This window comes from Lissotriton vulgaris, unplaced genomic scaffold (genome assembly GCF_964263255.1).
Source record: "Lissotriton vulgaris unplaced genomic scaffold, aLisVul1.2 SCAFFOLD_649, whole genome shotgun sequence".
Lineage (NCBI taxonomy): Eukaryota > Metazoa > Chordata > Amphibia > Caudata > Salamandridae > Lissotriton > Lissotriton vulgaris.
The window spans coordinates 382,214-526,392 of NW_028245020.1; positions in this window are offsets into that span (position 1 = coordinate 382,214).

The window sequence follows — 144,179 nt, forward strand, 5'->3', positions numbered from 1 at the left end:
TTAGCTACACATTCCAGAACGCAGCTTCAATAATCTTCACTTACTAGAAATAGAATGGGTTCGAATCACAATCCACAGTTGGATTTAAATGTTTGTTTATGGCTAAACTGGCATCATTTATGCCTGTCAGGACTTCACAGCAAGGTTCCTGACAGGTGCAAATGGTTTTACTAATGTGGACATTTTCAGCAGTAAATCTAATGCCAATTGTGCATGCTGTGCAAGGTGAGTGTTGGATGAAGAAGCGGTGCAGGCCATTTGTCCACCCAGTAGGACACAGTGGCAGTCTGGCACCAACCCTGACCTGCAGCCAGCCTTTATATTCATCCCTCCTGTGAACAGCGAAACGCAGAGTGCACAGATCACTGGGTATAGGAGAAATTGGGTACAGCGAATAGCTTCAGGACAGGCACTGTGCTGTGTCGTACTGATAAAAAGCATAAGCAGTTATATTAATATGACCCTAGGCACGGCATTCAGTCTCTACGTCACAGGGTCAACGGCAGTGCATAGTGAAGGTATGAGGCAGGTGTGATTCCAAACAGTCATAGAATGTGGGTGCAATTGAAAAAAAGGCCCAGACAAAAGCAAGGCTCTGTGTTCAATAAGTAGAACCTATAGAAGGTTGGATGTTGGGCCTTGAGCTTAGCAGGAGCTGGGTGCATTGTCCTCAAGGAACACCTCATCACAAAAGAATCACCTTAACTAATTTATCAGTAGATTAATCTGTCTCTTTAGTTCTGTGTCTATCCATCCATCCATCCATTCATCAATCTATCAGATTATCCATCTATCCATTTATCCATCTATCCATCCATCCATCTATCCATCTATCCATCTATCCGTCTATCTGTCTGTCTGACTGTCTGTCTGTCTGTCTGTCTGTCTGTCTGTCTGTCTTTCCGCCTGCCTGCTGCCTGCCTGTCTGTCTGACTATCTATCTATCTATAAGTATATTATAGAGTTGTTGTAGTCACTCTATGGTTAAGTTTAGGGTTACCAGAGACTGGAATTTCTCAGATGTTTCACAATTAATAACTTTGCGCACATTTGACAAATCTCCTCGAAGCTAGTAGTGATATCTGTTGTTGAGGAACATTTGTGGTATTAAACATTTTTTGCAGTATTTCCCGACAGTACAACAGTACATAGCAATGTCAAGGCATTATTTGATTGGCAAATGATTGACTTTACAAATCTTGTTTTTAGGTACATTTTGACTGTGTTCTGCTTTTTGTCTTTAGGTATAGGTAAGTATTAGGTTTGATATTTTACCCTACCTACTACTTTATTAAAGTTCTAATTGACAATGAAAAATCTTTAGAAGTTTACAGATATTTTGTAAAGAAATTACTGAGTACTGTGGTACTGCTTCGGGAGTATTTTGATACTTAAAAATAAACAAAAGTTAAAAAAGGCTATAGTGTACAATAGTGTATTTTCAACTGTTTACATCTTTGAATCTTCAGAAAAAAGTCTAAGGTTTTCCTCAGTAATACCTACAAATTACTGCACTACCTAATGTTTTTTTTTAAGAGAAGTTCTCTATAACCAGCTGGAAAAATATATAGAGACCAAGTATAAAACCTAATATTTGCCTATATATATAGGGCCCTAACACAGAACATGCTGAAAACTACATGGCCTCCTTTTCCGTTTGGTAAATACAGGCATTACCCCATCTGGTACTGCCTTCTTATCAGCTTGTACCATGGTATATCCCAAAGTTACCATGGTACACCGTTGGACAATATATTACAACATATTTCCACACTTATAACTTTAACACTACTTACACTATTTACACCTTCTACCAAAAAGTTGCATTTACACATAATCTATATTCCTTGAACATTTCATGTATATCTGTTCACCCATTTTCACACAACATCTGTTTCAAGTACCACACACCAAATGCAACTGTATCTCACTCCACTGTATGTTATTACACTCTATGCCACTCCACTCTACTTCACTAGACTATATACCACTCCACTCTATGCTAATCAACCGTATGCCACTACACTCTACCACACAACACTCTACACACCACTACACTCTAGTACACTTCACTGTATGCTAACACTCTCTATGCCACTCAATTCTATGACAATGCAGTGTATGCCACAACATAGGGCACCCCTCTACTATACACTACTCCACTCTACTCTATAACACTTGCCACAACTCCACTCTCTGACACTACACTCTACGCTATTTCACTCTAGACCACTCAACAATGCACCACTCCAGAGTGCAACATTGCACTGTACACTATTCTACTGTAAGCCACTCCACTTTACTCCACACTATGCCACTCCACTCTATGACACACCACTGTATGGTATTACAGTCTATGCCACTCACCTCTACACCACACTAATATACGCCACTCCACTATATGCTACGGAATTCGATGCTATTCCACTGTCTACACTCCACTCTAAGTCCCTCCATTCAACACTTTTCCACTATATGGTACTTGACTCTACATCTCTTCAATGTACGCAACTAAACTCAATGGTATTCTACTCTAAACCACTCCACTGTACGCTACTCTACTGTATGTATCTCCACTTTACGGCACTCCACTCTATGCAACCACAGTCTTTACTTCTTCTGCTGTACGTCACTCCTTTCTGTGTCACTCACTCTAAAACTATCCACTCTATGCAACTCCACTCTACACCACTCCACTGTATGCTATTCCACTCTATGGTACTCCACTCTACATTACTAAACTCTACTCTATTTCAATCTAAATCACTCCATTTGATGCCACTCCACTTTACAGTATTTGACTGTACACAACCACACTCTACCCCAAAGCACTGTAACCCACTCCACTCTGCAACACATCATTTTACTCTATTTCACTGTCCGTCAATGCACTCTACGCTACTCCACTCTTGCCACTCCAATCTACACCAGTGGTTCCCAAACTTTTGACTTCGTAGGACCCCCATTGACTCACCACTGGAAACCGGGGACCCCCCAGCAATTTGAACGATTTAAATTTCAAACATTAAAAGATACAACAATCTTTGTTGGGGTTCTACAATGATTCCCTTATTATCACCCTTCTCCAGTGCCTCTCATTTCTCCATAGCACATCCGTCACATGTATTTCATTTGTTTTATAGCATCTCTCATTACCATTGGAGGATGTCAGAGCACTTTACATCACACACATTTAGAGACAATGAATCATACTTGTAAATCAATTTAGAGAAAATATTACATAAGGCAAAGGGGACTACAAGGTGTAGGATTCACATGTCATTCACACTGGTGGGGATTTTTAAAGAGTACTTGGTCTGGTAAAGCACAAACTCAGGATTCAGAACCTAACACAGTGGTTGTCATTAACTTTAACGATAAAAATGTATTTCCACCCAAATAAACCCCTTTAGCAGCATCAGGATAATGAAAGACTGGGAAAAACATAAGCTACTAATTTGTACCATGCAGTGTGTACGCAGCTCTTTGATGACAGTTTACAGGTCACTGTGCTAGATTATGATTGTCTCTTATGAGCTGAGAGTAACAAAAGAATCTCTTTAACAAAAGAAGTAATGCACTGACCTATCCACATAAAATTCTGTTTTTTAAAATGCATGGCACATGTTCTTAGCAGCAGGCTTATTAATCCTCTGTGCTATATTTGATAAGTCAAACCTGCCACTGGACAAAACTCTTATCTCTCTCCAGCAGGTACACTAATCACTGGTGTTATCTTGTCACTTTTATGGTTGCTCAAACTTCTAATTCTACAAAGAATTTCGGAGTGCTTTTAAAACTACTGCCTGAGGACCCCCTGGGAATGTGTCAGGCACCCTGGGGATCCACGGACCCCAGTTTGGGAAACACTGATCTACACCATTCCACTGTATGCAACTATACTGTACGTCACTCCACTCTATGCTATTGCACTTTATGTAATTCCACCGCCCGTCACTCCATTAGACACCACTCTTCTATATCCCATTCCACTGTATGCCACTCCGCTATATGTCACTTCACGCGATGCAACACCCCTACACTCTACACCATTAGACGTTATGCTCTTCCGCTCTACGCCACTTCATTTTATGCTACTCCAGTCTACACTACTCCACTATACACCACTAAAAGCTACACTACTGCAATGTACAGTATTCCAGTATAAGGCGCTTTACTATTACATTGTGCGCCACTCCAGTTTATGCCACTCAATTGTAGACCATGCACTTTATCTCACTCCGTCCTATGCCACTCCATTCTACACCGATACAGTCTATGCCACTCTATTCTATTTCATTATACAACTTTCCTCTGCCCCACTCCACTTTATGCTGCTCCATGCTACGCCACTCCACTCTCCAGTATGCCGCTGTACCATACTGCGATATAGCATACTCTACTCTATGCTACTGCACTCTACTCCACTACACTCTATTCCACTGTACAACACTAGGCTCTACGACACTAAATTCTCTGACATTATCGTCCACTATACTCTACCACACTCCACTTAACCACACTCATTGAATGACACTTGACACTATGACTTGAAGCACATTTTTATTAAAAATAGACCAATTAAATAATTTGAAAAATGTTGAAGCTAATTTATAGTTATGAACAGTTCATTTATTCTTTCTATACATACCCAACTTAAATTATGCAAACTGTAGAAAATCAATAGTCATAGTTATAACGTAAATTTCTAATTTATACAACACTAGTTACAACTTGCATTTATAATTTATGGACCACCTTTACTTTCATGCATTTCGCACACCGCTGCATCACACACCACACACAATTAACCATAATTTGCTCTGTCTCGATGTACTGATTTTACCCATTTTTTTCATATAATGTATAGTATGTGAATTCATAGCTGCCATAATAACAGGTATTTCTTCTCAAATGGCATAATTTCTGAGGACACAGTCCATGGTAAAGTGTCGAGCCTTAGTTAATTTAGTTTGTAATGCAATAAGACTTTTTACGGAGCAGTGCAACGTATGGCAAATTAAAGATGATGCATACATTTTAAATGAATGGTATAACTGGTGATGAGCAAAATAGAAATGTAAGTTATACCTATAACTTTAGAATTTCTTGTCGGCATGGGCAGTGGCAGACCAAGATAGCCACAGTTGCCTGAGAGGACAACTCCTGCACCCAATCAATCCTGTGCTTCATGTGCCTCGGCTGCATCAGAGACAACAGGAGGGTAATCCCAGGCAGGTGGGGGGATCTAGAATGGGTCAAGAGCATGGCACCAGGGACAAAAGGTGTTCCTGAAGCCACAAGGCCTAATATGAGGCAGCTATTACTGAAGTGGCAGCCATGCTCAGTGGCTTTTGAGAACGGTGCACTTGTAAGGCGCTTCACTGGTCCTGGAGGAAAGAGGCTGGCTGCAGGGGGAAGTGTGTTGACAGCAATCATGGGGGCTATAGAAGCAGGTTGCCCTAGTGATTAAAGCCAAGTCATTATCCTCTAAGGGAGACACAACATGCCTATGGGTGGCAGAGGAAGGGCCTCCTGTGAGCACAGCAGTAATATACAGCAGATGACAGGGGCCCAACTGTTACTACTCAGCTGAGGAACTGCAATCTCAGAGACAACAGGATCAGTGACACACAGAGATTAGTGATCCCTCCTCACCCGAGCAGCCTCTTTGGGGGCCCCAGAGCGGTGCACCACAGAAATGGGGAATGACCAGAAAGAGCTGTTGAAAAAAGCTTGCCAGACACCAGGACAGTGGAGGCACCATCTGCTGGCAATGAGACTACAGGTGAGCATTCTGGAGTGGATCTGAGACCCCTTTGGGTACGAGTCCTGTGCAGGTGTCCAAAAGGCCAGTATGAGTGCTTGAAGGAATACTGCCCCAACCGCTTAGCTCTGCCAACAGTCCTGAGGGCCAATATGGGTTGCACAAGGAGGTGAAAGATGCCCCTGGGGGGGATGCCTGGGAAAAGGTTAATCGCCGTCGCATGGGGAAATCACAGCATCAGGGACAAGAGCCTAAGCTCAGTGTCAGTCAGTCAGTCAAAATTATGTTTATTTAGATCATAGTCTTTAAACAATGCAAAGAAATAATTAAAGGTTAAGACATTCTACAACAATGCAAAGAAATAATTACAGGTTAAAATATTCCACAACACTATTTATTCACCATTCACAGAATAAATACGTAGATTAAAAGGAAGTACCAATAAGAACATCACTTCTTTGTGCAACCCTACCATTTAAGAGTTACAAACACTTAGGATCAACCGTTTCTGTAAAAGCAGCTATATAATTCATTTATTTGCAAAATTTCTAAACATTGTTACTCATATATCTTTAAGAATCTTTGTACTACCTTTATATAATTCCCTAGTGCGATTGCAATTTCAATAGTAGGCATTTCTGTAAGAAAATTGACCGCCTGGGCCCGTGTTCTTATATCATATTTTAAAAATATTTTACGAAGACATAGTTTGCGCTGTTCTAGAATAGTTATATAGTCTAAGAGGATGTGCACTAAGTCACCTTTTGTAACCAGCCTACACTTGCAACACCCTTTGTGGTCCAACATGTTTGATTTTAATTCTTCGTTTACCAACTACGGGTTAATACCAATTTGCATTCTTAATTTCTCCTGCGTATACCAATGGTTCGGTAAGATATCCAGGTATGGGAAACAGTTTTCATTAGACCAAGAGTTCATCAAATAGTGTACGGATTTTTTCTTAGCCAGATATTCCATGTCAGTTCTTCTAGACACTTCTTGCCCATGAAACTTCAAATCACTTTTAGTGCATTCTACGCATAGGGATTCTTGGCAGATAGCCACCTTTATACACTCAAAGGCCTGCACTATTTTCTTCCCACTTTCTCATTTTCCAGAATCTAATCACTGCTATCTGGGATTGGACCTCTCTGGAAGTTATCTCTAATTCAGTTCTTATTGCTTGAACCATTGAGGAACATGGCAGGGACAACAGAGTTTTCAGGCATTTCCCTTCCTCCAAGTCCCAGACACCCTTACCGCTCAAATAAAGGACTTCTGCACCATAGAGTACTTGTGGTGGTATCATTGCACTAAATGCCTTTAGCAACGGTCGGTGAGACATATCCCCATAGTCATGGTTAAAGATTTTCAGTCCAGAAATCGATATAAGGGCTTTCGCTTTCTGAGCTTCAAGATGCATATGCCACTTTAGGGACTTATCAAACCACATCACTAGGTAGCGATATTCATTAACAGATTCCAATTTAAGATCACCTAAAAACGAATTAAACGTAATTACTTTTTTTCCGAAACATAAGATTTTCATCTTGTCCAAGTTTACTGTTAAAAATGTCCTTGCACAATATTGATTAAAAGATTTAAACTTTCGTTGGAGGCCCAATTCAGTCTGATCTAATATTACCAGGTCGTCCGCGTATAGTAGACAGGGCACCTTTTTACCATCCATTCTTCAACTTCTAGGCAGGCAGGTAAATCAGATCGAAATATAGAGAATAGCTGGGGGGCCAAGAAGCAGCCCTGTCTAAGGCCATTTTCGATGGGTATTTTTGGTGTCAACGACCCCTCCATATTCTTAATTACTTGCGCCCAATTACCTCAGTGTAGTTCTTTTATTATTGCCAGCAGGTCTTTTGGTATGTTTTTATTTATTAGGGTTTCCCAGAAACAGTTCCAATCTACTGAATCAAATGCTGCCCGAAAGTCAACTTAACAACAACAAATGTTACCATTTTGTTCCGTCGCAATGATCTATCGTGGAGTGCCCTTCTCTGAAGACCCCCTGTTCAGAAGGTACAATTGAGAACTCCTCGACCCAATCATTTAGCCTATTCAGCACTATTTTTGAGAATACCTTTTCTCCTATATCTAGAAGATTGATCATCCTATAGTTTTGTGGCGCGTCCATGCTACCCTTTTTATGGATTGGCCTGATCACAGCACCCTTCCAATTCTTTGGCATTCTACCTTCTTCTAATATTATTTGGAATAGTTGGGAAAGGGATCTTGCCCACAACTTTATCTGTGACTTATATGTGTGGACTACAGGTGAGAGTTCTGGAGCGGGTCTGAGACCCCTTTGGGACCAGTCCTGTGCAGTTGTCCAAAAGGCCAGTGTGAGTGCTTGAAGGAATACTGCCCAAACCGCTTAGCTCTGCCAACAGTCCTGAGGGCCAATATTGGTTGCACGAGGAGGTGAAAGATGCCCTTGGGGGATATGCTTGGGAAAAGGCTAATTGCTGTTGCATGGGGAAATCACAGCATCAGGGACAAGAGCCTATCCTCAGTGGTAGGCATCCCCAGGCAAGTTGGACCTCATACTGGCAGCAGTCAATATGATCAGAGAGGCATTGAAGAGCAACATTGACATGTTGGCTAGTGATCTGGGCATTCTCAGGGATAACCATCGGAAACTGGAAGATAAAGTCAAGGGCAACTCTGAGGCCTTGAGGAAGTCTGACTGCTGGATACTGTATGTGCAGAAGTTGAGCAGAACCTTGTGTGCTCTGGACAGGGGGTGGAGGATGCAGAGGGCACCTCAGAAACATACAAGTGGTGAAGTTTCCAGAGACGATTGGAGGAAAAGACATAGGGCCATATTTATAAAGGTTTTGTGTCGCCTGTGCATGGGAGCATGGGTGCAAATCGCTGCAGTGCACTACTCTGCCCCAGGGAGCCAAATCCATTGGTGAATGAATGGGTGAATTAGTAATCTGTGTGAATGTCTGTATCAGTCTGTTATTTGGTGTGTAAGTGACTGAATGGATTGGTGAGTAGCTACATGAGTGTCTATATGGGTTAATGATTGGTTGTCTGAGTATCTGTATCAGTGCATGGGTGTCTATGTGTGTGAGTGGGGGGTATAACTCCCTGCATGGATGTGTGAGTGGATGATTTAGTGGGTGTATGGGTTTATGAGTTCATATGCAAGGGTCTGAATGGGTGAGTGTTTGTTGGCTGTGTCGGTGAGTGAATGGCTATCTGAGTGGTATATGTAGGAGAAACTACAAATGTGAAAGGCAGTATATGTGAGTATTGGAGTATATAACTAACTATATGTGAGAGTGAGTGATTGTATACATGAGCGTGTGTTTGTATCAGTGATTGTAGAAGAGAGTAACTATGTGTTAGCATCTGTATGAATAAGTGAGTTTGATGCGTGTATAACTGTGTAGATGAGTAAACAGCAGTGTTATTGATTCTTTGAGTGACTGACTAGGTGTGTGAGTAACTCTGTGGGTGAATGACAGTATGTGATTGTCTATATGGGTGTATGAGTGCACATGTCAGATGCTGTATTGATGAGTGTCTACGTGTATGAGTGACTGTATCGGTGAGTGAGTGGATGTGTGTAGACCTATGAATCAGTGAGTGGGTATGTACTAACTGGTATCGGTGTGTCTATGGTTTCGAGAATGGTATTCAGAATTTTATAGTGGGTGTATGAAAGGTTATATTAGGGCGTGAGGAGATGCATCAGATATTACCTGAATGATATCATCAGTGATGTCACTTGCGATATCATCAGTGATGTCATCAGTGATATCACTGACCATGTCATGAGTGATGTTTTATTTATTTATTTTATTTATTTATTTATTTATTTTAGAGGTTTTCTATAGTGCTGGCCACACCCAGGGTAGCGGAGCGCTTTACAACAGGATGTAGAGAAGACAAATACAGGATAGTGGCAAGGAAGACAAAGTGCTCAAAAGTTACAGTTCTGGTGAATGTCTGAGGTGCGTCGTTGAGGTAGAGAGGTCCAGGGAGCCGAGGTGTGTCATTGAGGTAGAGGAGTCAAGAGGTAATCTCAATGCCTAGGGAGAGCAAATCTTATGCTGGAATATTCTCTTCGCGGTGCCAAACCAAGGACTGAGTGTTCGGGGAGAGGGCATGAGGTAGGTATTGGATGCGCGTTGTCGGATAGCTGCCTGGTGAGAGCGCGATGTCAGGATCCTGCCTGGTGGAGGCGTGAGAGTCTTGTAATTGAGTTCGGTAAGGCGCCATTGAGGAAAAGGGCTTTCAGGAGGCTTTTGAATTTTAGAAAGGAGGGGGTAGTTCGGATGTCGACTGAGATGCAGTTCCAGATTTTCATAGCGTTGCCTGCAAAAGAGCGAGCTGCAGTTTTTGTTTTTACACGTTTTCAGGGGGATGAGTAGGAGGGAGTTGGAACTCCTGAGGCTTCTTGACTGACCGGCTTTCTTGAGTGTGGAGGCTAGGTATTCTGGTTTGCCTGTATGCAGAGCTTTGTGTGTGAGGAAGGCAGTTCTGAAGCTGGCCCGCATTTCTACTGGGAGCCATTTTAGATCTCTAAGTGCGGGAGATATATGTTTACATTTTTTGATTCCGGTGACCATTCTGGCTGCTGCGTTGAGGGTGGTTTTGAGTGGGGCTAGGTGGGAGAGAGCTGTACTGGAGAGGACTGCGTTCCCTTAATCCAGTCTGGACAGCAGCAGAGATTGGGTGGCTTGTTTGAGGTCAATAGGAGGGATGTGGGGTTCGATTTTGTTGAGGAGCTTTATATTGAGGCAGGCGCTTTTGGCGAAGTTCTTGATGTGATTGGTCATGGATAGTTTGTGGTCAAGGGTGATTCCCAGTGATTTGACCGAGTTTGACAGGGTGAGGTTTCCATTGAGGGCATCAATTGCTTTCAACCATTCAATGATTTGCAGGTTTTCTTCCTTGTTGGAGATGAGGAGGGAGGAGGATCTCGGTTTTTCCCTGACTTAGTTTAAGGTGGTTCGTTGAAAGCCATTCTTGGGCTTCTCTGAGAGTGTTGTTAAGTCTTAGAATGTCATTAAAGGAGGATGTTTCCAAGTAGATCTGTGTGCCATCTGCATATAAATGGAAAGGGATGTTAGCTTTTTTTCAGAATAAAGGTGAGGGGTTCCATATATATGTTGAAAAGTTGAGGGGAGAGAGCGGATCCTTGGGGGACACCTCTGTTCACGGGGAGGAGGTCAGAAGCAAAGGATTTGATTTTTACTCTTTGGGAGCGGTTTTGAAAGAAGGAGGAGAACCATTAAAGGACTACTTTGTCTGCACCTTACTGCTATTTGAGAGCTTTGATGAGAAGACTGTGGTCTACAGTTTCAAAGGCTGCTGATAAGTCTAGGAGGATGAGTAGACAGTAGTGGTCTGAGTCGAGGGAGTTGAGGATGTCGTCCATGATGTTGAGGATTGCAGTTTTGGTGCTGCAGCCTTTTCTAAAGCCTGATTGGTGATGGTGTAGCAAATTAATGTTGTCAATATGTTTGTTCAGTTGACGGAGACCGCATTTTTCAATGATTTTGGCTAGGAAGGAGAGATTGCAGACAGGTCTGAAATTATTCAGGACGGTAGAGTCTAAACCTAGTTTCTTCAGAAGAGGAGTGACTTTCCCTACTGGGAGGCAATCTGGTATGATGCCAGCTTTTAGGGAGCTGTTTATGATTTCGCACCAAAATGGTGCCAGGGTGAGTTTCAGTTCTTTGGCCATTTGAGAGGGTATGGGGTCAAGGTTGTGTGACAAGGGCTTAGAGGAGGAGATTAAATTCAGGATCTCCGATTCTGGGATGGGGTCGAAGGAAGACCAGGTAATTTCCGGTTGCCCTCTTGAGGTAGTTTTGATTGTTGGGGAGCAGTTTTTGCCAGATGCATGGATGTTGATGTCCAGTGAAAGTTCGATCTTGGTGATTTTTTCATTAAAGAAGTTGGCGAAGTTGTCACATAAGGCTTTAGAGGACTGGACAGGGGAAGTAGCTGGCTTGAATGTTTGTTTTTTGATGATTCAAAGAGTTCTTTTGGTCTGCTTTTGGCCCGCATTTCTACTGCATAGCGCTGTATTAACAAAGTTGGATTTTTCATTATTGATGTGTTGTTTGTACTTTCTTCTTGCTGCTCCGAGTTCTTCCTAATGGCTGGCAGAGGGATTCTTTATCCAGAGATGTTCTGTGGCTCTGAGTTGCCTTCTTTCCTCATTAATGTCCTTGTTGAACCTGGATCTGGAGGGGATGTTCCTGGGATTTTTCAGTTTCAAGGGGGCTAGTTCATCTAGGATGGAGGACATGGTAACATTGTAGTGGGATGTGAGTTCTTCACATGAGAGGACTTCCGGGGAGATGGGCAGTAGGGAGGATATTTTCTCTTCTAAATCCGCTGTGCTGATCAAAGATATGTGTCACGACTATGTGGTGGGCTCTGAGATGGAGGGATGAGACATGATCTGTTGAGAGAGGTGGAATAGAATAAGATGATGATGTGACCAGTCGACCGGAAGGATGTGATCTATAGTGGTTGTGCAGTGTTGGGCGATGATGGCATCCAGGATTGCTCCTTTGTTGTGGGTTTCTTGTGAGCAGTGCTGGGTGAGGTTGTTGGTATGGAGTAGTTCATTTAGGTTTTGTACTAGAACACTGTTCTTGTCATTCTAGTGGAGGTTGAGGTTGCCTTGAATGAGGTTGTTGGTATCTCTGAGAGAACAGTGAGCAATTAGGTCTGACAGTTGTTCTGAGAACGTGACGGTGTTGCCTGGAAGATGGTACAGGAGGTGGCAGTGCACTAGATTATTGTTGGTGGTTTTGATGTTGGCAGTTAGGCATTCGAAGGAGTTGTAATTGATGGTCTCGATTTCGGACACTGCTAGGTTATTGTTGTGGATAATGGCTACGCCTCTGCCTTTTTGGTCTTTTCTATCTTTGTTGATGATAGAGAAGCCTGGGGGTACGAGCATATCCAGGATCGGAGGAGAGGAGTCATTGAGCCAAGTCTCGGTAATGAAGGCTATGTCAATGTCATGGTTGAGAATGGATTCTGCCTGCTCTGTAGCATGTTTTGTGGCGGAACTGCAGTTTATGAGCAGGCAATTAGTGTGGGGAGTCTCTCTGTTTGGTTCCGTAGGGATGGTGACGATAGAGCCTGGGAGTCTGAGGGGTTTCGGGATAGAGTGTTCACTTCTGATCCCAGTGATTACCTGAATTGCAGATTGCAGGCCGTGGGTTGGAGGGGTTATGTAGGAGGAGGCCAGCTCGAGCGCTTCCACCGGGGACATGGTTTCCATAGCCCCATTCGGTCTCGGGGCCTGGGATGAGGAAGGGTAAGCTGACTGGTTGGGGGCCAGGGGGTTGGGAGGCCTAAGGTGGGTGTGTAGGGAGGAGATGGGGTTGGAGTTGGTGTTGGGGGGGGTTGGAGTGGTGAGAGGTTGGTTATGATAAGATTCAGGCCCTATATTAAGATGGTGAGTTGGCTCTCAAAGCGGGTGAGACGGCAATCCGTCTCTTCTTGAAGGGGGTGAGTTGCATCTGGGTGTGATCTCTTTGGCGGGGGGAGCGCTGGCAGAGTTGTGCTGACTTTTGTTATTAGTGGATGTGGCAGTTTGGGTTATGGGATGGGATGTAGGATGTGAGGGGTCGGGATGAGGTAGTCAATTTTTTGTGCTAGGGGGTAGATGTCGGGGGAAGGGAGACTTGGGGTGTGGATTGTGGTCGCCCGGAACTGAATGGGGGGGTCCGCGCAGGGGGTTGCTCTGTGGGATGTAGTAGAGCAGGGGGAGGGGCCGTGTCATTGGAGGTGGAGGGATTGGAGAGGGTTAGAGGAAGCACGTCGGTGGTTGTAGAGAGGGGAAGAGGAGATCAAAAGCCTCTAGGTTGGCATTGTTGGCTTGGATCAGGACAGTGCCGTTAGAGTAGATGGTCACCGAGGTGAGCCCACAGTGCGGCAGGTGGAAGGGGGTGTTGAATGGAAGTTTGCAGCTATGGGTCGTCTTGGTGGTTTTGGTGATTTGGCATTTTTCACTCAGGGAGGATATCCACTGGGCGGCCCAAATTGTGTGAAATATGAGGTCTATTTTTATTTGGCCTATAGCGGAACAATGGTATAAGTCAGCAAAGAGGGATTCAGGGAATTGCCTGATCAGTTTATGTTTGAGGGTTATTTTTATTTTGGTGAGAGGTTGGGGGGAGGGTGATCAAGAAGGAGTTATGGCTGTGCCGTTTTATGTAGGGCGAGGAGAGTGGGTTGGGGTAGGGTGTTGAGGTGGAAAATGTAAATGTACATCTATTTATATAGCGCAAATCACCAACCCGGTATCTAAGCGCTTGCTTAGGGAACCCGTCCTGGTATTCCCCTGTGAGATAACCCCGGCAGGGTATCCACAAGGTGAAAGCCAGGCATCCCACCGCGAGGGGCCGTTGTGGAGATTAAGCAAGCTATTGCCCAGAGTCGCAGAGTGTGAACCCATGAATCGAGTAGGCACCGGAGCGAGAATTGTCGAGTCCATGGACATTTTAGGATTCAAGACTCAAGACCCCGCCGAGCCGGGATTTGAACCCTGGTCCCGGGCTGACCTCTGCTTCCAGGTCTGCCTCCTCTATCCAGTGAGCCACACTTCTCCACTGGAAGGCATTTTAACTGGGATGACAGTGTGGTTAGTGTGGATATTGTCTTTTGTGGTGGGTTATACTGTAGCTTGGGGACGGGGCAGCTAGATGCTGCGGACGGGGCTGTTAGTGGTGGCCAGGGACAGGGCTGTAGGTGGTGGTCACTCAGTCTATGTGATGGAGTGGAGGGTATTGAGGAGCGGTCTGGTGGGTCAAGGGGAGATAGGGGATAGGGTAGGTTTAGTCGGTTTAGTTTCTGGGGAGAGATGGGAGGTGGACACCTAGGGGGGGCGGGCATGGTGCAGGAGACAGTGATCAGGGCTTGTGATACAGCGCAGCTCACCTGCGCCGACTTCAGGCTGCTCCTTAAGTGGTTGCTGCCAGGAGTACCAAGAAGTGAAGATCTGGATGGGCCGCCAATTTAAGAACAGGCACGAAGAGGCGATAAAATAGGGACTCCGGTTCAGGAGCAGACAGCTGGGAGAGAGGGCAAGGGCAGGAGGCAGTCTCTAGGGCTTGTTGCATGGTGCAGCTCACCTGCGCCTCCTTCAGGACACCATCAAATACGTCGATGTCAGGAGTTTCTAAGTGGGCAGTCCTGGTTGGGCCGCCATTTTGAGGACAGGCAGAATGTAGAGGTGAAATAAGAGGTCCGGAATAGGAAGTGAGTACCTAGGGGGATGGCAGGGGCAAGGAGGCAGTCTCTAGGGCTGGTGGTCCGGCGCTTTTCACCCTCGCTTGCTTCAAGATGCCCCTGGAGAGGTTGTAATTAAGAATTGCTGTGTGAGCCGTCCTTGCTGGGCCGCCATTTTTAAGTCAGGCCCAGTGGAGGGTTCAGTTAATGGCTCGGGTTCGGCGCTAGAGCTGCTGGGTGAGTGGTCGGTGGCAGGAGGCAGTCTCCCGGGCTTGTGGAAGGGGCGACTCACCTGCGCCTTGGTCCGGGAGCCCCCAGAGAGATTGCAGCCGGTAGCTTTGGGACGAGTTGTCCTGGGAGGGCTGCAATTTTAAAATCGGGCGAGGCTCTGAATTGGAAAGTGAATAGCTCAGGGAGAGTACAGTGGCAGGAGGCAGTCTCCAGGGCTCGATGTCAGGCGCAGCTCGCCTTCGCTTGGTTCACAATGCCCCCGGAGAGGTTGCAGACCGGATTAACTATGAGGGCCGTCCTTGCTCGGCCACCATTTTTAGGACAGGCAAGGAGAAGAGGTAGAGTTGTTGTGTCCATTCAACGGGGCAGCAGCTAGGTGAGCGATTAGCGGCAAGAGACAAGTCTCCAGGGCTTGTGGCTGGGGCGATACACCTGCGCCTGGGTTAAGGAGCCCCCGAGTGATTGTGGTTGGGTGCTTCAGGCCAAATTGTCCTGGAAGGGCTGCCATTTTTAAAACAGGCAGGCCGAGGTGGAGAGATGAATCCGATTACGCTCCAAGTTGAAGCGTGCTCTTTGGGACAGCCGACTTCTTCAGATGGCCAAGTGTGAAGGGGGTCCCGTGTCTGCTGATGTCGGTGATACTGACAGTGCTCCTGCGGTTCCGGGAGGAGGTGTCCTGTGGTCGAGAGAGGACAGGGAGGTGCCGTTCACCTTTGAGGCACATGGAGTGTGATGCGGCGGTGCTCCTCTTCCGACTCGAATCAGGTTTGACTGGCTCGGAAATCTGTTGAGTGCACGATCTAAGTTCCAGGGGCTGGTTGGGAGGCAGCTAGGATTGTTTTTTTCATGGTTGTTGTCCGTCCGTAGCTGGAGCTCGATTTTGGTGCTCCCACCCTGCGGCCATCTTGCGGTGATGTAACATGTGACGTCAGCAGTGCATTGTGGCGACGTGAGATAAAGTTAGCTCAACTAACTATAACGGCTGAATTTCTCTGGTTTTGTACGAGTCAAATGTCCAACCAACTATAAAGTCCATGAAACCTATGTTTTTTTCTAAGCTTTTTTAAATGCTAATTAATCACTATAAAGTCCCTCAAACCTCTGGTGTTTTCAGTGAATTTCTAAGGTTTTTGAAATGCGAATTTATAACTATAAAGTAGTAATTGCATTTGCAGAGTGGTGCAGAAAGGTGGCTGGGCCTCCGATCAGCGCTCAGGAATTCCACTGTGCAAAAGTTACAGGAGGTACCAGTAGGGCGTCTTGGCCCCAAAAGTACCTCAGGAGTAAAGTGGACTTCTTCCCAAATCCCGTAGAGTGCCAAGAGTCATGTTTGCAGAGTGGTGGAGAAAGTGGAGATTGGTCTCTGAAGACCTCTTAGCAATACCACTGTGTGGGACATACTGGAGGTAACAGGAGGGGTAGCTGGACCCCAAGGATGTCCTTGGCGGCTAACTACCAATCCCATTACCTCCAGTAAGTCCCACATAGCAGCATTGGTAAGTTGCCAAAGCAGGCCACACACCCTTTGCCCACCAGTCTGCAAACCTGCTCCCCCGTGCACTCTTGAATCGGGATTAAAGTCCCCTTGGATGCTGGGGGTCCTTGGAGGCCAATTAGCCTACCTGATACCTCCAGTAGCCCTGGGTAATGGGATTGCTGAGACATGAAACCAGGCCATGCCCCCTTTCTCCACTACTCGGCAAATGCACCTCCTGGCACGCTCTTGGTTGGGGTATGAAGTCTCCTTGACTCCTGAGGGTCCCTGGGGGCCAACTAGACTCCTAAGGGTCCATTGGGGCCAACTAGCCCTCCTGTTATCAATAGTAATCCCCACAATGCTGGATTGCTGAGAGTGGTCCGAGGCCATGCCACCTTTTTACACCACTCTGCAAACACGCACTGCTGCTCGGAGGATGAAGTCCACTTTAGTCTTAAAAGTTCTCAGGACACATGTGGACCTTATTGCCTCACCAGCAGTGTGTCCGACAGGCACAATTAAAAAAGTGAGGCGGACCCGTAAGAAATTGAGGAAACAACTTACCAAGATGCCGGAAAACGAAGATATCAGGATACAACTCAGAAATACGAATAGTAATTTGAGGAAATTAAGATGGTCTGAAAAAAATAAAACCCAACAAGAGCTATGGACAAAAATCTTCCACGCTAGTAACCAACCAAATTCCAGAGAATTTTGGAAAATTATTAACGAAATAAACAGACCTAACAAGCATGTAATAGCCTCGCCTATAACAGAAGAGGACTGGGTAAGGTTTCTTAAAAAAACCCTATTCATCGAAATAGAATTGAGTACCAACCGTGAGGGCCACAAAGAGCCCACTGAAATACCAACTGAAACGGATCAGGTGATAAATTTCACAATCAGTGAGGTAGCAAACTTAATAAAGAGACAAAGGGATGGAGCTCCGGGTCCCAATGGTATCCCTTTTGCCCTCTTCAAAGAGGACCCCCTATTATGGGCCACCTATCTGACAAAGGTTTTCAATGAAATTATCCATACCGGGCAAATACCACAATCCTGGGGAGGATCTCTTATAACGCCCGTGTTTAAAAAAGGTAATTGGCAACTACCGGAGAATTATCGTCTGATCACCCTGCAAGATACGGATGCCAAGTTATTCGCAGGTCTCTTACTATCAATTTTGACTGATTGGGTCAAGGAAAAATCAATACTACCCCCAAACCAAACCGGCTTCATTAAGGGCTTAGGCACCACAACCAATTTGTTAATTTTATCAGTTTTAATGGATAAGTCACTTTGTTCTAAACAGTCACTTTACTTTTGTTTTGTCGATTTCAGATCGGCCTTTGATTTAGTAAATAGATCCCTCCTATGAAAAAAACTTGAGAGCTATGGAATCCCAGGCTCACTACTGACTCTTATTAAGCTATTATATTCTGATAACTGGGTCAAGGTGAGGATAGGTGATGGCCGAGCTTTGTCCAAAAAAATACTGGTGACTCGTGGCCTTAAGCAGGGATGCGTGCTTGCGCCTTTACTTTTTAACTTATTTGTGGCCGATCTTACCATCTCATTAAACGAGGCAAACTCACATCCACCTAGGTTAGCCGGAGAACAAATGTCTAACTTGCTATATGCAGACGACGTGGTATTGCTGAGCCACACAAAAGTGGGCCTGCAAAGACTGATCGATCGTACACTTAAATATGCAAAAAACAACCAAATGACAATAAATGAGACAAAAACAAAAATAATGGTTGTGACAGGAAGAAAAAGACAAAAGATGAAATGGTTGTTGGGCCAAACACAACTAGAGCAAGTGGAGAGTTATCAATATCTCGGTGTCCTCTTCAATGAGACCGGAAGTTTTGTACCACAAAGGGAAGATATAGTAAGGAAGGCGAATAGCTTGATTGAGGCATTTAGAACCCTACAAAAGAATCTATCTGCACTGTCATATGAACCGCTGTTAAAAATCATAGCTGCCAAATTATTACCATCCTTAACATATGGCGCTGAAGTGCTAAATGGGAAGGATGCTGTGCTTATCAACAATGCTGTGGCAAAAACGTATAAAATATTATTCTCCCTACCATGTAATGCCTCACAAGCGCAAATAAGGATGGAATTCGGTACGAACAATCAGCTATATGTCCGGCAAGGCCAAACTTTAAAAGTTTGGAATAGAGTAAAAAATGATCAGGACAATCAATTGTCTATAGCTTTGTGGAGAGAGGTTAAAGATAACCAGAAACTGCAAGCGTGGAAATACCTAAACAAAGCAAAAGAAGAATTTGGAATATCAGCAATCTGGGAAAACACAATAACGCAGGAAAGCTTTAAAAAAACAATCAACAAGCTGGTTACTCACCTATCGCTGCTAAAAGACAAAGCTCTATTAGTAAAACGAAAGCACTCATGGCCAATCATAAACGGCTACAAAAAAAACCAAAGCCAAACTTACCTTCATACTGCATGGTCAGTCCAAAATAAGAGAACATTTATAGGAGCACGCTTTGGTCTATGGCCAGGTTTGTGCCATCTTCCACCCTGGAAGTCAAACGAGGGCCATACATTATGTAGACTTTGCAAGGGGGGCAAAGAAGACATTGTGCAATAGGTATGTCTGTGCCCTACCATAGACTCAGAAAGGAGACTAATCCTCAGGAGGTTGTTTAATGCACGAGATATAAGAACCTGTAGACAAGCAATAATGGCGTGCTTAAGCCCGAATGACCTACCAATGAATGTTGCTTTTGTACAAATTTTAAATGTGATTGCCAAATGTCTTAAGGAAAATTTTATCTAGTCATATTTATTTTTTTACTATTTTCTTTTTAATGACATTTACTATTTGCACGATGTTTTAAATGTGTATTGATGCTGATATTTTCTTTAAGGTCACGTTTTTGTAAGATTTTAATTAATCAAACAAATAAACTTAAACTTGAAACTTGACAGGCACTTTTGCAGAGTGGTGTAAAAATGGGTATGGCCTCTGTACACCTCTCAGCAATCCCTCTGTGTGGGGGGCTTACTAGAGGTACCTGGTGGGCTAGTTGGCCCCTAAAGACCCTTAAGATTTTAGGCGACTTAATCCCCCAACTAAGAACGCGCCAGGAGGTGTGTTTGCAGAGTAGTGCAGGGAGGGGCAGGGCTTTTTTTTTTGGAAGAGGGGCTGTGTAGCACCCCTTCCTTTAATGATTTTTGGGCCATGGGGAGCCCATCCTCCAGGGTCTGACACATAATATTGTTAAAACATTTTTTTTAAACTGGAAGGGAGCCGCAAAGCAGAAGTTTGCAATGACAGGGTGGGAGCAGTGCTCCTGCCCTGCGATTGAAAACTGCAATGTCCCTGGGGGCACCCCAGGATATTGCTGGAGGCGGCCCTGGGAGGTGGTGGTCTCCAGGGCCATTGAGGAATCCACGACGGGGGCTGTGCAGCCCCCCTCCAACAGACTTAAAGCCCTGTGATGGTCCCCGGGGCAGTGTGGGGAGGCAGAAGTCCCCCCAAACTTTTATTTATATTGATGCCCTGGGGAGGTGGCAATCCCGAGGGCTTTGGGCGGCCCGCAGAGCCCTCCACACATAATGCCACTAATGCCCTGGGGAGGTGGTGGCCCCTGGGGCAGAGTGGGGGCCACTTGCCCACGCATAATATTAATCATGCTCTGGGGAGGTGGTGGTCCCCAGGGCTGTGAAGGCCCCCATGGGCCCCCACAGGCCCCCACATATATTTTACTTATTGGCCCCAGGACCTGGCCCACCTGGGGGCTGGTTAAAACAAAGCACAGGATATCACACTTCGTTTTTTTTATTTTCTCCGTGGGATTTGCACACCCAGTGCGAATCCTGCCGTTTTTTAAACAAACAATGATTTTGAAGCCCTGGGGGTCCCTGTGGGGCCCCCTGACGAGGCCTAGGGTGTCAGGGTGTTTCTACCCTACCTCCTTCTTTTTTTCATAATTTAATTTCTTTTTTTCTTGTGACTCGGTTTTACAGAGTCACAAGATGGCTGCCAACACTTCTTGGTTTGGGGTGTTGACAGCCAAACAAAATGAAGCTCGTGATGGGGAGGGTTTGCGTATCCACTGCAGTCACCAGATATCGCAATTTTTTTCTTTTTTCATTTCTCAGGAACTACTGAACAGATTTACACCATAGAGAGAGAGAGAGAGAGAGAAAATGTGGCGCCATTTGATGAAAATGCACATAACTTGCAAAAAATGACACCCACTCTGATCTCTTTATGACAAGTTTCGTGCAGATCAGTCAGCCAGGGTCCAAGAATTCTCTTAGGATTTTTGCTCCTTGATACAGGAAAAAAACTTGTAAATGGAATTTGACCATGTTTGGCACAAAGGTTTAACTTTACTCAAGGACTGTTCTTTTGTCAGTTTGCTGTAAATTCATGAGCTGGTTTTTAAGAAACCTTTTGTAAAAGTGCTAAGGTTGGGTATGAATAGAGTAGTCTTTAGAGATAGCTGGACAGTACATTAGCCATGATGGGAAGGATTCATTTATCATTAAAAAAAAGATATTGCCCACCATTGGATGAGGGTGAGTACGACTTGACTGCTAGGCTCATGTGGGGCGGGGGGGGACACATGAAAGGAACCCCATCATTAAAATACAAAGATAAATATTTTTATGATGGGATTTGCAAATTGGACTGTGAATTCAGATTAATCCACGGGTCCTACTGACGGTTTGGGGACTCAAGGTTCACAAGTCTACAGCAGAATCAATGAATTCTGCAACAAAAAATTAAGGGGCTTATTTATGAGCCCCAGCTTCACTTTTGTGCCACCGTTATGTCACAGCGTGTGACGCACCAGCGGTGTAAAATATGCCCCATGTTTCGCCCTATTTACTAAGTTACACTTCTATGCAGATGTGTCACTTTGTAAAGCCCTGTGCCACATTATACTTGCGTCAGGAATAATGTATAAGGGTGGGCTTTTTCCTGCAAAATGCCTTGTAGAAGTGGTACATTGAAATCTATGAGGTTTCATTGCACCACTTAAAGGATCCCATTGCGTCAATATCTTATGCCTGCCTCACAGCAGGTGTAAGACTGACACAGTGCTATATTCACAGCTTTCCCCTCTGCATTGCTTGAGTTGCGTCAGGTTTTCAATACAACTCCAGCAATGTGTCAGTTTTGCGCTGACTGATACATCAATAATACTATTGTATCTGTCATTCCTTGTAACATGATGCGTCATACAGTAAATATGATGCATTCATCATGTCGCAAGGAGGGTGCACTTAGAAGTGACGCATCACTGTTTTTATGCAGCGATGCATCACTTCTAATTAATAAGGCCATAAATACCTATGGAGAGATGGGTGCAGGGCATAGTCAGAGGCCAGGCTATGCAGCCAGTCCCCACCACAGGCAGTTGAATGCTGTACATGGCAGTGGTTTGCTGCTTGTGGATTCTTGGGCAGAGGACCTGGCTGCACCCCACTGCACATTTACACATTTCTGAAGGTCAGGCTCAGTGGCCAACCTTGCTGCACATATGCAGTGAAGCTGGATGCCCAATGAATGTTAGGTGCGTGGACTGGGCAGTGGATATGACCTTTAGCCAACCTTCTATGTATGTGGCCAAAAACAGCTGCTGACCACCCACACAGAGTTGGGACAGGGTGACACTAAAGGCCCATTCTGCACCCACCCCCCACACATGACCAAAGGCAGTCTACAGTGGAAGGGGACTGTCAGCAGAGAGTTTGGTGCAGGTTCTGGCTAGATGACAGGCACTGTATCCAGTCCTGCTGCACACAGCCAAGGACATGGTCAGCAGTGGTTGACTGCCTGTGGGGGTTGGTGTGCAAGGCCTGTAAAAGGCATTGCACCAAGTCTAGTTGCACATGGCCATCAGCCATGTGTAGGGTGGGTTGTCCACCCATTGAGTTCTAGGCTTGGGTAGTCAGTAATGCCCCTGCTCCCTTGAAGTTATGTCCTTGACCAGCCTCTTTGTGCATTAGGCTCAATGTTTCTTTCATAGAACTAGAACCTTTCGGGAATTTCGTGTAATAGTGTAACGTGAAATTCACGAAATTACATCTGCATAATTTAAATTCCGCCAACGCCCACTACAGACCAAACTGTGTCTAAAAGATAAAACGTTTGACCTTATGCAAGAAGAATTGCGTTTTCTTTCACTGATCTTTTAGTCTCTGCAGCCACAGCAGAGAAATGCAAATGTTATTAATCTGCAAGTAGTATATTGTGGAAAGTAGTATATTTAGTCATTTACAATAATCTGAGTGTTGAAACAGCGCCATTAGTAAGCATTGGTTAAAGAAGACTTTCGTAGGTAAGCCATTTTAAGTAAAACTGATGCGCAAATAAGAGCTGTCCATTAGGAAATATTTTTGAAGTTTTAAATAAATCAAATTAAAATGCATGCTACTTTCTGCACATGGCGACTGAAAGAACACTCTCCTTTTTAAATACATTAACAAGCAGGCCATTTATCATGCTTACCAAAGCAAAACATAATCATTTTATTATATTATTTGTCTATTAGCCTGAGCAATCACCACCGACAAATGCGTGGGTTAATTCTGCACAGTCATTATTTTGTTCTGGAATTCTTGAAATGCTAAATAAATGCATTAGGGCACTTATGTGAAAGTACTCCGTGTTGCCCTTTAAGCAATTTTAGAAAGAGGAGGGGAACACATCTGTCTGTTCACTTCAGTGTTGTTGAATAATTATCAGAACAGTAATGATCATTTTAAATATATTGGTTTAGTTTGTCAGTTCGATAGCTTTGAGTCCTTCGAGTGGATCTATTGTCGATAAGATACTTTGAAGATTGTTTCTGTGAAAACAACTCTTGTAGCCTGCCTATGTTTGTTTTAACAACAAAACCATTTCCGTCTCAAAGATCCGGAAGAGGGGGAATAACCCTCTCTCCTCCAGCATAGTTATTCTGTTCAGTTAAATTAAGTAATATTATTATTCTCTAATGTGAATGGATCCGTTATCTGGGCCAAACAATTCTAAGTCTAAGTAGAAACACGTATTTCCTTGCGATCCAAATAATTTAAACAAATCGTACTTTATTTGTACTTTGTATTCCTATACTTATCTTCTGCTAGAGATTCATTTAGTCATTATTTATTCCACGTTAGGGAGGAGGCTTCGTCTATTCCATCGAACATTTTCATGTTTTGAATTAGTATTTGCTTTTGAGATTTGTTTTTACTTCAAAGCTTTACACAATTTTGAGAAATTTAAAATATTCAGCTGCCCTGGACAAAAGTAAACAATGGGATTTTCGGAAATGAGGCGGCAAGTGACTGCACAGAGGTGCAATATGTTGGTGAGAGCAGTGAGTTCATTCGACCTTCATCTGTTGATACAGGTTGAAGGGTTAATACATGTATTAGCAGTTGGAAATGCTCAAAATCGTGCCTTTATGACTGACCTTTCCAAGTCAGAAATTGAATCTCACAAGAGTGTAGAGGTTCAAAAGGTGGTCCCATTAATCTGGTGAGGACCACATTCAGGTTCCAGACTGGTGACGGTGGATGTCTGGTAGGGGCTCTTAAAGGGCAATTTCAAACGTTGGGAAGTAATGACTACTAAGGATGGAGGGAAGTTACTTTGGCAAGAAGTGGACCCGGACAATCTACTAATCTCATAAATAGGTCCAGCCATACTTCCATACAGAGATGTTTGAAACAGGATTTGATTGATAAGAAAATGTAGTTGGAATTTTAGTAGTTGAACGACGGAATTAATAGGCCACTTAAAACTAAGGGGCAAGCCATCTCCTATATAAATCTGGGTTCCTGGTTTGATGCAAATGACAGGAAGAGATCATGGAATTATGGCACTAAAACCTGAGGTCAGAGCAGGTAAATATGTTAGTAAAGGAAGTGGTAAATTCAGATTTTAGAAGATACTTATTGGACCAGAGTGCCTAAATACGTTGGTCAAGGGATTGTAGTCATATTTGTAGCGCTCTAGTGCTCCGAGGGTTTCCCTAGAGCCCCAGAAGCACTACCACACAATGTATCACCTTCTGGCCAGGCGTGGCCAGAAGGCTATAAATAAAAGGGCAGAAGTCGCACAGGACTTCCTGTCCATACCAGCAAGCCTACGCCTCAGTGCCCATTATTGTATGTATTTGTTGTAGGCCTACACGCCGATGAGTGGCGCTAACCGGTTGTTGTCTCAGGGCCCCCACAATATTGAAGATCGCAGAAGTCAGATGCAGAAGAATACTATATGGAGGTTGCTTTACCTAAATACAAATGATATACACACAGCAGAAATTGCATGGTGGCACGGTGCAGGGCAGTTTGTGTAATCTGGACTTCCCAGAGGGTAAGTAGACAGCCCAAATGCACCTATATTCATTTTCAACTGTTTTTAATGAAAGTTCAACGGAAAAATAACTGATAACATGGGTATGAAACTCCACTCTGCCTGCGGAGTTCAGAGTTTTGCCACTCCACGCCACACTTGGAATGAAGAGTTTGGCAAAACCTCTGCCAACCTCTGTATGGTGGAGTTTACTACCCACCCATCGCCATCCTTCCCATATCAACCATGCATGGAAAGCCACACTCCATTACATTTCATTGCACAGAGAAGATGCATGAAGTTAAAAATGAGGCGACTTGACTGTTACACCACATACCCAAATACCCAAACAAACGATAATATCTACGAGATGTGCCTTTCCCTAGCAAGGGATTTAATCCCACCAAACCCCTTCCTCCAGGTGCCACAGCAGCACTTTTTGTCGTTGCGCGCCTCATAAAGAAGAAACACACATCGACCTTTGTTCAGCACCTTGCTCAAGTGTGTGGCCCAGTGGATCGGGGTCCAGCTGTAGAAGGAGTCCTCTGCAGAATGGTCAGCGATGCCGTTGGGGCGAGCAGCAGCTGCATTAGGGATCACAACTCATGCACATCCCTGCCCCTGCAGCTGTGTTGCAGCAGGAAGCGACTGCTCACTTGGCACCAGCTCCTCAAGGGAAAAGCCGGCATTGAAACAGAGCAGGCCAGACATAGTGAGCAGCCCGTAGGTGAGTTTGGTAGCAGGTGGTCACTGGTTAGGGCTGCTGTGCAGTGTTATTTTCCTGTGTCAGACGTCTAGACCCCAAAAGATTGAGTTGACATCACCCACAACATGATTGCCAGTCACACCTCCCACTTCTCATTAGCTGCTTAGATAAAAGGTACCAGACTTTGACGGAGTGGTGATGTGGAAATTCTGATGTTGGTATGTCTGCAGGTGTATATTAATTATGGAGGCTGCAGCTGGGGGTGCATGGAAAGGGGCTACATGTGTGGCCGTGCCTTTAATTCTGATGGCAGGGTCCAATGTACTGTACACTGTGCATGGGGGGGCAGGGAATCTGCAGCTGCTGATGACTGTCCTGTGATTATTATGAGCATCTTCCTAGCATACACAGTGATGACTGGGAAAAAGATGACAGAGTGTCTGAAAAAGAAATGCATTGCACGTATGTACTGCAATTGGACGCAACAAACCTACATTCCACCACTCTCTGAACTCCACTGAATCTCGAGGAGTTTTTAGGTAACTCCAAGGAATTCTGCTGAGTAACACTCCACAAGTTCCGTCCACCCTTAATTGTAAGCGGCATCAATACGTTTTCTGAAAATTACAAGAGAAACAAATCCCTCTTTATAATGTCAGAATAGAGCAAAAGTCAGCCCGATTGCACATATTTTGGTGAGGTACAGACCCCTGTATACATTTGTGTTTGAAATGAAATATTTTTATGTAATATTCCTCTAATCTTTGGAGATAGCTGCTATTTAGAAATATATTCGGCCCTATTCACGTCATGTTTATGTGTAATATATTGTATGAGATTGAGATGAGCAAAATACATGTTATAATTTAAAATATGATGTAAAATAAGACGTCAGCAGTATGTTTCAAATGACATAAGTTTTAGATATATTACAAGTAGTTTTGTAAATTGCAGCTTCTCATAGACAGTTGTTTTTGTATAGGAGTGCCTATTTTAGGCTTGTCCCAATTTTCTGACCCTTCGTGAGTTAAATTACAGCATGTCAAACCTGCTAAAATGGAACATGGAAAAAATAACCAGGAAATACCAAGGCACGCAGATTTTGGTTTGTTAATCACCAACATCTGCATATTTTAAAACGTATTGCAGGGAGGAACAGTGAATTAATAAGTGATAATTGTTGTATCTTTTAAATTTTGATCTCGGAGTTATGGATTTAAAATATGTGTGATAATTGTTGCATAGCCAACCAGGTTATTTGAAAATAAGACCATGTACGATTTCATCTGGTGTATCATAGCATAGTCAATAGAATGAGTTTATATATATATAGCACTATGCTGTAGGCTCTCAGCGTCTTGCAGTGTTATGCACAACATGGAAGTAGTCCACCTAAAATGTGCCAATCAACATTTGATGAATAGCCTTCATCTGAAGATATATGTCCGTTTGCGGGAGCTTCTGTCCACAATCAAGGAGATCACAATGGTCTTATTCCATGTTGCAGATCAATATTTAGTTACTGAGAATGTTTGGGTACACTGTAATCTGATAAGATCTATATGGTAGAAGGGAGGTTCAAGTAATTCAAGACTCCATGGATGCTAAAACACATGCACAAGTGCAATCTGGCTTCCAGTCCTGTAGTGTAGTTCCAATATTCCCAAAAGGCTCTGCGCATCAGAATAATATACTCTATTGATTTGACATAGGACTGAGGTCAGTATGTCTCTATCAAGTATATTAAACTTAATTGTGTGGTTGTCAGCTAACTCAGAGGTCACTAGAAACTTTCAATAAACAAGAAGGGATTAGTCTCTGAAAACTGCATAAACATGACAACTTTGTTTCCCCTAAAACCAAAACAATATCTTCAGAGTCGTGGAAACAATTGATAACTAGTTCACTCAGTCAATCGTGCATGCTTCGTTTCTACAGAGTTGCATTGTTGTATATGAATTTAGGACCCTAGTGTAATTTTCTTGATTCATTGCCAAATATAGGTATAAATCACCCTATCCTTATATAGGCATAGAAATCATAACCATATTTTGACTTAGCCTATGCAGTCCAAATATGGCATGGCTACTTCCACTAGTTCCGAGAATCCACAACGATTTCTTGGAAAAACCTGCCTTCAGCAGTCAGGGACTTCCCCTTGCTTGAATATTGATTTATCCAAGAACTCATGGAGTTTTCAAAGAACTGAATCTTTGATGACGTTTTATGTCCAACCTTACGTCAAACTCGGCACCTTCAAGGTATAAATATGCCCACATTTGCCCAGACAAACACACAGTGGTTTGGAGCAGTTCGACCATCTACCTGCCTGACACGCCCTGCAGCAGCAAGTGCCGAAGGAAGCCGACCCTCCATCTGACGCACTGAGAGAGACGCTGTCTTTTCTCCTGCCGAAAAATCCAGCTCCAGTGTTTCCAGGCTACCCTTGCGGGTTGCTGGGAAATCGAGTCCTGAGAGAGAGATAATAGACCTCCTTCATTCCAAACCAAGGTACGGAGCTGATTAGACCACTAGAGAATTCTTGGAATAGATTCTTGGCAAAAGAATACTAAACTTAAGCTACACCTCACTTACTTCTTCCCTCGTACTAGACCTAGGTTAGGTACACCGGGGTAGGCGTATTTTAGAAGCACCAGTTGAGTACTTTTAGTCATTATTTAATAATGTATGTATTATATATTACTTTATATGGCTTAAAAACCATACTATGCTTTTACAGTATAGTTTCATAATTCTCTTCGTACTATATGGACTGTACTTTATAACCAGTCTTACTATTGTAGCAGTACATTTCTTATGCTTGAGAAAGAAGACTGTTCAATAAATACTTTTTTTGAAAACGCCTGTCTCTCTATTTCTCTGAACCTCTGGTGAAACGAAGCATGCACGATTGACTGAGTGAAATAGCCATCTATTGTTTCAGCGAATCTAGAGATTGATTTCTTATTCTTGGGAAACAAAGTTTTCATGTTTATGCGATTATCAGAAACGAATCCCTTCTTGTGTAATTGAGAACTTTTCTAGTGATCTCTGAGCTAGCTGGCACTCACAATTAAGTCTAATATGTTCGATAGAGACCCAGTCGACCTAAGTCCTACGTCAAATCGAAAGTACATGTTATTCCAATGTGCAGAGCTTATTGGAAATATAGGAACTACACTACATGGCGCCCAACGTTTGGTAAAGCGATAATTTAACGCTAGATACTAGAGTAACTCAGTCGTGCTTTTCACACAGAACCCTTTTTTCCCGTTATACGGACACAGCGTCACTTCTGTCGTCTCCCTCAAGGATTCAAGAATACTCCTCGGTTATTTTCAGCGAGGGTAACAGAGATACTACAGACTTATGATGATGGAGCATTGTCATATGTGGATGACATCTATTTGACAGATGATGACTTGGATAGGCACTTGAATAGGGTGAATACCTTTATACTTGGATTCGCCTCTGAGGGTATTATTTCAATTTCAAAAAATCTAGAATTGCCCATTTAAATGTCCTATTTTTAGGATTGAACTTTCAAGTGAAGGCAAAAGCGTAGCAGCCAACTTTCTAGAAAAGTGTGCGCTGCTCCAACCTCCAAAAACGTTGAAAAACCTGCAGTCGATTCTAGGATTCTTAAATTTCAGAAGAACTTACATTCTAAACTACGCAGAAACGGTTAAACCTCTCTATGAATCAATTAAACCTGATTTTAAAACAGTAAATTGTACACAAAAACACACAGAAATTTTTCGTTCTCTATAAAAAGACATGCTAGCAACTACACATTTGCAAACACACGTAAACGTACGCAACTTAGTGATCCAAATAATTCCGGGTCAATGCAGATTCACCTACTTAACTTTTAACAAAGGTGAAAAAGTTCCAATAGCTTACAAATCACATTTGTATACAAAAGCAGAAATACATTTCACTTCTACAGAAAAAATGTTGACAGCTGTTCAAACCACTGTAGCAAAAGAAAGAGTCCTTGCACAGGGGAAATCCATTATGGTTGTGACTCCTTTACCTGCCTTAGAGGCAGTGACAAAAGCAAGCATTCCTAATGCTAAAGCTTTACATCCATGATGGATACAATGGGTTAATTCTCTTACTGCAACAGATGTTGAATACGTTTTGATCCTTATTTGAAAACATAAGCATTTCTACAATACGAACAACAATGTCCTATGCCTACTGAAATTCTGCCTCTTGACCAGTATGAATGTATAATTTATACAAACGGATCAACTCAACCCGCTACGTAGGGTAAACAAGCCTATAATGCGGCGTGCACGATCGTTAAAGGTCGTTGGCGCAATGGCAAATTTAGACCAATGGTCACAAAATCTCAATCCTCAGGAGATTGTACAGCTCAGTGAGCTGAACTACAAGCATTCAAGATGGCACTTGAAAACACGGATCGCAAATTCCACACACTCATAGTATGCAATTCATTTTATTGTGTTCAATCTTACAATGAATACTTGCAAAATTGACTTCAAAACGGTTTCAAAGATGCAAAAGCTAGCACAATTAAGCATAAAATGCATTGGGAACAAGCAGTTCAATTACGAGAAGGACTACAGAACACTCACATTCGCTGAGTCATCAACGTGATGATGTTCACGTTGAAGGGAATGCATTGGCTGATGAAGCCGCGAAGGCAGCTGTGCAAACGGCTTCCGTAGCTGCAATACCTCGTTCAAAAACAAAAAATTACAGTGAAATAATGCTAGCTGTCAATGCTTCAAGCAAAGACAGTGGTAAAACATTACCAAAAGGGTTTCACTCAAATTCTCATATATAACTGATGCAAACAATGTTCCCTTTGCTCAAATCCCTGGAGTTGGGGATAGGGTAATTCAAAATAAGGAACATAGATTAGGACTAATCCTAGCAGCACATGAAGGGCTCGCCTCTGCTCATGCAGGTGTTTCCGCCACAGTATCAGTGTTAAAACAGATATATTGGTGGTCGCGCATGAGGGAACAAACCAGAAACTATGTTTTGAATTGTGAAATATGCCAAAAGATGAAAGTCCCTACTTTGAAATGTCCTGCACAGAGGGAAGGTAACTATAAATATATCATGGTCACAGTGGATTTGTGTACAAGGTTCATTTGGATGTGGCCTCAGCGCTCGGCTGATGCTCAAACTGTTATAAAAGATTTGCGAGTCTTTATCGGCACATACGCAATCGGCACACTACATTCTGACCACGTTTAGCTCTCGTGCTTACAAAGAGTCCATTGCCAGTTTGGGCATTGCATTGCGGTATTCTAGTCCATTCCATCATGAGGGAAATTCGATTGTGGAGAGTAAAAACGGGACATAAAGCAATCTATAACAGCTAGGGTATTATGTTCGGGTAACTGGTGGGTCAAACATCTAATAAGTGTCCAACGTAGTCTTAATAACTTGCCAAGAAGTTCTTTAGAGGGTATCACTCCATATGAGGTCCTTTTTGGGACAAGAATGTTGGTCGCGGACCTTGATTGTCAGACATCAGTGGTGGACCAAAAAGATTTTGATATCAAGGATTGTTTGGCTGTTTTACAGGACTTAAATGAACTAAGAACAAAACAAAGCAACGTAATCCTGAAGCCAACCTCCACTGAAGAAAAAACAACTGTCCCAGCAAGCCCTGTCTGGATGCCAAAGCTTGGTGATCTAGTTAGAGAAAAGATCACGGACATGAAGGAATTTGGGCATTCTTGCAGACTACCAGCACCTGTCCTAGCAATCCACGGATCAAGAACAGTATTACTGCTGCCCCTTGCTGGTAAAAAGGAGACCAGGTTTGTGTCCATCGACCTGATCAAACCACAATATGTGGCTGATACTAAGCAGTAGGCTAAGTGGACTCCCACCAAGTAGCAGACACACTAATCTGGCTATTTTCAAAGAGGTTCAAACTGAGAGACTAATCACCTTTGAGAAATCTACAGTGCAAAAAGAAGGACTATGCAACTAAGCCATGGAACTTGAACCACTTGAAAAGTAAATAACAGTTTGTCAAGAAACACCTGTCTACAATGAAGTAACAAGTGATCAAGTGGTTCCAGCGATTTCAACAAATCCTGATGCAATCCCAACAATTGACAGAACTGCCTCTGGCTACTTCATTAACTTTGATACGTTTTCTGAGGATCCCAGCGAACCTGAAACAATGCCAGCAAAAAGAACTTTCAAAGAACAAGCAAATTAATTTTTTCATCACCTGGAAAAGACTTATCTGGTTTCACCATGGATTGAAGTTTAGATTGTGTTGGGTGTACTTTTTCTTCTACTTTGGTTAGCTCGGGTAATATCTCTGGGTATACTGATAAATGGAAGATATGTCAAAATGGACACAGCAAGTAAGAACATCAACTTACTCCTCAAGCCACACGAATCATCCTATCGTGAAAAAGGGACTTGTTATCAGTGAACATCACAGCCGTTCCTGTATCTGATGGTATAGCTTAAGACAGATCAGAATATGACATTTTTGGCCCGTCGGAGCTGTTAAAGATTCCACACCAATTTGAGACGTCATTAAGTGACTTTGTTTCATCTAGTACCTTTTCTGATGATTGGGACTTCGAGACTGTTAATGATATGATGTCGGACCTAGAAATGTCTGCAGTATTCACAAATCATGAATATTTAGAAGGTTCATCAGACTATGAACAAATGCATTGATACAATCACTATGGTCATAATTTCTTGCAGAAATCTATAAATCCTAGTATTGAGGTATTATCAATGGGAACATTGTCCTACGCCACTAAAGGGTAGCTCAAAAACTTTTGCCAATACGTTTCCATACTTTTCAGGGCTCAATGTATCAAATACTGAATCATTTTACTTTAAAAATGTAAACAAAACAGGACTGAAAAGTATGTTGACCAATACATAACAGATTTATTCTGCAGCCTTCTATGCCCAACTGTCTAAACTAGGTTTCGACTTTTGGAAAGACAACATTGAGACAAAACCTGTCTGGGGTATGAAAGATTGGCAGGTTCAGGGGGTATAAGCTTTATTTAGAGCCTGCATCATCCCTGAGCAAATTATGTTTTTGAATGACACTGTCCAACAGACGTCTTGCCTTGGGTTAGCCAAGATCAAAGACATGAACAATCAGTTCATACCTTCATCTGATAGTAATAACACTTCAGAGGGGGAGCTCGATTTACATACTATTATTTTGCATCACAACAGAACATATCCAGATTGGAAAAAATGGTTGATCTGGCCCACAGACACACATAACTGTCAAGATAGACTCCTGAACAAACCACAGGGATTCACATTCACTAGGCCAGAACCAAAATATGTTCAAAGACAGCATCCTGGAATAGCAACAACATACAGTGTAGGGAAGCTCTGCCTTGATTGGCTACACAGATCTACACTTAAGGATGTAAAGCAACACTTATCTTTACTTAAAGATGGCACTGATCTTAGGGAATTCTTGCTCGGACCAAGAAAACCGCACCATAAACGTTTTATATATGCCGGTATCTATGCTGCTTATAATGAAGCATGGAAGATTACACAAGCAGAGACTGCAGAACGAATACGAGAAATTGATCGTATTAATTTAGAGAAAAATCTCTCTGTAGTTGACAATGGGTTAACGACTCTGTCGTCCAGGATATATTCATTGGACAGCATAGTGTCTTCTGCCATAGACATCATAGAACAGGACTTGGTCATGTTCCAACATGGTCAGTCGCAATTATATTCTATCATTCTATTAGGCTAGACGTTGCAAAACCTTTGTTCAGGCTAGGTGCCTTGGCATTTAATCAATACCACGTCACTGTTTTCAGAATTCAATCTCACTGATAAACAGATCAAACTGGCACAGAGGGGAGCAGACTATACGGTGCTGAGCATTGAAAAACTGGAAAGATTGCCATTTACAGTAGCAGAAAAAACAGCTACTCAATGGATAATACATGGAACAATCATTCTGCCTGTTACAATTTTCCATTTTCAGTATTACCTAAAACACATACCAGCAGGTACATATGAAAGGTTGGGAAAATAATAAACGGGTGTTGATACTTTGCTGGACCCGGTAATGGCCAGTGCGCAGTGTTGTCCCCAGAGGCTACCAATTCTGATTACAAATGCAAAAACAACAGTTGATGGATAGAATGCAGAACAATGTCATACATTCACCCCAGTACAGAGATCTGGGCCTAAATCCATGTTCTCCACGCCACTGGAGTCAAGCTATCCTGGCTGATGACGGCTGATAGCCAGGAACCGGTCCTAGGATGCTTGATTCCGGTCCAGGGAAGACATAGCCTGTCAGTTCAGGAAGGACTGTTCCCATGAGGCACAGAGTCAAGGCCGATTTGCATATGGCCATGTCTTAACTGGGATGGTGTGGTGATCAAAAAAACGATGGATTTAGGCCCAGATCTCTGTACTGGGGTGAATGTATGACATTGTTCTACATTCTGTCCATCAACTGTTGTTTTTGCATTTGTCACCCTGAGTTGGACGGGTATGCTCAGACTTGAGTCCCATGCTCTCCACGACACTGGAGTCAAGCTATCCTGGTTGATGATGGCTGATAGCCAGAAACCGGTCCTAGGATTCTTAATTCCGGTCCAGGGAAGACATGGCTTGGCAGTTCGGGCTGGACTGTTCCCATGAGGCACAGGGTCAAGGCTGATTTGCGTATGGCCATGTCTGAACTGGGGTGGTGTGGTGAGCAAAAAAACTATGGATTTAGGCCCAGATCTCTGTACTGGGGTGAATGTATGACATTGCTCTACATTCTGTTCATCAAGTGTTGTTTTTGCATTTGTCACCCCGAGTGGGACAGGTATGCTCAGAGGTGAGTCCTGTGCTCTCCACGCCACTGGTGTCAAGCTACCCTGGCTGATGATGGCTGATAGCCAGAAACTGGTCCTAGGATGCTTGATTCCGGTCCAGGGAAAACATGGCTTGGCAGTTCGGGCTGGACTGTTCCCATGAGTCACAGGGTCAAAGCTGATTTGCATATGGCCATGTCTGAACTGGGGTGGTGTGGTGAGCAAAAAAACGATGGATTTAGGCCCAGATCTCTGTACTGGGGTAAATGTATGACATTGTTCAGCATTCTGTCCATCAACTGTTGTTTTTGCATTTGTCACCCAGAGTGGGACGGGTATGCTCAGACATGAGTCCCGTGCTCTCCACGCCACTGGAGGAAACTACAGTCACACAGGTAACATCCGATTTGAACATTGCTGATGCAACCAATGCTGAAGGCGATGCTTCACATCTATGTGCGGTTAATCTTCTAAACGAGGTAATCCAACTATCACCTACAATGATAGACGATTTGTTTTACAGACATAAAAGATTTCATGTTTTCTCCAAGCGCTAACACTGACTTTTGAATTTGGTACACAGTGTTCTGAGAGACTTTGAATTTGACAAACAGTTTTATGTAATCTGACATGAAATGGTTTCAGCTTTTTTTTTTCTTCTGTATTTACGAGCCATTTTCATAAATGTATTTTTTATGATTCATTCATTTAGCATTCAAATGTAAACATATGCTTAGAATGAAACATTGCTTTAATGCGTACAGCACCAATGCATCTTTTATATGTACTACCATTTCTAATGCATTTTCTATGTATTTTGGAGGGGTTTTCACTGGTGTGTAGATGTTTTAGATATGTTTAAACATGTTTAGAATTTAGTAATGTCGTACATAAGAAAGTAGAATGGGTGTTGTATGTAAATTTAGATTACAAATGAATTTCCTGATTCATGCCCTTATACAGGTTCAATTCACATTGCCCATATATAGGCATAGAAAACCAGTCCCTGTTTAGGCATAGCCCATGCTATCCAAATACAGGCATGGCTACTTCCATCCGTTCATCTACGTCACAACTATTTCTTGGAAAAGCAGACTCTTAAGCAGAAAGAACTTCCAAAAGCTGTCATCCTCCTGCAGAGAATCCTGTTTCTGACTCCGGGGTGTTGGGAAATCGAGTCCAGTGAAAGAGATACCAACCTCGCTCATTCTAAGGTATGGAGCTGATTAGAACCTAGAGAAACCTTTGGCAATTCTTGGCAAAACTAAACCTATGCTAAAAGACAAACACCTACTTCTTCCCTGGTACTAGACCTAGGTTAGGTAGATTGGGGTAGGCGTATTTTAGAAGCACCAGTTGAGTATTTTAGCCTGTGCTATTTATGTATGTATTTTTACATGTCATAGCAACAGGCAATGCTACTAAAGTAATATTTTATATTAATGTTCTCGCTGTACGCATTATACTTTGCATTCTGTCTAACGATTGTAGCAGTTCATATCTCTTGCACGAAAAATAAGACTGTTCAATAAACCCCTTTTATTGAAACGCCTGTCTCTCTATTTCTATGCTGTAGTTTAGTTCCTATATTCCCAATAGGCTCTGCGCATTTGAATAACATATACTATAGATTTGACGTAGGACTTAGTTCGACTAGGTCTCTGTCGAATATATTAGACTTAATTGTGAGTTCCAGCTAGCTCAGAGATCACTAGAAACTTTCTTGAATACACAAGAAGGGATTTGTTTCTGATAACCGCATAAACATGACAACTTTGTTTCCCAAGAATAAGAAATCAATCTATAGAGTCGCGGAAACAATAGATGGCTATTTCACTCAGTCAATCATGCATGCTTCGTTTCACCAGAGGTGCAGAGAAATAGAGAGACAGGCGCTTTCAATAAAAATATTTATTGAACAGTCTTCTTTCTCAAGCATAAGAAATGTACTGCTACAATAGTAAGACTGGTTATAAAGTACAGTCCATATAGTACGAAGAGTTTTTTGAAATAATACTGTAAAAGCATGGTATGGTTTTTAAGCTATATAAAATAATATATAATACATACATTAATAATTAATGACTAAAAGTACTCAACTGGTGCTTCTAAAATACGCCTACCCCGGTGTACCTAACCTAGGTCTAGTATGAGGGAAGAAGTAAGTGAGGTATAGCTTAAGTTTAGTATTCTTTTGCCAAGAATCTATTCCAAGAATTCTCTAAGGTCTAACAGCTCCGTACCTTGGTTTAGAATGAAGGAGGTCTTGTATCTCTCTCTCAGGACTCGATTTCCCAGCAGCCCGCAAGGGTAGCCTGGAAACACTGGATCTGGATTTCTCGGCAGGAGAAAAGACAGTGTCTCTCTCAGTGCGTAAGATGGAAGGTCGGCTTCCTTCGGCACTTGCTGCTGCAGGGCGCGTTGGGCAAGTAGATAGTCGAACTGTTTCAAACCACCGTGTGTTTGTCTGGGCAAATGTGGGCATACTTATACCTTGAAGGTGCCGATTTTGACGTAAGGTTGGACATAATAACGTCATCGAAGATCAGTTCTTTGAAAACTCCATGTGTTCTTGGATAAATCAATATTCAAGCAAGGGGAAGTCCCTGACTGCTAAAGGCGGGTTTTTCAAAGAAATCCTTGTGGATTCTCGGAACTAGTGGAAGCAACCATGCCGTATTTGGACTGCATAGGCTAAGTCTAAATATGGTTATGATTTCTATGCCTATATAAGGATAGGTTGGTTTATACCTATATATGGGCATGAATCGAGAAAATTACACTAGGGTCCTAAATTCATATATAACACAAGAGTGTTGATGGGTCTATAATACATTAGAATAGTCTACCAAAGTATGTCTCCTGACTGTCCTGGGGAAACTTCGCAATGAAGGAGAAAGAAGTGAAAAACATAGAAACATAGAAAAGTGAAGAATACCCTCATCTTATTGTGATTTAGAAAGGATACCCATCAGTCTCCAAACGGAACCGCCCTTCATCATTTGGATTCCTTGAAAGACCCAACCTCTTGGAGAACTACCGGTGACCGGGGAAGCCTAGATCAAATCACTTCCAAACACCAGGTAGTTAACAGAATGGTCTAAGTATGGATGATACAAGGTATAAGGTAGATATGGGAACGATTATCAGTGCATGTGACAAAATGTGTGGATAGTGGTGAAAATAAAATTGGGTGAGGGAGCAGAATGAAATGTTATTCTGGTTTAGCTCACTCCTCCAACATTTAAAAAGCAGCAAAAGCAGTCTTAACAAATAACTGCCTGGGTGAAAAGAATGGTCCACATGTTTCAGCAAATATGTTGGACACCTGTGTCCATGGCCTTCATCAGGACCTCGAAGTAACTAATGCTACTGCAGGGTGAAAGTGAAAAAGAATTAAATAATCAAAATAAAGTGACTGCCTATATAAATCATACTATGACATGGAAAAAGATCACCTGAGATCCTAGGTATCTTCTGTGCCTATTACAGTTGAGGCTGCATGTCACTAAAACAGACAAAGACAGGTACATATTGAGGATACATACAGGTAACATAGGCAGACTTTATAAAAATATGTAATTTCTAAGAATGTCTGACTAATTATCGATAGACAGAATATCGATATGCAAAAATATCGCAACACAAATATCGAGGGACAAAATATCGGGATGCTATCTTTAAAAAGGTAAGTACCAAAATATCGGAAAAAATATATCGAATGTAAAAAATATAGTTTTTTGGTAAATATTGTTATATTTTAATTAAATAAAAATATTATATTAACAAAATAATAATTATGAATGTAATAAACATGTTTACAAATATAATATATTATAAAATATTAACAATTAATGTAAAAAAGAATTATTAATAAATGTATAAAACATAGTATATTTTTCATTAATAATAACTCTAAATTAATTATTTTAATAACTTATAAATATATAAAAATATAATAATATAAATATAAATTTATATACATACAATAGTAATATAAATTACAATTAATAACAACATAAAAGTACTAAAAAAATACATACATTAAATATATATAAATAATTTTAGAAACATAATTTAATTTTATAAATAACAATTAATAACAACATAAAATTAATAATAATAAAATTAATAACATAGATAGCGTATGAGTACAAATTACTATTCCAACTCCAGAGAGTGCAACAGTAGGGAAAGTGTTGGATAGCGTTAGGGGTAAAAATTACTATTCCCACTCCAGAGAGTGCAACAGTAGGGAAAGTGTTGGATAGCGTAGGGGTTAAAAATACTATTCCCACTCCAGAGAGTGCAACAGTAGAGAAAGTGTTGTATAGCGTAGGGGTAAAAATTACTATTCCCACTCCAGAGAGTGCAACAGTAGGGAAAGTGGTGGATAGCGTAGGGGTAAAAATTACTATTCCCACTCCAGAGAGTGCAACAGTAGGGAAAGTGTTGGATAGCGTAGGGTTAAAAATTACTATTCCCACTCCAGAGAGTGCAACAGTAGGGAAAGTGGTGGATAGCGTAGGGGTAAAAATTACTATTCCCACTCCAGAGAGTGCAACAGTAGGGAAAGTGGTGGATAGCGTAGGGGTAAAAATTACTATTTCCACTCCAGAGAGTGCAACAGTAGGGAAAGTGTTGGATAAATAGGGGTAAAAATTACTATTCCCACTCCAGAGAGTGCAATAGTAGGGAAAGTGTTGGATAGCGTAGGGGTCAAAATTACTATTTCCACTCCAGAGAGTGCAATAGTAGGGAAAGTGGTGGATAGCGTAGGGGTAAAAATTACTATTCCCACTCCAGAGAGTGCAATAGTAGGGAAAGTGTTGGATAGCGTAGGGGTCAAAATTACTATTCCCACTCCAGAGAGTGCAATAGTAGGGAAAGTGGTGGATAGCGTAGGGGTAAAAATTACTATTCCCACTCCAGAGAGTGCAACAGTAGGGAAAGTGTTGGATAGCGTAGGGGTAAAAATTACTATTCCCACTCCAGAGAGTGCAACAGTTGGGAAAGTGTTGGATAGCGTAGGAGTAAAATAACATACTTATAAATAAAAAATAACATTTATTAATCAAAAATTAAACTATTACATAAATAATTACCAATTAATTAAAAATAATTACCAATTAATAAAACTTATTTAATATTTCCTACAGATTAATACTTAATTTACCATAATTAAATTACTTCCCACCCTATTCCCCTATAAACCCACAACCCGCTACATAACATATTTATCAATTAATCTATTAATTAAAAATGATTACCAATTAATTAAAATTAATTACCAATTAATTCAATTTAATTATTAATTTCTACTAATTACTACTTATTTTAACATTATTAAATTACTTCCCACCCTATTCCCCTATAAACCCACAAACCGCTACATAACATATTTATCAATTAATCTATTAATTAAAAATTATTACCAATTAATTAAAATGTATTACCAATTAATTAAATTTAATTATTAATTCCTACTAATTACTACTTATTTTAACATAATTAAATTACTTCCCACCCTATTCCCCTATAAACCCACAACCTGCTACTGAACTAAAATGCTAAATTTAATTAAATTACATAAATAAATAGTTAAAAACATATTATATACATTATAATATACAAAAAAATATTAGAAAATCGATATTAGTAACATCGAAATTATTTACATCGATATTACTACACATCAATATATTTAACTTCGATATTACTGATATCTATATTAAATAGTGTCGATGTTACTTACCGTCGATATTGTGTTACATCGATATTTAAACTTCGATATAATTGTATATCGATATTTAAATTTCGATATTATGTCTGTGTACCAATTTCTAACCAGACTTTTCCACAAAAAAGGGTATATCATAGGAAACATTTGCTGTCATTTTCAGTCACGAGAGTGTTCAATTTTCATTCCTACATGAACAACAAACTCCATCTTACCCCAGTCATAGGAGTTGAGGATCTCACCCAGCCTGGCAGCGGCTCAGGCAATGAGGGAAGCAGCGCTCCAGTTAAAAAGGGAACAAAAGACATATGTAATTGCTGCCTAATGAATGAGTAGTATACAGGTGAATCAATACATCCATGATAGTTGGTAGGTCAATATTATAACTGAGTGGGAAACAGCCCTGGTATGCGCCTGGAAGGGCATGATGAACTGCCTGCGCCTATTCGTGCTGGTTCCGTAATATACAGCTAGCCGATAGTGCTTCAGAGGAGTGACCGCATTCAGAAAAAGGGACCGTAACGCATATGTTGGTCGGTCATAGGATTGACAATACTTCTATAGCGTGTCATATAGTCTAAGTAATAATAGTGCTCAGGGAAAGCGCAACGAACCAATGGTGAGAGGGACATCAGGTATAGCCTGCGTGTGAGCGTATATAAAGCACGGGTGGCTATAGTAAAGAAGTGCCGCTTCCTGGCCTTAGTCAAAAGCACAAAAGTCAAATTAGTAAGAGTACCGGGTTTACCTCTCCATCGGTACTTCTCTGCCGGCTTCCGAGCTGACTGGGGAGGTGCCGGGAAGGAGAAGGAGCCTCGTTTTGAAGTGGTACCGTAATAGGTTCTGGTAGTCACGTGATGACGGCAGAGGACCGCCTCATTGTTTATCTTTTTCTCGAAAGCGGAGCCTCATTCTGATATGGTGTTGTAATAGGTTCATTGGAGTCACATTCTCATTTGTAGTTTCATGGTCTCTATCTCGAGTGTGATATGCGTCTAAAAAGAGACAGAGCTGTGATATAACGCTATTGTCAATTTTTTTTCTCTTTGAACACAGTAAAATAGTTGCAGACCCAAAAGTCTGTTGTGTAGATTACTGGCGATAACAGACACAGTATGAGAAATTTTTTTGAAATAAAAAAAAAAGTGTATGAATATATTAGTTCCATCTCAACTATAAAGCTATGGGACAGTATATGTAATAGAAATTGGAACTGGTGTCTATAAATCATTCAGAAAGTCCGATGGTAGGACATTTCTGAAGTAACCACATACTAGTGGATTGATATATATTAAGGGGCTCTTGGCTAACTCTAATCAGTCAACCGAGGCAGGGTATTCATATGGCCAGGATAGGTCTAGAGTATCCACAGTTTGGAGAGAAAAGGAAATGGCGCTGGGCTATGATGTAGAGAGCATATAATTAGCTCTAGGCAGTCAAAAGATACAGGATATTAGTCTTGTAAATTCATGGTACTTCAGACTAAGAGTGATGACATGGCTGGACCATATAGAGTCCATCACAGGATGGACCAAGGAATGTCATTGTTAAGTCCTCCTTTATTTGTCCCCAGTTTAAAGACCCATTTTTGTTCCCTACAAAGGCGAAATTTTGTGAGGTCTGTAACATGAGGTGGAATATAGGGCTGTTCCAGTACAGTCCAGACATATGCAGTGGGGGCATGTTGTTTTTCCAGAAAGTGGTTGGTAAGTTTAGTTGCCTGTCTTTTACATCTGATGGTGCTTTTATGTTCAGAGATTCTGATTTTGATTTTTCGAGTGGTCAGCCCTACATACTTAAGTCCACATGGACAAGTAATGAGATAGATAATTTTTTCGCTGTTACAGTTAGTAATTCATATACAACACCCACTCCATTTTAATATGTTCAAAATTACTAATCTATAAGATCTAAACATATCTAAAGCATGTGTTTACAATCCCAACCAAAATACTTGAAATGCATTTGAAATGGCAGTACACGAAAAATTAGTATGTCAATAGTGCACATTAAAAGGAATTGATGTCATTCTTAAGCATAAAGCATGATATTGGTAATGTAAAACTGAATAAATCATGAAATTACATTTATGAAAATGGCTCTTGAGTACAGAAGAAAAGGTTGAGACCATTCCATAGCAGAATATAAAACAGTTTTGGTGTTGAGGACAAAGCCAAATATTGTCTTAGGAACTGTTTCAAAAAGAATTTCTTATTCTCTAAGAATAGTTCTACTTTAAGCAGAATACTCTGTGCCATAAAACCGTCCTATTTTTGGAAAAAGGTTCAAATTTTAATCGTAGAAAAATAGAGTTCTCAAGTTAGAATGATTGTTTTGGAAAAGTGAAGGCCGAATTCAGTGCTCACGGAACGCTGTGTGCAGATTTCAAAAGGTATTCTCGGTGTCAGGAGAAAACATCAAATCGTCTAGGCTGCAAAGAATTCATCTACCACAGTAGGTGAAAGTGGAACTACTTCATCAAATGTAAATATGTAAATTGATACTTATATAGCGCACTACTCACCCGCAAGGGTCTCAAGGCGCTTGTACGAACACCGCTGTGGAACCCATCCTGGCTTTCCCTGTGAGTCGTCCACTCCTGGGCACCCCCAAGGTGGAGGCCAGGCATCCTTAGCGTTGTGGGGGCCATTGTGGAGATTAAGCAAGCTATTGCTCAGAGTTGCAGAGTGGGACTCCATGATTGGAATAGGCACCGAGGCTAGAATTATCAGGTCCATGGAATTTTGAGCTCAAGACCCGCCGAGGCGGGGAATTGAACCCTGGTCCCAGGCTAGACTTCTGCATCAGGGTCTGCCGCTCTAACCATTGAGCCACACTTCTCAAGTAGATCAAAGGTGCACAAATGAGGATCATCGCAGTCAGCGGTTGTCGCATTAGCAATGTTCGCAGTAGCTGGTACCTGTGTGCCTGTAGTTACATTTATCTTACCCTTAGTTAGACTCGTCGGTAAGACTTCAATGAACGCGGTCATCAGGATTGGTAGCGGTTGGCGGCAACACGATGCATGAGTCATTACCGGACCTAGCAAGGTGTCAACATCCGATGGCAGGACTGATGGAAGTGTAAGAAAGATGTCCAACACGCATTCTTCTCCGCAAAGCAGGCATCGTAGAACAGGTAAGATGTAATCTTGCCAGATTGGTCTGAATGAAAGGAACCAAGTGGTATTCAGATCTCTTAAACGAGCCAAGCCAAGAATCTGTGTAATTCTCTCATGATACCGCATGGCTAGGACGGCTTTTTCCATGGTAGTCTGGGTATCGTCGGTGACTGGACTTGCCATATCAGGGCAGAAGGAATAAAAACAGAATTCCTGCTACGAGTCCCAAAATGAGAGGCAGGCCGCAGAACACAGAGTGCACAAAATTTGGAAAAATGCAGAGCACTGCTTCAAATGGTGTTAACAGTCCAGAAAAAACCTTCTTAAATACATGTGCGATGCCGCTGTTATCAGGCATGTTTAAGATTTGACCTAACATTTCTGCGAAATGTACTGGGCAGTTTCTTGATAATAACGCATGTATCTCTGCAGAAGTCTTTGCAACTTGCAGATCATACATTTCTCTAGACGAGGTCAGTGGCACAGTTTTTCTCCAAAGAATGGCTTTCATTCTGCTTAAAGTATCAATCCGTATAGAAGAGATATTCAGTGAAGGCCATAACGCCGTCTCCCTTGCTTTTTGGATACAATACTTGAATACAACAAGTGACCCTGGCCGACACACTAACTAGATACGCTTTTCCTGGCAACATGCCACAACAGCTGTGATCATTGTGTATAACGTAGCTGCCATTGGAAAGCTGCCTAAAAACTGGTTCTATTAAGGCTGCTGGTGATCCGTGCAGGTGGCAAGAAAGGTTATTTGAAGAACCTTTGCAGGCTCCGTGTAAATTAATACCTTGTCACTCAAAGAAACCTTAAATTGGTGTGGAATCTTCAACAGTTCCACTGGGTCCTAAATGTCATATTCAGTTGTATCCCATGCTATACCACCAGGTATAGGAATAGCTGTGATGTTCACTGATGACAGGTCTCTTCACTCACGATGAGAAGATTTGTGTGGTTTGAGGAGCAAGTTGATGTTCTTACTTGCTGTGTCCATTGTACTGTATTTTCCATCTATCATCTTTCCCAAACTTAAAACAAGAATGAGCCAGAGCAGGAGAAAAAGTACACCTAACACAATTCAAAATTCAACCCATGGTGAAACCAGATATGTATTTTCAAGTTGATGAAAGAGTTCTGTTATTTTTTCTTTGAAAGTTTTATTTGCTGGCGTAGTTTTAGGTTCACTGGGATCCTCAGAATATGCATCAAAGTTGATGAAATAGCCAGAGGCAGTTCTTTCAATTGTTGGGATTGCATCCGGATTGTTTGGAATCGTTGGAGCTGCCTCTTCCTTTGTCATATTTATATAGTCAGAGGCTACATCATTGTAGACAGGAGTTTCTTGATGAAATGTTATTTGGGTCTCAAGAGGCACAAGTTCCATAGATTTGTTCTATAGTCCTTCTTTTCTTACTGCAGGTTTATCAAAGGTGATAAGTCTTTCAGTTTGAACCTCTTGGATTGCAGCAAAATTAGGTTGTCTGCTACATCTTGGGAGTCCACTGGGCCTACTACTTATTATTGGCCACATGATGTGGTTTGACCAGGTCTATGGATACAACTCTGTTATCCCTTTTACCAGCAAGGAGCGGTAGTAACACTGATCTTGTTCCGTGGATTGCTAAGACAGGGACTGCTTTTCTGTAAGAAGGCCCAAATTCCTTCTTCATTGCAATCTTTTCCCTGACTAGATCCCCAATCTTTGGAATCCAAACAGGTCTTGCTGGGACAGGTGGTTTCTCTTCAGTGGTTGTTGGCTTCTGTATCGTGTTACTCAGACTTCTTCTTGTTTCATTTAGGTCCTGTAAAACAGCCAAATGATCTTTGACATCAAAGGGTTTTTGTTCCACCATTGAAGTTTGACAATCGAGGTCTTCGATTATTATTCTAGTACCAAACAGTAATTCATATGGAGTGATTCCACCCAGAGAATTTCTTGGCAGATTGTTAAGACTGCGTTGGACACTGATTAGATGTTTGACTCACCCGTCACCCGAACCTAATACCCTAGCTGTTATAGATTGCTTTAAGTCATGGTTTTTTCTTCCCACTACCGCAATACCCCCAGGATGGAAAGGGACTAGAATACCGCAATGCAACGCCCAAGCTAGCCATGGCCTCCTTGTAAGCTGGAGAGATAATAGCAGGACCCTTGTCAGAATGTAGGGTGCCGATTGCGTATGTGCCGATAAAGACTCGCAAATCTTTTTTAACAGTTCGAGCGTCAGCTGAGCGCTGGGGCAACATCCAAATGAATCTTGTGCATGAATTCACTGCAACCATGATATATTTAAAGTTGCCATCCCTTTGTAAGGGACCATAGTCGTCCAGGTAAACACACGCTAGTGGTTTATCCTAAATTAGAAGGGGCGTCTGTGCAGGTCATTTCACTGTTGAAACCTTCATTTTCTGGCAGATTTCCCATTCTAAAACATAGTTTCTATTTTGTTTCCTCATCCGCGGCCACCAGTATCTTTGTTATAATAATGATACTGTGGCGGAAACCCCCGATTTGTGCAGATGGGAGCCCTTTGTGTGCTGCTAAGATAAATCCTAACCTATGTTCCATGTTTGGAATTGCCCTATCCCCCACTCCAGGGATTCAAACAAAAGGAACATTATTTGCATCAGTTATATATGAGTACTTTACTGGAAATCCTTTCGGGAGTGTTTTACCACTGTCTTTTACTGAAGCGGTGACAGCCTGCATTATTTCACTGTCTATTTTCGTTTTTGAACGAGTGATTGCAGCTACAGAAACCGTTTGCACAGCTGCCTTTGTGGCATCATCAGCCAATATATTCCCTGCAACGTGAACGCCATCACGTTAATGACTCAGTGTATGAATCACGTGAGTCTTTTGTAGTTCTTTCTGTAATAGAACTGCTTGTTCCCAAAGCATTTTATGCTTGATTGTGCCACCTTTTGCATCTTTGAAACCATTTTCAACCCAGTTCTGAAAATATTCATTGTAAGATTGAACGCAGTAATACGAATCACACACTATGAGTGTGGAGAATTCGCGATCAGTATTTTCAAGCGCCATCTTGAAAGCCTGTAGTTCAGCTCGCTGAGCTATAGAATCTCCGAGTGATTGAGTTTTAGTGAACATTGGTCTGAATTTGCCTTCGCGCCAGCGACCTTTAACAATCGCGCACGCAGCACTATAGGCTTGTTTACCCCCAATTGCGGGCTGTGCTGATCCGTCTGTATAAATTATACATCTGTAATGTTCTAGAGGCAGAATCTCGGTCGGCAGAGGACATTCGTGTTTGTATTGTAGAAATTCTTGTGTTTTCATGTATGGGTCAAAAACGTATTCAACGTCTGTTGCAGCAAGATAATTAGCCCATTGTATCCATCTTGGATGTAAAGCCTTAGCAATTGGAATGCTTGCTTTTGTAACTGCCTCTAAGGCAGGTACAGGTATAACGATCATTATGCGTTTCCCCTGTGCCAGGGCTCTCTCTTTTGCTTCTGCAGTTTGTACCGCTGTCAGAATTTTTTCTGTAGAAGTGAATTTCATTTCAGCTTGTGTGTACAAGTGTGATTTGTAAGCTATTGGTACCTTTTCACCTTCATTAAAGGTCAGGTATTTAAATCAGCATCTTCCTGGTATGATTCGGAGCACAAGGTTGCCCACAGTGGAGCGTGTCTGTAATTGTGTTTTTGCTAACATATCAGTTTGCACTGAACGCAAAATTTCTGTGTGATTTTGAGTCCAATTGGTTTGTTTAAAATCAGGTTTGATTAGTTCGTAGAGAGGTTTAACCCTTTCTGTGTAGTTCAGAACATAAGTTCTTCCAAAGTTCAGGAAATCTAGAATTGACAGTAAGTTTTCAGCGTCTTTGGAGGTTGGAGCAGCGCGCATTTCTCTAGAGAGTTGGCTGCCAGGCTTTTGCCTTCCCTTGATCACTCGTATCCTAGGAATAGGACGTTGAGGTGGGCAATTCACGACTTCTTAAAATTGAATTTGTACCCTTCAGAAGCGAACCCAAGTATTATGGTGTTCACTCTTTTCAAGTGCACTTCCAAATCATCGTCTGTAAGATAGATGTCATCGACATAAGATACTGCCTCATCATCATACGTTTGTAGTAACTCTGTTACTCTGGCTGAAAATAACCCTGGACTGATCTTGAATCCCTGGGGGAGACCGCAAAATTGTCTCTGTGTCCCCATAATTGAGAAAGCGGTCAAGTACCTGCTTTCTGGTGCAATGTTTTGACAGAAAAACCCATTTGAAATATCTAATGTGGTTTTATACTTTTTGCACACAATGTTATTCATCAGTGCTGCACTGTGTGCATTTTGTAATGCAAAGGTCTTGCAACAAGAATTTAGATGTCTGTAGTCCAAAACTAGACTATATGTATTGTCTGGTTTGGAGACAGGAAACAAAGGATTGTTCATAGACGAGGTGAATGTTTCAATCACCCCTTGGTATTCAAGTTGATCTAAGATCTCCATGAGCTGTGTTTTAGCTTCTTGCTTACCTGGATACTGCCTTTGTGCAGTAGCTGATTTTTTAACTGGATTTTATGGTGAGGAGAGTCCTCATCCCATCCTACATGATTTTTATATAATGCTGGTGCCTGGGCTACATCCCATTTTCTCGCATAGGTGTATTTTTTGTGAATCGGAATGTGATTTGAGAAGGCTGGCATAATTATCTCTTCGCCATGTGGGCACTCCCTGACAAATTCAGATTGCCAGTCTTGTTCAGCTAGAAGAATGTCATAACCCTTAGATAGCTTCTCCCAAAAGAGTGCCTTTATTTTTCTAGTTATGTCCCCCTTTATCCGGAGTGTTACTTCATATAACTTATGGGGTACACTAACCCTGGTGTCAGCAGTCTCAACTTGGATGCATTCATTCAAGTCCACTGCCTCCAGATGATCCTTCAAGATCTTGGGAGCTATTTTGACTTCTGCTGCGCTGTCTAGCAATATCTGGGCCCACTCTCCGTTCCTGAGTTTTGTCCTCAAGATCCTCGGCATGTCTGACCTTTACGCTTGCTACCTTCTTCTTTGCAAATTGAGTTTTCTTATTTTTTGGAACGTGCTGTTCCTCTTTGGACGTTACGCGTTCTTCCTTCTGTTCTGATCGTCCTCTTCTTTCGAATTTCTGCGAGGAAGTCTGAAAGGTAGGAGAGGAACGAGTATCAGTATCTTGATATCTATCAGGTTTTCTCAAATTATCCCTATTTCTAAGGTAATACCTTTTTTCAGAGGGCTCCCGGTGGGGAGACCTACCTCCCCCTGGGGAGATCTTCCTCTGGACTGAGAACGCTTCTCTTAGGAAGTGTCTGTTTACTGTTTTCCCACTTCTTTTTAGGAGGAGTGAGATTATTTTTAATGAAAACTTTTTCAGGATTTTCTGTTATTTGGGGTTTTAATGGTTTCCCACCCAAACTATCTCTACCTAATTTTTCATATGATTTTTCAATAATTCTGGAAAGTTTGTATGGTTGCTCTGTTATATCTGTTCCTTTTAGTTTTTAGCGGATTGCCACGGATGCTGATTCACCTTTAATGTTAGCTAATAGTATAGCCGAGACCTGTTTGAAATCTTTTAGTAATTTCATACCAAGATTTAAAGCAGGTTCTGGTCCGTATTAATTTTGAATTTGTCTTAGGACATCTGGCACTACCGCCATAGATGGAACACCATGTGTTTTTGTGTAGATTGAGGCAAAAACTGTACCCCAAGTGTCACAATCCTCCACGTGTGGTGCAATCCCCATTGGTAAACAGATTATCAGAATTCTGTGTTTCTCATGAGGTGTACTATCAGGAAATACTGCCTCTATGTGGGTAATTTTTTTGGCTAACCAAAACGGAATTTGTTCCCTTTTTGCGGGCAATTTACCATTGACTGATTGTATAGTCTGTGGTGTTATTTTGTTTGTGTTCCCCTGGTGCGGGGTGTGCTGTGGAATCCTTACAGCAGGTTGGACTGTTAAAGTCCGCATGACATATTGAACCAATTGTCTATGTATTTTAATTAACTGTTTTATCTGGGCTAACAGTTCTGGACCTGTCATGTTTTCCATGTCAGGATATGGTGTTTAGCTGGCTAGTACCGGCCATGTTGCTCCTGGCCTACCTAGTGGACCGAGCCTGGTAATGTGATTTTGATGTTGTAGGGCGCCTGTAAACCATAGCTGATGCTCTTGGTATGTTAATGGAATTTCAACGTCCTCGTACGGAACATATTCCGCTGGAAGTTCCTCTACTTTGTAGTAGTGGAACTCCTGTGTTACTGCATTTGCTGCAGGAAAATGAATCCATGAATAGAATACCTCTGTATGCCGATATTCATGTGCCTCTATGACGAATATAACTTTACCACCTCTTGATGATACTCCATTATTTAGGAGTTTGTAAGTTATTGTTTTTCTTACATTTGCCGGGATGATTATAGCATCATCGTCATTTTGTTGGAGATTTGTGTCTTCTAAAACTGCTCGAGCAGCTCTAGCTAATTCTTCTTCACTATTCATTATTTTGTTGACTGAAAGTTTGCAGAGCAAGTTTCAAGGAAATAAAGATTAGATGAACAATATTTTGGAACACTGTATCCTTCAACGTTGAATAAATCAAAAACTGGTACATAGTTTTTTTTCGTTCTACTCAGTTTTGGCGGATATTTTACCCTTTAACCCACTCCAGACGTCTATTGGAGTTTTTGACGGGAAAAAATACCTGCTTTCAGGCTCAATATTTTGACAAAAGAACTTTTAGAAATATCTAATGCGGTTTTATATTTTTTGCGCAGTTATTCATTAATGCTGTACTATGTGCATTTTGCACTGCAAATGTTTTGCAACAAATGTTTAAATGTCTGTAATCCAATACTAGACGATATGAATTGTCTAGTTTGAATACAGGAAACAAAGGATTGTTCATTGACGAGGTGCATGTTTCAATCACCCCTTGGTATTCAAGTTGATCTAATATCTCCCTGACCTGTGTTTTAGCTTCTTGCTTAACTGTGCACTGCCTTTGTGCAGTTGGTTGACTTTTCAACTGGATTTTTTGGTGAGGAGAGTCCTCATCCCATCGTACATGCCTTTCATATTATGCAGGAGCTTGGGCAACTGCCCATTTCCTGGCATAGTATACTTTAAATGAATTGGAATATGGTTAGAGAAGGCTGGCATAATGATGTCTTTGCCATGTGGGCACTCCCTGACAAATGTAGGTGGCCAGTGTTTTTCAGCTAGAAGAATGTCTTAGCCCTTAGAAAGCCTCTCCCAAAAGAGTGCTTTCACTTTTCTTGATATGTCTCCCTCCATCCGGTGTGTTATTTCATATAACCTATGTGGAGAGCTAACCCTGGTATCTGTAGTTTCAACTTCAATATCTTCATTCAAATCCACTGTCTTCCGAAGACCCTTCAGGTTCTGGCGAGCTATTGTGACTTCTGCTACTCTGACCTACATTGTCTGAGCCCATTCGCCATTCTTTAGTTGTGTCCTCAAGATCCTCGGCATGTCTGATTTTTAGACATTCTACTTTCTTTTTGGTGAATTGAGGTTTCTTGTTTTTCTGAACGTGTTGATCGTCTTTGGACCGTATTCTTCTTTCGGATTTCTGTAACGAAGTCTGAAAGGTACGAGAGGAACTTGTATCAGCATCTGGATATCTATCAGGTTTTCTCAAATTATCCCTATTCCTGAGGTTATACCTCCTTTCAGAGGGCTCTTTTTGAGGAGACCTACCTCTGGATTGAGAACGCTTCTCTTTAGAAGTTTGCTTGCTATTTTCCCACTTCTTTTTAGAAGAGTTTGGAGTATTTTTAATAAATACCTGTTCAGGACTTTCAGACAGTTGTAGTTTCTAACTGTATAATTCTACTAATCGTTATATATATCTAAATAATTCATCATCTGACATTGCTTCAATGTCAGGGTCAGGTGTGTAGCCGGTTAAGGCCGACCATGTTGCTCCTGGTCTACCTAGTGGACCGAGCCTGGTAATGTGATTTAACTGTTTTAGGGCACCTTTAAACCAGAGCTCATGCTCCTGGAATGTGAGTGGAATTTCAATATCCTTGAAAGGAATATACTCATCTGGTGGTTCATCTTCTTTGTAGAAGTGAAACATATGTGTTACTGGATTTGCTTCAGGGAAGACTATCCAGGAGTAGAAAACCTCTGTCTGGTGATATTCATGTGCCTGTATCACAAAAACTGCCCTACCACATCTTGATGTTAGACCTTGTTTTATAAGTTGTATAGTGATGGCTCTCCTTAAATGTGGAGGAATGACTATAACATTCTCATCGGTTTCCTGGAAACCTGTTAGGTTCTAGGCTGCATCGGCTGGATCAGCCGCAGCTCCAGCGGTTCTGGTGTTTTTATCCACATTTAGGGACATTTTGTTTTAATGAAAACTGGAGAGCAAGTTTCAAGGGAACAAAGATAAGGTGCACAATATTTTGGAACACTGTATCCTTCAACATTGAACAAACCAAAAAGCTAATACATAGGATTTTTGTCCTACTCTGCTATGAATGAATGAATGAATGAAATGGCATTTGTAATGCGCAGCTATGCCCAATGGGCGTCAAGGCGCCTAAATCAAAAAACTAGCTGGCAGCAGTCAGAAACAGAGCTTACTGGTATGCTTTGATAAAAAGCCAAGTTTTCAATGACTTCCTGAAAAGATCAAGAGAAGGCAGGGACTTGATCTCCAGGGGGAGTGAATTCCACATCTGGGGTGCCAGAATGGAAAAGGCTTTGCTCCCCCATCTAGCCTTCTTGACTCGTGGGATTACCAGTTGATTGAGCTCACTGGAGCGTAGGCATCTGTTCGGGACATATCTAGTTAGTAGGGATCCGAGAGCGTCAGCCGAACCTGCACTTAAAGCCTTATATGTTAGACAAAGAAGTTTAAACGTGATCCTTGAGGGAATAGGGAGCCAATGGAGATTCTTCCTCGCCAAGGTCATAGATGACAACCAAGGCAGGGCAAGGGCGAACCGCGCTGCCGCATTTTGTATGACCTGCAAGCGCTGTAGAAGGCCCTTGTTGGCCCCGGCGTACAGTGAGTTACAGTAATCGAGCCTTGAGCCAACAAGGGCGATCACCACCTGTTTCCGTGCCTGTGGGGAAAGATAATGGACAATCCTTTTCAGGGTCCTGATGACGCCCCAACAGGTAGCCACCGTTCTGTTGACCTGAAGCTCCATAGAGAGCTGGGTGTCAAAGATGACACCAAGGTTCCTGGCAGATTGGGTAGGTGTGGGGCAGATGCCTAAAGAAGGAGGCCACCACTCACCTGACCACATGCCCTGATCTTTGCCAAAGACCAGGACCTCTGTCTTGTCCCCGTTCAACTTTAGGGAGTTGGAAATCATCCATTCTGCAACAAGTTGCATGCAGGCCCTAAAGTTTGACGCGGTTTCATTCACAGAGTGGGTCAGGGATACCATAATCTGCGTGTCGTCGGCATACGACACTACCTCCATCCCCTGAGATCTTACTAGTCTTGCAAGGGGGGCCACGTAGATATTGAACAGGGTCGGGCTCAATGCCGACCCCTGTGGCACCCCACATTGCAAAGACTTAGCAGGGGAGAGGTACTCACCTAGCATGACACGCTGCTCTCGTTGATGTAAGAAGGAGCTCAGGAGACTGAGAGCCGGTCCTTCTACCCCTGCCTCCCTTAATCTGGATGTTAAAGTAAGGGGAGACAGGGTGTCGAATGCTGCTGTAAGGTCCAGCAGCACCAGCACGGTGGTTTGGCCCACATCAACTTTTCTGCGGATGTTATCCATGACCTTAGTCAAGGCAGACTCCGTGCTATGCAGCTTTCTAAAGCCATGTTGGGACCCGTCCAAGAAACCTGAGGCATCGAGGAAGTTAGAAAGATGAAGGTTCAAGTGGGTCTCCAACATCTTCCTTTTACCAACTCCAGACGTCTATTGGAGTATTAGGGAAAAAACGAGTCTCTGAGAAAAGCAAAACTGAGTTACTTTAGTATCTAGCGTTAAATTAGTGCCTTACCAATCCGTTGGGCGCCATGTAGTGTAATTCCTACATTCCCAATAGGCTCTGCGCATTGGAATAATATACACTATAGATTTGGCAATTGTGTGTGTGCCAGCTAACTCAGAGATCACTAGAAACTGTCTCAAATAAACAAGAAGGGATTAGTCTCTGACAACCGCATAAACATGACAACTTTGTTTCCCCTAAGCCGAAACAATATATTCAGAGTCGTGGAAACAATAGATAACTAGTTCGCTCAGTCAATCGTGCATGCTTTGTTTCTACAGAGTTGCATAGAAAAAGAGAGACAGGCGTTTCAATAAAAGGGGTTTATTGAACAGTCTTATGGCTCATGCAAGAGATATGAACTGCTACAATCATTAGACAGAATGCAAAGTATAATGCGTACAGCGCGAACAGTAATATAAAATAATACTGTAATAGCATTGCCTGTTGCTATGACATGTAAAGATACATACATAAATAACGCAGGCTAAAATACTCAACTGGTGCTTCTAAAATACGCCTACCCCAATGTACCTAACCTAGGTCTAGTACCAGGAAAGAAGTAGGTGTTTTACCATAGGTTTAGTTTTGCCAAGAATTGCTAAAGGTTTCTCTAGGTTCTATTCAGCTCCGCACCTTAGAATGAGCGAGGTTGGTATCTCTTTCACGGGACTCAATTTCCCAACACTCTGCATGGGTGCTCAGAAACACTGGAGCTGGATTCTCGGCAGGAAAATTATAGCTTTTGGTCAGTGTGTCAGCTGAGAGTTGGCTTCCTTCGGCACTTACTGTAGCAAGCTGCGTCATGCAAGTAGGTAGTCGAACTGCACCGAACCACATCGTGCTTCGCTATAGCAAGTGAAGGTATATTTATACCTTGAATATGTTTAGGAATGCCAGTATTGACGTAAAAGTCGGGCATTTGAATGTCATGGATGAACCCCTAAGGAATAGATGTTCATGCATAATAATGAGTTTCTTGGAGAAATCAATATCCAGGCTAGGGGAAGTCCCTTCTGCTTAAGAGTCTGTTTTTCCAACAAATTGTTGTGACGTAGATGAAGTAGTGTGGCTCACTGGTTAGAGGCGGCAGACCCGAGAGCAGAGGACGGCCCGGGACCAGGGTTCGATTCCCGGCACGGCAGGTTTCTGGACCAGGGTCAGCGGACTCGATATTTCTCTCGCCTCGGTGCCCACTCTGATCAGCGATCACACTCGGCAACTCTGGGCATTAGCTTGCCTCATCTTCACTAACGGCCCCACCAGACCGCCGGGGATGCCTGGTCTCACCCTGGAGATACCCATTAAGGGACCATCTCTCAGGGAAGCCAGGAAGGGTTTCGCAGCGGTCGAAGCGCCTTGGGACCCTACGGGTAAGTAGTGCGCTATATAAATGCCTATACATTTACATTTACATGAACGGATGGAAGTATCCATGCCTGTATTTGGGTAGCATGGGCTATGCCTAAATAAGGACTGGTTTTCTATACCTATATAAGGGCAATGTGAATTGTGCCTATATAAGGGCTTGAATCAGGAAATTAATTCAGAATCTAAATCGACATACAACAGTCCTCTCTCCTTAGCCGCAAAAAACACCCAAATCATTCTATTTTCATGCACCCATCATTTTTCTAAAATCTACACCCTCTTTATACTAACTTATACTGGGGGAGTTGCTTCAGCTAGTTATAGCTTTGGATAGTGTTTCTGTAGTAATCGGCTGTAAGGACCTACTGTGTAATAGTGTGAGCTAGTGGTCACTAGAATTGAGACATTCTAGCAAGGAGAAGTAGTGTCACACCGAGATTTGGTTGCAATTTGAATGCCTGTGCCGGCACATATGAGGCCAGTCTAGTTTATCAATTTGCTGTGTGGTTTAATTCCAACTGGACTGGACTGCTCAACTGCAACTGACAGAAGTTGGATTGATATTTCATCAGCTATTTGGTGGATGAATATAATGCTAAGCAGTTTTGCTTGTGATAAGACTCATGTAATTTCTACAGCCAGTGGGCAGACTTTCCCGAGTTATGTTTTACTAATATCACAAATATGTCTCTAATATTCTTTTAATAGTATAGTCTCTTGTTAATACATAGCACTTGCATTCTGAAGATGGTCAGATAATGTAAAACTAGACACCAGTGCTGAATACATATTATCATTTATAACAAAAAAACATTTATTCAAGGAGATTTTCAAGGTATTTACCTATAGAAAATGCTTAAATCTGCTTTGTTAAATGCCTGAAATGCCTCATTATGACATTTTTCAGTGAAATGAATTAAAATGTCAGACAAATGCACACATTCAGGGCAGCTTCTTTAAAACACGGGGTGCATGCTAAATGTCAACACCAGAATATCAATAGGACACAATATTGAAAATATTGAAATAATATTGAAAACAAATTATCAAGTAGGTCTAGATCATCCATACCTAACTCCAAAAATATGTACCTAAACAGTACATCTTCATAGCATGTAGATGTGGAATTAGGAATAGTAAACCTATAATTCTCTATATTTATTTAATGTATATTTATTTAATCTTTAAAGTGCATCCGGAGAGTACACTTAAAAACACAACAATCAATAATAAATAAATGCATGTGATTAAAACAATCCCAAACTTTATTAGAGCAAAGAAAAGACAAATAAGAAATAACTGATTTACAGCTCACAGATAGCCTGTCAGGCTGGATTAGGTTGAAAGAGATCCTTGTGCACTTCAGGGAGCTGCTTTGAAGTCACCCCCTACATCAAAAACATTGGATCTTTGACCCCCTGAAATAAGACACTTTTGGATCTTTAACAGAACATCTGTCAAAAGGATCACTCTGCTGCCTAAAGAACTCAACTGGGCTGCTTTCATGGAAGGACTGTTTTTCTGCGTGTTGCCTGCTGCCTACTGAAGGAGAGCTGGACCCCTCCTCTCCCTCCAAGTGATCCCTGAGGGCTTGCTGGCTTGCCGCCTGTTTTCTGAGAACTCGGGGACACAAAAGACTTCCTACAATGCTGTTGGTATTACTGGACTCTGTCTTCTGTGAGTCCTACCCTTGCCTGAGGTGCCCCCTTCAAGTTCTGGGCATCAAAAGTGGCTTCTGCAGCTGTTTTGCCACAAAACTGATGAACCGTTACCACTGTGCCGTCCGGAACCGATGCATTGCCCTTTGACACTAAGGAAGAGGCTATTGGATGACTGCAATCCAACAGTCTCTGTGGCCTGACAACGATGTTTTGCGTGGCGGACAACAAAACATTGCCTTCACTTCAGTGAAGCTTGACGACAACGCAGCAACCCAACTGCGTGGAAAAGATAGATGCATCGTGCCCTCAGCATCAACGCTTTGCTCCATCCAAGTTACTTTTTGTCATTTTGGTCTCACTTTGCTCAGCCAAATATACTCTCTTTTTCTAAACCTGTGTGGAGTCTTTTTGCTTTGTATTCAGTGTGTATGTGTGTATGTGTTGCACAAATGCTTAAAAACATTGCCTCTTTAGTTAAGCTTGACTGCTCTATGCTAAGCAAACATAGGGTTAGCACAGGTTATCTATTAGTGTGTATCTAGCTTACCCTGACCAGAGTGGGGATTCCTGCCTGGGTGTATACCTCAGCCAACCAGGAATTCCATTTCTAACAATGAGGTAACCCAAACTAAAACAGTTCTAGCAAGACCTAAAAGGAAATCTCAGTTTCTCTTGTGAGTTTGGTGACGAGTTTTCAGAGTTCTCACAGGTCAAACAGGCTTATACTAGCTCTCAATGCCTGTCACTGTTACCAATATGTACCTTTTAGCTCCTTTTGGTTTATGCGGCTCCTCAAAAATCTCCTATTTGGGGCTTGTCACTTCTACTAGCATCCCTGTTTGTATTTGACATAAGAGTGACAAAATCACAAGTCAATGGCGCTGACATAAGATACATGTTAGTCGTTTATACAATCATCAGTGTTTAAGCAAGGGGAACATTAAAAATGTATTTATGTGTTTAGTTCCATATAGTCCTTAATTCAACAGTTCAAAAATGCCTAAGCACTGTAACTAGAAAATGCTACAATTTAGCAATGTACGTTTTCTCAATTTATCGAACAATTATACGCTTGCATGGATCAAAACGTCAAATGGATGTCAAAGAATACAGTCAGTGAAGTGGTATGCCCTAACAGATATCAACGTGGCCATTTCTGCTCTTATTTACTAATTACCTGCAGATTTAAGTTTAACCAACACAAAGTATAGCATAACATTCTTATCAACATAGATATGTCAATAACTAGTCAAAGCAGCACAGTACTCATGAGTGCATCAACATCACAGTTGTTAGAAAAGGGATCTCTGGTTGGCTAAGGCTTGCGCCAAAGCCAGGCAGAGACCACCACTCTAGTCAGGGCAAGGGAGTTACACGCCAAAGATAACACCTGCTCACCCCCTTGGCAGCTTGGCACGAGCAGTCAGGCTTATCCTGGAGGCAATGTGCAAAGTGTTGGCGCAAAACACACACAGCGGCAACAAACTAGGCACACCAAAAAGCAACTCCACACAAGGTTATATCAAAAATAGTCTTTGTATTGTCATAAACACATTAGATCATAATCACACAATGTACACTGTGCCAAGTGGCACCAGGCAGTATTTGCAGGGGACTATTTACACATGACAGGGCCAATGGAGCCACGGTCAACACAATCACAAATCACCTATTATAAATGTAGCACAAATAGTAAATGTAGAGCACAACCTGTAACCAGTGGCAAAATACTGAACTCAGCCTTATCATATTAGGTATAAACCATAATAGGATCAAACATTATGCACCAACCTCAAACATACATTAAGTAAGAATCATGAGGCATAAAACAGTTTAGTAGAACACATTGTGCAATAGACATCACAAGCATAAATACATTATGCAAAACCAAGCATAAACCTTAGGAAATAAATTGGCATGAAAACAGTGTGCCCCAATTGGGGGCACAATGCATTGAAACTGGCCCCAGGCCAATTGGCCTCTCTTAGGGGCTCAAAATGCCCAATGTCCTGAATGTCATGGCAGGCTGCAAAAGCAGCAAAGCCAAGTGCCCAGTTGAACCACCTAAATGTGGCAGCTGCCCACTAATTGCTGGGCAGCTGGGAAATCAAAAGATGGGCACAGCATTCACTGTGCCCTCTGTAGCAGAGCTGCGCAACATAGCAGCTGCCCTCTATCACGCGGGGCAGCTGGGGGAAACGCCTTGGCACTACAGTGCCCTGGGAACCCTCACTTGATTCCTACAATTGCGCCCAACCTTTGCAGCTGCCCACTGGCATACGGGGCAGCGGGGAGGGAAGCCAGCACCAAGAAGGTGCAAGTTGGAGTCCTGCTCAGGGTCTCAGAAAACACTGGTGCCCCCTTGGTGCAGTGGCCCGCTATGACGGCGCCACTGAGGAAGTTGACCTCACACACGGAATAGCTGACCCCCCAACTGGGCATTGGGAGCACAAGCCAACCGCTCCCGCTCTCGTACCCACTAACCAGGACATTGCAGCACTCCGCTATCTCTTTCTCCGGTGCAGGTCACAGGACTCGTGGTCTCCTCTCTTCAGTGCAGACTGCATAGGGCTGACATGCGGTGGGGGCAGGCACCAACTATGTGCCTCGGGGACCCCTCCCCCTCACTCCCAGACTGCTGTGGCTTCTCTGTGGATCCTCCGAGGCTCAAGATGATCAGTCGACATGCGGGGCTCCTATCTCCAACACAGGAGCCCCACCTGTAATTGCAACAACTCTCAGCTTATCACCGGGCACCACGGGGCTCTCCCTTGAACTCGGGGGCCTCAGGTGAAGACACCGACTCCACCCTTGTGATCCCCCTGGAGACGGGACTTCCTGCCTCCACTCTGTATCATGGTGACGTGGTGTTATGTATCATTTTAGGACCCTATTGTAATTTTCCCGATTCATGCCCTTATCTATACTACTATTATAAACAGTGAACACGCACCTTTGAGCCAGGTAAACTCGGGAACCACAGCGCCAATCCACACACCCGATACATTGTAGAAATTGTCAGGGTGTGCAGATGGACATAGGCTATAAAAAATAAACGTACATTTAAAAATATAACTTTAAAAAAAAAGTAGTGCCCTGGACGTAGCGCCGGCCTCGACGCTGCTCTGGCTGCGACGTAGCGCTGGCCGCGACGTGCGTGATGACAAGGAGGAGAGACATGGAGCTGCGGTGAAGTAAGGAGCGTGGGCGCGTCTTGGCAAAGAGGAGCGGCGGTGAAGTGAAGATCGCGGGAAGGAGCGGCAGCTCAGGTAAAGTAAATGCTCAATGAAATCGAGGCGGGAGGCGGGAGGCTGGAGGCGGGAGGGGGGCGGGAGCGGGTGTGCACAGAAGGACAGGCGGGGAGGGAGGGAGTCGGGACGGGAGGGGGTCGGGGCGGGAGCGGGTGTACTGCCCCAGCCCCTTTCTGCCCCAGGCAACCCTGGGGCGGGCTGCTAGTATAGGTATAAATCACAGTCAGCTAGATTCATCATTGTCCTGTTTTGCGAGTCCTTAATAGCGATTATTAAGGAATCGCTATTAAGGACATGCAAAACGGGATTTATGTAGAAATCGCTAAAAAAAATTGCGATTCCTACAGCTTCCTTATTTGCGATTAGCAAATTGCTAATCGCAAATAAGGATGCGATTTCAAGGGTGCCAGGGGTGTCCAAAGGACACCCTGTAGCACCCCTGAAATTAAATTTTAGACTGATGTTGCGCACACACATGTCCAAAGGACATGTGTGTGTGTAACATACAACTTAGAAAAATGCCTAAAGTGCATTTTTCTAAGTTTCGCTATTTACCACGAAGTCAGACTTTGCGGTAAATAGCGGCCAAAAATAGCGATTTCGCAATTTTTAAATGCTTCTTGAATTGCATTTAAGGAATCTCTAATTGAGATTCCTTAAATGCAAATATTCACAAATATGCGATTTCTAAAAATGCGATTTTTGCATTTGGGATGATGAATCTCAAATGCAAAAATAGCGCTTGCAATGGGCCAGATTCTCAGAATCTGGCCTTTTGCTAGCCGTTTTCAGCTTGATGAATCTGGCCGCTTATCCTTATATAGGCATAGAAATCCTAACCATATTTAGGCCTAGCTCATGCAGTCCAAAAACGGCAGGGCTACTTCCACTAGTTCCGAAAATCCACAACCATTTCTTGGAAAACTCAGCTTTAGCAGCTGGGGACTTCCCCTTGCTTGAATATTGGTTTGTCCAAGAGCTCATGGAGTTTTCAAAGAACTGAGACTCTTTGATTACGGTATTATGTCCAACTGTACGTCAAAGTTGGCACCTTCAAGGTCTAAATATGCCCACACTCGCCCAAGCAAACACACAGTGTTTTCGAGCAGTTCGACTATCTACTTGCCCGACGCGCCCTGCTACAGCAAGTGCCGAAGGAAGCCGACCCTCCAGTAAACGCATTGAGAGAGACGCTGTCTTTTCTCCTGCCGAGAGATCCAGCTCCAGTGTTTCCAAGCTACCCTTGTGGGTTGTTGGTAAATCGAGTCCCAAGACTGTCCTTCTTCATTCTAAACTAAGGTACGGAGCTGATTAGACCCTTAGCGAAATCTTGAGCAGATTCTTTGCAAAAGAATACTACATTTATGCTACACCTCACTTACTTCCTACCTCGTACTAAGCTTAGGTTAGGTACACCGGGGTAGGCGTATTTTAGAAGCACCAGTTGAGTACTTTTAGCCTCTGTTATTTATGTATGTATTTATATATGGTTTAGGAACCATACACTGCTCTTACAGTATTATTTTATTCTACTATTTATACTGTACGCATTATATTTTACAAACAGTGTTACGATTGTAGCAGTTCATTTCTTATCCTTGAGAAAGAAGACTGTTCAATAAAACCTTTAATTGAAACTCCCGTCTTTCTACTTTTTCTGCACCTCTAGTGAAACGAAGCATGCACGATTGACTGAGTGAAATATCTATCTATTGTTTCCACGACTTGAAGATACGTTTTATCTTGGGGAAACAAAGTTGTCATGTTTATGCGGTTGTCAGAGACTAATCCCTTCTTGTGAATTCGAGAAAGTTTCTAGTGACCTCTGAGCTAGCTGGCACACACAATTAAGTCTAGTATATTCGATATAGTCGACCTCAGTCCTACGTCTAATCTATAGGATATATTATTCCAATGCGCAGAGCCTATTGGGAATATAGGAACTACACTACATGGCGCCCAATGTTTGGCAAGGCACTAATTTAACACTAGATACTAGAGTAACTCAGTCATGCTTTTCACAGAGACCCCTTTATCCCGTAAAAACTCCAATAGACGTCTGGAGTGGGTTAAAGGATAAAATATCCGCCTTAAACTGAGTAGGACGAAAAATCATATGGATTAGTTTTTGGTTTTGTTTAACGTTGAAGGATATAGTGTTCCAAAATATTGTGCACCTTATCATTATTTCCTTGAAACCTTCTCTGCAAAACTTGCAACAAAATGCAAGATAGCGACGAAGAAAGCAGTGGACCTGCAAGAACTGCAGCCCAACCGGTTTTAGACGTTACAGGTCTCCAACAAAATGACCCGGATGCTATAATCATCCCGGAAAATGTGAGAAAAGCCAGAGCTATAAAGCTTATAGAAAATGGCCTATCACCGAGAGGTGGTACGGTTATATTTGTCATAGAGGCACATGAATATCGGCAGACAGAGGTATTCTATTCATGGATGGATTGTCTTTCCACAGGCAAATCCAACAACACATCTGTTCCACTTCTACAAGATGGAGGAACATCCAGCGGAATACGTTCCTTTTGAGGACGTTGAAATTCCACTAATTTACCAAGAGCATCAGCTCTAGTTTAAAGGCTCCCCACAACATCAAAATCACATTACCAGGCTCGATCCACTAGGTAGACCAGGAGCTATATGGCCGGTACTAGCCAGCTATACACCACATCCTAACATTGAAAGAATGTCAGATGTAGAATTATTAGCTCAGCTAAAACAATTAATTAAAATACATACCTAACCTTTAACAAAGGTGAAAAAGGTATGAACAGCTTACAAATCACACTTGTACACACAAGCTGAAATAGAATTCACTTCAACAGAAAAAATTCTGACAGCAGTTCAGACTTCTGTAGCAAAGGAGAGAGCCCAAGCACAGGGTAAACGCATTAAAGTCATTACACCTGTACCTGCCTTAGAGGCAGTGACAAAGGCAAGAGTTCCAAATGCAAAAGCTCTACATCCAAGATGGATACAATGGGTGAATTCTCTTGCTGCAACAGACGTTGAATATGTTTTTGACCTTACTTGAAGACACAAGAATTTCTCCAATACGAACAAGAATGTCCTCTGCCTACTGAAATTCTACCTATAAGAGCATTACGGCTGTATAATATATAGAGACAGATGAGCACAGCCGGTGATTGGGGGTAAACAAGCCTCTAGTGCTGCGTGCGCGATTGATAAAGGTCGCTTGTGCAATGGTAAATTCAGACCCATGGTCACAAAAACTCAATCACTAGGAGACTGTACAGCTCAGCGAGCAGACCTCCAAGCATTCAAGATTGTGCTGGAAAATATCGATTGCGTATTCCCCACACTCATAGTGTGCGATTCTATAACTGCGTTCCCAATTACAATGAATATCTGCAGCCCTGGGTGCAAAATGGTTTTAAAAACACAAAAGGTGTCACAATCAAGCATAAAAAGCTTTGGGAACAAGTAGTTCTTTGGCAGAAGGAACTACAAAAGACTCACATGATTCATAAATTGAGTCATCAGCATGATGGCGTTCACGTTGCAGGGAATTCCTTGGCTGATGAAGCCTCGAAGGCAGCTGTGAAAATGACTTCCGTAGCTACAATCAATCGTTCAAAAACAACGATAGACGGTGAAACCATGCTCGCTGTCAATGCCACGAGCAAAGGCAGTAGAGCCGCGTTACCTCTAAATGATCCACTTGAGTATACATACGTAATTGATGCAGACTCTGTTCCTTTTGCTCGAATCCCTGGAGTGGGGGATAGGGTAATTCCAAACAGGAACAGTAGAGGTGCTCTCATTTTTTAATCACATATGGGAGAGGGTCGGATACATCAAGGAATCTCTAAATCTCTACTAAAATTAGAAGAGATGTACTGGTGGCCAGGGATGAAAGCTCACGTATACGAATTCGGAATTAATTACGATGACTGTTACAAATACCACAGCTTTGAACACCACCAGATTCCTCACTATAGCGTAGCCAGCCCAGTACAGACACCACTGTTAGACAGCATAAGGCTATCTACATGCGGACGTCCGAATGGACTGATGCAGTCTCACAAATATTAAGACAAGATTCATTTTGATGTGGCCTCAGCGCTCAGCTGATGCCTGAACTGTTATAAAAGATTTTCGAGTCTTTATCGGCACATACACAATCGGCAGGCTACATTCTGACCAGGGTCCTGCGTTTAGCTCTAGGGCTTACAAGGAGGCCATGTCCAGTTTGGGCACTGCAGTGCGATTTTTGAGTCCATTCCATCCTGAGGGAAATTCGGTTGTGGAGAGAAAAAAACATGACATGGAGCAATCTATAACAGCTAGGGTATTAGGTTCGGGTGATGGGTGGGTCAAACATCTAATAAATGTCCAACGTTGTCTTAATAACCTGCCAAAAAATTCTCTGGATGGAATCACTCCATATGAAATCCTTTTTGGTACTAGAATGTTGGTTGAAGACCTTGATCGTCACACTTCAGTGGTGGAACGAAAACCCTTTGATATCAAAGATCGTTTGGCAGTTTTACAGGACTTAAATGAAACAAGAAGAAGCAATACCAGCGAAAAGCCAACGACCACTTAAGAAAAACCACCTATCCCAGCAAGACCTGTCTGTATTCCAAAGATTGGGGATCTGGTCAGGGAGAAAATAGCGGACAAGAAGGAATTTGGGCCTTTTTTCAGAAAACCAGTACCTGTACTAGCAATCCAAGAATCAAGAACATTACTACTGCCGCCCCTTTCTGGAAAAAAGGAGAACCGGTCTGTGTCAATTGACCTGGTAAAAACCACACCATGTGGCCAATAATAAGTAGTAGGCCCAGTGGACTCCCAAGATGTAGAAGAGAACCAAATTTTGCTACAATCCAAGAGGTTCAAACTGAAAGACTTATCACTTTTGATAAACCTGGAGTGGGAAAAGAAGGACTATGCAACAAAGCCATGGAACTTGTGCCTCTTGATACCCAAATAACAGTTTGTTAAGAAACTCCCGTCTACAATGATGTAGCATCTGACTATACAAACATGTCACAGGAAAAAACAGCGCCAGAGATTTCAAAGAATCCGGATGCAATACCAACAATTGACAGAACTGCCCCTGGCTATTTTATCAACTTCGATAACTTTTCTGAGGATCCCAATGAACCTGAAACTACGCCAGCAAACACATCTTTCAAGGAAAAAGTAAAGGAACTTGGTCAAGAGCTTACAAATACATATCTGGTTTCACCATGGGTTGAACTTTGGATTGTGATAGGTTTCTTTTATCTCCTGCTATGGCTCATTCTTGTGTTAAGTTTGGGAAAGCTGTTCGATGGAAAACACAATAAAATGGACACAGCAAGTAAGAGCATCAACTTGCTCCTGAAGCCACACAAATCATCTCATCGTGAACAACGAGACCTGTCATCAGTAAACATCACAGCGGTCCCACTGCCTGGTGGAATAGCTTGGTATACAACTGATTATGACATTTATGGCCCTGTCGAGCTGCTGAAAATTCCACACCAATTTAAAGTTTCCTTGAGTGATTTTGTCTCACCTAGCACATTTTCTGATGATTGGGATTTTGAGACCCTTAATAACATGATGGCAGACTTAGAAATGTCAGCAAAATTTAGGAAACATGAATAATTAGAAGGTTCATCAAATTATGAAGAAATGTATTGTTTTAATCATTTTGGCCATTATTACTTGCATACATCTGCAAACCATAGAAATGTTTTAACTTATAATCAATGGGAACATTGTTCAACACCTCTAAAAGGTAGTTCTAAAACGTTTTTTACAAAACTTCCATACTTTACAGATTTTATTGTTACAAACCCAGAACGTTTTTACTTAAAAAATGTGAATAAGACAAGCATGAAAAGTGTGTTAACAAATACTAAACAAATTTATTCTGCTGCCTTTTATGCTCAATTGTCCACCTTAGGTTTTGAATTTTGGAAAGACAACATTGAGACAACAACTGTTTGGGGCACAAAAGACTGGTAGGTGCAAGGTTTAGAATCATTGTTCAGAGCCTGCATCATCCCAGAACAAATGATGTTCCTAAATGACACTTTTCAACAGACATCTTGTCTTGGCATTGCTAGGATAAAAGATTTAAACAAACTGTCCATACCTAAACCCACACCTGATAGTAATTTAACTTCAGATGAGGAGGTAGATGTAAATTATATTTTACAACAGAACAGAACAAATCCTGAATGGAAAAAATGGTTAATCTGGCCCACAGACATGAATAACTGTCAAGATAGATTCCTGAAAAAGACACAAGGGTTTACAGTAACTTTGCCAGATCCAAGATATATCCAAAGGCAACATACAGGGATATTACCAACCTATAGTGTAGGAAAACTGTGCCTTGAATGGCTACAAAAATCCACACTTCCAGAAATAAAACAACACTTATCTTTGCTTAAAGATGGTGTTGATTTACGAGAATTCTTAATGGGACCTCGTAATCCACGTCATAAACGTTTCATATTCGCAGGTATATGCGCTACGCACAATGAAGCTTGGAAAGTCACGCAAATGGAAACAGCTGAAAGAATACGAAAAATTGATCGTATTAATTTAGAGAAATCCCTATCTGTTGTTGACAATGGGTTAACAACTCTATCGAACATGAAAGGGAGCTTCCCCAAGGAATAGAGAATCAAATGAATGGATATCTACTAAAAACACCCACAGAACAGCTAAGTTATTTTAGAAAATGTATTTTCAGTTGATCATTTTTGATAAAATCATTTAGTTCAGCATTGAAAAAGGTCAGTTTCTAATGTAAAAGAACATTGGATTATGGAATTATGAGGAAACATCAGCCCAAGTGCAAATATGACAATAAAAACATGACACACCGTTCATTCATTCAATCAATCATGCACACTCTTGCTATCAAACAAACCAAGTATTCACATTCAACAAAGCGTCAAAAGCAGCATACAGTGGGAGAAAAAGCGCAGACGCGCGTTTCGGAAACTGAAAGTTGTTTAAGAGATTCCTTCATCAGGGCGCATATATTTAATCCATAAATCCGTGCGGTCTGGAGCGATCCAAATTTAATAGCACACCGTAAGTATAAAAATCAGTTCACAATTTCAATGTTGGGCTGACAGAGCATATCTGTGGGTGAAAAAAATAGATGAATATAAGAGCTATAATTCCAGTTCACAATAAAGAAACAAGGCAGTATACAAGAAACCCTTCTCCTGGATTTGGTAAATCTTAATTGAGGTACATCCCTAAGAGGACGTTCTCATTAGAAAACAAGGGATAGCAGTGTTATATGGGTTACCAAATTTACACCTGAAACAATCTGTCGGACCCACACGTACTATAAAAACCTCATGTACAGGGACAAAAGTTTATGTAAAATGTCATTCATTTATTTTGTAAAAGTTAAAAATTCATAATAACATAAGATACGTTATATGAAACAACAAGCAATACATTTCAAATTTTTGCAAAAATATACACTCAAGTGTTAAAAAAGTTATGAGATTAAAAAATACTATAATAGCACCATCTACATCAACATATTTAAAACATCACATTTATTGGTCAAACAATGGTAAAGGAACAAACTGTTGACGCGGCGTTTCGGTGCCCTTTGTTTTATTCTTGCACCTTCTTCAGGACTCGTTCCCAGTATTGTCACATCTACAAAGATCATAGTACATTTAATTAGGTCCCATACTTTTATTACATCAATTGCACTTAGATTGCTACAACTATTTAGTTTTGCCCTAATATTTGGTAACCCACACACATTGCAATACAAAGGTCATTATATATTACTATCAAGCATCTCTAGTTCGCTGCCTATTTGCTTAAGTATTTATATCTAAGACTTATATCATGTTATTGTACTCTAGATACATGTTCGATGTTACATTAATTAACATCAAGGACTATTTGCCTTATTGACTCTGCAGTCACCCCCGCCGGTTGACTTACCCAGGAGATTTTATTTCCTGGATCTGATGTCTGAGCCTGTTTCTATCCGCTCTTTACACTGTTTCTTTGTTTATGCTAGAACAACAAAACTTTTCATATAGTTATTCCTGCTAACTTATGTGGTCATTCATCAGAAAAACTGTGGTTCTGATCTTTACCTCATATGGTGGTTAATTTCCGGTTTTCACTCTATTTTTATGGAAAGGGCCCACTTCAATCCTGATTGGAAAAAGACGTATTTTTGTAACACTACACTTTTGCTTGCATTAGTCAAACATATTAATGTACTTAGTTCTTACCGGTCCACTTTCCATATCACTTTGCGTGGTGGGAAGAACGCCTCTGGGGGCTACCTTTTCTTTTCCTTCTATCTTTCTAGCTGTATCATATCAGAAAAACAATTCATGGTTTTAATCTGGGTTTTTCTAGTACATCTGGTGCTCTGTCTTATATCTACAGTGATAATCTTACCTCTCTGGTTAGATAAGGAGATACTTTCTGTTTAGTTCACTCTCTTATTTGTCCAAATCTTTAGATTATGCAGTGTCTCAGTTGGAGCTTTTTTAAAATTTTTAGCTGACAACTCTAGGAAAACAGATAGAAAAAAGAATAGGGAAAATTATGTTGTACCCATTCTCTCTCTAAAATTAGAGCCCCCTCTTTTTGTCCTACTTACTTGATATAGGTAGCTGAACTGCGTGGCGTCTTCCTCTTCTCCGGATTTTTTTGCAACTGGTTAACTCACCTACTGTCTGGACGTTAGTCATTTTGTAAACGTAGTTCTTATCCCACTCGGGATAAGAACTACGTTTACGAAATGACTAACGTCCAGATATCCTGTCCATATAAATAGGACTGGAGGGTTAAAAATCATTGGAATATCAAATTATGGACAGCAAGTATGCTTTATAAAATAAATAGGATGGCTGGTACCAGACATGTAATTAATTAAACACACTACAAAATGGCAGCGCTAAAACCCAAATCAAACGAACTAGCTAACAACAAACAGACACCAGATGGTAGCAATTAACTAATCAACAAAGGTATATAAACTGAAGACAGTAGGTGAGTTAACCAGTTGCAAAAAAATCCGGAGAAGAGGAAGACGCCAGGAAGGTGTGTTGAATGTAAGAAAAGATCAACCAATTTAATGCAGAATTTATGCTCTACCTAAACGACCTATAGACCAATCTCAAATGTCGCCTACCTTCCAAAATCACCCTTTGAATGAGCCAAGGAACTTATGTACTTCTTGGTTTTGCATTAAATATCTATCCTATTTTAGCATCATTCCCACCCAATCTCCCTGCAGGTATCTCTGTGCCTTTCTGACTTACGGCCTGATTTATAGTTCCGCGGACGGGAAGCTCTGTCCCAAACGTGATGGATACCCCATCCACTGTATTACAGGTGCCATAGGATATAATGCACTTGTAATTGGGCGAACGTTATATTTGTCACATTTTTGATGGGGTATCTCATCTGTCATACTTTAACCCCTTCGAAGCTAATGACGAGCTGGGCTCGTCATGGCGCTTACCTGCCGTGCGCGGATGGCAAGGCCAGCTCGTCATCAGCCCCACCGTCGGGGGAAGCGCTGGCACTCCCCCCGAGGGTCTGCGATCTTGGTTGTTTTGCTGGGGGCGGCAGCGGAAGAGCTTCCGCTGCCCCCCGCCCCCCCGTGGGAATCCCTGATGACGTCAGCGCGCACAGCGCACGCTGACATCATCAGGGATTCCCAGTGCTCGGGAAGCCATTTGCTTCCTGAGCGCTGGAGAAGAAGGTGGGTTTCTGGTTTCCGGCGGGGGTTTGGGGCAGCGAAGAGGCATCAGGGGAGAGGAAAGAGATTTTCCTTTCCCCTGATGTCTCTTTGCAGGGCATTTCTGCCTCACGATCGCGCACAGCGTCGCGATTGTGTGGCGGAAATGCCCCCACTAGCACCAGGGATTGTTTATTTAGCTTTTCCGAAGCGACCCCTTGGGCAAGGGTCGCTTCCAGGTGGACAGCCATATAATTTTCGATCAGCCCGTTTTTTCGGCCGTTTTGCCCCCAGGGGGGGCAGAAATTTCCCACTAGCACCAGATTTGTTTTGTGAAGCTAAGATGGCGGCCATGGCTTTTGTTTAGGTTTTTCTGTCCCCCCCTGGGGGCAAATCGGCACCTTTTTTTTGCCGTTTTGCCCCCAGGGGGGACAGAAAATGCCCACTAGCACCAGGGATTTTGTTTTTAGCTTTTAGGAAGCGACCCCTTGGGCAAGGGCCACTTCCAGGTGGCCTCATATTTAACTTTTTGTTTTTCAGCCCCCCTGGGGGCAAATCGGCCTGTTTTTCGGCCGTTTTGCCCCCAAGGGGGGGCAGAAATTTCCCACTAGCACCAGGGTTTTTTGTTGGGGCAATGTGTTTGTTTTGGGAAGCGACCCCTTGGGTAAGGGTCGCTTCCAGGTAGCCATGATAGTTTTTTTGTTTTTCTGTCCACCCTGGGGGCAAATCGGCCCATTTCTTTTGCCGTTTTGCCCCCAGGGGGGGCAGAAAATGCCAACTAGCACCAGGGAATTAAAATTTTGTTTTTAGGTACCGACCCCTTGGGCAAGGAGTAGTGCTTGGCTGGCGGTGTGTGCGGAGTGGCGCTTGGCTTGCAGTGTGCGTGGAGTGGTGTTTGGCTGGCGGTGCGTGTGGAGTGGCGCTTGGCTGGATGTGCATGCAGTGGTACTTGGCTGTCTGTGCACGGAGTGGTGTTTGGCTGGTGGTGTGTGTGGAGTGGTGTTTGGCTGGCGGTGTGTGTGGAGTGGTACTTGGCTGGATGTGTGCGTGGAGCGGTGTTTGGCTGGTGGTGAGTGGCGCTTGGCTGGCGGTGTGCGTTGAGTGGTGCTTGGCTGGCGGTGTGTGTGGAGTGGTACTTGGCTGTCGGTGTGCGCTGAGTGGTGTTTGGCTGGCGGTGTGCGTGGAGGGGTACTTGGCTATCTATGCACGGAGTGGTGCTTGGCTGGCGGTGTGTGTGGAGTCGTACTTGGCTGTCTGTGCACGGAGTGGTGTTTGGCTGGTGGTGTGTGGTGCTTGGCTTGCGGTGTGCGTGGAGTGGTGCTTGGCTGGCGGTGTGCTTGCAGTGGTACTTGGCTGTCTGTGCACGGAGTGGTGTTTGGCTGGTGGTGTGTGTGGAGTGGTGTTTGGCTGGCGGTGTGTGTGGAGTGGTACTTGGCTGGATGTGTGCGTGGAGCGGTGTTTGGCTGGTGGTGAGTGGAGCTTGGCTTGCGGTGTGCGTGGAGTGGTGCTTGGCTGGCGGTGTGCGTGGAGTGGTACTTGGCTGTCGGTGTGCGCTGAGTGGTGTTTGGCTGGCGGTGTGCGTGGAGTGGTACTTGGCTATCTATGCACGGAGTGGTGCTTGGCTGGCGGTGTGTGTGGAGTGGCGCTTGGCTGGTGGTGTGTGTGGAGTGGTCATTTGCTGTCTGTGCATGGAGTGCTGCTTGGCTGGCGGTGTGTGTGGAGTGGCGGTTTGCTGGTGGTGTGCGTGGAGTGATACTTTGCTGTCTGTGCACAGAGTGTTGCTTGGCTGACGGTGTGTGTGGAGTGGCGCAAGGCTGGTGGTGTGCAAGGAGTGCTACTTTGCTGTCTGTGCACGGAGTGCTGCTTGACTGGCGGTGTGTGTGGAGTGGCACTTGGCTGGCGGTGTGTGTGGAGTGGTACTTGGTTGTCTGTGCACGGAGTGGTGTTTGGCTGGTGGTGTGTGTGGAGTGGTGTTTGGCTGGCGGTGTGTGTGGAGTGGTACTTGGCTGGATGGTGTGCGTGGAGCGGTGTTTGGCTGGCGGTGAGTGGCGCTTGGCTTGCGGTGTGCGTGGAGTGGTGCTTGGCTAGCGGTGTGTGTGGAGTGGTACTTGGCTGTCGGTGTGCGCTGAGTGGTGTTTGGCTGGCAGTGTGCATGGAGGGGTACTTGGCTATCTATGCACGCAGTGGTGCTTGGCTGGCGGTGTGTGTGGAGTGGCGCTTGGCTGGTGGTGTGTGTGGAGTGGTCATTTGCTGTCTGTGCACGGAGTGCTGCTTGGCTGGCGGTGTGTGTGGAGTGGCGCTTGGCTGGTGGTGTGCGTGGAGTGCTACTTTGCTGTCTGTGCACTGAGTGGTGCTTGGCTGGCGGTATGCGTGGAGTGGCGCTTGGCTGGTGGTGTGTGAGTAGTTACTTTCTGTTGGTCACTACACACATTGCTAGTTGAGTGACACTCTACGCAGTCCATCTTTTTCTGTAGTTGCTGTGTCAGATATGTGGGCGTGTGAAAGTGATGGGCCCTTGAATGGCGCTGGCGATGTAAATGTTTTGTATGTGTCACACGTACAAAAGGTATATGAATGTCCTTACTGCCCCTGTGTGATGGGGGTACTGTTAGGAGCAAAAGACTGACTGGCACCAAAGGGGTCTGGCAGTAAAAAAAAATCAAAAAATTAACCAGTGTCTTGATGTTAAACCTCATCTAATCCCAATTGGTCTAAGCCCTATTTGGTGGCCCATCTTGCCGAATTTAAATTTGGGGGGCAAGTTTGTGTATTGGTCTTTGAATTGTTATATTGTTTGTGAAATGTGGTAGTTATTTTTTTTTCTTCTCTATTTTTGTCTTGTTTCAGGCTTTTGCTGTTTGGATTGTTGTAGGTTGCGTGTCTGTTTGCAGCTTGTGTAGTTGCTTGTGCTTGGTAAGTGAATGTATTTTGTACTACTTTCCCTTGATGTTTGTCTTTTTGAAAAAGGTTGTACTTCTACCAGTTTGTGTGGCTCTGTTTTTTTTGTTTATTTTTTTTTCAGTATTAGTGCTTGATGTGCACTTTGTTTTCTAATCTGTCATTTCTTTTTTTCTTTCTAGTGGGATATCATTTATTTTTGCTGTGTCTCAACAGAGTAGGTGCTGGTGAGTGTAGCTATATTTGGTTAGAGTGAAATTGTTTTGGATTGTATTTATCTGTTTGTGAAAGCCTTACCTTGTTTACTTCTTACTTTGCACAGTGTAGGTTGTTGTTCACTTGTGTGTTCAGTCTTCTTGCTTTTGAAGGATAATGGCTAGTCGCAGGATTACTGCTCAGCAGGTTCTTGGTTTGCTTTTTGAGTCTTCCTCTGACCATGGTTCAGAGTCTGACTCCGATTTGGACTCCCAAGTGGGGGCAGAAGATTCAGGCAGTGAGTTTTCTCTTTGCATGGTATCATCATCATCGGATGATGAATCTTCTTCTAGTGCTGATGAAGGGCCTATGTTAGAGGAGGACATTGTGATGCCGGTAGTGGGCCAAGAGACATCTGTGCTGCTGCCTAGGGCCGCAAGGTTTCCTTTCTTTTTACTTCGGCAAGAGGTAAGTGGGCTGGAGCCTGCGCCCAAAAGGCTTCACATTGCTGTGGTGCGCAAAGAGGCATCTGGTGCTTTTCGTCTTCCTGCTGGTGTAGTGCAGCAAAAGGCATCTGTGGCTGTTAGGCTTCCCGTGGTGTAGTGCAGCAAGTAGAATCTCAGGCTGCTGGGCTTCCCGTTGGTGTAGTGCATGAAGAGCCCTCTGGGGATGCTATGTCTTCTGTTGGTGTTGTGCAGCCTGAAGTATCTGTGGCAGTTAGGCTTCCCATTGGTATAGAGGGGCAAGAGGCATCTGGGTCTGCTTGGTTTCCCGGTGGTGTAGTGCAGCAAGAAGCATCTCAGGCTGCTGGGCTTCCCGTTGTTGTAGTGCAGGAAGAGCCCTCTGGGGATGCTATGTCTTCTGTTGATGTTGTGCAGCCAGAAGTATCTGTGGCTGTTAGGCTTCCCGTTGGTGAACAGCAGCAAGATGTTTCGGTGCTGCAGGCTGGGGTGGCTGCTCCCCCCGTTGACATGGATGGCCTCTGGGTTCCCCCTGGCATGGTGCAGCCGGCATTGCCAGAGTTCACTGGTGTTCCTGGGTGTAGAGTGAATACTCAGAATTTTCTGCCAATACATTTTTTTGAGTTGTTTTTTGACAATGTGTTTTTGCAAGAGATTGTTGATCAAACCAATTTGTATGCAGAACAATATTTGAGGGCCAACAGTGCCAGCCTTAAGCCCCATTCTAGAGCAATCCGGTGGACTCCCACAAATGTTGAAGAGTTGAAGAAGTTTTTGGGATTAACTTTTTTGATGGGCTTGCTAAGGAAGCCATCAATTAATTCATATTGGTCCACTAGTCCCTTGATGGCAACAGCTATATTTCCAGCAATCACAAGTCGTGATCGGTATACGCTTCTTCTTCGGATGTTGCATTTTGTTGAGAATAGTTTAGCGTTGTCACACGATCACCCTGATTGTGACCGTTTGTTTAAAATTCGACCTGTCCTGGATCACTTTGTTGATCTTTTTCTGAGATCTTTGTCCCTGGTAAAGAAATTGCAGTGGATGAGTGTTTGCTGTTGTTCAAGGGCCGCTTGGTTTTTAGGCAATACATTCCTAGTAAGAGGGCACGCTATGGAATCAAACTGTATATGCTGTGTGACAGTGAGACTGGATATGTCTACAATTTCAGGATGTACACTGGTAAGGAGTCCAGCATGGTATGCACCTGTTACAACGCATTTTTTACAACGCACTACCACTACAACGCAGGCATTACAACGCATACCATTACAACGCATTGCGCTGGGGGGCGCTCTAGGATAAGAGGTAAGTTTAATTTACTATCCAACACCTTCCCTAGGGTCCACGGGGACTGGGGTTAGAATAGTAAATTATACTTACCACTATCCAGCACCCCAAAGCGCTATGCGTTGTAATGGTATGCGTTGTGAATACCGCGTTATAATGGTATGCGGAGTAAAAGTATGCGTTGTAACGTCATACATCCGTCCAGCATTAACCCTCCTGGTTGTCCTTCTACTTTTGGAGTGACTGAGAAAATTGTGTGGGAACTAGGTAGAGGATTATTTAACAAAGGCCATCATTTATATGTATATAACTTCTACACTGGTGTGCGGTTGTTCAAGGAGTTGGGCAAAGTGGGCACTGTTGCTTGTGGCACAATGCGCAGTAACCGTAAAGGTTTCCCAAAGGAACTTGTTTGCAAAAGGCTTGTGCGGGGACAGTCTACGGCTTTGCGATGTGGGGAGCTTCTAGCTGTGATGTATTCAGACAAGAGAGATGTGTACATGCTGACTACTATCCACAATGAAAGAACAGAACCTGTGCCTGTTTGGGGTCAGGGTGCTGAAGTGCGCAAACCTGTGTGCATTTTAGATTACAATAAGTTCATGGGAGGTGTTGACAGAGTAGATCAGAGGTTGGAACCTTATGCTGTTCTTCGAAAGGCTTACGTTTGGTACAAGAAGTTGGCTATCCATCTGTTCCACTTGGCATTTTTTAATGCTTTCGTTGTGTATCAGAAGTCTTGTCCTCAGAATAAGATGCCTTTTGTTAAGTTTCAGGAGTCTATAATAGGCAGGCTTGTACTTTTGGAGCAGGCAAGTGTTCCTAGATTTGGAGTGGTGGAGGAAGTGGCTAGATTGAAAGATCGCCACTTTCCTGAATATATTCCTTCCACTCCCGCAAGAGACTTTCCGACTAAAAGATGCAGAGTCTGTTGGCGAAGAGGCGTGCGGAGGGAGTCTCGTTTATACTGTCCTGACTGTCCTTCTAAGCCTGCATTGTGTCTGTCAGCTTGTTTTAAATCGTACCACACGCAAAAGAAGTTTTGGGAGTTTTAATGAGCTCTAAATTGAATTGCCTGGTCTGCATTCTGTAAGAAATGTTTAGTTTGTTTCAAGGATTGGCATTAGTGCAAAGTGTTTAGTTTTAGAATTTGTGTTAGCTGTTTTGTAGGTATTTCCATTTGTTTAGTGTTTTTTTCAAAAAAAGAATTCTAAATGTGTTTGTGGTGTTTGCCGGCTGGTGCTTGGCTGGCGGTGTGTGTGGAGTTGCGCTAGGCTGGTGGTGTGCGTGGAGTGGTACTTGGCTGTTGGTGCACGGAGTGGTGCTTGGCTGGCGGTGTGTGTGGAGAGGCTCTTGGTTGGTGGTGTTCGTGGAGTGGTACTTGGATGTCTGTGCATGGAGTTGGGTTTAGCTGGTGGAGTGTGTGGATTGGTGTATGGCTGGTGGTGTGTGTGGAGTGGTGCTTGGCTGGTGGTGTGTGTGGAGTGGTGCTTGGCTGGCGGTGTGTGTGGAGTTGCGCTTGGCTGGTGGTGTTTGTGGAGTAGTACTTGGCTGTCTGTGCATGGAGTGGTGCTTGGCTGGCGGTGTGTGTGGAGTGGCGCTTGGCTGGTGGTGTTCGTGGAGTGGTACTTGGATGTCTGTGCATGGAGTTGGGTTTGGCTGGTGGAGTGTGTGGATTGGTGTATGGCTGGTGGTGTGTGTGGAGTGGTACTTGGCTGGATGGTGTGCGTGGAGTGGTGCTTAGCTGTTTGCATGGAGTGGAGCTTGGTTGGCGGTGTATGTGGAGTGGCGCTTGGCTGATGGTGTGTGTGGAGTGGTACTTTGCTGGTGGTGTGTGTGGAGTGGTACTTGGCTGTCTGTGCACGGAGTTGTGCTTGGCTGTCGTTGTGTGCTGAGTGGTGTTTGGCTGGCGGTGTGCATGGTCTGGTGCTTGGATGGTGGTGTGGGTGGACTGGCGCTTGGCTGGCAGTGTGTGAGTAGTTACTTTCTGTTGGTCACTACACACACTGCTAGTTGAGTGACACTCCACGCAGTCCATCATTTTGTGTAGTTGCAGTGTCAGAAATGTGGGCGTGTGAAAGTGATGGGCCCTTGAATGGCGCTGTCTGCTGGTGTGAGTGTTGAAATTTGATGGGTCCGCGGCTGGCGGTGTGAATGTTTTGTATGTGTCACACATACTAAAGGTGTATGAATGGCCTGTAAAGAGGTTGGTGCCTTGACGTGGCTTTACAGCTCACGAGCTGTGAGTCAGTGGTTCAGTTTATCATACTTTCAATTATACGCAGTGTATTTCATTTTTTTGAAATTACTTGCGAATACAATTGTATGCACTGAATCATCACTCACCCTCGTGCCAAATCCAACCAGAATGTGTGTGTGCTTGCGGATTAGATGGCTGTGCAGTAATGTTTGTCTTTTATCTCTTTCTGAAGTAGGGTGTACCTTGTCTCTTATTGTGATTGTTGTAATGTGTTGCTGTTCTTTCCGGATGGTGTCAATGGTCTGGTTTGTATCAGGTATGAAAGGCGCATGAATGGCCTGTAAAACGGTTGGTGCCTTGTCGTGGCTTTACAGCTCACGAGTTGCGAGTCACTGGTTCGGTTTTTATGCATTTATTTATTGACAGAGCATTTCATTTTTTCAAATATCTTGTTAATAAAATTTTATGTACTGAACCATCACTCGCCCTCGTGCCAAATCCAACCTGTATGTGTGTGTCTTTGAGGAATAGTTAGCCGTGCCTTGAATGTTTGACTTTTGAGTAACTCTGTTACGGTGTACATTATAGCTATAAATAACTTACTAAATTCAGTTATTATTGTTAAACCATGGAAGTATATGGTCATGTCTTTCTGGTGAATTCTATTGTTGATTTTTATCCAGAATCTCCTGCAAACTTGAAATTGTCTGTCACAATTTCCTTGAATCACACGCTCTCAAATTGAAAACTTAATTCTCCACTGTACGATTTGGACCGTTTCCTGTTGCTGCCACTATGCCTACCCACGCAAGTGAGGTACCATTTTTATCGGGAGACCTGGGGGAACGCTGGGTGGGAGGAAATTTGTGTGAGCCCAGTGATGCCACGCTTTCCCATGCAAAAAAGTGTGAAAAAACTGATTTTTTTTAGCTAAAATTGAGGTTTGCAAGGGATTCTGGGTAAAGGAACGTTGGAGGATCCACGCAAGCCATACCTCCTTGGATGCCCCCGGGTGTCTACTTTTCAGAAATGTATGGGTTTGGTAGGTTTCCCTAGATGGCCGTCTAGCACGGGGCCAAAAACCCAGGTAACCCCTCTTGCAAAAGCTGGTTGTATTGAATGTCAATACCGCCAGGATTGAGTTTTCGGCCCGGGGCTCGGCGGGCATCTTGGGAAACTACCAAACCCAAACAGTTCTGAAAACTAGACACCCGGGGGAGTCCAGGGAGGTATGGCATGCGTGGGTCCCCCAATGTTTTCCTACCCAGAAATCCCTGCAAACCATGAAATTAGGTTAAAAAAACAGTTATCCATACATTTTTGCGTGGGATCTCCGTGTCGGCACAAATGTCCTGCCACCCAGCGTTCCCCTTGTTCTCTCGAGTAAAATGATACCTCACTTGTGTGGGTGGGCCAAAGGCCTGTGTCTAAGGCAGGGGGGCTTAATTTGTAAAACTCAAATACTACTTTTTCAAAATTCATTTTCGGACTGTTCTGCTTTGGGGCACCCACACAAGTGAGGTATCCTTTTACTCGGGAGAACAAGGGGAACGCTGGGTGGTAGGACATTTTTGCCGGCACGGAGATCCCACGCAAAAAAGTTTGGAAAAGTGATATTTTTACCTAACTTTAAGGTTTGCAAGGAGTTCTGGGTAGGAAAACATTGGGGGACCTACGCATGCCATACCTCCCTGGACTCCCCCGGGTGTCTACTTTTAAGAACTGTTTGGGTTTGGTAGTTTCCAAAGAATACCACCTGCCCCAGGCCAAAGACTCAGGTGCCCCCCCCAAAAATCAAGGTTTTTTTGCATTTGGGTATTGTAAATTCACCACCGTACAATTTGAACCGTTTCCTGTTGCAGCCACTATGCCTACCCACGCAAGTGAGGTACCATTTTTATCGGGAGACCTGGGGGAACGCTGGGTGGGAGGAAATTTGTGTGAGCCCAGTGATGCCACGCTTTCCCATGCAAAAAAGTGTGAAAAAACTGATTTTTTTTAGCTAAAATTGAGGTTTGCAAGGGATTATGGGTAAAGGAACGTTGGAGGATCCACGCAAGCCATACCTCCTTGGAAGCCCCCGGGTGTCTACTTTTCAGAAATGTATGGGTTTGGTAGGTTTCCCTAGATGGCCGTCTAGCACGGGGCCAAAAACCCAGGTAACCCCTCTTGCAAAAGCTGGTTGTATTGAATGTCAATACCGCCAGCTTTTGCAAGAGGGGTTGTTGCTGTAGAAAAACCACAGTTCCTGTGAAAAATTGCTAAAACCAATTTGAGAATGAAATCTCCCAAACTTTGCCCACTCGTAGTAAAATGGAAGCTATTGGGTTATATCTTGGTAACTATTGTGAACAAAGTATGGATGTGCAAAAATTACTCCTCTGCTTATAAAACGTTACATAATCATTAAAAAACCTCCGAATATAATACAAAATGTATGTCACTGTACATACTTGCTCCCCCTCAAATAACGTGCTGCGTAAAACGGCATTTTAAGACATAGGATTTGATTCACTAGGCTTCCAATTTATGGAGAAAAAAAAACATAAATGGACCCAGCACTAGAAATGACAGGCACAAAAAGACCGAACGCGTGAATGAGCAGAAATATAGTCCTATTTTGACTTTAAAAGTTTATTGTTTTCAATATGACACAACTGCGAAATTATATAGGTCGTGCACGTTAAAAAGGAATCTCACACGTGACATGCCCCCAGCTCCCAATGATACATTGCTGTGACTGTCTGTAGTTAACTCTGGTACAAGGCTTTTTGGCTTACGCATTTTTTCCTCTCAGCATGCGCTGCGCACTGATGGTGTTGTTCTCTAATTACTGAAAAACGCAGCCCACTTCGCCAGCTTGCTTTTGCATGACATCTAATCAGCAATTAGTCTAACAATACAGCCAGCTGGATTCTGAACTAGGACCTACACCATGTTTAAAAGAAAAACAAAAAAAAAGGAAATCTGTTGTTTGGTGTGTGTGGGCGGTTCTGAACTATGCCTGCTTGTGTGAAATGCTCCGCTCCGAACAAATAAGGGAGGGCCGAGAGTACATTCCCCCACACTCACACCTACACCGGAAAACACCCCTTCACATTCAAAAAGCCAATCTGATGGCTTAACAGCAGAGCAGTGCCATTGCCAGATATAATTAAACGGTTGTTTTGATTGGGGCATTTGAATATATAGGTAAAATGTCCGCAGTATAATTTACTCAAGTATCAGATAGAGCTGTGATGTGTATTCAACGCTGAAAAAACTATCCGGTGAAATGATGATTATAAGTTATTACGTTTTGCAATAGAAGGCGTCCTGCGGTTTATCCATCTGAAATGATATTTATAGTCACAAGAAGGCTTTCTTCACAAAAAATACGTTTTGTCTCTGCAGTTAATAACATTGCTAATTTTTAATGTTTATGAAGGTTTCAGTTATTTTAGCCTTACAATTCTCATACTATTATTCTCTGGCTCTTCACAATGCCCAGTGATTCAGAAGCAAAGCCTGTCTGTTAGCCAAACAGGGGCTGTAAGCTTTTAAATCTGCTAAAATTCGTTTCTATCATAGAGAGAATCCATTTTCCTCATTACTGGGTCTTTTTCAGATAAATGCATGTGAATAGTAAGCACAAAACCTTAGGAATTACAAATTTGACATCAAGTTTGCATTATGATTTTTTACAAATTTAGAAATACCTTTATTCGACTTCATTTGTAATCATAAAAGCACGATACAAATGACTCACAAAATACCTACAAATAATGAAACATTAGTGCTGATTTGAATATGTTTGCATTAAACTCATTAAAATATGGTCAAAAACTGGGGTTAAAACTATTTCCCTTTGGTTGCATATGAAAGTGTGGCATCCAGCTCCACAAAGGCGAAGTAGGGATTCTGATATGTTTTGATAAATCCAGTCCCGGGCTGTCCGAACTTATAATTCGTGAACATAGTTAATGAATAAAGTGCTGCTGCAATGATTGTGAAAACTGCACGATATTGATCTAAGTAAAGAAGCTTGCTATTTGGATGGCATATTTAATTCATTTGTCTGTCTTCTCTAGTTTATTTGCAGCTAAGCTAAAAAACGTTATCGCCTTGCATGTCAGTTGAACTCTCAAATCTCCTAAGTATTTTATGACAGCAGATCTACATTTGTTCTTGCTTCAGTGTTGGCCGTAGAAGGGTTTTCAGAAGGGTTAATAGCGCTGGACAAGTGCAAAGTAGATGGAGTAGTGTCTCGCTACCATGACTGCAAAGGCGGCATTTCAGGGTGGGCCAGGACCGTTTCCATTTTGGGGTGATATTTAGATGGATAAACTCTAAGCCTCAGTAATATCTAGTTGAACTTGTTTGATCTTGAAATTTGTTTCCAGCAGGTAGGATTGAGGTTTTAGAGTTATATATGGTGGCATCACTGCCCACACATGGGTTTCATGAGTCATAGATGCTTTATCTATTAGCTTGGATTGCTGCTTGATGGCTTTGTTGGTTATTGGTTTGAACTCGGGGTAGGCTGGTAAAGTTTGCATCATGAATTTTCTTGGGGTGGATCTACGCAGTTCCTCGGGTCAGATGTATGAGGCTCCACAATACCTAATCACAAACTGCAATGATAACCGAGTTGCAATTTGGTATTCAGTATTCATTATGAAACATACTGGTACTTCCCCATATTGTAATTCAGTATGAATTGCCTTTGCAATTTACAGATTCTCAAATGCTGAATGAGTAAATTGCAAATGGGCAGTTGAGAATCGCAAATTGAGAAGGTCACATTTGGGTACTGTTTTATGACATCACTACGAAAAAGTGATTTAACTCATGCTCAGTGGAGGCCTCTGTAACAGAGAGGAAGACAGGCACTGATTGCCGAGCCAAGTGAGAAGGTGTTTTTGGAGGGCTTCTGTACTTTGTGGCATCACAAAGAATGTGACGTTTCAGATTCCCCAAAAATACAAGTTGGGAGCGGATCTGGAAAAAAATTATTTGGGTTTGCGAGACTATCAAGGAGATCTGGAAATGCTGGTGTGATCTGCATTCCAGGACAAATGAGAAGGTTGGCAATTGCTTTGCAGCTCAGGTGGAGACCGTCAAATTCGCCACCATCAACTCCTCTGGAAGACCTAATTGAGTCAAATTTGCAAGGAAAGTGTATTGTGTGCCTAAGAGATACAGACACGTCTAACCCATCCATTACATTTAAAGGAAAGTGTTACCAAACACTGCTAAGTATTAACCCTGTAGTTAGAAATGGTTTACATATTAGCCTGACATGCATTTAGAAAAACAATCCAGGTGAAATGCTTATTTTAACTATCTGATGCATTATGCCAGATGTAGTTTATGCACCTCAGTAGACATGTCCCAATCAATTCAGTTTTATGTGAGAAAGAAGCACACATTAAATGATGTCAAAGAAAACCCTTTAAAAGTGTATGCAGTAATTATATAAACGATTAAATATAAAGTTTGTTCACAAAAAGACCTTATGCTTCAAAGTTCAGCCTAATAAAATATGTAAGTATACATCACAGATGTATCATCTCAGGGCGGGCAAGACTTCATCGATGTCTGAGGCAGACCCTCAGGCATGGAGGAAGCCAGTGATTCCACAGGTACACCAACACTACCCGTGTAGTCACAGCAGAGATCAGAAGTGTCTGCACTGCCAGATTTCCGCAAGAACTCTGTATTGAAAAAAAAACTACGAACAGCCAAGGGCAAACCAGCGCCTGCTGTTACAGACTGGCACATGCGCAGGAGGTTTTTGCTACCACCATCACAGTGCTTCCACACAATGAAAGGGTGGCCGGGTAACACCTGCAGATGATAGTGAAACATCTGCTTTATTTGGTGGCTTGGAGGCCTCAATGTTAGCAGTGTTGGCCTAAAAGTCAATAATTAAAATCTGTCAATAAACAGTTATTGGGCATGAATGAAATCATTGTGAATATCAAAAGTGGATTAGAACAGCTAAATTACACCATTGAGAAGAGTTAAAAAGTTATTGCAGATACATTTTTCTCCGTTAACACAGGCTGTTAGCACTTTATGTATGGTTTTGCAGCAAGGAAACGTAAATCATAGACGCAGACCCTTCAACCAGTGCTTAATTGTGAAATATAAGTGCAGGTGCTGACATTTGTCAGGAGGCCACACCTACCTTCTCTGGCTCCACCTACTTCCTCAACTGGTTCCACCCACCTCCTTTTATGGCAACGTCAACATCCACAAGCCTAAACACATCAGAGCCACCTCCTCACTTCTTGAGTTCAGCAAGAAGTTGAAGACCTAGCTCTTCAAATAAGCACCTTGGGGACCTCACACTTACACATCCGCCTAAAGCACCTGAATACCCTCTAGGGTAATTAATGCACTATACATATCAATATAACATAACATAATATAATGTGGACACCAACTCAAAAGTTGACTCAAGTTAGAGAATGTGTATACGTCTCAAAATGCAACTTTCGGAAGGGTCATTTGAGAAATAAAGAAAATGTGCTCGTACTCTGCTGTTACAAAGAAATGAAGGGATGAAGGAAGAAACACAGTAAAGAAGGAAGCAACAAATAAAGGCAGGAAGAGGAGTACTGGAGTGAGACAATTAGGTAATTGATGAAAGAGGATGAACTAAGAAAAGAATGTGAAAGGAAGAAATGAAGGCATAGAATGAGAAAGGAAGTGAATGGATAAATAGACAGGAGGAAGAAAAGCTGATGGGAGGGTTGAGGTTATGAAAGGAAGAAATTAAACAAGAGATGAAGGAAGGAGCACGATAAAAGAAAATAAGGAATGGTTGAAGGAAGAAAGAAATAATGCACCAAGGGAGGATGGATGGGGAATGGATGAGGATGTAAGAGAGCAAGAATGGAAAGAAGAAACGAGGCATGATTGGAGGTGCTGAGGAACAGAAAATTAATATAGTACTTCTGAACTCCGAGCTGTGTTAGATATCAGATCAGAGATACAGCGGCACACCTGAACAGGGCAGGAAAACAGAATTTTTAAAGTTGGATCAAGAGCAAGCATTAGCTCCCGGGTTCGCAGGTTTCAAAGTTGCGAATGGGCCAAAACAAATCAATCATAATACAGAAATTTAAAGGTGAGTGACACACTGGCCCTACTTTTTCCTTTTACATAGCAATTGGTGCCACAGTTGAGTGGAAGTGTAAACGGTAGTTTTATTATAATTATTATCCAACTGAGAAATACACATTTATCGATCTGAGAAGCATGAAAGGCTGTGCTACCACAAGATTCAAACTTGTGACCTTTCAGCTGTCCTCAGAAAGCAGTACAATGTAATACATAAATGCATCCGTAGAAGACTAACTCAAAGGGTTAAAGTGCCCATTGCAACAACTGGTTTGTACGAAGCAGATCTCTGCTCTTCTGGTAGGATTCTAGGGTGGTTAATGCCCTTGCTGCATATACCTGTGTGGAGCAATGGTATCTGGGTACTAGTTTATTAATTTATTTATTTTTTCAGCTTGTAGAGCGCAACAGCTACCCAGATAGGGTTTCTCGGCGCTAATGGAGACTGGAGCAACATACAGTGGTTGGTGAATTTATTGATTAAACAACCAGGTCTTGACTGCCTTCCGGAAACGGCTGTGGCAGCGTTCCGCCCGAATGGCAGGAGGGATGGAATTCCAGAGCCTAGGACCCATGAAAGCAAAGGACCTCTCGCCCATTTCAGCAAGTCTGACCTTGGGTACACAAAAAAGATCTTGGGTGGATGACCTCAATGTGCGAGTGGGGGAGTACATTGTTACCAGGGATTTTAAATATCTTGGGGCCGTGCCTGCTTTAATTTTGTGCATGTAATTTAAGGCTTTGAACTTCACACAGCTCTCTACTCGGAGCCAGTGAAGTTCCCTAAGGTGTCGTGTAATGGGTTTGTTCCTTTTGCAGCTGCGGAGTAGTCGCACCGCAGCATTTTGGACCATTTGGAGGCGACGGGTAACCACCTTGGTTACCCCCAAGTAGAGTACATTGCCGTAGTCCAACCGGGAGGTCACCAAGGCATTGACCACAGACCTATGGGGGTCGGATGGCAACATCCACAGTATCTTTCTCAACCAGCGCAAGATGACAAAGCAGGTGGCTGCCACTTTCATCACTTGCATCTGCATTGTTAAGCCCTGATCTATGATGACTCCCAAGTTGCAGACATGTGCTGATGCAGGTGGGATGGGGCCCATTTCCGCCGGCAAGTGTTTAGTGCACCACAAATCGGGCCTACTCCCAAGGATAAGAATCTCTGTTTTTCCCCGTTGAGCTTCAGCAAATTTTGGTTCATCCATGTGGCTATTTTGCTGAGCCCCTTCTGAAGGAGGGAAGTGGGGGACTTATCTGTTTGAGAGAGGGAGAAGACAATCTGCGAATCGTCAGCATATGTAAAAAATGTGAGTCAAGCACGCTTCGCAATGAGAGCTAGCGGAGTTACATTTAAGTTAAAAAGAAGAGGGCTGAGGATTGAACCCTGGGGGACTCCAAATGGGGAAGCATGGACATTAGATATCGAGGAGTGGGAGAAGACTTGGAAAGTCCTGTCTGCCAAAAAGGATTCAATCCATTTCAGAGCTTTACCACCGATGCCTAAAGACCCCAAAACTCTAAGTAGGATGGCGTGGGAGATGGTGTCGAAGGCCGCACTGAGGTCTAATAGAATCAGTGCGGCGGTATCCCCCCTGTCGAGCATCCAACGAAGATTCTCGGTGACACCCAAGAGTGTAGTCTCTGTCAAGAAACCTGGGCGAAACAGATTGGTATTTGAGACGAACAGGGCCAAATGCTGGTATATGTGTCTTTCCAGTACTTTGGAAAAGATAGGAAGTAGCGAAATCGGCCTAAAGTTGGCGGGGATTTAAGGATCCGCCATAGGTTTCTTCAGCAGAGGGGAAACCATGGCGTGCTTCCAACACGCTGGAACACTGGCCTGATGTAGTGAGGCATTGAGCATGGAGCAGATCCTGACGAGCTGAGGCTCCTCCGGAAGTCTGAGCGCAGAGACTGGGAGAGGGTCGTTAGGGGAGCCAGATTTGATCTTAGCCAGATGTGCTGATAGCAAAGATGGGTTGAGGTTAGGCCATTCATCCAAGAAGGCAAGTAAAACAGGCTGCGTGCTCGTGGGGCTCATGCTGATGTCAATGAAAGGGGACCTTCTATCTTCATTTTGCTCAGATATATCTTGATAGATTTCCTCGATCTTTGTAGTGAAATACTGGGCCAGCTCCTCACATTGGGAGCTGTCGAGGGGCGGAGGTCCGGCCACTGTGCCTGATCCTGCTAAGTCCTTAACTAGCCCAAAAAGCACTTTGGAATTGTTAGTAGCGTCGTTAATCGTTTTAGCGACGTAGGTAGTTCTGGCCTGGTGGCACGCTTTGTGATAGCGTTTCAATTCCTTTTTGTAGGCCAGATCTGCAGTAGGAGAAGAAACCTTTCTCCATGCTCTTTCTAGTTTTTTACAATGTGATATATCAGTTTTTAGTTGGTCGTTAAACCAAGGAGCTGGAGGTTTATGAATGAAAGGTTTTTTGTGGGACGATGGCAGGCAACTGTTGATGGCTTCAGTGAGCCAGGAGTTAGTACTAGCAGCTACTACATCTACGCTGTCCCCATTAGTTTTTTCCTTGGGCAGGTGGGAATTGAGATGCTGCTTAAAGACAGCTGCATCAAACTTTTTCCAATCTCTCGTTAAGGGAGTTGTAGAGAATTTGGGCTGGACCTGAAGATCCCTTAGGGAGAGATCAAACCACATCATAGAATGATCTGACCGATGAATAGGAAGTGCTGGATGGCATTGTATGTTGGACAGGTTGGAAAAGATAGGGTCCAACAGATGGACCCCTTTATGTGTTGGGCTCTGATTATGTAGTACCACATTAAGAGCTTCCATATCCAATAGTAGGTTAGTACTTACGCTACATGTGGGGTCTTCCAGGTGAATGTTAAGATCACCTAGGATCATAAAATTACTGGAGTGAAATAGTGCGGTGGCAACAAGTTCTGATAGTTGTGGGGCCCACGCATTAGCTGGTCCTGGGGGGCAATAAATTAACAGGCCAGAGAGAGTAAATTTGGGATGGAGCGTAAGCTTGAAATAGGTTGCCTCACAATCTTTAAGTTTTGCGGGTTCAAGCAGGCATTGGATATTGCTCTTGGTAATAATCGCAATGCCTCCTCCTTTTCCATTAACTCTATCTCGTCTGAGAATAGTGTAGTTTGCTGGTAAGGCTTCGGCAATGTCAGGCCCTGAGCTGTCATGCAGCCATGTTTCCGTAAGAAACAGTGCGTCAGGACATTGATCCATGAGGAGATCAAAGATCTCACGCCTATGCTTGGCTAGAGATCTGCAATTAAGGTTGCAGAATTTAAACACCGTGTCTTGTATTGGCCTGATGCAAGGCGCACTGCTCCTACTGGGGAATGCGGCGTCCAGACCAAAAGGGCACATTCTGCATGCTGTTGAGATGCTATCATACGGAAAAAAAAAAGCGCAATCTGCCTTCATGGCTGGTCTAAAGGACATTAGCTGGGCCCTCGAGTAGCCGATCCTTGAGCAGGGGGACTGGCCCCAGACCCCGTCTGGGCGCGGACGGCACAGACGGGCTTGCCTTTGGCACGCCCGCTGCGCTCGGCCACTGCGCGGCCGAATGACGGTGGCCATTTATACCTGATGAGGACCGCAGTTCTCAATGACTAGACTAGTGAGTAGTGATTAGTGAGTTGGAAACCAAATACTATCCACCAAAAGTGAACATCTACTTCTCCAGATGCAGAAATATGTTCGAAGACTGCCCTACTGACCCCCACTGATAATTAAAGTAAACAAAGACAGAAGGCCCATGTTAGAATTAGTTGGGACCTTTTTAAATGAAGTTTTTTGTAAGAATACCATCCAGGCCTTTGCAGAATGTTAAAAGATTACTTTGTAGACTATTCAAAGCAGTCAAATCTGGACTACTGGTGAATTAGATGTGGGGGCTAACAAGGATTAACACCTTCACTGCTAGGCTTTATCCCCCTCTGTGCTAAGACTTTTTTTGGCTATTTGCGGTAATTTGCACTCAGGCCCCTGAAACCTTTTGTCCACATAAGGTATCCACACCAGTTGTGCCTCAATTTTTTCCAACAACCTGAGGATTTTAAAAGTACCCAGGGTTTGTGGATTCCCCTGGAAGGGACCCAGAAATTAGCCAAAATAGAGCAACATTTTGTTTTTGGGGGGAGGAAAAATGGGGGAAAGTGCTGCAGAAGAAAGTGTCTGTTTTATTCCCTGCAAATTAAATCAACAAAGGTTTGTGGTGCTGAAATCACCATCTTCCTAGATTTCAGGGACAGGCAGACTTTTTTCAGAAAACCCACATTTTCTATACAGTTTTGGCATTTTTCTGGCCTACTTTTACTATTTCTTGTACGTTCAACCTCTAGTTAGTGGTAGAAATGGGTATAAAAGCAATAATGGATCCTGGACAGCTATACATTAAAAAAATGTACATACAATTCTAAATTGAGCACGGGGTCATTCGTGTAGATCCTTCATGGTTTTTCTACAGAAACTAACAGCTGAAACAATATTAAAATTGAGTTAAAATAAACAGTAATTTGTGCCAAAGTTTTCACCCGTAACTTCTTTTACCCATGGTAGATTTTTGGAAGCAATATACCATTACATCTGTTGGACCCTTTTGATTTTGGTGATATATAGGACCTGTAGGTTTACCAAGAACCCGAGGTACCCAGATACCAATAACGGAGCAGTGCCTTGCAATGAGTTTTCGTTGTGTAGCATGTATATAGCAATTCCCCAAGTTTGCAGATAAAAATGGTACCTCACTTGTGTGGGTAAGCCTAGTGCTTGTGACAAGAAATGGCCCACATCGCAATGTGGCACAACACATTTTCCCAGCGAAAACTGACCCATTTTTTTGTAATGTGCCCCGCTATGTATTTTCGATCTTCTCTCAGCCGCACCTTGGGAAATCTAGCAAAACTGTACATCTTTTAAAGCTAGACACCGATGGGAATCCAGGATGGGGGTGACATGTATGGCCTTCACCAGGTTTGGTTACTCAGAATCTCTTACAAACCTCACATTCTGTAAAAAAATAACCACATTGTCCTCACTTTTCTGTGATGGAACGTTCTGGAATCTGCAGGGAGCACAAACTTCAACCCACACATCATTCCCCCAAGTCTTCCAATAAAAAGTGGAACCTCACTTGTGTGGGTAGGCCTAGTGCCCGTTACAGAAAACAACCCGAAACACAACATGGGCAGAACAAATATTTCCATTGAAACCAGACCTTTTTATCACAATGTGCCCTGCTGGGAGCTTTGTATCCTCGAAATTTACTAGACACACATGGGAATCCAGGATGGGGTGACTTGTGTGGCTCACACCAGGTTCTGTTACCCAGAATCCCTTGCAAACCTCAAGCTTTCTATAAAAGCACATTTGCCTCCCTTTTCTGTGATGGAATGATCTGGAATCTGCGGGTAACCACAAAATTCCATCCACCCGGCATTCCCCCAAGTCTCCTGATAAAAATGGTATTTCACTTGTGTGGGTAGGCATGGTACCCATGACAGGAAACACCCCCAAAATGTACTGTGGAGACAACATAATTGTCGACTGCAAAATTACCTGGTTTTTAGTCCCTGGCTCAGCGGCCATGTAGGGAAATCTACCAAACCCAAACTTTTCTGTCAACTAGGTACCTAGGGGAGTCTAGGGAGGTTTGGCTTGTGTGGATCTCCCAACTTTTTCCAACCCAGAATCGCTTGCAAACCTCAGATTGAGCTTAAAAAAATTCCTCACATTTCTGTGTGTAATCACTGCACTGGCACAAATTTCCTGGCACCCACTGCTCCCTCGATCTTCTGATGAAAATGATACCTCATTTGTATGGGTGTCAAATGCAGAACCAGCCTAAAACGTATATAAAAATATATAACATTGATCTCACTGTGCTATCCCCTCAATCTCTAAAATGTTGGCGCTTCTCAGTAGCACAATCTTGGCCTACCCACACAAGTGAGGTATCATTTTACTTAGGAGACTGAGGTTAACGCTGGGTGGTAGTAAAGTTGTACCACTGTGGTAATCCCACACAGAAATGTGAGATCTTTTTTTAACTAAATTTGAGGTTTGAAGGGGGCTCTGGTTAGGAAAATGTGGGGGATCCATATGAGCTGCACCTTATAGGATTACCCTAGGTGTCTATTTTTTAGAAATGTTTGGGTCTGGTAGGTTTCCCTGGATGATCGCGGAGCCCGGTACCAAAACGCAGAAGACTCCCTTGCAAAACAGCTAGATTTCCCATGGATAATTTTGAAGTCTCAATAGTACGTTTTGGTGTTTTTCCTGTCGTGGGCACTAGGCCTACCCACACAAGTGATGAAACATTGTTATCAAGAGACCTGGGTGATGCTGGTTGTTAGGAAATTTGTAACCGCTTGGTTATAACTTTCCCATACTTTGCCCACAACTTTCCCATACAGAAAAGTGAGGAAAATGTTCAGGGTTCAATGTAAGCCCCACCTCCCTGGACTCCTCAAACTCAGAAATGGCTGGGTTCGGAAGGTTTCCCTAGATGGCCGCTGAGCCAGGGACCAAAATCGCTGGTGACCCCCTTGAAAAATCTGGTTGTTTAGTGATAGATCGGTGGGCACCTGTGTTTTTGGTCCAAGGCTAGTAAACATCTAGGAAACCTAAAAAAACATGCCATTTCTGAAAACTAGATACCTGTGGGAGTCCAGGGAGGTGTCTTGTGTTGATCCCTGAACATTTTCCTTCCCAGAATCTTGTACAAACCTCAAATTTAGCTAAAAAGTCAAATTTTCCTCTAATATCTGTGTGGAAAAGTAGTGAGATCACTGCAGAGCACAAATTTACCACTCAGCGTTCCCCTTAGTTTGACATTAAAAATGATACCTTACTTGTGTGGATGGACCAAGTGTCTATGACATGGTAGAGGGAAAAACGTGTAGAGATTCAGGAGGGTCCAAAGCGGGTCCAAAAGGGTGTTTTTAAGCTGATTCTACTTTGGGCATCCACACAAGTGAGATATCATTTTTCTCGGGAGATCAAGTGGAAAGCTGGTTGGTATGAAAATGGTGCCTGCGCTGTGATTCTATCACTTAACCACACAGAAATGTGAAGAAAATTGGACTTAGTAAGTAAATTGGAGTAAGAAAACGCTGGGGGATCAATGCTCGCCACACCGCCAGCCAAGAGTCAGAACATTCACACCACCATCCATGCACACCACCAGCCAAGTGCCATCCTCGCACAATGCCATCCAAGCACTATATCCCACACTACGAGCCAAGCACCATCCATTCACACCATCAACAATGCGTCAGTCCACCTACACCACCATCCAAGCACCAGTCCATTGAACACCACAGGCTAGCACCAATCTACACACACAGTTATCTAGCTCAAGTCCCCACATACCATTAGCCAAATGCAAGTCCACATACAACCAGCAAAATTCCAGCGAAAATGTCAGTACACGCAGCCCATCATCCAAACTCCAGTTCACACACACATAAACTCTCCTTGGTTTCTAGTAGTTTCTGCCCCTGCTTTGCTTTACTGAAACAGCCAAACTGTAAGCCTAAAAAAGTGAAGTGACCCTTGCCTATGGGGCGTGTCCCTGACATGCTCATGAACATATTCATGGGGCTTAGTGGGATTTCTGCCTTCCGGGGGCAGAAATACTTTTTGGGGGTGGGGGCATTAGCATGCCCATTCTGGGCAGCCCCCACCCCTACGTATAAAAAAACCAACATAATCTCTGGGGCCAAGAGGGCTTTCTGTCCCCGTGGGGGCAGATCAGGGGATACTGCACCTATCTGCCTCCCAGAGGAGGCAGAAAGACAGTGGCAATTGTTTTCTGGGGGTGGGGGCATTCGCATGCCTATTTTGGTCAGCCCCCACCCCTATATACATAAACAAATCCCTGGTGCCTCGTGTGCTTTCTGCCTCCCACCCCCGGGTGGCATATTTGGGGCTGTTGCCCCTTCTTCCTCCGGGGGTAGAAAGAATGTGGACATTTTTTGGGGGGTGGGAGCATTGGCATGCCTATTTGGAAGCTCCCCCCCAGCTTCGAAGGCTTGAACACTGTAGCGTTGGACAGCTCCTGGCATTGCAACGCATGGAAGGGGGTAAGCCTCAGTAGCTGCTTGGTGTTATAAAGCATGAGTATGCAGGGCAGTCACAGACAAGCAGCAGGTACTGATTTCTCTGGAACTGCTACAGCTCCAAGCAATAAAAAAAAGTGCTGGGAAAAAGAGATTAAAGAATTAGGGACATTTGTTCCCATTATTATGTTTATTTTAGTTTATTTGTGTCCTTTGCAAACATAATATTGTTCATGAATGTAAACTTTGATAATTTATTTTGGTACATTTTGAGAGAAAACACCAACAACTTATGTTCTGAGAACCCAGAATTAATGTTCTTTTTCGTTTCATTTACTTGCTAAAATGTTCTCTAATGTTTTGTTACAAGTGCATTTTTAGCTTACCTTAAAACTAAAGGGTTGTTATATCTGGCTGGTGTGCTCTGTCTTCATCAGCTCTAGATGTATCTTGTGGTACATCGGGTAGCGGATTATCCTCCTCAGAATCTGACTCAGAATCACGTTCAACAGTTGGGAACCCCCTTTGTATTGCAATATTACGTAGCATAGCTCAGGTTGGAGCGCAGCACAACTCTTTTGAAGATAGAAACATTTTCCTTTTAAAAGTCCAAATGTGCTCTCTATTACAGAGTGTGTGCCCTAGTGAGCTCTGTTGTACCTGCACTCTACTCTGGTGGTTGGATTCAGTGGTGTCCATATTAATTTGCATGCATGTTCACTGTCTCCTATAAACAAACATTTTAATATTAGAAAAGATCTGCATAAACCCAGCCTCGATATGTGTGCAAAGTATTAAACACACTTACCAAGTCAATAGCCACACCAAAGTTCCTCTAGCTGTAAGATTATAAATCCTACTGTGGCAGAACATGCAGGAGTCATACATGCTGCCTGGAAAACATGCAACAAGGTTGGTGATAGCATGGTATGCATCACACAAAACCTATGTATTTAGAAAGTGAGTATGTTTGTGATTATGGAATAAAACCTATTTTGGAGCTGGTGAAAATATTGCTAAAAGAGTCCCAACTACACTGCCAATGCATGTGGGAATTGGGCAATACTGAACAATAAATGTTTTGTCTGCTGTTAAGTCCACTTGTGTGTTGAGAGAATATTAGTAATAAACAATTGTTCTCAAATCTGATCCAAAAGTCATCTAAAAATGTGATAAGGCACTTTTGGAAACTCTCCCTGCTTCTGCAATTTCTCCAATGGTAACTTTCAGAACATAGCAGGTCAAGAGGACAGAGTATTTGTAATGGGTTGGTATAGTATTACTTCCCTTTTTATGTTTTTCTAGGAAAGGTGTTAGCTCAGCTACTAAGTCCAAAATTACCTGACTACTAAACCTATATTTATCTAATATCTCATCCGTTTGTACAAAAAAGGAGTATCTTATCCCTTAAAATCCTCTCCTGACGTCTGCTCTTTTGCAGAGCATCTATTGTGAGCATCCTCCTTGGCATTCTGTATAAAGCAGCCATTGTGAAAGGACCTGAAATATTCTTGAGCAGTTCGTACAGGTTGCACCTGACTACATTTCATTGTAAATTGCACATTTAAAATCATAATTGTATGACTATTCGCAATTCACAAACTCTTCATACATTTAAATACGAATCACTTCTGCGACATCCCTAATCATGAGCAGCCAGTGCAGGTAAGAGCGGTGAGGCGCGGTGGGGGGGGGGGACTCAACATGATGATGAGGAGGAAAAATTTAATAAAAAAATAATTTGCCCTTGTCATTGTCTGTTGAGTCCCCCCACCCCGCCCCACCACTCTTACCTGCATAGGTCACCCCTGTCCCTCAGCAGAAATAGCATCAAAAGGGCCTTTGGTGCTTAAGAAATCCCTATTTTAAAGGTCAATGTGCCAAATACGAAAGCTGAGTAGTCTGGATTCAATCTTATGTATCTTTAATTCTCCACCAGATCCTCCCAGCCTCATTATTTCTCTTTTCAGGCTTTTTATTTCCTGTTATCTCCTTTTTCAGAGTATTTCCATTTTTCTCTTACTTTTTCTTTTCCATGGTTTTCTCTGGTTGTGGATCTGATGAGGAAAACTAAGGTGTACTGTGGGCCCTATCTGCAATGACCAGGTCAGAGTAAGCACTGACTTATGCCTTCAATGGTTTATATTTCAATGAACACCTAGTTTAGGTGAACAGTGGCTTTGTTATGCATATGTGGTATTCAGTCCTCATTGAGATAAGACAACCTGCAGCTAAAACCCTCTATTTCTTTGTCTAAATTTCAGAAAAGGATTAATGAGTTCCTGAAAGGCTATCTGGTAGTCTCTTCTAAGAAGAACAGTGTATCATTGCTATGCACTGCAAAACACTGGGAACCGTTGTCTGCAGAAGCACAATTAAGTTATCAGAGGGGATATTTCTCTCTTTATCATTCACCTTGAATATAAACACTCATGTTCAAATAAAATCCTTTTTTTAGTTCTAGTTATTTTCACTCCAAATATGTGGTCAAAGTGAATTAAAAAATTAGTTACAAGCTCGTCATGAGCATGGAAGGGGTTAAATATAAATTTACTCCAAGGCAGCGAAAAAAACTCTTCAGGTCCCATGCAGGCAAGACAGTATAATACAAGAAGACGGGACACACAGGGCAAGAGATGCGCAACTCGTCTGGACAATCTTTTGTTATACATGCTAAATGGACGAGGTCAGTTGGATAGCCCTGCAGCATTCACCAGAATAACGAATAAAACAGGAACAACTATCGACTACACCCTGATGGACCCAGATCTCCTGCCTCTGATCCCGACTATCAAATAAAGGAAAGAGCGGAAAGCGACCATCATCCTCAAACTTTTACCCTGAGCACAACTTTAACAAGGCCAGGCCAGCCCATGATGCGGTCTATGTTGTTTTTAACTGGAATAAAAACAACATAGACCACATCATGGGGTCATGTCTCACACTAAAAATGTCACCAGAAGCACAACCCCCATGCATAGATGACTGGGAGACGTTTGTCATTGATCTAAAGAAAAACAAAACACTAAGCTCAAGGTCAAAAAGCCCACAGACAAATTGGGGCACCTTGGTACACAAATAATCCGAGGACAAAATAAAACTATTGCATAAACAATTAAGACTACTGCGAACCCAGGGCTCAGAGTTGTCAAAGCAAACTCCCACGTCAATAGCGTGGAAAAAAAGACCTACTATAAGAAATCAGGGTAGCCAAGCAAGAATACAAAGAAAAATTCTGGACGAAACTACTCCACGCCAGAAAGCAAACAGTCTCCAAACTCTATTGGGAAAGCATCAAACTGTTATCGAATGAAAAAACCGACACTTCAACTCGGACATAATGGAGGACACTTGAAGAACCCACATTGAATTAACATACAATACGATCTCACTCTCAGGGGAAATAAATACACCTACATCTGCAAAACCAACAGGGACGGACGCCAGGGCGATAACAACTTACACAGCTGGAAAACTAATTCCCACTAAGGAAACTGAGACCAAAATTGGCACCCAACAATGTAAGAATTCACTTTAATAAGGGAATAATAAAAAAGAGGACAATTTCCAAACAGAAGCCTTGAAGGTAACTAGGCAAGAACCATTGGAATACTCCCTACAAATTACACAAGAGCAGGTATCAAAAACAATAAAAAAATTGAGACCAGACGGAGCATCAGGGAGCCAAATAACCTGCCAAATGCATTATTCAGACAAAATCCATCAATTTGGCCTGGCCATCTCACTCCTCTGTTCACATACATCTTTGAGTCCAGCACGATTCCAGACTCCTGGCGAGGAAGTATTCTTCACCCAATACACAAATCAGGGGCATGCCTGACTCATCGAATTATAGATTGATAGCACTCATCGATGTAGAGGCTAAAATCTTTGCATCAAACTTGCTGGTAGACCTGAAGGATTGAGTCAGCTGCATTCACCTTATCCCAAACACACACACAGGATTTCGGGCAGGGAAGGGCACCATAAAGAACATATTCACAGTCACCCTTCTAGCTAACCAAGCCATTGCAAAATTGAACTTCCTGCACGCAAGCTTCTAGACCTTACAGCAGTCTTCAACACAGTCCTGAGACTTAAGCTAAGGAGCCGAAATGAAAAGATGGGGAGCTCCAACCAAAATACTAGAGGAAATCATCAACCTTTATTCACAAACATGGATTCAAATAAAACAAGCATTTGCAATGCAGTAGGTCTCGCATTTGTAAGAGCTAGAGCTAAAGGCGTCATAAACGACAATGTCTTTAACCCATTTGTTTTGGTTGCTAAATGTACATATAAATGAATACAACTGTAGCCATACAAAACTTACTTCTCCTCCAACGTAATTTGAACTTGTCTCTATTCAAAAAGGCCTTGTTCTTGACAACTTTCACAAACCCCTTTTAAGTAGAAAACACCATATGAGTTTTAAGTGATAACTTCAAAGAGTAGTTCCAAACACTAATCTGCAAGATTGAAACAGACAATATTTAGTTTTAAAGTTTTCCAACACATTAAGTCCTTAGAGAAGCTGCCGTATAACAAATACTATATACAGGAAGTACATAAACAGAAAATAATGTTGTTTGCTCGTGTGAATTAAAAATTTGAGAATGCATAGGAGGGCCCAGTACACTGATAAAGAGTGCTTATAAAGCCCCGGCCTAGAGGAAAGTATCAATTTATAGAATACTACAAACATTAGCTGACACTTTTTGATAATGACAACCCTACAATTGGTATAGTGATAGAACCTACCTCAGGTGACTGACAATTAATATAACTTAAACTTATAAACAAGTATCAGACTCTAAAGATTACCTACTAGTCTTGAGATACACGTAGAGAGCACAGCAAAAGCAATGCACTGAGAAGAGGTACCATGGAAACAATATAGATGTACTGACTTCTCTTTCTGGTGAAAAAAACAAGCCTTGGATGCTACCATAAAAGAGCAATCACAAAATCTAAATTTAAATTATCTATTGTGATATGGTTGACCCGGCCAAAGGAGTTAACAAAAAGCACGGCCAATTGGAGAGGCTTTCTATTTGTTCTTTTGGCACTGTAAGCATATATAAGTAGCCCTGTGAAAAGGCTACACTTTTAGTAGCTTGTTGTTTTCAAGCAAGGTGGTGGTGGTGTGTAGTTTTGCAAGTATCTGCTCCACATGTGTGTGTTTTGTAGTGATGCAAATTCCCTATTCCATCTAGCATGGGATGTTTATTTTAGTTTTGTATTTTAGCAGTTTAATGCACATATAAATGAATAAAAATGCAGGCCTACAAAACTTACTTCACCTCTGACTTAATTTGACCTGGTATCCCTTGAAATAGGCCTTGTTCTTGTCAGCTTTCACAAACATGTGTAAAGTAAAAAACACTATATGAATTTTAAGCGATACTTCCTACTGGTAGTTCTAAACATTATTCTGAGTTGAAAACACCTTTAACTGTTATCTGTAATAAAGTACGTGTAATCCAGTGTAAAAGTATGTAAGCAACTATGTCCCTATTTTATTTTATTTCACTTAGTGTTTGGGCTATTTATATTATATGGTATTTTTGTGATGACATCCACATGCCTGGTCAAGGACTGCGTGACCACTGGTGCTCAGAGACCGCCAATACACACTTGACCCTAAAGCTCTTGCAGGATTGACAGCAAGACTAACTGATCTACCCAAGTATGTACCCTTACAGTGGAGCAGTGCCATACTGGTTATCATGCAGTAACTAGAAAAGCACGCAGTGTTTCAACAACTCGGGATGATAAAAAAGCATTTGCAATGCAATCAGTCTTGCCTTTGGGACCTTATAGGTATTTAGCTATGCAGCACATTAGCCTGGGTGCTGAAACATCTACTGTTCTTTAACATGGTCGGAAAGTAAGCACCAGGTATGGGAACACATGTAGAGAAATGTTGCTTTTCAGCAGGAATTGGTATAGTCCAAAGCTCTGTTTTTGATATAAAATCATTTGAAAAAAATATTATTGTCTACGGGTGCTCGTGGAAGACAATTTCTATGGACTGGATTCTAGAGAATGTTAAAGTGATTCTGGTATTTTACTGACATCTGCTGATCATTTTCTATCAAGAAAGTTAGGTAGAGGCAGCTGCCAGAAAAATATAAAAAGAAAGTCCCTCAGCAGAAAGCAATTCTGGTATTTTACTAACCTTTGCTGGTCAAGACAGTAAAATAGAGGCAGTTGAACAGAAAACAAAGTCCCTAAGCAGAAGCAGACAAGTCCTAGCGCTGATCTTCAGAGCCCACAAAATACATACACTTATAAGTATATAATAAGTATATACTAAAGTATATGCAAGAGATCTCGAATGCTCCACCTAAAAATTGTGAGGTAACGTGTTTGGGTAGAATGGAATGTCTAGTATGTACAGCCAAATGAATGTGTACACCTGTAACATAAAGCGCTCTGATACCTTTGCGCAATATAAAAGTAACATCAACATAAATATTCAATTTTACTGACTCTAGATTGTTCATGAGGTGCTGTAGCCCCCCCAGATAACGTTCTGATGGACAATGACAAATTAAGTGGCCATTCAATTGTTCTTCTTCTGGCAGCATTTTTAAAATAAACAGATGTCAAATATCAAGCAGCTTCTGCAACCCGCCTCTAGCTATTTAAATATAGAGACCTTTGTTGTATTTACCTTTCTCTGCCTGTTAACACCTTAGCTTCTTCGCAAATATCCCTCCCCAGTGCTGCGCTGTCCATTGGAACTAGTGCTGAATGGACGTCCAATGGTCGTGCGCAGCACTGGGGAGGTAGCGCTCGTGACGACCGTTGGCCGTCAGCAGCGCTTAAGAGGTTAAGCGATGGACTGTTGATTTTGAATCCATTAATGCAACTGTGGGATACACGAGTTAAAGGTGAGCAATGCAGTGAAAATGGATCATGTACTCAGTCCCGCATAATACTGACGTGGGGCACCAAAGAATTTGGCAAGGTACATCCACTTTAAGGTTAGACAGGCTGCTTGAGACCTGGCTTTTCTTTTATAGAGCAAGCCACCGCTATGCTTAGGACCTTTTGTGACCCATGTATCTAGAATGTGCCAGATCACCTAAAGAGACATCAGGGAATATGATATGTTTTCAGCCCATGTAAAATGCAAGTTATTGTGAGCTTCGAAGAAGCCCTGCACCCTCCCAGTTCCACTAACGGAAGGATGGTGGCGCTTACTAACCTGCACTTTTTAGTCCAGTGTTGCAGAGAACAGGGGAGTCATGGCACTGAGACTGGGCCCAAGCAGCAGTAGGAAGAGGTGGCGCCTTCTGGGCATGCATGCTAAAAAGGAAAAAAAAGTTTAAGAAAGATTGTGCGTGGTCCAGGACTTTGTAAAATAAAAGATATTTGTACATTATTGATTCGTAACGAAAGTGAGCAGTCCAGACTGGCAGTGGAGCAAAATAAAAGTTAAAGCGTGGCTGCGCTGTGATGATGAATTAAAAGGGCATTGGAGCAAAATAAAGGTTATAGCACAGCAGCGCCGTGATGATGTATTAAACGCCAGAGTAATAAATATACGACCATAGTAAAAGTTATGGCGCTGCAGCCCGTGATGATAAAATAAATACTGTAGGCAGAAATAGGTGCACGCAATGTGTTACACAAGCACAAAAAAATAAAATATATATATATATATATATATAAATAAATAAATATGTATATATATATATATATATATATATATATATTCAGCCAATCCTCTTTACCACCATTCAAAATCAGGCACTGACTCCGTGGGATGATGTTTCAAGGATAATGTTTATTCCATACGATTAGAAGCATATCGGCGGACAAGGCCACCTTGGTCACTACATCTCTCTCTATATATATATATATAAAAAATAAGTAGTTTGTCAAGGAACAGATACATATCCACAGCATAATGAAACTGTAGTTGCCCGTTTCTCCACTGCGAGAAATGGAACTATTGTATCGGGAGCCTAACCAATGAGGAGCCGGCAAAGGAGAGTGACACAGGCGTGAACCAGTAGAAATCTGCAGGCAGGATTACCCTCGATATAGTGACGACAACTGGTCTTCCAGACTGCGGTCTAGGCTTAACCAAAAAGAAGGGATGGGCGAAGCCTTACAAATAAGAGTCCAACAAGTAGCAGCCTAAAACTGGGGTGCGTGTTGGCCCCCTTTTTATTCAACATCTACACAGCCGATTTGGAGAAAAATCTTCGCTCACTACAAGGCGATCCCCCAAATTAGGGAAAACATCAATAGTAAATCTACAATCCGTGGACGACATCGTCTTTCTATCACAAACGCCACTAGGCTTGCAGCGGTTGATTTTCCAACTTGGAGCATACACCACCTCAGCCCAACTTGTAATCAACCATCAAAAATCGAAGGTGGTGTGCTTTTCCAACTGCCACAAAAAATGCCCTTAATTCATCTGGCCATTAGATGAAAAACCTTGGGCCCAATTCACAGAACTAACATGAGACAAAATCCTAAACTTACTACTTTTGGTATTCACAGAAGGCATTTAGTAGTAATAAAGTTAGGATTTTGTCTGAAGTTTGACTTAAGACAAACTTAGGACAGACTCAAGACAGACTTAAGTCTATCTTAAGTTGTTCTTAGGTCAAATTTAAGACGAAATCCTAACTTTACTACTACTAAATGCCTTCTGTGAATACCAAAAGTAGTACATTTAGGATTTTGTCTCAGGTTATTTCTGTAAATCGGCCCCCTTTGTCCCATGTGGACACATACAAATATCTAGGGCTCCATCTAGACCGACATCTCAATTTTAAGCAACACCTGGATTAAGGGCTAACAAAAGCCAAACTGCTGCGATTTGCATTGAAAACCCTGCAGAAAAAACTTAGCAGCTGCTCAATAAGCCACTTGCTTAAGGTCATTGCGGCAAAATTCTTGCCATACATATCGTACGACTCCGAAACGATGAATGCAAAGGAAACAGAAGTTCTAAATACAGCACAATCCAGTCTCTTCAAGAAATTGTCCCCAATTCCACGTCTTTTTTCACAGGCACAGATAAGACTAGAATATGGTCTAAAACAAAAGATACCTGCAAGCCAAGGAGCCTTGGTTAAATACTACTGGAGGATGAGGGCAGCTAAAGATAAGACCTTAGTCCCTTATTCCTGGCTGGAGATCCAAAAACAATCCAGGCTAAGCATATACGTATTCCAAGGCTTAAAGGAATCGCTTTCCGCATTACAGCTAGACACGGTCTGGCACACAACAATGACCTACTCTGAGTTTAAAAAAGCAGCGAACAAAGACATCAAGCACCACTCATCCTTAATAGACAAAGCCGCCCTGGCCCAGAAACCAGACACATGGGCCATGATGCAATCCTACAAAATGCTGAAACCTCAACAGTACCTGTCAGAACACTTTTCCTACCGAAAAAGGCACAACCTGACCCTGCTAAGGCTGAGTTTTTTCCCTTCAAAAGATCTCACTCCAAAATGGAAACAAACGTTGATGACAAAGGAATGCCGCCTCTGCAGTCAAGGAGATGAGGCACTATTACACTTCTTATGTATTTGTGCCACACTACTAGACGTTCGGAAAACACTCCTTTGAGAAACACTGAGGAGAGAACAAATAAGAACCTGCCGAGCGGTTGTCATAAATTGTCTTGGAGGCTTGTCAGTCCAAATGTCCTGCAAAGCAATACAACTTTGGAACTTAGCGGTAAGTGAACTAGACAAGAACAAATGCTGAACCGAACAATACAAGAGTGGACTGCTTTTCACAATCACTTTTTTAATTTTGTCGATCATTCTCTATTAGTATTTGCGGCACATTACATCCTGGAGAAGCAAGCAAGTCAGTTTTTAACTTATCTATCTAGAATATTTGTTCTCCTCCACACATACAACTCTTGGTATGTTTATATCTTCTAATCCCTTTTAACTGGACTAATCGTTTTTATGTCTTATGTATCTTGGTGGCACGTTCCACCCTTTTATGACTTAAAAAAATCAAATAAAAGTTTTTTCTTCTACAATCATTCCACAAGTGTGAGACACTAAGATGGTTCATCAATGTCCTAACTGAATTAGAAAGTAAAACAGCAGGGAAATCGTGGTAGTTGAGTCTTTCAGATGATTATTCAATATAGTGGAACTACCTCAATAAGAAATATAAGAAATTCAAAACTGGCTCAATTATACTTGCAATACTCAATGAAGCCAATAGGTCAGGGTTAAAAAATTGAGAAACAACTTTTTATGGTGCAAATATTCAGCAAGACTCAAATTTACACAAGTAAGGGAAGGAGTAGGATGTTACCTGTATTCATGGTTTAATTGGAGTCAGAAGGTAGGTGAGGAATCCAACAGTGTATTAAATGTAGTAAAAAGTGCACCACCTATCAGCTGGAAAGGTTAGTGTCTGCAGACAGCTAACGCAGGGAACAGACGATCAAATAAATGTCATCACATTTTCATGTGAAAACTAGATTGAGAAACCAACTATATATTGAGCTCTGCCATGGAGCTCTGCAGATTGTTGTGCAAAACAAAAAGGGCAAAGATAGACAGTGAATAGCTATGGAATGTGTGCCTGTGAGCACATAGATTTATGCACTCACTGCTGAGGATTCAATATTGGAGGAACACAGGCATTTAAGACTCAACAGTAAACAGTTCATTAGTAAAAGAGTGAAATGTCAGGGAAGGTGTAGAATACGGGGGCCTTATTTATGAAGGCCTTGCGTCAGTTTTACGCCGCCGGTGCGTCACTTTTTGTGACGCACCAGCGGTGTAAGAAATGCGCCTAGTTGCGCCATATTTAAAAAGTGATGCATCTAGGTAGATGCGTCACTTTTTAAACCCCTGCGCCACATTATACCTGCGTCAGGTATAATGTATGTAGAGGGGGCGTTCCCCCGCAAAAAGCCTCGTAATAGTGACGTAGTGAAATCTATGAGATTTCACTGCGTCACTTTTAGGACACTGTTGCGTCAAAATCTTGCGCCTGCCTCACAGCAGGCGTAAGACTGACGCATCCCTTTCACATGGGGCTTTCCCCATGTGAAAGGACTCATTGCTGGAGTTGCGTCACTTTTGTGACACACTCCAGCAATGCGTCACTTTTGCGCTTACAGATACGTCAGAAATACTGACGTATCTGTAACTCCTTGCGACATGATGCGTCATACATTAAATATGACGCATCAGAAATGTCGTAAGGAGTGCGCAGTGAAAAGTGACGCATCGCTGTTTTCACGCAGCGATGTGTCACTTTTCATAAATGAGGCCCCAGAAACATTGGCACACAGATATGGGGAAAGAAGACAATTAAATGCAGGAAAATATGTACTAATTGGTGCATCGCAAAACTCATAAATCAAAGTAGGAGAGAAAACATGATTTAGCTGAAAGTGGGTTGTTCATTGGTCTGCATCATCATAGAGAGCAACACTTTTCAAACATGTAATTTGTCATTTTGTTTTTGGCTACCTGTCACCCTCAAAACAAATATTTAACAATACAATTGTCAATTTAGAAAAACGTGTGACTTAATCTTGTTCAATAGCCCATGAAAGAGGTGAGTGTGCGGGAGAGCTTCATCCCTTTCCACCAATCAATCACTATTCTCTTCAATTTATTTTCCCTTCCACCAAATATTTCCTCTTTTTCACTGCTTGTAAGAAATATAGGGGCATATTACCAAGCAATAGCGATAATTATCGCTATTGCTTGGTTAGAGACAAAAATTTACAGCTGAGCTGCGGCGATTTTTACCGCAAATAAACCTTGGTATTACTAAGGTTTATCGCAAATGCGATAAAAATCGCTGCAATGCATGAATATCGCTGAAAAGTCAGCGATATTCATGCATTACCGAGCTAATGCTCTTAGCCATGTTATCCACCTCCCATTGGATAACATGACTAAGAACTGCTCAGGGCAGGTGTTAGCTTTTGGAGATATACGCGCTTAGCGCGAATATCTCCAAAAGTTGGTAATAGGAGATAGCAATGTTAGCGACTGTTTTCAGTCGCTAACATCTTGGCACGTCCACTTTGCATGTCATTAGTGATAAATATCACTGACATGCAAAGTGGGGCCCAAGATGGTCGCTATCTCCTACTAGCTGTCGCTAACTGGTGTTAGCGACAGCTAGGTAATAGGGAGATAACTTTATCTCCGCTTTCTTGGCTTTTAAAGCCAAAAAAGCAGAGATTAACCCCCTTGATAATATGCCCCCTTTTTTATATGAATGATAGTGTTTGTTAGTGTACAAGGGCAGAGGAGAATGCATTTGTTAGTTATTGCATCTGTACTAACTTAAGTTGCATGGTTCAGAGGTTGTATGGTGGATCCATTCCACCTATTGAAACATTCATGATATCATATTTCCGCAGTGGGAATGAAACCTCACCAGAAACCAGTGTTCAGTGGCAATTTTCTGTCATTTCAATGACATGCTCTCGCATAGATGGCTTGGAACAGGGCACAGAGAAAACTATTGTGGTCCACCTACTATCTCTACTCCATGTTAACTTATTGGAAAGAGCTGTAGTCAGAGTTTTAAAAGAAAAAATCCTCATTGGCTGATATCATAATTTGCAAGTGTGGTGATAGACTTACAATCCTTATTACAGTCAACCTTCTTTAAAAACTTTATTATTCAACGGAGTATAAGGTAACATAGTCAGGAAATCAATACAAAGGGTTCTGATTAATTCTTAGGAGCATATTTACATGGAGCTAATGACATAGCACTATGCACTTTGCCGCACAAGGTCCATCATTGCAGTACTGGGAGCCTTGACATATCCGGGGGTAGATTGCTCTACTCCCCACCTGTGGTCTGCACAATCATATTGGTCTGCTGCATTTTAAACACTATCTGTGTCAGGACCAATACGTCATGACCCGATGTGATTGGGGATCATTAAATGCCATATGATGAGAAGGAGGAAGATGAGGAGCCTCAGCAACACTAAGCATCAATAGCAGCAATACGGTGGAGGGAAACAACATCATCAACAAAAAAATTTTTTGAAGCATGATTATCCTACATCATATTCAATATTACACATTGAACGTTTATCTGTAAATAACATGTCATAGCACTACCACTGTGTAGGCAGTTGCATCCATACTCACACTAAACCACTAAAAATCCACATTTGATCCACTACTATCTGTCACATAGATTTACAGCCTGATTCATCAAAGACCCGTTTTGCGAGTCTATAATAGCGATTCATAAGGAATCGCTATTACAGACTCGCAAAACGGGATTCATGTAGGAATCGCAAAAAGAATTGCGATTCCTACACAATCCTTATTTGCGATTAGCAAATTGCTAATCGCAAATAAGGAATACCTACCCATTCATTCCTATGGGCCAAAAGGCCCATAGGAATGAATGGGGAGTATTCCTTATTTGCAATTAGCAATTAGCTAATCGCAAATAAGATAGCAATTTTAAGGGTGCCAGGGGTGTCCAAAGGACACCCTGTAGCACCCCTTAAATGCAAATTGAAACAGGTGTTGCGCACACACATGTCCAAAGGACATGTGTGTGTGCAACATGCAACTTAGAAAAATGCTTTTAAAAGCATTTTTCTAAGTTTTTGCTATTTACCACGAGGTTTGACCTCGCAGTAAATAGCGGCCCGAAATTGCGAATTCGCAATTTTCAAATGGATGATGAATTACATTTAAGGAATCTCAAATAGACATTCCTTAAAAGTAATTCCTCGCTAAATTGCGAAATCGCTATTACCGATTTTTGCATTTGGGATGATGAATCCCAAATGCAAAAATAGCGCTCGCAAAGGGCCAGATTCTCAGAATCTGGCCCTTTGCGAGCCGATTTCGGCTCGATGAATCAGGCTGTATGTACGTAGCAATGTGTAACAAACAGCACTGAACGTAATCTGGATCAAATGAAATAGTGTGCATGCCAACTAACTGTAGCAGATAGCCCTTTATCGCCAGCCACAATAACCATGGTGTGGTAAAGTAGATAGTGGGCAATGACTGTGTGTGTTTCTACTGATTCTAGCCATGTATTAGGTCACACACTTGTGGCTGAAAGCAGAGGCCACTCTTTGTATGATTACTTTACAGTGTTCCATATAGGATGTGCATGGGAACACGCTCCCACAACTACAGTCTTCATATACTACATCAAACAACCCACCCACCTGTCACATTTATTAAGTTGTCTCAATTTACACAGAAAAAATCTACATACAATACTTTGTCAGTGCCAGAGTGTTGCATGTGTACCCCCACTGCTATGCACAAGCAACATCATCTTGATGCAAAGTGTAGGTATGGAGTCATTCACAAATCCTTACTGTCAGCAATATGTTGGAGGACACACTAAGGCATGCATTGTGACCTACCATACCATACCACAATCACCATGAATAAGGATCATGGTGGCCACACATGATGATACTGTCCTTGTCCTGCGGAGTATGGTCCTTGGATATGAATGGCACATATGCAAACAATTGAATGGCCCCATCCACACAACCCCTTCCACGTGTGTGCGGTCAATATCTGAAAACTCTTACATTTTTACTGCAGCCTGATGCCTCCCCTGTATGACACAGTGCTTTTTCGCTATAGCGAACGCCTTTACTTTGCTTTCTGGCCGCCCCTTTAAACTGCTGCCCTGTGCTGGGTGGGACTGAGTCCTCCAGCGAACACCACTCACCTGTGGCTCTTGGGAGGAGCCTCTCCGCCACTTCAAAGCGTGCTCTGCTTCCTGCAGCACGGGACGCCTTTACTTTGCTTTCAGGCCGCAGCAGTGCTTTAAATGGTCCGGTACTCACCGGCACTGAGTACCGGCACTTCTATTTTTTACCGCTCTGAGTACCGGCACTTCTCCGCTGCCAAGGAGAGTACTGGTACTCATCAAAGGTAGGCTCATTGTTGCTTTGGTTCACGCGCACGAACGAGGCTGACTGACAGTCAAAGCGCCTCTGTAGCCCAAGCGGAGCCACCTTCAAACTATTCAACAGGGCTCGCCTGCATAATGTCCGGTGTTCACAACCACGCAATGTTTGACAGAGCAGGGTCCATTTAGGCCCTGCGCTGTCAATCAAATTCACACCATGGTGTGTATTTGTGCACACACTTGAATGCAGGCATCCGGCTGGCAGCAGCATTAGCCTCAATTAAGAAAGCCACGGGAGATAAGAGGTGTAAATGGCCTTTATCCCACCTGAGTGTTTTATGTGACTGACTGTCTGCTTGTGTCTGGGCGTTTGCCTGCTTGTGTGTGCATGTTTGTGTGTGTGTAAGAGAAAAGCGAGTGAAAGAGGGAGAGAATCCAGACATTAGGGAGGGATTTTAAAGGACATTCTGATATGCTTTGTGTGAGCATTGCTGCTTTTTGCTGTGAGTGCGCAATCAAGAATATATAACTATTCCGCCACATAGTAGAAGTGCCTTATATGTCTTGGCCTTAGCCCGCCCCTAGCCCGGCCCACTTACTACACTCATAGCTCATTTTAAGAGTACCTGCACTTATTTTTTCCCATTTAAAGCACTGGGCCGCAGCATTGAACTGCTGCCCTGTGTAGGGTGGGAGTTGGTCCCCCAGTGAACACCGCTCACCTGAGGCTGTTGGGAGGAGCCTCTCTGCACCATCAAAGGCGCGCTCTGTTTCCCGCAGCGCGGGAGGCCTTTACTTTGCTTTCTGGCCACCGCATCGAAGGGCTGCCCAGCGCTGGGGCGGGCCTCGGTCCCCTAGTGAAGACCACTCACCTGAGGCTGCTGGAAGGAGCCTCTTTGCACCTTCAAAGGCATGCTCTGCTTTTTGCAGCACGGGACACAAGCAGGCGCACCAGGGCAATGGGCGGGGTGGACCACGCCCTCAGAGCCCGGAGAAGGCAGGTCTGGACCCCTCCTATATCATTTCAATCCCAGATGCATCGATCTGTTGCGGGGCTTATCTCATCGCTTGGATACTTTGGAGAGGCGTTTTCCCGAATTGCTGCATTCCCTGCCCTGGTACCGTGGCTCGTCTGCCCTTGAGCCAGGTGGGATTGCAGGCCCCAGAAACTAACTTGCAACTCCATCAGTAACTGCTAATGAGAGGGAATTGTCCTAATGTACTTTATGCACCACCTCTTCCCCCGAGGTACCAGGAGTGGGTCTGCTAAAGCCATGGAAAGCCAGGGCTTGGGCACGCTCTTGACTCAACCCACCTTCAGAGACCAAGTTGTCCAAAGCTTGTCAGTAGGTGATTAACTTTTATTTTGGGAGCCAGAAAAGACTGTTGATATATCTCCTCTTTTTGTCAATAAGTATGTGAGAAAACAAGACTTTGGTGAAAACACCTATTTTTCTAGTTTTGGGTCTTCATTCTTACCTTGGCTAATTGAACTTGATGTGAGTCTATTGGCTAAATTGTCGTTGAAATTGTCATCTTTACCCTTTTGCTAATTCAAGTGTATTTTATGTTGCAAGATGACGTACTTTCCTATGCACCAAACTAGGCTTCACATTAACTTAGACCCAAAAGATTATAGACATTATCACTCTCTCCTCCCTCAGCTCTAAACCTAAGTGTTAGAATAAACATATACAGTGATACTATTGTATTATCCACAGGAAAAGGGAAAGAGGAAGGCCGTTGAGACTGTTGGGGGAAGGAACAAAGGGGCATATTACCAACAAGTAGCGATATTTATCGCTAAATAGGCTTAGCGTCAATTTTTTTATCGCTGAGCATCGCCGTAATTTATCGCTGAGATAATGTGCTATTAGCAACGTTTATCTCCAAAGCGATACATTTTCCGGCGATAACAGTGAAATGCGTGAATATCACTGAGAATACAGCGATATTCACGCATTAGTGACAAAATGCTCTTAGCCATGTTATCCACCTCCCATTGGATAACATGGCTAAGAACTGGTCTGGACAGGTGTTAGTTTTTGGAGATATTTGCGCTTAGCGCGAATATTTTCATCGCTACGCCTGCCTTGCTAATAGGTGATGGCGATGTTAGCGACTGCTTTCAGTGCTTATAGGTTGGGTATGCCCACTTTGCATGTCATTAGTGATAAATATCGCTGACATGCACAGCAAGCCCCAAACCGCTCGCTGTCGCCTACAAGCTGTCGCTAACTGCTGTTAGCGACAGCTTGCTAATAGGGCGATAGAATTATCGCGCTTAGCAGCCGAAAACGGCCGCTAAAGCGGCGATAATTCACTATCGCCACCCTTGATAATATGCCAATAGTTCCAAAGACCAACAAACCAGCCAATCCAGCAGCAGACAATTGCACTTTAGCTACAATTGATGACCTGATCGAGGAGGTAGAAACAATACTAGCCAATGGAAAGAAGCTAACAAACAAAGGCACAAAAAGGATCGCCTCATAATAGAGCAAACAGAAAAAGTCAAACCAAATAAAATCCCTCGTTCCTAACATTGTTGTGCATCATAATCATGGCAAGGCAGCCTCACAAAATCTAACCTCTCTAATAATTCATGAGACAAGTGAGCCTCCTCGATCAAACTCCCCTACACCTGATACAGCATTACTTAGTCAAGTGAGGGACAATAATAATAGAGCTTTATTAGATTTGCCCACTAGCTACGCTTCAAGAGCAAGACTACTCAAGTTCAATAAAATCGTCTCAAAGTAACAAATTATTGCCAAAAAGCAATAGGTATATAGGGGTCCAGACCGACAGCATAAATATCACTGAACATATGGCAGAGTGATACTGGTGCTGTACAAAGCAACAACATGCGTCCTATCGGAAAAGCAAATTGCTGCCAAAGTAACAGCCCATGGGGCAGGCGCTTGCCTAGCCTGCCTCTCCCTCTCTTTCCAAAGGAATGTGGAAGCAACAACAAGACTATTTGGCCAATACAAGACATTGTCTCCCTACGCTAGGATATGGCAATCATCCACAATACATAGACCCAAGGACCAGAATGCCCCCTTCCCCCAGAATCGACGGATTTCATGCAATGCTCCCAGATATATACCCCTGATTCTGCAAGTCAGGAACAAATAAGACAGAATTTTAGAACAGGCCAGGGAGGCACAGGTAACGCACAGCCTTTAAAATCCTACCTTGTGTCCCAGTATTCAAGTCAGGGCAAGATGAACACCTATAATGTCTTAATGACAAATGTCCCCAGACTAAAGCTGAGTACTAGAGGGGATGAGGACTCTTTGAAAAATGTAGGGCCTGATTCACAGAAGTATTCTGAGATGAAAGTCTAACTTTATGACTTTCGGTATTCACAAAGGGCATTTACAAGTAGTAAAATTAGACATTTGGTCTAAGTTTAGACCAAGAGTCTAACTTAGACCAAAAGTCTAACTTTACTACTCCTAAAGTAAGACTTTTGGTCTAAGTTTAGACCAAAAGTCTAACTTAGACCACAAGTCTAACTTTGCTACTACTAAAGTAAGGGTTGAGACCAAAAGTCTAACTTAGACAAAAAGTCTAACTTTATTAGTAGTAAAGTTCGACTTTTGGTCTTAATTAGACTTTTGTCCTCAACTTAGACCAAAAGTCTAACTTTAGTAGTAGTAATGTTAACATTTTGGTCTAAGTTAGACTTTTGGTCTAAACTTAGACCAAAAGTGAACTTTACTGCTCATAAATGCCCTTTGTGAAAACCGATAGTCGTAAAGTTACACTTTCATCCCAGATTACTTCTATGAATTGGGCCCAAAGTGATTCACAGGATAAGACAGATCTCACCGTTTGGGAGTCTGGTTTAGGGAGTGGCCCTAGACGTGTAGGGTACTGCATATTGTCACAACGGCAACTATATAAACATCAGATTAAAGACGACAATTGTGTTTTTTCTATTTTCTCTTCTATCTATGTTTAGTATAAAGAAATGTATTAGAAAGAGACATGCTTTGACAAATTTAACTGTAATATAGATTAATACTAAAGCACTGTATTCTATTTTTAGATTATTATCCTGTTCCTCCCAGTCAACAACTCCCAGCCCTGACGAAGGTGTGGCCCACCCGGCCTATCACCGAAACGCGCGTCGGCTCGTGGCTCCAGAAATACGGCATACTATGTAGTATCAACTAGGTGCCACAACAAGATTATTAGTCTGGAACAATATTCTGCTCTATGCCACATATCTACCATCCCTATGTGGCATACAACAGAACGACTTGTATGAATTGAAGAATGTGAGTGGAATGTCTGAACTTTAGGTAATATTAGGTTTTGAAACACTGCAAGAATGAAAGTATGAATGAAGTATGAAATGTTACTGGGTAGGTTCCTAAGAAGAATGTTATTTTGTCACTTTTATTTGATTTCTAAATTGACTATGTATATTGTGCAATATTTATAAGATGGATGTATATAAATGTTTTCTACACTAAAATAAAAATACCTATATATTTGCTAAAAACTTTTCCTTGCAAGTAATTGAATGGTGTTGATCTTGTAATGTGCAGTACCTACTCCTAGGTTTATCACCCCTCACATACTGGGATCCCGGATCTGGGACCACATTATCTACTGGCAGGGTACGTTCTTTGTTCTTTGTTCAGTGTTTCTCTCCCCCCACGTCCCGCCTGCATCCAACAAGAAACCCATTGGGGAACCCCCTTCTTTCGCTTATTCACAGGATAAGAAACAGGCACTAATGTCTTTCCGTTATGAGATACGACATAATAAAAGTAGAGCGCATCCATCACGAAATCGGGAGCTTGGATGACATAAAGTTAACTTTTCATTCAAAATTAATTGCAGATAATTTGATAGTTTTGAATTTGCGTTCCCATTCCCTTGTTTAATCCAGAATTAGTTTTAGACAGAATAAAATCACTGCAGACAAGGGGATTCATAGTTCACACATCTCAATGGGTACCAACAATCTAGACATAGTAGATTGACTGACCGAGGAGGGCAAAACAAATTTTGCCTTTACTCTTACAGATACTGCGTCCCCCCCATAAGCTTTCGGATATCCAGATACACATGACACTTACTCAGATGATACACATTCATATGACATTCAGATACTCAACACTCATGTGACTGACAGCACTGACTGTGGGACAACACCAGAATCTGACTTGGACCAGATTGTCAATCTGTTTCCAGAAAACATAAAGATGGTATCCTGGAAATTAGCTGGGCTCAATCAAAAACCTATAGCGCCAGGCTGGCAGGAATACATTGGTAACTTCAACCTTTGTCGTTCCAGTAAACCTGGCTTAGAGAGCCACCACATAAAGTTAGAAGAAGCTATTGGAACAATTGAACCTTATAGCGCTGTTCTCGCGGGGCACGACTTCAATTGTTGCTACGAACCATTGGTAGGGATAGAATCTATCTTTGAGGAGGAAGAATTGGCCAGGGGGATTCTCCTCCTGGCCACAAGCAACAGGGTGTCATGCTCTGTTTCAGCAATGCAATTAATCCATCTAACCATTGAAAGAGGACTATGGACATGTAATGGCCGATTCTCCTCAGATGTTGAATGCTCTCACACTTTTGTTAGGGGAAAATCCAAATCAAGAGTAGACTATGTGATGGTAACTATAGCAAATTTGGCTCATATACAGGATTTTAAGGTAGATCACTGAGGTAAAATTGTTCACTGTCCATTATGTTTATCCTTGTCCAGGAGGTTGATCACCACCCATATAATTCATCCAATTGATTCAGAAAGTAAGTACCCGCAATTGTCAGTAAGCTAAAATCGGAGATCAGTCGAATGGCCCACCATAATAGACCAAGTCGAGCCTTTTGCAAATATCTACAATGCCTTTTGTGAAGCCCTAAACCCTATGTTGAATTAGGACCAGAGTCCAGATCTATCATCCAAATTCATCCCCGCTTGGCAGAGAACATAAAAGTTTACTTGACTAAACCACAGGAATGACACTGTAGAATAAGGCCAAAGACCCAATCTTCCAACCCTTGGTTTGATAAAAAATGCTCCTCCACCAAATGTCAACACTTATTGGCCCTCAAGAAAAAAAATGTAACCCAGATTAGATGGAAAAGAGCAGAATATAAAAAAGCGCAGAAAGTAGCAATAAAGAACTGGTACGATGCAAATTGGGGTGACCATATTACTGCCGATAAGCTTAAGGGCCGGTCCATGTCCGGGAGACTAATAGCTCATGGCAGCAAATCAGGCAAAACTGTTACAGATCATTTCTTGGACCCCTGTACTTGGCATAGACACTTTTCCGATCTATATGCTACCCACAGTGAGTCTGGTTTAGACCCTACTGGCTTTACTGAGTGGCCTCTATCGTTTAAACAAAATGCACCACTACAGTTTAGGATCAAAGAAACAAAGAAACTGCATTAGCCATAGCTGCAATTAAGTCAGCAAAGGCGCTCGGTCCAGACAAGATACCGAAGAACCTCTTGAAACATGTCCCAGAAGTGTGGGTGCCATATGTGAACGTTTAAAGTAATGCAGTAGCCTGGAGGGAGCCCATCCCAGAATATTGGAAGAGGCAGAGATAGCTCTCATCTATTAAAAGGGCACAAGGAACGATCCTGTGAATTACAGGTCCATAAGTCTGATTGATACACTCCAAAACGTCTACGCAGAGCAATACTTAATTTAAATGATTGGATATTGGAGAATGATATACTCTCACCCTGCCAGGCTGGCTTTTGACTGAAAACAAGTACAATTGACCATGTTTTCAGACTCTTAAGCCTAGCCTGGAAGTATACAAAGCTAAAACTTGGACATTTATATGTTGCTTTCATTGATTTGAAAGCAGCATTCAATTCAATCCCAAGAGATAATTTATGGGAAACTACAGCAACAGGGAGTGCCAGCGGAGATTTTAAAGTTTTAAAGCAATTGTAAGGCTCCATACAGGTAATTTTGACAAGCTACGGGGGGGGGGGTATAGGGGGAGAGCTTGTTAGGAGGGGCGTTCGCCAGGGCTGCGTCCTGGCACCAACTCTATTCTTATTATCCGTGAATGACCTGGTCCAACATTTACAAAAACTCCTCCCATGATTCACCAAAGCTTGGAAGGGTCCATATTGGCACTCTTAAATTTACTGTCTCAGACCCCTGGGGAGCTACACAACTTAAGTGACAGTCTCAGTCAAAATTGCAAACTAAAGGGGCTTGAGATAAACACAACCAAAACTAAATATATGCCTATTAGACCATACAAGAGCTGCAAAGGTAAAATATTTTTCATTCAAGTGCCTCTGGAGTGTGTTTCCAACTTCACATATTTTGGAGTTCACTCGATTCAAAACTGTCATGGAAACCACAAATAAATAAGGCCAGGAAAATGTTATTACAAAATTCCATCCTTATTGTGAAGAAGCAACAATCTACTGTATCAGAGGCTGTCACCCCAGCCTTGGAGTCAATACATTCAGGGCTCAAACTGCAGCCCTCTACGGATCAGAGCTATGGGATGGTGAAATCCTATAGCCATAGCTTGGGAGAATAAGATCATGAGATTGCTTATGTCACTCCCCAAATCACCCCAGTGATCCAATTAACATACTATATTTGATTAAAAGATTGGAACGCTTAGCTATAAGGAGGTCTTTGTCTTATTGGTTGGAATCTGTGTAGGAAAGTGGGCTTCTCTTGCAGTAACACCCCACTTTTTGCCAGACTTCTCATGCACTTTGACTTGATGTGCCCTGGGTCCCTGCCAATCAGGTTCCCAGGGCCTGTGTTCTTTCCCCAAAAGTAACCCGATTGGCATCTCTAGCCAGAGGACAGCCCCTGGATAATGGTACCAAAGGTACCCAGGGCACTGTGATCAGGGAAAACCTCTAAGTCCTGCAGCACTTATTGTGCCACCTTTAGAGGCCCTGTTCCTTTGCACACACACACTGCCTTTGCAGGCTGTTTGTTTTGGTGCAGAAAAAAGTGAAGAGTATACATGGTACACATCCCTGTGTGCCATGCCTACAACCCACTGATCTGGCATAGGTCAGCCACCCCTCTAGCTGGATGCACTATACCAGTGGTGAGGGTACAGATGCATGATCGATGTACCCCTACAGTGTCTAAGTCTATTCTTATACACTGTAAGTGCAGTGCTGCCATTAAGAGAATCTGGTGCTAGGAGCTTTTCATTACAAAATCCACAACACCATATGGCTACACTGAAAACTGAAAAGTTTGGTATCAAACTTCTCAGCACATTAATCCCACACAGATGCCAGTGTGGGATTTAATGAAAAATGCACACAAAGGGCATCTTAGAGCTGCCCTCTGAAAAATCACCAACCTCTGGTGGGTTCCTTGACTGGTACACACCAACCTGCCACCACAAGACATGTTTCTAGACCCCTAGGATGGGAGACTTCGCTCCCTGAGCCCAGAAACAAAGCCTTTCCTTGGCGGTAGTGTTCACACCTCCCCCAGGCCAGGAAGAGCCATCTGTGGCAGGGGAGCTTCAAAGGCCTGAAAGCCTTTGCAATGCAACCCTCAGCCTCTCCTGCTATCAGGAGCAGATCCCCTTCCTGTCTCACCTCCTTTTCAGCAGAAAGACAGGAGGGAAAACATAGCCAGCCCAGAAGGTGTGCCCACTCCTGTCAACTCCACCCTGAAGTGGGGGAGGTGAGATGAAGCCCACTCTTAAGTGCTAGCCATCTTGCAGATGGAAGGCACTCCCCAATCAGGATCAGGGATTGTGCTCACTCCCCCACTTGGGGTGAGCACACCTAGGATGTAGTCACCCTAAGATCAGTAGCCCATTGGCTACTGACCCCGAGACCCCTAAATGCCCCCTAAATACAGTGTTTAGTGGACAGCCCTGAACCAAGAAAGCAGATTCTCGCAACCTAAGAAGAAAAAGGACAAAAGAAGATGCCCAGCAGAGGAGACTGCAGATAACAACTCACTTGGCCCCAGCCCTACCTGCCTGTCTGTGTTTCCGGAGATCCAGCGCAAAAAATTATCTTGTCCTGCATCCAGCAACCTCCAGAACCCCTCGGAGGACTGACGGTCTTAAACAAAGACCAGATCTACTGTGAACAGCAGCCCTGTTCAAAAGAAACTCTCAAAACAGACTCTGAGCCTGCTGAGGGCAAATAAATCAGATGCCTGGAACTAACACTGCACCCGTTGTCTACGGCCCAAGTTTAAGTGGCCCATTGGTCCCAGTGAGGTCCCCAGCACTCCAGAGTCCACCATTGATTGACCCTCCAGGACTCGCCTGCAGCCTCTGCACAGGGATCCCCCCAACCGCGAGTGGCAGGGTAGGGTGAAATCCGACCTCAAAAGACACCCCTGCATCCTGACGCCCTGCACCCTCAAGACAAGAACCCAAGGTGCACCTGCATCCCTGATCCCTCCAACTTACCTGTCCAGATGTTGGTTCCTCCCAGAAGTGTTCCTGGACGAAGCTTCCAGCTAAAAGCCAAAAACCAAAATCCCTTTTGAAAATAACGGGCCACCCGATGCCAAACAGCACCCTGCACCCAGCCGCCCCTGTGCTGCTGCAGGTTCACTTTGTGTGCTAAACCGGATCTCCCTTTGCCCTGAGCCTAACACCAGGAACTTGGCTCCTACAACCAATTGGCCTGCTCGTCAGCAGCCACCGACCCTGGGCCCCCTATCCCCCATTGGATATCATTGGGCCTCAAAACTCTGCCCCTGGCCGCACTAGTTGCTGAGGGTGTAACAAGAGTGCATCACTGTCCCTGGGGGACCCCTGAGTCTATCCCCAGAACCTCAACTACCATTGCCAAAAATTTACCTTTAAACCGAAAATGCTATTTTCCTCCATAGGATAATATTGACTGTTTTTCTTGGAAAAGTTTCCAAGTGTGGAGTTTGAAAACCTAAAGAAATTCTTTAAAATTGTGCTATATAACAAAAACAATTTTACTTACCTGTTTGCAGAAATTGTCCCAGAGTAGTATCCAGGTATACTACTTTGATTAAGAAAAGTTATCTAAAACGTAACTTACCTGATATTTTACTGAAAAGCATATTCAAGTCTAAGTGTTCTATTTACAATGCATTGCATTTCTCTGAAACAATACTGTAAGCCAAAACAAAGTGCATATACAATTACTAATCCAAACTGTATTAAAACTGACTATTTACTGCAAAGTATTTATCACGTACCTGTGCCATGCTTGCTTGGTTCTAGGAAATAAAATAACAAAATATATTTTTATACAAAAACAATTGTGTGAATTCATTTGCTGACTGAGTGTGTACAACAAATGCTTAACACTGTCCTCTGATACTGCCTTACTGCTCGACCACACTACCACAAATAGAGAGCGAAGTGCTATCTAACTTTTCCTATGCCTACCTTCGGGGTTCCACCGGACTCTCTGCACACCATACCTCACTTTGGGATAGTATATACAGAGCTAGCTTCCTACAATCTGGACAGAGGAACTAAAAATATACAGGGAGACAATATGGGAATTATTGGAAATTGATGTCCACTTTACCTTCCCCTGGTTTGCCCATGTAAGAAAATGGCTCCTGGATTTGTGTCTGATTAGTTTTGGATAAACCCAAGCCTACTGACGCCATAATCAAAGAGCGAGATCAAGAATATTTATTGGAATTTTTCTTGCACAGAGTCACTTTAAGATGCACATCAGGGAGATTTAATGCAAAATTCTTGTCCATCAAAATGACCCAGAGTTTTGAGCAATTTTTGGATGAGATCGAACCACAATTAGCAAAGTCACTTTATTTGATATTTAGATATAAGACACTCCTGATAAACTCCTTTACAGCTAAGCGGGTCACTTTGCAGAGCACGGGTGGGGGCCCCAAGTGCACCCTATGTTTACTGGGCTCAAATGATAACATTCCACATATTTTATTTTTCTGCGCAGCACATGTAACTCCCAGAAGAAAACTGATCAAGCCGCTGTGCCAGAATACCTAAAGGCGTTGTAAATATTAAAATCAGGTAGGTCACAATCCATTGTATTTGTTATTAGCAGATTCCTACTGGCTTCTAGTAACATAAGGAAAAAGAGGGGGGTTAAAATTTTAATATGACTATATCATAATCATGTTTTTGCATTTGGTTCTTAACAGAGATCATGTTTTAAGCAGGGTTTGCATTCTTTTAGTTCTGGTCTGCGCAGTAGTCACATATATTTGTTCCTGCCTAATAAGGAATTTTGGTCCAATTTAATTGATATGGTGGGTTGTGAACGCATTGAGAGTAACCACAATCCTCTAGTTCTCTCTCTTCAACCAGCATGTCCTCCAAATGGCACTGGTATGGAGTTAGGAAAAGATTAAGTAGAGGCCTTATTGACAAATGACACTAGACAAGTTAAATGGGCAAATCCGATTAAAAAAGAGGAGCACTTGAAGTAAATGAGCAGTTTGATGGTCAATGCACCAGGTACTCTACAGTCTTGTTTTTCACAGGAAGAACTTGATTCCATAGTCGTGCAGGTCCATGAGGAATTATTTAATAAGCCTAAAAGTTTTTTTATTTCTAAAGATAAAAAACCTCTGATCGACTCGGGATCTAAGGCTGCCGCCTGGTATGACACTTTATCTTGTACGACCTATTGAGCCCTAGCTAGGGCAATTAGGTCAAAAAATAGGGACGATATACGAAGGGCTAGGGTTGAATACAAGGCTGCCCAAAATCGTGTCACAAGGGATTGGGACAAATAATATTGGGCTGAATTGCTTAAGGCTTGTTCAAGGAGAAATATGATTACCTTCTGGCACTTGGTGAAATGGGGGAGTGGGGCACCCAGTAAGGTGCCTGTAAACTATGTAGATCCAGACCAGGGGGTATCTTATTTCAAAGCTCAGTTTGCATATAATGGGGATGAGCAAGATTGTTTTGATATGCCACCTCCCTCATCTACACTGTATTTTACTAAGAAAGATGTGGAAAATGCCCTACTGTTAGTGCACAGAGGCGGGGCACGCGGGCCTGATTGTATTCCTGCTGACCTGTTCCTCTATGACATATTAAAATGGGCACATTATATCCAGCTACTTATGAATGCTATGGCAAGTGGAGCAACTGTGCCCAGTACTTGGGCAGGAGCGGAATTACTCCCCATCTATAAATAAGGGGATTGTTCACAACCCAGTAATTATAGGCAGATAAGCCTCATAGATTATATACAAAAGGTGGCTGCTAGGTTAGTACTGAACAGAATCCAGGCCTGGATTGAAGAATGTAATATTCTGTCTCCTCTCCAGGCGGATTTCCGTGCTTGTACTAGCACCATTGATCAGGGGTTCAGGTTCATTCTGATATATTGGCGTATTGTAGTACTAGGGGAGGTACAACTTATGCAGCATTTGTCGACCTTAAGTCGGCCTTTGACCTTGTCCCACGTACTAAGATGTGGCAAATCTTTCTGGCATTGGGAATGCCACTAGATCTTCTGGCATTTTTGGTCAAGCTACATGTTGCCAACTATGCGCAGGTGAGATGGGCTGCGCAGGGGAGTACCACCAAAAAGTTCCCTGTAGAGAAGGGTGTTAGACAGGGGTGCGTTTTGGTTAGTACTGAACAGAATCCAGGCCTGGGTTGAAGAATGTAATATTCTGTCTCCTCTACAGGCGTATTTCCGCGCTTGTACTAGCACCATTGATCAGGGGTTCAGGTTAATTCTGATATATTGGCGTATTGTAGTACTAGGGGAGGTACAACTTATGCGGCATTTGTCGACCTTGGGAATGCCACTAGATCTTCTGGCATTTTTGGTCAAGCTACATGTTGCCAACTACGTGCTGGTGAGATGGGCTGCGCAGGGGAGTACCACCAAAACGTTCCCTTTAGAGAAGGGTGTTAGACAGGGGTGCGTTTTGGCACCAACTCTCTTCTCACTATATATTAATGGGGTAGTGCAGTATTTTCATAATTATCCCAAGGATGCACCAACTCTAGCTGGGATGAAGATCCAGTTGCTTATGTTCGCAGACGATACCCTTATAATTTCCAAGACATGGAAGGGCCTTCAGCGTGCCCTTTCAAGATTTGAGGAGTTTTGTCAGGACCGCAATCTTGTAGGCAACGTAGAAAAACAAAATATATAGTCCTGCACAAAACACAGGACTTTTAAGGGTAGAGTCGAGATGAGGGAAGGTACTTTGGAACAAACCCATATGTTTACTTATTTAGGTATAACAATAGGTAATAAACTAAGTGGGAAGCCTTGCTCTCCGCCAAGCACGCCCAACTTTCAGGAGCCTTACTAAAGGAGCAACGACTATCACATAATAAACCTATTGCTCCAGTATTACAATTTTTTTTCTCAAAAACTAGCGCTTCAATACAGAATGGGGCAGAATTGTGGGGTTATGCCAACATAGACCCATTGGTAACAGCTTAAAATAATTTTAAGGTCATTGATTGGCCTTCCCCAGTTCACCCCATTGTTGCCCTTGTTATAAGATCTGGGGTGCTATTCTATTAAGGATGTGGCACACTTCAGGCCTGTGGTGTACTGGAGAAGGCTATGGGTAACTCCGGAGCTCTCACACTATGCCCATGCCTTATTAGAAGTTGGGGAGGCTGATGGTATGAGCAAAATCTTGTGGCTAAAACGTGTAAAAGCCACCCTTTGTGATATGGGGATGATCCGTCTATGGGCATCCCCTGCTGACAATGTATTTCCGACTAAAAATTAATTTAAGGCAGCATATTGGAACATGCTAGTTATGAGGCGATTTGCTGCTCTAATGGCCCCCTTCTTATTCAGAGACTTCCTTGAGTTTAAGCATAAAGCAAAATATGAGGGGTACTGGGATTTGATTACTACCCCCAAAGACATTCAACTGTATCATCAGTTTAGAGTGGGTTTACTCCCTACTAATGTATTGACCAGCAACTGGTGTAGCTCGAACAGTAGCAATTGTCTAATTTGTCCCAACCCCTACGAATCACTGGCACATATTTTGTTTGATTGTCCAGCCTATAGAAAACCCAGGTCTGGATGGTAGAAACCCGTATGTTTAAATCTGGGGTCTAGGTCAAGTAGCGAGGCATTCAGGATCTTAAAAACTTCCATGGAAGAACCTAATATGATTGCTGTTGCTAATTTCTTGGGCAGGGTCTGGGTGGTTCGTTCAAAGAAGAGAAGCTGTAAGTAAATGTCTATGCTCCTCAGTTTTTTGACGATTGCTCATGTACCATGCATTTTTAGTTTGACTTTTAATGAACCTATTATGATTTGTATATGAATTAAGGAAAAATGGTCACCCTAGGCAGTAGCGTGCAGGGGCGAACTCTTTGGCTGGTTTGTTTTAACTGATTTTTAAATTATTTATTGTGTAACCATGTATTTTTAATAGGATGGAGTGATTTAAATTTGTGTAAAATAACTGTATGTTTAACTTGACTATATTTTTTTATATGTCCTCACCTCTATGTATTATGTATTAACTTTTGTGATTTTATAAATCGAAAAAAAGTTTTTGACTGACTGAGATCATGTTTTAACATAAAAAGATTTGGATCTTTTGCTTAGTTACTGTAAACAAAGTAACTTTAATTAGAATGTATTTAATTTGTATATAGTGAATGTCTTATCTATTTCTTGTATAAGAACAACAGGAGAAGACCCATAAACCTCGTTGGGATGGGTGTGTCGTGTAAGCAAAAACAATTCCCAACAGGTATCATGCAAAGACAGTTTCAATAATGTATGCAATATGCATTACACAGAGGAAGAAACCAAGGAGTCATTTGAATTTTTTGAAAGAAGGCAGTATTATTCACCAAGAGACAGAAGGGAATGGTCTTTCACATGGCAATACAGTTAAAACAGCACTGTACAGAGCAGATCATGTGACAACCCAGTGGCACTTGGTGCAAGGTTCTATATACAATTGGTGATGGTGAAGGTGCAAGTGCTAAAGTGAACAGCGTGATTGACGCATGGACTAAAATATTTACATCAAATAATAGCTCCACAAAAACAAGTTGTAATCACTTAAAATAAGATTTGTCAAAATTTGAACAGGAGCACAAAACGTGATATGCGTCATATAATTCAAGCTGTGAAATTTATATATAATGTTTGTGCTTGTAGTTTTAGTAACACAATCTTTTATGATTCTTCAAATCGAAATAAAGAAACACGTATTGCGGCGTATTGCTATAGTCTGAGTAGTCATACATATGGTTGCACTGACCCATGGCAGTGGTAGTCTCTGGCATCCCTAGGGGAAGCTGATACAATGTCAGGAGATGACATTTAAAACTTAGCACAAAGAGCACCTCTGGTGAGATGCGCCACTGTGCTACCACAGTGTTTTCTCACTATGCATAGCATGATCAGGAACAAGATGATCCCACACATATGTTTACTTAATTACACACATATGACACATGCGCAAACAGGTGAACTCTACCCATCCCACAAAAAACTGCATTCACTGTCAACATTTACATAAAGTTCACCACCTCAAAATATGAAAAATTTATAATGCAGACCTCTTGTGTAAAAGATGCAACACCATTAATCGTGAAATATTTCTGCTCCCACATAAGTGAAACATTATGCTTCCCCCCAGACGTGCAATGTGATCATTGTTTTTCATTGTTAGGCCTTCGTGGAAGAGGTGTAGCGCAGCAGTCAGGGCGACTGACGTTGGACGCTGGGGATCACGGTTCAATCCCCATCACTGGCGGCAGGGGTCTGCCCAGCACCATGTGACTCTGGGCAATAGCTTACTTAATCTTCCCAATGGCCCCCAGCGCCGGGAAACCTACGGCTAGCTGTGCGCTTTACAAATGCAGGATTATTATTATTTAGAAAATAGATGCATTGAGCGGCCGTGCAAAAAACCAACTCATAGGAAGTAACAGATTTGAGAAGTGATGTGATGGATCCTGCATGCTGCAAAGCAGAAACTATGAAGTTACTTTCACTTTCACAATAAGTCACAGTTTTACTGTCTGTCATTGGGAGTGGTGGAGTTGTGATTGTGCTGAAGAGTGGTGTTGGATTTTTTGAGTTTATAAATCGTGTCTGCTGTCCCTCTTGTGTCCTTTAAGTCCTTATTGTGTGTTTTAGTGGTATTTTGTCATTTATTGTCCTGTGTACTGTCAATCGTCTTTCTCTTGGGGTATGTTTGTTAAAGGATTATTAGGACATTTTTTTCTTTAGTTTTAGGATAGTTTATTGGTGGGGGGATCATGCCAGGGCATTGCAGTAGTCACCCCATGAACCCACATGAGTTAGGAGCATTCTTGTGGGTGGTCTGCCATTATCTCCTGAACATGATAGTCTGTTGGGGCGTGTAATCCAGGGCTAACCGGTAAAGCTTAGGAAGCAAGGATGGGCAAGCATACGCCAACAGATGCAGAGCATCCATTTATTTGACTGTGACACCCAGCAATAAAAACATCGTGGGGCAGATGTGCTTGGCAGGGAGTCTGACCTCCTGCAGTATGTGAGCATCGAAGTTGGTGGACCAACATGGAAGTACAAATCATGTGTCTGCTCTCTTACGTTTCTCATGTACCTATGGATGATCTGTGGAACCATTAAGTATGTCTCACAAGAATTAGCTTGATCTAATTAGTCAGGCACCCGCACAAATGGGGCAAATGCCAAGCCTATAGTGCTGGCACAACATGAGTACCAGTGCCATCTGTGACACTGTGTGGCCCATAACAATTTAACTGTAGTCGACGGTGACAGAGATGAGTCCCAGGGAAGCATGGAGTTGATGTACATTACCGTAGTTCATCATTTGATGACAGGGCAGGTAGTGCAGATGTGCTCCACAGCTGATTACTTCTCTGCAGGCATTTGTGATGTTAAGTTCTAATGGTGCATCACAGAACATATGTCATACATAAAGGGGCTTACTTACAAGAACCTTGCACTGCTGGCATTTCACGTCTAACAACGTCTTAACAGATACAGATGGTGTGTGAGAGCCTTGTAAAGAAGCCCCATTGTGATGTGCCAATGATAAGGGGATTGTTCACAACCCAGTAATTATAGGCAGATAAGCCTCATAGATTATATACAAAAGGTGGCTGCTAGGTTAGTACTGAACAGAATCCAGGCCTGGATTGAAGAATGTAATATTCTGTCTCCTCTCCAGGCGGATTTCTGTGCATGTACTAGCACCATTGATCAGGGGTTCAGGTTCATTCTGATATATTGGCGTATTGTAGTACTAGGGGAGGTACAACTTATGCGGCATTTGTCGACCTTAAGTCGGCCTTTGACCTTGTCCCACGTACTAAGATGTGGCAAATCTTTCTGGCATTGGGAATGCCACTAGATCTTCTGGCATTTTTGGTCAAGCTACATGTTGCCAACTACGCGCAGGTGAGATGGGCTGCGCAGGGGAGTACCACCAAAAAGTTCCCTGTAGAGAAGGGTGTTAGACAGGGGTGCGTTTTGGTTAGTACTGAACAGAATCCAGGCCTGGGTTGAAGAATGTAATATTCTGTCTCCTCTACAGGCGTTTTTCCGCGCTTGTACTAGCACCATTGATCAGGGGTTCAGGTTAATTCTGATATATTGGCGTATTGTAGTACTAGGGGAGGTACAACTTATGCGGCATTTGTCGACCTTGGGAATGCCACTAGATCTTCTGGCATTTTTGGTCAAGCTACATGTTGCCAACTACGTGCTGGTGAGATGGGCTGCGCAGGGGAGTACCACCAAAACGTTCCCTTTAGAGAAGGGTGTTAGACAGGGGTGCGTTTTGGCACCAACTCTCTTCTCACTATATATTAATGGGGTAGTGCAGTATTTTCATATTTATCCCAAGGATGCACCAACTCTAGCTGGGATGAAGATCCAGTTGCTTATGTTCGCAGACGATACCCTTATAATTTCCAAGACATGGAAGGGCCTTCAGCGTGCCCTTTCAAGATTTGAGGAGTTTTGTCAGGACCGCGATCTTGTAGGCAACGTAGAAAAAACAAAATATATGGTCCTGCACAAAACACAGGACTTTTAAGGGTAGAGTCGAGATGAGGGAAGGTACTTTGGAACAAACCCATATGTTTACTTATTTAGGTATAACAATAGGTAATAAACTAAGTTGGAAGCCTTGCTCTCTGCCAAGCACGCCAACTTTCAGGAGCCTTACTAAAGGAGCAACGACTATCACATAATAAACCTATTGCTCCAGCATTACAATTTTTTTTCTCAAAAACTAGCGCTTCAATACAGAATGGGGCATAATTGTGGGGTTATGCCAACATAAACCCATTGGTAAAAGCTTAAAATAATTTTAAGGTCATTGATTGGCCTTCCCCAGTTCACCCCATTGTTGCCCTTGTTTTTAGATCTGGGGTGCTATTCTATTAAGGATGTGGCACACTTCAGGCCTGTGGTGTACTGGAGAAGGCTATGGGTAACTCCGGAGCTCTCACACTATGCCCATGCCTTATTAGAAGTTGGGGAGGCTGATGGTATGAGCAAAATCTTGTGGCTAAAACGTGTAAAAGCCACCCTTTGTGATATGGGGATGATCCGTCTATGGGCATCCCCTGCTGACAATGTATTTCCGACTAAAAATTAATTTAAGGCAGCATATTGGAACATGCTAGTTATGAGGCGATTTGCTGCTCTAATGGCCCCCTTCTTATTCAGAGACTTCCTTGAGTTTAAGCATAAAGCAAAATATGAGGGGTACTGGGATTTGATTACTACCCCCAAAGACATTAAACTGTATTATCAGTTTAGAGTGGGTTCACTCCCTACTAATGTATTGACCAGCAACTGGTGTAGCTCGAACAGTAGCAATTGTCTAATTTGTCCCAACCCCTACGAATCACTGGCACATATTTTGTTTGATTGTCCAGCCTATAGAAAACCCAGGTCTGGATGGTTGAAACCCGTATGTTTAAATCTGGGGTCTAGGTCAAGTAGCGAGGCATTCAGGATCTTAAAAACTTCCATGGAAGAACCTAATATGATTGCTGTTGCTAATTTCTTGGGCAGGGTCTGGGTGGTTCGTTCAAAGAAGAGAAGCTCTAAGTAAATGTCTATGCTCCTCAGTTTTTTGACGATTGCTCATGTACCATGCATTTTTAGTTTGACTTTTAATGAACCTATTATAATTTGTATATGCGTCATATAATTCAAGCTGTGAAGTTATGACTTCACAGCTTGAATTATATGACGCATATCACGTTTTGTGCTCCTGTTCAAATTTTGACAAATCTTATTTTAAGTGATTACAACTTGTTTTTGTGGAGCTATTATTTGATGTAAATACTTTAGTCCATGCGTCAATCACGCTGTTCACTTTAGCACTTGCACCTTCACCATCACCAATTGTATATAGCACCTTGCACCAAGTGCCACTGGGTTGTCACATGATCTGCTCTGTACAGTGCTGTTTTAACTGTATTGCCATGTGAAAGACCATTCCCTTCTGTCGCTTGGTGAATAATACTGCCTTCTTTCAAAAAATTCAAATGACTCCTTGGTTTCTTCCTTTGTGTAATGCATATTGCATACATTATTGAAACTGTCTTTGCATGATACCTGTTGGGAATTGTTTTTGCTTATCTATTTCTTAGCACAATTTTAACTAAATGTCTTGTTGGTCTGTGCCAATTGAGTACGCATATGCACTTTACATTTATATCAAATTAAGATGATAAATGAGTAACAGCCCCTTGGCAAATGGGAAAATGTAATCTATGTATTTTTTTCTGTACTTCAGTTTTGAGCGAAAATTTATATATAATGTTTGTGCTTGTAGTTTTAGTAACACAATCTTTTATGATTCTTCAAATCGAAATAAAGAAACACGTATTGCGGCGTATTGCTATAGTCTGAGTAGTCATACATATGGTTGCACTGACCCATGGCAGTGGTAGTCTCTGGCATCCCTAGGGGAAGCTGATACAATGTCAGGAGATGACATTTAAAACTTAGCACAAAGAGCACCTCTGGTGAGATGCGCCACTGTGCTACCACAGTGTTTTCTCACTATGCATAGCATGATCAGGAACAAGATGATCCCACACATATGTTTACTTAATTACACACATATGACACATGCGCAAACAGGTGAACTCTACCCATCCCACAAAAAACTGCATTCACTGTCAACATTTACATAAAGTTCACCACCTCAATATATGAAACATTTATAATGTAGACCTCTTGTGTAAAAGATGCAACACCATTAATCGTGAAATATTTCTGCTCCCACATAAGTGAAACATTATGCTTCCCCCCAGACGTGCAATGTGATCATTGTTTTTCATTGTTAGGCCTTCGTGGAAGAGGTGTAGCGCAGCAGTCAGGGCGACTGACGTTGGACGCTGGGGATCACGGTTCAATCCCCATCACTGGCGGCAGGGGTCTGCCCAGCACCATGTGACTCTGGGCAATAGCTTACTTAATCTTCCCAATGGCCCCCAGCGCCGGGAAACCTACGGCTAGCTGTGCGCTTTACAAATGCAGGATTATTATTATTTAGAAAATAGATGCATTGAGCGGCCTTGCAAAAAACTAACTCATAGGAAGTAACAGATTTGAGAAGTGATGTGATGGATCCTGCATGCTGCAAAGCAGGAACTATGAAGTTACTTTCACTTTCACAATAAGTCACAGTTTTACTGTCTGTCATTGGGAGTGGTGGAGTTGTGATTGTGCTGAAGAGTGGTGTTGGATTTTTTGAGTTTATAAATCGTGTCTGCTGTCCCTCTTGTGTCCTTTAAGTCCTTATTGTGTGTTTTAGTGGTATTTTGTCATTTATTGTCCTGTGTACTGTCAATCGTCTTTCTCTTGGGGTATGTTTGTTAAAGGATTATTAGGAAATACTTTTCTTTAGTGTTAGGATAGTTTATTGGTGGGGGGATCATGCCAGGGCATTGCAGTAGTCACCCCATGAACCCACATGAGTTAGGAGCATTCTTGTGGGTGGTCTGCCATTATCTCCTGAACATGATAGTCTGTTGGGGCGTGTAATCCAGGGCTAACCGGTAAAGCTTAGGAAGCAAGGATGGGCAAGCATACGCCAACAGATGCAGAGCATCCATTTATTTGACTGTGACACCCAGCAATAAAAACATCGTGGGGCAGATGTGCTTGGCAGGGAGTCTGACCTCCTGCAGTATGTGAGCATCGAAGTTGGTGGACCAACATGGAAGTACAAATCATGTGTCTGCTCTCTTACGTTTCTCATGTACCTATGGATGATCTGTGGAACCATTAAGTATGTCTCACAAGAATTAGCTTGATCTAATTAGTCAGGCACCCGCACAAATGGGGCAAATGCCAAGCCTATAGTGCTGGCACAACATGAGTACCAGTGCCATCTGTGACACTGTGTGGCCCATAACAATTTAACTGTAGTCGACGGTGACAGAGATGAGTCCCAGGGAAGCATGGAGTTGATGTACATTACCGTAGTTCATCATTTGATGACAGGGCAGGTAGTGCAGATGTGCTCCACAGCTAATTACTTCTCTGCAGGCATTTGTGATGTTAAGTTCTAATGGTGCATCACAGAACATATGTCATACATAAAGGGGCTTACTTACAAGAACCTTGCACTGCTGGCATTTCACGTCTAACAACGTCTTAACAGATACAGATGGTGTGTGAGAGCCTTGTAAAGAAGCCCCATTGTGATGTGCCAATGATGCGGCATGCATCCCCTGAGTTGTCTGTCATCAATGAGGCCTGCCATGGATTACACTTCTTAGCTCACCTCTGAATGTGGCAGTACACATTACACTGGTCTAGAACACTATTTCCTATGTGTAATGCGTATAGTTCTTTGATACTCACTATGGCTATGCTGTGCTTTGTACTGGCTTGCCTGACTACATACCTCTGACTGCATATCAAATCACACATGTTCAATTTGCAAGGCCTCATGCAGGATTTTTTAGGCCAGAGCCACTGGAGCTGCTGTCCCAATACATGTAATGCACAAGGGAAATTACTCCAGTATGAAAGCCCAATTGTGTGTCAGATGGGAGCCCACTCACATGGTAATGTATCGAAAAGAGTATGCTTGCCTGAACAATACACATCCCTGCCCACACCATGCGTGTCAATGAGACAATATGTAATACTCTGCTTAGGGATGCATGGAATATAAGTGCAAAATATCACAAACTCATCAGCACTAACAGGTACAGTACTCATGATACTAAGGGGACAAGTTTGCTTGATTTGAGATGTATGTAGCATACTAAGTTACTGGTGTCTGCTCTGCAGAGGGCCTCCGGATACCATTATCTTATTGAGCATGGAATGTGAATTCTGTAGTTATACAGCATCAGTCAAGTCAGCTACCATTGTGTAGTTAGGTAGTGATGTGGGTCAGACAGTGTACTTTAGTTTGATTGAAAAACAATCTCTTTTAGGGCTGGCTCTAAAAGAAAAGATTGTGGACAGCTATCTCAATAACCAGGCTCTTCAATATGAGTATGGGGAAAAGGTGGATCAAGTACTTGCTTACCTAATCTCTGACAGGAAATCTAGGGGTGTAATTCAATCTATCAAAGGCAGAGACGGCACTGGATGTACACATCCTCAGGTTATCGCAGAACAGTTATGTTTTTTTATCAGGACCTCTACAACCAGCCTCAACGGTTTAACTTATCTGGGTTTTCACAATTCGTCTAGGGATGTAGATTGCCTGTTCTTTGGGAGTTTCATGTTACCACACTACAGAAAGATATTATGGATAATGAAATTGTAGCAGCAGTTTTAGCTTTGCCATCGGGCAAGGCAGCAGGAGAAGAAACCATATTATTATCATCTTTCCCTTCTTCATTGTCATCCAACATTTTGAGGCTGGAGGAGAAGTGTCCAGTTCCTGGAATACAACTAATATGATAGTGTTCCTAAAGAAAGGCAAACCACCAGATGAATAGGGATCATATCACCCCATATTTCTTATTAGCGCCAGTGCACAGGTGTTTGCAAAGATTCTTGCTATTCAACTTGCTCCTCATCTGTTGGATTTAGTCTCACAACAGCAGTATGGCTTTGTACCAGGCTTGGACACTAATTGTCATGTTAATATGGAAGATGCCGCATTTGATGTAGCAGGAAAACGGGCCAAAGAATTGGTATGATACATTTAGAGGTCAAGACTGCTTCTGACCGCATTGTATGTGTTTGGCTTGGGGCAACAATGGTCGCCTTTGGTATAAGAGATCACTTTGGCAAGTGAGTGCAAGCGTTATATAAGAGTTCCATTGCTCAGCTAGCATATGCTGAGATATCTTCTGCACCTTTTCAGATTCATCACATTACTCAGCAAGGGTGCCCTCTATCTCCTCCTATATTCGCTCTGTATTTGAGCCATACTTGCAGTCCCTACACTTGAATGATCGAATACAATACATGATTTTCGGTGATCATGAGCTTAAAATTACAGTTTATGCTAATGATGTTGCTATATTTTCATCTAACCAATCAGTAGTGCTTGATCATAGTATCAAAGAGGCCAATAGGTTTGAATATTTCCTGGTTACAAACTCAATATAGTTAAAACTCAAGTTCTTCTCAACTTCAAACCAGAAAGTCCAGATCACAGGAGTAGGTCAATCAGCAACCTATCTTCCGGTTCAGCCAAGCACCCAGGTGGGGAAAATTGTCAAATTGAATTATGATCCCCTCCTACTTTCAGTTATTAATAAGCTATGGTCCTGGAACAAACTTACGTTGAGCATTACAGGCCGATTTTATATCGACAAAATGAATCTTTTGGGAAAAAATGTTATATTGGTTCTGTCCATTTCCCCTCCGGGTTCCAAATTCATTATTTAAACAATTGGAATTAATTTGCTGACACTTAATGAAATGAAATGAAATTTTGATTTGTACCTCACACTAATACCTGAGGGTGTCTAGGCTCTGCTGATCTGCAAAACAGTCTACCTGGAGGTGGAAAGGCTGGTTAGTAAGCTTAAGCTAATAATTAAACAGCCAGTATTTAGAAGTTTGCGATTAGCAAGAAGATAGCTTTCTTTCTTATGTGCCAGAGGTAGAGAATTCCACAAGCTAACTGTGCCTGCCACAAAACTGTTTCTCCCCAGGAGGCAGTTTTTGCCCTTGGGATTACGAGATTAAAAGATGTGCCCGAGCGAAGCTGCCTTTCTGGGACATACCACCTGAATGTGTGTGTAAAATAATTGGGAACTAGCCCATGTAGCCTTTTAAAGGTGATACAAAGGGACTTACATTTAATGTGGCTTTTAACTGGCAGCCAGTGTAGTATTGGCAAAGCATGAGTCACTGATTCATATTTCAGGATGGTGAGCAGCAGACGTGCGTCTGCATTTTTGAGGATCTGCATTTTGTTTAAGAATCTTAATTGTATATTAAGAAAGAGACCACTGCAATAATCAATCTTTGATAGAATAAGTGCCAAAACCACAGCTTTCTGAAACGCCATAGGAATAAAAGGTAACACTTTCCTCAGAGTTTTGATCATAAAAAGCAGGAAGAGATGATAGCATTAATTTACCCTTCGAAAGACAGGTTGGTGTTGAGGTAGACTTCTACATTTTTTACCTTGGTGACCGTATTGGGAAGTTCTCCCAGTTCCTGCAGCCACTAACTTGGTGTCCAGAAGGAGGTATGGCATCCAAATAGAAGCACTTCAGTTTTCCCTGTATACAACTTCAGACATTTTTTGGACATCCATTTCCCAACTTCCAGCATACAGTCATGAAATCTAGAAGCAGTGATGTTTGGGTCACCAACAAAGGATGCCATGATTTTTGTGTCACTGGTGTATAACACTATTGTAAATCCGAAAGACTTTAAAAGTGAGCAGAGCAGTGTGACATAAAGTTTAAAAAGAGTCGGACTCAGAGAGGAACCCTGCGGTACCCCACAGGGGAAAGAGAACAAAGAGGACCTTCACTCACCAACCTCTACCAACTGCTCCTTATATCTGAGAAAATACTTCAGTAATTCCAGTGACCTACCCCAATGCCTAAGGTAAATAGTTGATCAATGAGAGGATCGTGATCAACCATATTGAAGGCTGATGAGAGGTCCAACAGGATCAAGGCCCTCTTCCCGTCTTTGTCCAGGACATCTCTAATTTCCTCCAAAATATTAATCAAGGCCAACTCAGTGATATGTTGACTTTGAAACCATATAGAGAGCTATCAAGGAAATTGCTATCTTTAATGAACTGGTTTAGTTCTATGTTCAGAGCCTTCTCAATGGTTCACATCTCCTGAGGCGGAAAGCCGGGAGAAGTAGCTTGTGATTTTAAACTTGTGTTGTAAATTTACCTTTTAATTCCTGTACATTGCACTTTAGGGCGCCGTGCAGCGGAGCTAGCGCTGACACGTGACCCTCCTTCTATCGGCTCCCATCGCCGTTCGCACAGGCCGCTAACCACGCCCACTCGTAGGCCACGCCCCCCTCCCGACCTTCCTGCTCTCATAAGCGCTGAACGCGAGCGCTTCGTTTGGTTCACATCTCCTGAGGCGGAAAGCCGGGAGAAGTAGCTTGTGATTTTAAACTTGTGTTGTAAATTTACCTTTTAATTTCTGTACATTGCACTTTAGGGCGCCGTGCAGCGGAGCTAGCGCTGTCACGTGACCCTCCTTCTATCGGCTCCCATCGCCGTTCGCACAGGCCGCTGGCCACGCCCACTCGTAGGCCACGCCCCCTCCCCCCCTTCCTGCTCTCATAAGCGCTGAACGCGAGCGCTTCGTTTGGTTCACATCTCCTGAGGCGGAAAGCCGGGAGAAGTAGCTTGTGATTTTAAACTTGTGTTGTAAATTTACCTTTTAATTCCTGTACATTGCACTTTAGGGCGCCGTGCAGCGGAGCTAGCGCTGTCACGTGACCCTCCTTCTATCGGCTCCCATCGCCGTTCGCACAGGCCGCTGGCCATGCCCACTCGTAGGCCACGCCCCCCTCCCGCCCCTACGGATTCCTACTTCAATGTGCAACTTCAGAACTCGCAGCGGACGTGCGCAGCGGGCGCGCCGTTTGCGCGCCTAAGGCAAGCCCGTCTGCGTCCGTCCGCGGCCGGACGGGGCTAGGGGCACGTCTCCATGCCAAATTGACATCGTATTCTGCTGAGGAGCTCACTACTCTCCAGGGCCATTGGCCGCTTTCAGAGTCAGTCCGTAGCCACATTGCCTTACTAGGGCTCGCCCCTCCATCTCTGCCAACATCGGCTTCTCTGCCGGCATTGTCGCCGCTGTCCTCTCCTTTGCCTGATTCCCCTCCTCCCACTCCTTTATTATCTATCCTTCTGCTCAACACCAGGTCAGCGGTCAAACACCACCATGAGCTGTTTGTCCTGCTTGATTCCAAGTAGCCCTGGGCGTAGTGGGCGTAGTGGGGCTTCGCGGAGCTACGTGAAGTGGGCGAGAAACTACGCCCACCTCCGCACTCCGCGTAGCCCCACTACGCACCACAGGCCTCCCTCCCGCCCTCCCTAAATACGTTAAATTAAAAGGGTAAAATAATTAAAAGGCACTTACCTTGCCCGCCGCTGCCCGCCGCGTCCCCGGGGCTCGCTATCTTCATTGCTGCCGTCTTGTTTACTAATGCGCATGCGCGGGCGGCCGCGCATGCGCATTTTCTCATGAGAAATGCGCATGCGCGGCCGCCCGCGCATGCGCATTAGTACACAAGACGGCAGAATGAAAATAGCGAGCCCCGGGGACGCGGAGGGCAGCGGCGGGCAAGGTAAGTGCCTTTTAATTAATTTAAACATTTAATTTAAAGTATTTAGGGAGGGCGGGAGGGAGGCGGGTGGCGGCTAGCTACGCTCCGTCTGCGGAGCGTGCGTAGTGCCGCCTGGCTACGCCCGCTACGCAAAATGCAGAGTAGGCGGCACTACGCACACTCCGTGCACGGAGCGTAGCTGGCCGCCCACCCCTAATTCCGAGAAGCCCGACTTACTGCTCCTCACCGAAACCTGGTTTTGTGATTCTTCCCTACCCGCACTTTTGGCTGCTCTCCCCCCTTCCTACGTTGCTCTACGCGCCAACCGCCCAGCGGGTAGGACAGGTGGTGGTGTGGCTTTAATTGCTCGGTCCGAATATCATTTTCAACTTCTTCCCTTCCCCCCCATTCCCCCAACTGAATTCCTTGTAGTTCGTTCTCTTTCCTTTTCTCCCCCAATTACTTGCCTTTTGATGTATCGTCCACCCCAGCCTTCGTCTCTGTTCCTGCCAGCATTTCAAGACCTATTGGCTACCCTGGCGGTCAACTATGCCTCTGTCTTGGTGCTAGGCGATTTTAATTTCTGGCCCTCGGACCCTTTAGAGTGCACCTCATCTAAACAATTCACTGAATCTCTTCTTTCCCTGAACTTTGTCCCTCACATTTCCGTCCCCACACATTCTCACGGTCATATACTCGACCAGGTTTGGTCCCTTAACCTTTCTATTTCCCCGGTGTCTGTATCTCCCTGTCCCTGGTCTGACCATGCCCTTATCTCTTTTTCCATCCTTCTCAACTCTGTCACTAAGGTCCCGCATGCCAAAAACACCTGGGCACGGAACTGGAATCGAGTTGATCTTCCTTCCCTGACCTCCCTGCTTCAGAACTCCTCTCCGACCCTCACTGGTCTATCATCCAATTCACAAGCCATCGCTATCAACACCTGGCTGGCTGGAGGTTGCGACTCGGTTGCTCTATTACGTCGTATCTCTACTCGACGACCCAAGGACTCCAACAGGTGGTTCAATGACGACCTAAAGGAACAAAAACTGACCGTACGGCAAGCTGAGAGGCAGTGGAGAAGAAATTACAGCCCCTTATTAAAAATTCAGTACTCCTCATCATTAACTGAGTATAAAAAAGCCATTCTAGCTGCCAAAACCATCTATTTTTCCACTAAAATTTTGACAGCAGACAACAAATCCAGGGAGATTTTTGGTATAGTCAACAACCTAGCCTATTCTGATAGAGCCTCACCCCAAATCCCTCCAACCCAGCCCCTGTGTGACCAATTAAACTCTTACTTTCTGGACAAGATTGCAACCATCAAGGCTAACACCACCCCCTCTTCTATTTTCGTTGATACTTCCCCCCCCATTGTCCAGTGCCATCTCACCTCAATTCCCCCCCTCACTGAGGAAGTATTCTTGGAGATACTTCCCAAGGTCAAATCGGGTTCTCCGGCAGACATCTGTCCGGCACGAATCCTACAACAGATCTACTCTACTTGTCCCCAGCCCCCAATTACTTTCCTTAACAGTTCCCTTACCCAGGGAGTTGTGATCCCCGCTCTTAAATCAGCCACAATAGTTTTAAAGAAGTCCGGCGCTGACCCGTCCATCTCAGCCAACTATCGCCCCATTTCCCTGCTGCCCTACTTGGGCAAGGTGCTTGAGCGCCATGTCACCTCGGTACTCAGCGCCCACGTAGAAGCAAATGGTGGCTTGGCATCTCGTCAGGCCGGCTTCCGCCCCAGGCACTCTACCGAATCCGTCGTGGTGTCGGTCCTGGACAACCTCAGGGAGGGCATGGACCACAACAAACACCAGGCTCTGGTGCTCCTCGACCTCTCCGCCGCCTTTTACACGGTGGACCATACCATCTTGCTCTCACGTGTCAGGGCGGCGGGAATTGAGGGCTCAGCCCTGGTCTGGCTATCGTCCTTCCTGAGGGACCGCACCCAGGCGGTCCGGCTGGGGGATTTCACGACTACACCACTCCAAGTCACTTGTGGTGTTCCCCAGGGTTCCTCTCTTTCTCCCTTACTGTTCAATCTTTACATCTTTCCTCTAATCTTTGCACTTCAGCAGCTGGAGGTCACCGTATATAATTATGCGGATGACCTCCAGCTCATCTTCAACCTCTCTTCCTCTCCTCTCTCTGTCTCAAATTTCCGGTCTACTATGATTTTCATCAGGGACTGGATGAACCACAACCATCTCAAGCTGAACCCGGACAAAACCGAGTTGGTTCTCACAGGTGGTTCTTCCAGTCCCTGGAACTCTCTTTTCTGGCCCTCTTCTTTTGGTCCTTCCCCCACTCCCTCCTCCACAGTTAAAACCCTGGGCGTCAAAATGAACAACCAACTCACTTTACACTCACAAATCAGTTCTGTTGTTTCCTCCTGTTTCCTCACTCTCCGAACCATTCGCACTGTCTCCCGTTTTTTTTCCCCCCAAGCACTTAAACTGATCATGTCCGCGCTGGTGATTTCACGGCTGGAATATGCCAATGCTCTGTACAACGGCATCCCAGCATACAGCCTGAGGAAGCTCCAGATGGTTCAGAACCAAGCGGCTCGATTGGTGTATGGTCTCCCGCGTTTTCATCACTCAACACCCCTCCTCAAGGAGCTTCATTGGCTTCCTATCAAGGAACGCTCCCTTTTTAAAATCGGCTGTATGGTTTTTCAGGCTCGCCAGGGTACCGCCCCCACCTTCATTTCCTCTCTGATCAACGAATATGTTCCTGTCAGAGAGCTTCGTTCTTCTTCTAAATCCCTCCTGCAAATCCCACGTTTCAAACATAAAAAGTGGGGAGGTGCCAACTTTTCAACTTTGGCTCCTACCTTTTGGAACTCCCTCCCCGACCACCTACGATTTGCTTCACACTATTCCTCCTTCCGTAAAGATCTAAAAACCTTTTTGTTTAAACAGGCCTTTTCCGTGTAACTTGTCCCTGTTATTTCTTTGCGTCAGGCTTCCACTGTCCTGAGTTGCTGGACCTATCTCTATAGCGCCAAGAAACCGTAGGGTGAACGCTGCGCTTTACAAATGTTTTAAATTCAAATTCAACGATCTCGGCCGGAAAAGTTAATTGAGAGATCGGCCTATAGTTGTTAGGGTCTTTATTATTCTTTGACAGCAGGAGAATGGATGCCCTCTTCCATTCTTTTGGATAATACCCATATGAAAGCATACTGTTGAAGATACCTTTAAGGATGCTAGCCTTAACCTCAGGAATGAAATGGAGGACCTTTGGAGGACATGGGTCCCTGGGCAATCCATATATATTTATTTGTATGGTTTTATATATCGCTGGCTAGACCCGGAGGTATCAGAGCCCTTTACATGAGCAGGAGCAGTATAAAAAAAAATATTGTTCAGAGCAAAAACAGCAGTCAAGAGCAAGCACATCTCTCAATTAAGTCAGGGGAGGCAGCATTCTGGATATTTCACAGATTATAAACATCTAAATATTAAAATGGAGGTAATGACTATCAACAGGGAATAACAAATTATAGAGGTAGGGGGCAGTGGTAGGAGAGGGGGAGGAAACAAGGGAGCATTTCCACAGTCTAACAAAAAATAGTTATGACAAGTGATTCTGAAGTGGGATTAAACATGTCAAAAATAGGAGTACTGCTGAGATATCTGTACAATTTATGCCTCCAATAATGGAAGTGAATCCCCCATTGTGCACTCCTGCCACCCGGTGAGTGGAGGTAAAATAGTCCGAGACTGCTTTAACTTTTGCCTGAAAGAAATCTGCTAGAAGATTGTTGAATTATTGATCGGCTCCCATGTTTTTCTGGTAAGGCAGTTTACTCAACTTTTGTACTGTAGAAAAAAGTTATTTAGGGGTATTGAGGGAGGTCCTGATTTTAGTAGAGAAATAAAAAATTTTAGCAGTTCATTTTGTACTCTGTGATGGCTTTTTTATGGGAGATTTTGTCAGCATGAGTGAGCCATTTCCTTTCTAGCCTACTAGCCTACGGCAGATTTGTTTCTGTTGTCTCAGGCTATTGTCATACCATGGCTCAGAAGGAGAGGCCCCATTATTGGCTGCGGTGTTTAAAGGTGTCAAGATGTTTAGGTTACCAGTAATTCAATTATGATAGTTATTACTGGCCTCATCCAGGTCCATTGGAATACCAGGTTTAGAGTCATGCAGGTAGGTCTTGAGAATTCCGGGGGTAATTTTGTGCCAAGGGAGATTTAGCGATTTGGCCAAGGAGGAGGGCTCCGGCTCAGCTGCTGCTTCTGGGAAGATACTGAACATCACAGCTGAGTGGTCTGACCATGTTAGAGGGATAATGAATGAGATTTGGATATAGGGGTTGTCTGAAAAAAATCAATTCAGGGAATGGCTGGCCTCAGGAGTAATGATCCAGGCCTTCTATTTTCAGCTATCGGATTTTGTATTTGCTCGGGATCCTAACTACTTTAAACATGTTAGGTTCAAGTGTATTAGCGATATTGCTGGTATATGGCAGGAAATATCCACAAAGTACATCCCCTTTAACACACATGGATGACACACCAATGTGGGATAACCCAGGTTTTTCAGCTATATTCCACAATTCAGTGAGTAAAGCTAGGTTATTTTACAGGGTTGAGACTACAGGTCATCTTTGTGATCTTAACGGATTTTGCTTTTATTATGGGATTCAAGCTTCCTTTGATCTCCCTCAATTTTTTTTTTAAATACTTGCAGATTAGGGATTTTTTCATGTTAGGATTTAAGTTGATACAGTGTTGATACTAGTATAGCTTCTGCTGCTAAACAGACTAGGGTACTGCCAGATTGAAAATTTTCCTCAGAAATCATTAGGGCCTTATAGACCCTCAACGATTAGGTACACTCTATCAACGTAAAACTACAGCAATTCTGCATGCTATATTATACGCTGTACAAAATTGCAAAGTGGCGCCAAAACAATGGAGCTGAAAATAAGTGTCCTAAATGCAGCTGTATTGCAGATGATATTCTGCATATGTTTGTAACATGTCCCACTTTGCAGGAATTCAGGGTGGAGTGACCCAAATCTCAACAGCTTCTCTGGATATGATATACAGCTTACTTCTAAGGCAATTATGTTGGGCTATAGGCCGGAGTTTGATATTGGTCTGCAAAAGATGTTTATCTATAAATCATTTCGGCTAGGCTTTGCATTGCCAGAGCTTGGGTATCTCCAATTTCCAAAAGCGCTGGTGAGTGGTGGGCTGCCATTGGACAAAAATATGAGTTGGAATTGTCATTTGCTAAAGCTAGGTTAATGTTGATACTGGAAATCAATTTGTAGGGATTTAATGGCCAAAATTGTGTGGGTCTGATAGGTATTTTTGCATAAAATTGTCTCTCTATTTAAATCTGTGTCTTCAACAATTCTCTGATCATACAACAAAGAAGGTGGTTGCTAAAATATTAGCAAAGTATGGTTCCCAATCCAGGTTCAAGTAAATCAGTGTTTATACAGCATCACTTTCTTTTCTTAAATAGCAATTTTCTAACATGTTTTTGTGCATGCCACAGATACTAATAATTTAAAAAGTCAAACGTTCAGAGACAAAAGCAACAGGAGTCAAAGAAGCAAGGCAGCAACGTGGAAGATGGTTTCAAAAACACAATGCAGGTTCATATCTGATTAGTGTCTAGTGCCTGCGTCTATGACAGCACTAACCTTTCTGGTTCCTCTGCCACTTCAAAAAATCACAAAGAGGAACATAGGGCTAAATATAGGTGAGCACACAAGACCCCTGGGAACAGGAATACAAGATGGTGTGCAGTTCCTATTGGAAGGTAGGCCAGGAAGCTCCTGAGGGATTGAGTCCAGGGGATCTGATGCTTCAGGAGCAAGGGCCCTCACACACCCCAAGGGGTGTCTTGCTTCCTCATTGGGCATCACCTCGTTGAACTGGTGCTGCATTGCCCAACAGGCCCCACGAAGGGGCTATTTGCTGGAGCTATTTTCAGATCCCATTGTGAAGTAATGGTATGATGGTGAAGGAGTAGTGAGTGAGTAGAGTAGTATGTTTTAAAAATAACTCATAGGGAATTGTAAGTTAAAGTTTAATGTGTGAAATCTTAAGTTCTGTTAAAAGCAGGTGTAGGCCAAAGTGGATAATATGGTCCACATTAGCTCAAACTGTAAATATTTTTCAATATGTTTCTTGTTGATAAAGTTGTGAAAGATCTAGGCAATTCATCAGGCCCGTGAATGTTAAAAAACTAAACTACTCCTAGGGAAGCAGTCAAAGAAGAGATTGTAAATGTATCCTTGTCAAACATCCAGTCACAGCTGCTGTCTGGAAGCAGCCATGGAGCGGGTGGAGTGTAAGGGGGGGGTGGTGGGTGGGATTACTATTAAAAAAAAAAAATCACTTATCACCTAGCTGGCCGCCACTGCCTCTCCTGCATCCTCTTCCTGGCTTCTTGTGAAAAACAGGAAGCACTAGGGCTCCCACGCTCCCAGCAGCCAATCACAACACCGCAATGCAGCGTTGTGATTGGTCTGAGCATTGTGACACAACGCTCAGCCAGGTGTTGTAGATGTGGGCATGTTCTCCATATAGGCTGTAATGCAGCCTCCATGGAGAAGGGGATAAAGTGTGCATGACTGGTTTGGGCGGCACAGCAGGGCTGACCAAACAGTCATTGCGCGTGTCACAGCAGGAGGACAAAAGAAATGATAATACCAGCAGTTATTATAATTTCATTTTTTCCTTTCTTTTGCTGCTCTGAGCCAGTGGGGCGATGCTCTTCCACCTTAGCAGACGAGTTGCCACTGCCAACATCTCAGCTGAGCAAGTGTGTAATTTCTTTCATGGCAGAGTGGGATTTGCTTTAATTTGAAAGCAACACTTAAATACACACACAGAGCTAACTTTAAGGTTAATTAACTAAAGCAACTCTGTACCTTTATATTGCAGCATACAAATACAACTTGTTATCCTTGCTTTTTTTTTTCATTTCAAGAAGATTTTATTGAGCGAAATAATGATCCAAATAATATCCAAATCAAAATACAAAGATGCGATACATTCCAATATGAGCAGAAATGTGAAAACATGGGCAATACTTGATCAATAACAAGCTCAATGTAAGTAAAATTGGAGAACAGGCACCTAAAATGAGGGTAATGAATTGAGCCAAAAGAGGAATACATTGTTCAGAACGTAGAACGTATCAGTCCGTAAGGTGAGGACAGGGGCAGGGGGAGGTAAGAGGAACAACAGGAAGAAGGAAGGAGAGCAAGGAAAAAAGCAGCAGAAAGAAGGAACAGGAAGAGAGGACAGGAAAGAGGAAGAAAGAAAGAAGGACTCCCACAGGAACAACCCAATGTAATGCACCTTACCAAACAAGAAAATTAGGTCGACATAACAGCAGGAAATGGAGGGACTACACCATTCGCAGAGAGTTCCATATATTCATCCAGAGTTGCCCAAACCCCACTAGAGATGGAAGGTGACAGGTGTGCTAGATCTACTGAAGTGTGAGCACTGCGTAAGAAGGAAACCCATGCCCACCAAGTGTGATAGGAGACAGACGAGAAAGACTTCCACTCCATAAGAATAACTTTGATCGCTACGGATAAAAGAAGGTCTAACAGTTGTAATTGTAATGGCTCAAGGGGAAGAGGCGTAGGAGCCGCCCAGGGGCCTAAAATAACTAAAGGGAAAGAGAGCTGGAGCTCAATTTCAAAAATAAGAGACAAATGTCGCTGAATAAGGTCCCAGAAAGATTTAAGTAAGGAACAGTTATAGAACATATGAGGAAAATCACCTGTCTCAACGCCACAACTCCAACAGAGGTCATCCTCTTTAAGGTTGAGAGAATGAAGACGCACCGGAGTCCAGTGGAGTAGATTGATCGAGAAAAACTTGGACTGTATTAAGGAAGGAGCAATTTTGTTACGTAACGCAAATTTGCCAATGGATTGCCAAGCTTCGGAGGAGATATGGTCCGTAATATTGTGATCAAAATGACGCGACCATTTTTGCTGTGCAACCGTCTGATCTGGAAGCGAAGAGGAGGATAGAAACCTATAAATGCGGGAAGCAACATGCCCCGCTTTGAGCCAGATAGAAAACAAAGAGATGGTGGACGAGGAGGGGTGAAGACGAGTTTTCGAGATCGCAACTTTGATTTTAAGAAAAGTATAGAAGTCTAGATTTGTTAGAGAGTGTTTGAGCGCTAAGTTAGAGAAAGGTAAGGGTTCACCAGACTCATTATACAGATGGTGTACAAGAGAAACACCCTTCATTGCCCAATACGACATGAGTGCGGGGGTGATAGTGATTTTAATTTTGGAATTACGCCAAATGGAAGACCATCTAGTCTTGTGTAGAGGAAATGCCATTTTCTTATCCACTTTCTTAATTGCGATAATTGTATCAATGATGATAGATCGGGAGAATAAAATATGTAGAGTGGAAGTAGTACACAAAGAGGCAAGTGGTAAGGGAGCAGCTAAATCCTGTTCTATGAGTAACCATTGAGGGATATGCCGGGTTGGGGGAGAAAACCAGAGGGCACCTTGAGAGGCCAAAAAAGCAGACTGGTATTTTTCCCAATCCGGGAAGTTACAACCACCCATATCACAGGGTCTACGTAAATATTTGTATGCCAACCGAGCACGTTTTCCGCTCCATAAAAATTTGGAGGTGATACCATCGATTTCTCGAAAAAAAGAGTCAGATAATTTAATCGGAATCATGGAAGAAACAAAATTGATGATCGGCGTGATCATCATTTTAAGGGTTTGTAAGCGCCCCCACCAAGAAATATGTTTTGGAGACCAAGTATCCAGAAGACGACGAACTTTAGCCAGAGTTTGAGACTCATTATACGTAACCGTGGTATGTAGGGTCGAACAAAAATAAATGCCTAGATATTTAAGATGGGTAGCTTGCCATTTAAAGCCAGCCGAGCCCATATGCGCAGGAAAGCAATAGGCATTTAAAGGGAACATTTCTGTCTTGTCTTTATTTAGGGTATATCCCGAAACTTTAGAAAATAAAGAAATGGTGTCAGAGATCGCAGGAATGGCTAATGCGATATCGTCCGAGAAAATAAGAACATCGTCTGCGTAGGCTGCAGTTTTTAGACAGTGAGGGCCAAAAGAGAACCCTTTGATATCGGGGTGTAAGTCAATCAGCCGAAGGAGAGGATCGATAGATAACAAAAACAATAGCGGGGATAAAGGACAACCTTGTCTCGTTCCTTGGCAGAGATTAAAAAAAGAGGATGTGGAACCATTAACTCTAATATTAGCTTTAGGTTGGGAATACAAAGACATTACCATGTTAATAAAGGAGTCCCCGAGATTATGTGCATGTAAAACAGCTCGAAGAAAAGGCCAAGAAACCTTATCGAAGGCCTTCTCCGCATCGAGGGCCAAGGCCGCGGCAGGTAGTTGGGATCGCTTGGCCGCCCCAATAATATGGCAGAAAGTGCGAATATTATCTCTTGCCAACCTACCCTTAACAAAACCAGTTTGGGAGGGATGGACTAAATGGGGAATAAAGGATTCTAGACGTTTTGCCAGGATTTTAGCAAAAATCTTCGCTTCCATATTGAGAAGCGAAATAGGGCGGAAGTTCTTAGGTTCCGAATGGTCTTTCCCTTCTTTTGGGATCACCACTATGGTGGCTTCAGCAGCCGTACCAGAGACAGAACCATTACGAACAAAAGCGTCAAAGACAGCCTGCAACTTAGGAACAAGCAACGGGAGAAAGGTTTTATAGAATAAGATCGGGTAACCATCAGGGCCTGGAGCTTTCCCCGAACGGGTGGCCTTGATAGCAGAGACTATTTCCTCAGGAGAGATAGGTTCATTTAGAGTGGAGCGATCTTCCTCTGATACAGATTGAATCGGAATTGATTTTAAGAAATCTTGGCATTTGTCAAAAGAGGCTTGGTTGGAGGGGGTATACAATTTGTTATAAAAATCACGAAAAACTTCAAGAATTTCCTCAGTTTGGAATTTTTTAGAGCCATTATGGTCCTTAATAGAAGAGATCTGAGAGGATCTAGAGGAGGAATCTTGGAATTTTAATGTGGCAGCCAAAAGTTTGCCAGCCCGATTCTTTAAGAGTAATTTTTTGGACTTTTGTGCTTGGAAACCAATATGAGCTCTTTTAGTGACAATTGTATTATATTTGTATTTTAGAAGCTTAATTTGTTGTAGGAAAGTCGGATCTTTAGTATGTCTAAAGGAAGCCTCCAAAGACTTGATTTCAGATGATAAATCAGTAAGTTCTTTTTTAATCGCCAAATTGCGTTTGGACATGCATGCAATCACTTGACCACGGAAAGTACATTTAAAGGAGTCCCAAAGAATTATTGGAGAATCTACAGACTCCTCATTTTCACGGAAAAAAGTGTTGATATCCTTGGAAAATTCTTCCACTTGGGTAGGGTCATATAACACTTCCGTATTAAGTCTCCAGGAACGACCACGTGGTTTCGGAGCAAAGGATGAAAGCGTAAAAGTAACCGCAGCATGGTCGGAGATGACGATGGGATGTATAAGTGGGGAGGAAGAGGCTGCGACAAGAGAAGAGTGAACTAGGAGATAGTCAATGCGAGAAAATGAGGAATGAGGGGAGGAAAAGAAAGAAAAGTCACTACCAGTGGGATTGTGGAGACGCCAAATATCGTGCAAATTAGCAATGGAGCACATGTTAAGCATCTGTTTGTGTGCTTTAGGCGGACGAAACTGAAAAGCGGAATTTCTGTCCAATAAAGGGTCCATAGGTAAGTTAAAGTCTCCACCCACAATAAGATTACCCGCATGTGGGGTATCATGCAGTTTTTTAGAAATGGATTTCCAAAATGCAGGGTTATCAATATTTGGAGCATAGATATTCATAACAAACAGATCATGCTGACCAT